Raw genomic sequence first — 144,179 nt, 5'->3', positions numbered from 1 at the left:
ACGCCCACCCAGTAAGCCATACACACTCTAGCCACACCCACCCAGTAGGCCACGCCCACCCTGGCTATACCCACCCGGCCCCTTGAGGGCAACCTCAACGCTGATGCGGCCCTCAATGAAATTGAGTTTGACACCCCTGCTATAGACCGTGAACAAGAGTTTAAGCAATAATTACACAATGTGCATCAATATAGCCATAAATGTTTGCTGTGACACAAAGGCACAAATTTCTAGAACTGCCTTTTTATGCTTGTTAAATAAGTTACCTGAAATAGTCAGATTGCACATGTTAACACCAGTTTATGAAATATGTAGGCAAAGATGTTCATAAATCTATCTTTATCTTATATACAAGTTGTGCTTTTTAATAATCTCATTCATGGGCCTTTTTAAATATAACTATCTTACATAAGCTTTAAAATATAACTTTTAAAATTCTTTTGACACATAGGATTTCTTGTGAGAGAGGAGATATTTCTATGTTCACCAAAGCAATGAATGAGTGTGATTTTCAATAACTTTTGCTTCCTGATAGAAATGCATTGGATATCCAGACAAAGCTGTTTGCCAATCAAAAAATAGAATTAGAATCATAGAGAATGTGCTGGGAACAAGACACTGGATTTGAATGAGGTAAATAAATGTTGCTTTCAAGAAGTTCTTTGAATCACAGAGGAGATAAAATTCACCATACATGCATAACAGATTAAGTTCTGCATTGGTTCCGTTGATTCAGAAGCCTGACAAAATGAGTCAAAATAACAGCTTTGCTTTTTAGAAGATGGGGCCCGCATTGTTTCACAAACCAACTTCAAAGAAGTGGTTCACCTGAAATATTGTCAAAGTGAAACAACTATTTTAAACTTCACACTGTCTTGCAAAAGATAAAATTAAGTAATCCTTTTAATGGGATAGAAATCCCATGGCAGATTCTACAGTCATAGTGATTTTTAACTATACATGGACTCCTGGGTTTGGAGAAATAACTTCTTGCAAGTTGTGGTGCCATTGCTGTATATAAAACAGTAGTGGTTAAAGAATATGAACAACCCAGTGAGACCCAATGCTGAAGTGATATTGCCTAATCATTAAATGTAATCTTATACACTCCATGAGAAAATATGGACTGTACTGTTTTTCACTAATTGCATCAAACTAAAGGCTTAATTCCCAGCATCACTGTATCCTTAATCTCTATAACACTATCCAAAACTTTAGACTGTTGTTTTTTTAAAAAAAATCTGCCTCTATTCTAGGTATAAAAGTATCACTTATGTCATTAGATGTCTCTGTGTTTTCTTCAGTTAGATGAAAGGGCATACCTGATCTAGCCTTTCACTGACATTCATTATTTTTATGCCCCTCATTCTATCTCCTCACTAATCTAAGCTGCTCTAACCTCCTCAATCACATCTTCTTCAGAACTCCTTCAATGGCCCCAATCATTTTCTTTGCCTATCTCTGACATTCCATTTCTGAATTCATTTCTTTCTTTATTTCTTTTTTACTAGGTAGAGGGAAAGCAAGCCAGTGCTCTAGAACTGAAAAACCATATTCCAGTAAGGAACATTATATACTCTGTTCTATTGAGAGGATAACTTTTTCATCTCTTATCTAACCACTTTTTTATTCTCTTAGGCTACTATATTAGACATTTTCATTATACATTAAGAGTCCAGAGTATTTAGGTAATGGACAATAGCGTATTTTTTTCAGTAAGCCCAGACTAGGAGCACAGGGCCTAAGAAAGTTAGATAATTGGGCAGAACAATGGCACATTTAACTCCACTGTTGGCTTATAAAATATAATCATCCAAAGGAAATTGAATTATTCATCTATATTACAACCAAGTATTATTCCCACATCAAGCCATGTCATTACCTTCCTTCCTGAGATTCTCAGGCCTTGTAACAGTGGTGGATAAAAACCTAACTCACTGCTATTGCTAAGCAACAACTCAGTGTTAAGTCTCAAACTGCTGTCTTCTTTTATTTATAACTGGCTAGAAAGACAATGGCAGAACATTGTTCATCTGTAGAAGCCATTTTTGTTTCATAGCAAATAACTGGGATATGAAACACAATCTGACTAAAACATAAAGTTAACTGCCATCAGATAAATATTGCCAGGTAGGGAAATTGGAATAGAGGATAAAGACATTTTTCCAGTGAAAAAAACTCTTTTGAAGGCTAGGGTGTAGGAGAAGAAGAGGCAGAGCCTCAGGGTAGAGCCAAGAAAGGACTAGGTCTAGAGTTGTTACATGTCCACAAATGCTCCAAGTTCACACACTCCTTGAACATTGACTCTTGTTTAGCACCAAATTAGTGCTGACCATTATCAGACTAGATTCTTGTATGTAGGCTTGAGCAATAATTCTGCTTAACTGGAACTTAGCATATGGTCCTGATTCTTTGCACCTGACAAAGGGCTTCTTCCTTAGCAATGACAAGAACATTGAGACTTAAGCAGTAGGTGACTTCTGGATGGCAACATGGCAGACTAATACATCTTTGCAAAACAGCAGGGATGATGCAGAAGCAAAGACTCCTAGCTGGGTGATATGCTGAAGCTAACAGAACTTCTTTGGATAAGGAAAAGTGATGAGATTGCTCACATGATCTCTGCAGAGGAAGACATTATGCTCACAACCTTGCATAAAGTCTATTTAAAGACTACTAGGTCTGTTTGATCCACTTTCTAAAGCACATTTAAATGAAGCAAATTTAAAATGTAAAAAGATCTTCAGAGCAGCAGAGTACGTAATACCACCTGGCTGAGTGTACCTTGAACCTGGGAAAGATTCATGTAAAAGGGAAGAAACAGTGACAAAGGTTAAAAAGAATTAAATGGGAGAAACTTACTGGGATTTTGGAGTAAGAATGCTAAAGGGACAATTATATTTGGAATATTGTCTTCTTTAAAATATTTTTCAAATTAAATAAACAGATAATAAAATATCTCAGTGGAAAAGAAGAATGCTTAGATTTGTTGGAAGCTCTTTAGCTGACTATGTTAAACAAAGAGATAAGTAGCAAAAGAAGGGAAACATGAAGACAATCATCTGCTTACAGAAGTACCAAGTGCTGAAAGGGACTCAACTGTTATGGAAATGCAAAACTGTCTTTTGGAAGAGAGCTTTACATGGAAGGCACTCTATATGAGGCTACCCTTGAAGGGTATTTGGAAGCTACAACTTGTCCAGAACATAGTGGTATGGTCAGTTTTGGAGATTCTTAGAATGGCAAATGTAACACAATATTACACATTATGCAAGCTGCAGTGGGTACTGATCTGCTTCCAGGTGCAGTTCAAGGTGTTGATGGTTACCTTTAATGCTCTTTAAGGCATGGGTCCAGGCATCTGCAGAATGTCTTTCCTCAGTGGAATTGGCATGCTCCATTCATGCTGACAGAAGCAGCCTACAGTAGATCCCTCCCACTCTTTGGAATATCTTGTTGCAGGAGGTAAGATCCATTCCCTTTATTTTAGCCTTCAGGAAAAGCCTTAAAACTTGACTGGGTTGACTGGCACAGGATTCTGAAGGAGAAGCTGCTAGTTGGAGGTGGTTGATGCACTAACAGAAAAGGAATCCCCATCTCTCCATTCCAAACCCATGTTTTTTAGTTTCTTTTAATTCGTTGTAATTTTAATCTCTTTTTATATTTATAACTGGATATTTGTATCTTATCGTTCAAAGACATCTCAAACTGTGAGATGGGTGGCAAATAAATTTAATAATAATTTTCACTCCATTTTATGGATTGCAAAGTTGACATAAAGAAAAAATGTTGTTACTAAAGAAAATGAAAGTTATAGAAGAGAGGAAAGGATTGTTGAAGAAAAATATGTTTGCTTATGAGGGATATATTCATAAACGTACTGATCAGTAAGTTTATTATATGTGCATAAAAGAGAGCTTTATTGAAGCATCACAGGGGAAGATAAGACAACAAATACTTTAGCGGAATACTCAAACTTTGATGGATTTTTTTGCTAACAATGAAAAAAGAAGCTAAATGATGGTTTTTAGATTGGACAATTGAAAAAGTATTGAATAAGAGGATGACAGTATTATTATGTTCAAGAAGGAGGAGGGATAATAATTTTGATTGCAACTGCTATAATAAAAGTCGGAAGTCACTAATCATTTCCTGCAATTCTCATTTCTTCTTTCTTTTATGTATTTTTGTATTTTTATGCACTTTTTCTTTTATTACTGTAAAAATACTCAATAAAAATTATAAAAAAAAAGTCAGTGAGAGGAGTTTTCTCCTTATGTCCTCATTGGATATTTAACTGAGGTACTGGAAGCCAGGCAGGGCACTGATTGCTGGATAAATAATTGTAGACAAAGAGACATTCACACGTCACCCAATAATACTTCAGAAATTATTTAAAGGTCCTTTGAACCTTATACAAGAATAACAGCACTCAGAATTCGACCCGCCAAACTGCCGACCTTCTGATCAACAAGCTCAGCGTACTACAGTCCAATTATTAGAATTTCTCCGAAACTCTCTTTTCTCAGAAAATAAATTTCTAAACCAAATTCTCTGTTATCAAAATATTGGAAAATATACCTGCCCAAGTACTAATAATATCAGTTTTCTACTTTATTTCTCTAGTTGTGCACTTACAGCCAAGGATTAACTTCTGTTTTAATGACAATCCAATTGATTTTGTATGCTTTCCTTCATATACGTTTGCACACACAGTGAGATGTGTTTTTCTTTAAGGAAACTTTGACTGATATCATATGAACACTGTTGACTTTAGTTGCAAAACTGAACTATATTTGTACCTAGCATCAATGTACCTTTTTTCCCCTTATCTCATACTGTAGCTTAGATTTGTTGCAACTGCCTTCCCTTATATATAGGCTTTCTGTTCTTTACATCAGTTAATGAATCTGGGGCTGATTTTGGAAATAGCATGGGTAAAGTATTCTCTTAAGGAATCCAATAGATGAACTTACTAACTAGATTTTTCAGTGCTAGAAAGTCTTCCTGACCTACAATTACAAAAAAAAGCGAATAAGCAACTTAACCACAATATAGTGCTATGAAACAGAGATCAGAGACAAGCATTTGCTTCCTGAAATGGTACTCTCTTTCCCATTCCCAAAATGTATTGGATTATCAATTGAATCTACTCCAATATTGGTGATAGCTTGGCATCTGCCACTACATTTTGATATTGATTGGCATCTACCACCACATTTGAAGGATGCCAGAAAACTACATTGCCCACACAGATTAGTCATCCAGCAGGGATGAATTCTTGAAGGGAGACACAGGAAAAAAATAATTGAAGTAAAGCATCTGTCACTTGAGGTTGTCAACTTACTTTATCTAATGACATTGCCAGCCATGATGTTCATTCTGGTGAGTCACAAGCTGTGGAGATTCAGTGCAAAGACTATGAAAGGTTGCCTGATGAGTCCAAATATAGAGACAGACAAAGCACTAGAAACTATCTGCCAAAGTTCATGAAAAAAACATTGCTACAAAAATTTTCTTACTTTCTGAAATGAGACCAATTGTTGCAGTGGTTGGAATGATACAGTAGTATGTTGTACAACTTTAAACAAGTTCATGAAATACCCATGAAGAAAAGCAATACTTTTTGGGGTAGTTTTTATCATATATTTTGCTAGAACAATAAATGATTTTTTTTTCCTTTAAAAGGGAGGAGAGCTGTTTTCCCCCTTTTCTTTTTAGACTTCAGCAGACCTGAACACAAGGTCAGAAAGTCAACAAAAGCTAGTCCAATTAAGAACAGCAGCACCACAATGGAACTTTCTGTTCAGAATTAAGGAATGAGATGCCCTCTGAACTGATATGCCTAGCAGACTGTCTCTCGGATGCACAGCTGAACAAAAGGCAGAGTATGTAAAAGAATAGAAATTGAGATGAGATGTAAACCTGGTAGCAACTCTGTATGATAAGACAGGGAATTGGGCAAGATACAGTAAGTAGAGCACAGCAGAAGCACATCACTGTAGCTACATCTGCCATGGCTCTCACAGCATGGCCAGACTATAGTTCATTTAATCATATAATCACAGTCTCTATACTGGGATCAGGGGAAGTACTGCTATTAATGGAGGATATGGATAAATAAGAGTAAAGTGACCGGTTTATCTTGAATACTCCCTAAAATCTTTTTGTTTTCCTCTAGGCACCTAGATAATTGTTCCTTTTATTTGGGAACCTTCTGGATCTAAAGTCAGAGATATTGCACTGACACACTGTAAGGCCTCATAAAGTGCTAGGATTTATAGCTATATTTAATTTTGACTTCAGTAGCATGTCATAGTACACAGTGAGATTATTTACGATGTGCCAAATTAAACATTAAATAAAAGAAAACACTTGTCTAAGCCATTTTCAAAGCCCAAACAAGTAAATTAATGAACAAGCAAATATTGTGAAAACAGCTTCTTCCAGAATCATGAAACATCACAGCTCATTTCCACCTCAGTAAGAGTACACCTGAGAGTAAACTGTACTACTGAGTAAGGAGGCAGATATTTATTTAAAAAGCAACAAAACAAAATTGATTCTAAAGTAAGTATGCTTTGAAGCACATGCAGGGGTTTTTTTTTCCTTCGGGGCAAAGCACATGTTTAAGATGCTAGATAGCTATCTGGGCAAAAAAATATTTCTGTATACATTTTGGAAGAAAATTGCTGCTTTTTCAAAACATAAGATAAAAAGAATAGCCTTCCTGAAACAGACTGCCCATTTTGGGCCAGTACTTTGCTTTTCAAAATAGCCAGCTAAATGCCTCTGCAATTCTTAAAAGCAGAAGACAAAGGCAACTTCCTTTTAGGCTGTTGCTACCCCGCAAGCCATTGGGGAGATAACACTAAATTTTAAAACAACCATCATTCGATAATTCCTCAGATTATCTTCTTGATTCTAAATCTGATTTTAATGAACTTCACTGAAAGACCCCACAGCCAAGTATTTTGAGAAATTCATCCTATACAGTTTTTCCATGTCATATATTTTATACGTTTCAGTCATGTCTCTGTTTATCTTTTTCCCCCTGAATTAAGAATCCTAAACATTTCAAACTTTCTGTTCATTTTGGTTGCCTTATTTGTGCACTTTTTCCATCTCTATCACATCCCTTTCCAAATGCAGTCACCAAAACTTTGAAAAGTATCCCAGATGCAATTATATCATAGATTTTGTGAGGGCCTTGCTTTATTGGCACTCTTATTTTACTCCATTTCCTAATGAACCTTATCCTATAATCTGCCTTTTTCATAGCTGCTACAAATTCTGTTGTTGTCATCTATTAAGCTATCCATTATGCCCTCAAGTTCTTTTTCCTAGTTAGTTTACAGAGTACAGACCCCATCAGCGTATACACACAGTTAAGTATTTGGGGGTTTTCCTCCAATGTGTGTTACATTATACTCACCTAAACTGAACCATTTAGCTAACCATTCACTATTCCTTCAATTTAAAAATATCTTTTTGGAGTTAATAACAAGGAAAATTTTAATTAATTTATTATATTTAGTATATATGCTGCCCATCTCACTCTGAGAAGTGATTCAGAGATAGCAAATACTTCATAATTTTCCTTATGAAAGTGGGCTGCTGATCAAATCAACCCAGTTTCATTAGAATAGAAAAGCTGTATGTATCAGTCCTAATATCATACCAACAAATGTTATTATTTTGTATACAGATAAACTTACCGGTAACTAAAGTCTTAGATTTCCAATGAAGGTTTGGCATCAATAAGGCTGTTGAGTATCAAGAAACGGATAACTCTGTGAGCTTTTGTTTTTCATTTCTTATTTCTTCAATCTTAAGTTTGATTTGTCTCATTTCTGACTGATTTTGCCAACTTAAAAAGTTTGCACAAAGTCTTAATAGACTTAAGTCTTAACATTTTTGTCTTCATAAATCTTTTAAGTTACACATTTCTGAAAGCAGTTTTCATAATACAAAATATTTAATATTATTTTAATTCATACACACAACTTCATTTGCAGTTTTCCCTTTACGTGTACATTTTATACATTATTTTATTATTTAAATTGCTTCATAAAAATTGAGAAGTGCTTCTTATAACAAACTGTTGGGTGCTTGGTTATCTCTGAGCTTGGTTGTTTTCTTGCAGATGTTTCATTATCAAACTAGGTAACATCATCAGTGATGTTACCTAGTTTGTTAATGAAATATCTGCAAGAAAACAGCCAAGCACAGGGAAGACAAAGGACCTAACAGTTCAATCCTGAATCAGAAATATTATCTTCTATCAGTACAAGTAACAATGCTGCTATCTGTATTTTGGTTCAAAAATGCAAAACTAGATAAAGTTATACTGAAATGAAAAACAAACAATTTTTCCTCCGTTTCTATTGTCCACTCCACACAGTAGCAATTTCATCAATACAACTCATTATTCAATCCAGATAAATGTGGGTGGTGGGTGGATGGGGATATAAATGTCTGACTGTGGATGTATAAACATCAAGGCAATAGCAAGGCCCACATACTTATGCGCATTATGGCTTCCTGTGGGTGAACAACTCAGCAAACAGGCACACAGATTCATTTGCAGCAGTGCTAAGAATAGTTTCAAATAAACATTCAGGACAATACATAATTCCAAACCTGCTCATGGGAAGTGTTGATTAAGGTAATTTGCATTTTAATTCAGGGGAGAAAACATCAGCACTTTTGGGAGGGAGGGATAAATATACACAGCAGAAGTACCAAGGAACTGATTGATTTTATTGGCTAGAATTTTCTTTCTTTCTTTTTTCTTTTCTTCAACCCCTACCCCTACCCTTTAGGAACAAGTATTTTTCGTTCTGCAGGCAAAACTATGCAAACCCAGGGGTAACTGAGTCAGTTTTCAGGGTGCCAAAATTAGTAATATAGGCTCATAGGAAATTGTCCAATACCCTGGTAAGCTTATTGGAGGCACCTGGTTGACCCATGGGTCACAAAATTCTAGACTAGATAGAACCTTAATCTGTTTTGATCCAGCAAAGATTTGTGAATGAAACTGTATGAGTGTGTAAAATATGTCTTTGTGGAGAGGGAGGGAGGGAGGGAGAATGGTATAGAGAACTTGCTTCAGATATGAAGTTACCTAGAGGGAGCTGATAGGGCCATTCATCATGGTAAAAATAGGAAGAACATTAAAGAGAGTAGATAAATCAGATAAATTTTATTATATTTAATATTCTGTATACCAGTATTGTTCAAAATCTGGCTGGCAGGGGAATTCTGGGAGTTGAAGTCTGCACATCTTAAAATTGCCAAGTTTGAAAAACATGGCCCTGTACATTTTCACTTTCAGGAAGACATTTTATAAATATTCTTTAAAAAAACTTTCCGGGGTTTTAAACCATCATATTTACATCCTTAATAATGTGGAACAAGTAAATAAAAAAGGACATTGGAAAAGGGACAGTGTTATCTTGGGACAATAAAAACTAACTGGGATTCCAGTTACTTTGTGTGGACTTTTCACCTGCAACGTGGAAGAAGCAGGAATATTTTTATAAGGAAGACTGGCATCTAGCACAGTCCAAAGTGCCCACTTGGAAAGAAAATATAAATTCACAGAAGCACACAGGAGAAAGAGATAAAGGTGAATGGAACAATAAGGTAACATTTATGATTTATGGGAAAGTCTTCATTTTACAGCTAATCATAATGGGCTCTTGCAGCTTATAACCTTATAGTAATCAAAAGGGGGGGTCTATTTATTTCTCACAAGTTATGTGCACATAACTCTTACTAGCTGTAGTGCAAGCTATGTTTCTCCTGCAAGGGGCAGAGAGGTCCCATACAATTAAATCATTTGCTGTAGCTGCTCTGTAAATGATTAGAAGGGCTTCTAGCATTATAATTATAGATAATAATAGATAGTTTTTAAATTAAAGTTAGATTTGCAGCAGCACTCCAGTGCTAAAAGGTAAAAAGGGGAGCACATTGTCAAACCATTATCACTTAAATTGGAATACCATCTGGTCTAAGATATTTTATTTGTCCATGTGACAAGGTTTGCTTTATCTCTGATATAGATTGCACATATAAACCTAGGCTAGAGCTTGGTTTCTCCATACAATTCAGATAACAGCTTTGCGATTTTTGCTTCAGTGACACTTTCTACAACCTTGTATTCTAGGTCTTCTTCTTCCTCAACTTTCTCAACTTTATACATATTTTCCTCTAGGCTTGTGAAATTTCCCACTCCCTAAAGTATGATTGAATGGTCTTTTAAATTGAAAACCTAATTATTAATCTTGCTTTTGGTTCTTCTGGACTACTTCTCTGACTTTCTCTTGTTTCTTTTTTTTCCATGATTCATTAGAATCTTCTGAGTGGCTAACCTTTTTTTGATATTTTGATTTTCTGAATCAACTTTACTCTGAATCCAATCATTTGCTTGTAAAGTTTAGTGTAGTGTAATTTGGTAGTATACATCCTACCAAAATTTGGTTCCAGATCCCAAGTTATGCAGCCACTGGATAATAGATTGACCCATTCTTTATAGTGACATCACATCAACTGACATGAAGGATATTAACAAAGATGTAGAATTATTACCTTTGGGACATGATGGCTCAGTGGTTAAAGATGTTAAGCTTGTCAGCTGAAAACTGACATCCCAGGTTCGAGACCCAAGCACCATGTGATGGGGTGAAATCCCGTCACTGTCCGGAATACCTTGGGGACCACCTGCTGCCGGCGTCGACTCCCCTCTGCCCTCTGCCCTGTTCCCACAGAGAGGGCCTCCTCAGGGTGCCTCCGGTCAGAGAATGCCGGCTGGTGGCCCCCAGGGGGAGGGCCTTCTCTGTGGGCGCCCCGGCTTTATGGAACCAACTGCCGGTTGAGCTCCGGATGGCACCGGATCTTCGCTCCTTCCGGCACGGGTTAAAGACCCATCTATTCGAACAAGCTGGCCTGGCCTGATGGGGGAATGTTAGGGTTTTAATGTTTTTTATATTTTGATTGTTTTAATCGGGCAATAATTTAATCCTTTTTTAACTTTTGTATTTCTATTTATATGCCCTGTTCACCGCCCTGAGTCCTTCGGGAGAAGGGCGGTATAAAAATTCAATAAAACTAAACTAAAACTAAACTTGCCCCAGCATCTTCCTACCTAAAAGTTTGAAACCATCAAATGTGAGTAGGTAAATAGGTACCACTTTGGTGGGAAAATAACAGTGTTCTGTGCACATCAGCATATAGTCATCCTGGCCATATGACCATGGAAATGTCTTCAGACAATGCTGACTCCCTTCACTAAGAAACAGAGATGAGCACCATCTCCTAGAGTTGGACACAATTGGACAAAGGAAACCTTTTACCTTTAACTTAGATTTAGCACCATGCATTTTTCCAAGCCCTACTTCCTTCATAAATGAACAACTATTGCCATAATTTTCTTCTGCTGTATCATTCTATAATGCAGACAATAGTCACAAAATGACTTTGAAGTTATCAGCCATATTGCTATGATATTCAATTTCAGGAACCCTTCTTCAGACACCAAAGCATATGATGGCAAGAAAAAGTCTGCTTTTCTTCAAGATTTCTATCTGACTTCTTCTGTATCTACTATTTGGTCTTATTTCTGTAATGGTGGCTGTCAGTTTCAGTGATATAAGGATATAAAGTTCTTTGGAACCACATAAGAAATGAGAAAAGATGACTGGAAGAGAAGGGTATGTAAAGACTCTTTAAATACTTGAAAGGACATCATATATAAGAAGGTAAAATCTGTTCAAAAATGCAGAATATGGAATAATAATTTAAGGAATAGGAAGACAAATTGTGAAGCAATTGAACAGTGCAATCCTTTATCTACAGAATGGACAAACTCTCCGTCATTGTCTGTATTCAACCACTTTTGTATTCTTTAACTTGGATTTCTGCCATGAGCAGGTCTGGATCCAATGTCTAAATATCCTTTTCTGCCCTTACCTTTGGGAATTATAAATCTGCAAAATGCTTGGCCAAGAAGATCAGACTAGGCATCAGTGTGTTCAGAAATAACATGTTCTGAACGTGTTACATTTTCCCATTTTATTTATCCATTAAGTATTAACAAAGATTATTCAAACTTTCAATGTACAATAGATTTTCCACTTGCTCAAGTTACCAAAAGGAATAAAAAATACATTTTATTCATCAGTTGTTTTCCCAACTGATGTTCCCATCTAACCTTTTCTTTTCTTAATATGAGAGCTGTCCAGTGAATTATTAGATATGGGTATAGCAGAATCAAGTGCAACATAACGTTTGGCTGAGTCTGGTTTTGAACTGTGTGCTACATGAGACATATTTGCAATAAAAATGCATTGTACTAACAATCAACAATGAAGTGTTGTGTTGCAAGATGGAATTGCTGTCACTGAATCTCCATCAAACCAAACAAAGTATTCTATATTTTCTCACCATTTGTGATCTTTGTAGAGAGTGTTGTGACGACAGCATAGTGAAAGTGGATGCTATGACATAGAATTAAAAATAGAAGAGCCTGTAACTTTTAGACCTTGTGTGGCAGGCTCTTGTTAGTTGAAACTTCCCAAATTTACTTTAATGCTCTTCAGAGGTTTTGAACAAAAACCACAAATTTTAATTGCTGTCATTACAATTGACGTTAATGAGAGCTATATTGTAAGACAGCAGCTTTGTTTACCCTATTTAGGTGTTATTATTACCATTAATGGTTTATAAATCTGACTTCCCAATTTTAATACTTTGCCATAACATGGATTGCTACCTTAAATCAAGTATATGAACATCCATCTTTCTCTGGTTAAAAATACACACAAAAACTACCAAATTTGTTTATGAAAGATGAGTATAAAAAAGGAAAAAGAACATTTATTTCTAAGATTTACGTACAAAAAAGGAAGTTCAAACAAAGATTGCATAACCTTACAAAAATTGTACCTGAGAAATCAGCAGTAGCACAATGCATGTAACAAAGAATAGCAGGGAAAATTTGTAATTCAATTACAAATGCTATACATTACCATAGCAATTATGTAGCCCAGAAAAAAATAACAGGTAAACATTCCAGATATTTCGGAAAGTTTTGAATTTCCCTTTTCTGATATTTCATAAATACCGTATTTTCCGACGTATAAGACGACTGGGTGTATAAGACAACCCCCTACATTTCCTGTTAAATTATAGGGTTTGGGCTATACTCGCCGTATAAGACTACCCCTCTTCCAATGCACACCAAATAAAAATTAAAAAACATCAGATTTGATTTTAATATGGTAATTTTAATTCAAATGCTTATGACATGCAGGTACTTAGTAGGAAAACTGTCACTTATAAACATAAGGCTGTTTGTCATCAAACATGTAAACATAAAACAGTGCAAGTGGATTAAACTTTTCCTAATTCACTCTAAAGCTTTCCCTGCGCAGACCAAATGGGATATCCGCTCCAGGTTTTCCAGACAGCCTGCCCAGTTCCTGAGTCAAATGTGTCCTTAGAGCTAAGCAGCTGCTCTGGCTGCTGCATTCCCCACCTGCCTTTCAAGTTGGGATAGACTGCAGCTGCTCTTCAACTTTAGAAGGAAAGACGCCCAGACCCCAGCCTGTAAAAAATCACAGACTGCAGCTTCTTCTCCAATTGGTCCCGCTTTCCCTGCGCAGACCAAATGGGAGATCTGCTCCAGGTTTTCCAGCCAGCCCTGTCCCTAAAGTTTCAGCACCCGGCGTATAAGACGACCCCTGACTTTTGAGAAGATTTTCATGGGTTAAAAAGTCGTCTTATACGCCAGAAAATACAGGTACCAAAACATTGTTCCTTTGTTTTGGAGAGTAAAGCAGTCTAAATTTATACTGATCTCAAAATCCCTATAACAGGGGTAGGCAACCTCGGCTCTTTTAAAAGAGCCGAGGTAGCCTACCCCTGCCCTATAACTTTTGGACCTACTAAACTTACCAAAGGCCTTTCAGGGACTGCCCCATGTATAATTTGTAAAATAATCTTAATCAAATGTAAACATGATAGGATATTTCAAGTTTTCCATGTTTTGCATTAATTACATAATTTCCAAATGCACATCAAAAGGAACTATCAAAGGCAGTTGATGAAGGATAATTTTCTCACAAACTCCTTTTTGTGTATGAAAATATGCCTATCATTTTGCAGTTCCAGGAAGAAAAATATATATGAAGAAACATTAAGTAGTACTAATGCTGAGTGATTATAGGATTAGTTCCTGTCTTTTGTTCCCAAAGTTATGAAATGTAGCAACTGTCCCATGAAAGGTTCTGCAAAATGGGGATTAAATATAATGAAAACCAGAGTCTGGATAATTGTCAAAATCAGTACAACCAAGACCCTCTAGGTCTTGATTGCCCTTTGACTGGAATTTTATGAGGATCTTCAAGCTGCTGAAATACAAAGGAAATCATCTGGTTGACCCACATGGATATCAGCAAGCAATCTTTTAAATTGGGAGAAATATTATTTTGTTTGTTTTTTAAATGGGGGGGGGAAATAGTTTAACCAGCTGCTCATCAGCTGACTTCCCTATTAATCCAACACATTTTTCTTGTCTTATTAACTCAAGTTGCTTCATAAAAAACATAACATTCTTGAAAATTCACCAATTTCTTTATTCACACTGCCCCTCCATATGGCAAATGTATGACAATGTACTAAGATTAAAGCAGACAATATGAAAGACAAACACAGTTGTCACCTAGTATTCTACATGGCACTGTGATTAAAGCAGACTCATAGTTAAAATTATCTGTGACATAAATCAATGCAAGAATGGGGTTGGATCTATCCTAGTGTAGGAAGTCAGCACACATGTGCACACACACACACATACACACACACACAAAGAAGGAAATATTTGGGGGAATATTAGAAAGGCAGAATATTATACTGTATTTCCCCAAAGGAGTAATAGAAAAATCTTAGGGAAGGCAGAAACAGCTCAGTCTCCCCCAGGCAGAAACTGAGCAGGCCAGCTCTGTAGAAATTCAGATTTGATAATCCTATTCAGAAAGACTGGACCACCTATTCATAAGCAAAATGCCTTCAGCCACAGCCCCAAAGAAGCAGGACATGACCTTTAGGACATAATAAAATTACCGGTAACCCACCATCATTAGAATACCAAAAGGACAAACTCAAGGTCACCTCAAAGTACATGCTACAGCAACAGGAAGAACCTCAAATACAAAGTCCAAAGAAGGTACAAAAGCCCACCTATCCCAGCTCCATTTTGTCAGCTGCCTCAGAAACATGCTGTGTAACTGAAGTTTCTGGCAACTAAATAAACAGAACCTTCTTTCCTAAGCAGTCTCCATTTTATTTATTCCTGGCTTGGACTGAACCTGATCATTTTTCTTTCAACACTAGGACAGATGCTATTATGTTTTTCGAAGAAGAGTGATAAAGCTGCGGGAATCATGGCACTCGTGAAATTGCTTGGCTTTCAAAATTAATGAGCTTCTTTAATTGTTAAGGGAGTAGATGACATGCATATACTCTAAATAAACAAAAGCATTAAAATAAAATAAACCTTTGAATCCCCATTCTTAGTCTTCTCATTAATTGATATAAAACAGGTGGTGCTAAGAGAGAGGTGCCTTTTCAGCTCTGGCACCTTGCTCTTGAAACTCTTTTCAAAACATGATTTACATGATACCTCATTATTTTCTTTTTGTGTTATTCACATGTAACCATGTGTTGCAATTAATTCTCCTGTCTTGCCCTATGTTAGGATAGTGGTTGTTTTTTTAAAAAAACAACAACATCTTTTTGCTTTCCAGTTTTAGAGCAGAGATGGAACGACACATGACTCTGCAGATGGTGTTGTGTATTTTGTGTATTTATAGGCAGTGGAATTTAAAATATCTACAAGGCACTACATTTCCTATTCCTCTTCAAGGGCTGTATTTTTATACTTAAGTTTTAAAGCTTATCCTAGCTTCAAGGAAGAAAAGAATCTAATATGAGTAATGACATAAGGATGGAATGCAATAGCATTAGAGCAAAGGCACCTGAAGTTTGTAATATTTTTTCATTATTTCAGTTTGCAGTCTCACACAACTCACAGATCAACATACATGAAGCAAATAATTATAGTACATGAGGGTGTTTTTTTTAGTTATATATGGATTACTGTGAAATATTGCACCGAAACCAAGGGTAGATATGATATAATTGCACTGCAGAATCTGTATGGCATACTAAATGCTTTCTCTAAGCATGTGAGTATTTCAAGAGTCAAAGTGTTGAGATTATGTTATTAATACAGCATTAAGATATAATAGCATTCATCATTGTTAGCACCTCTGTCAAATTATGGTATCCTCTGTATCAGCAGTTTGGTGAAGGATTATGTCAGCCTAATGTGATGATGATGATGATGTTTTCCATTCAGTCACATCTTACTCTTGGTGATTCTATGGGCCAAGTCTCTCCACATCTTCGGATTTTGCACCAGTTCTTTGAGTTGTTCTCTGGCTGGTGTCAGCTTTGATTGTGTAGATCAACCTAATGTAGACCTTGCTTAGATATAGATATCATAACTATGATTGCCCTCTAAATTCTTTGTCTACGAATCCTTATAGCCACACATGCCTAGAGATGGTGTCCATTAGAGTTCAAAAGCATCTAAAAGGCATCTGGTTGTGGAAGATAGGTTTAGGTTTAGGTTTATTAAATTTATATGCCGCCCTTCTCCCTGAGGACTCAGGGCAGCTCACAACAATAAAAAGTTAAAAGATATAAATACAAAAATTAAAAGAGGATTAAACAATATAAGAAATAAGAACAATTTAAACCAATAAAAAACCAAATTTAAAAACTATGATCAGTCCAGGCCCGCTTGTTGGAATAACCAGGTCTTTAGGTCACGGCGGAAGGACCGAAGGTCAGGGGCCATCTGCAGCTCCAGGGGCAGTTCGTTCCAGAGGGTCAGTGCACCCACAGAGAAGGCTCTCCCCCTGGGGGTCGCCAGCCGGCATTGCCTGGCCGACGGCACCCTGAGAAGGCCAACTCTGTGGGAGCGGACCGGGCGATGGGAGGTTGACATTGGCAGCAGGTGGTCTCGCAAGTACCCTGGGCCTAAGCCATGTAGGGCTTTAAAGGTGATTATCAGCACCTTGAATCGCACCCGGAGGGCAACCAGAAGCCAATGCAGCTTGCACAGGAGTGGTGTAACATGGGAGTATCGAGATTAGTCATAGAAGGACTAATGTTTCTCTACAATACAATAAAATTTCTTCAATATTCAGAATTTACCTCAAATAATGTCAGCACTTGTGAATCTTGAGGCATACAAATCTTTACAATAAACAAATACATGTATGCATACACATAAGCTCTGTGAATAGAAATGGAAATATTAATTTTCCATGTCCTTCACCAACAAACTACAATTCCTGTATTTTTGCAGGGAAGTTTTAACAGTTAAAGCAATATAAAACTTTATATATTAAATGAAAGAGATATCCTAAGAGTGCAATGGGCCTAAAAATAAATATAGTTTCAATCTCATAAGGTTCATAAACACACAAGTAGATGCTAAATACAAGCAGTTTTCTAGTTGCTCCAGTTTTTGCAGCTCCATATGTGGGTCTCATCACGAAATGAAAAGTTTCATCAGAAAGTAATCAGGTCTCTGTCAATACTGTTGGGTTTTCTTGTATGATGACAATTGATTTAGGATTTGTTCTTTAAATGCCTTTCAGGCTCAGGCATAATGCATTGTGTGACAGTTATAATAATATACAAGTCAATGTTACTCTTTGGCCATCTGTGTGGCCCATAGGATGCTAATAGTTTGGGCTCTTTCAGGCAGCATAATACTATGCATATTTGGAAATGTAGGTAGCATTAGCATCAAGGACAGGTGATCCCAATCCCCCTTAGATAGTAATGCTCTGTAGGACCTGGGAGATTCTCTGCCATCTCCACCCCAGGAGATGTCATTTGTGTCATTCTGAGAAAGAGGCAACACACTGTAATGCTACAGTTCAGTTATCAGAGCAGCTGCCCAGTAGCCTGCCTGCCAATGGTGGAGCCTGGAAGTCTTAGAGAAGACAGCATATTCAAAGCTCTAAGCTATGTTTCCAAACCACTAGCCCCATCATTTTAATTATGTCATGCTTGTTTCATCCATGGGTGAGCATTCATTTGTTCATTTATTTTTCCATCGAAGAGCACAGAACAAGCCAGCAACATTTTGAATAACTATGAAATAGGAGATAGATAGATGGATAGACAATTTGTGATTCCTCCACCCTCTTTGCCTATTCCCGATTCTTGAAATAGAGCCTGTTTGCATTGGAGACTGTGTGCCCAACTCCCTCCAGTGGCTCCTACAGATTTTATTATGTGCTAGCACATCCATCCATCTTCTCTCAGGGCCAACTCATGGGGGTAGACTAAATGAATTTGTATCAGCATATTCATTAAATTCTGTTTTAATTAATCACAGATTGAACACTAAATGAACCACCAAGGAGGAAGTGGATGGAGGAGGATGGGGTGCTGGAATGAGTGATGGCTCATAAATAATTATCTTTGTTGATCAGAAAGGTGTGTATGGATTGCCAATCTTAGGTTTTCATGGAGCCAAATAATATGTAGTGCTAAATGCATTTTTGCAGTTGTTATTGCCTTTTTTTAAAAAAGAAAGTGAAATAATATCAACAAAAGAGACTGGCCATTGTGCAGAACACAACTAGGATATGGAAAAGGGAGTTTAAGCCCTTGTTCTTTGCTACAGTTCTCGGGAAAATCCTTCTCCTTGTGCTATGGTTGCTCTTTGGATATTAAAACCCAAAAACACATGCAGGGGGTCTCTTTTCCCAATACTGTACAAGAACAGGTTCAGAGGAACAATTTTCCTCATAATTGCAACCTAGTAGGAAATATTACATTCCCTCCCCACTAATTATCAGTTTCCCACATTTCATGTGATTTTCATTTTGAGATATCTGTATGTGTGTTAAGATTCATTTAACCTCACATGTATTTGGAGAGAAAGAGAGAGGGAGTTGTTTTACTATGAGGAAGAGCTGCTTACCTGTTCCCCACTTTCAGTTTCCTGTTTCTCTGCAGCATGAAGGAATTTTGACTTTTTTTTTTCCCCTTGAAAAATTGATTTGAGCAACAGAGGTGGAACAGGGGAGAAAGTGAAACAGTTTTACTATGGATGCAGAGCACATCTAAAATAAGCCTATCTGCAATTCAAGAAATCTAAAAAGTTTAAAGGAAAAAGTAACATCAGAAACCCCTGGCATAATGGAAAAATGTCTGTTATCTCTCAATATCTCTTCAGTATATCAAGCAAGCTATGAATCCATCACATAAGCATTCCCACCTCCAGACGGAAAATATATGTAAATCTCAGAATATTGACTTAAGCTCCATAAGAAATTGTGAAGAATTTCTTCAAGAAAATGAAACAATAAGGATTTTGTCGAATATCTTCCTTGAAGCAGCAAGTGGGAAATCAGATTTTGGAATATTCCCATATACTGCAAGTTGAGAAGTCTAATATGAAATAAAGAAGAGTAAAACTTTTCTGTGCATGCTGTTTTTCATTATAGACAGATATGTTTTTAAAACCAATGTCGAACCCTCTTTTTTTTCCTAGCTGTCCTGGATAACATCAAAAAGTATTCAGAATAGCATTCAGAAATGTTGAATAAATTCTACTTCCAGAAGTATAGTCTAGTGTCTATTATTATAATTTTTTTTAAAAAAATGATATTATTGGCTAGAATTATAACTTAACACAAATGTTCTTCTGATAATCATGCACAGATAAACTGCACTGTTTATCACATCACCTTTATCATTCTGAGACTTATTTCTGGAAACCTAAATTATCTCTAAGGTCTGTAAACGGTAGGTTCTTTGTCATTCACCATTTGCATCACCAGCATAGCATTTCTTGGGGTTCAAAATTGTATAACTATAACTGAGTTCAGACCACCCACTGATAAATCACACAAGATAAAATGTGGCTTTCGTCTTAGCAAATAAATGTGATGAAGTCAGTAAATTGGGGGTTATTCAGTAAACCATAGTTAGCAAACTTTGACTTCATGTATTATCTGAACACAATAAAACAAGATTGGAGAGCAATAGAGAATTGCAAAACATAGCATTTATACAGTAATCTTCTGGGAAATAAAGGTTAGTTCTTTCTATCCCATCTCAACTGGCTGCCTTCCTAACTGCCCATGGCAGCTTGACCAGTCAGGAGAAACATTAGGACATTTCATTCAGCTGCATTTCTAAGGACATCATTTTCACATGGAACTCATTGTTTGTTTCTAACAATTAATGTGATCCTCCTATACAACCAACTCATCTTTAACAGCCTACATTTACCTTGACCAGCTTTGACATCTAATGGACTGAGACGAGCTGATTAAAGACTCTATTGGAATTGTAACCAAGGTACATTGTACTACCATTCTCTTCTTTCTCAGCTGAGATGGCTATTCAAATTGGAATAGCAGGAGTTGAAAATCTATGTCTTTAGAAAGCAGCAGGTACAGGAAGGCTGCTGTCATACCGTTCATTTTAATAATTCTAAAATGCCTAGCTTTCTCCCCCCCCACCAAACTTTAAAATGTAGTCTCATCTATTAATAAGAGTATATACACAAGATGTGTGTGTGTGTGTGTGTAAATATAAATATGTGTGTAAAAATGCACAAAGCATCCTTGGGAGAAGCACAGCTGGGAACATAAACAAAACTTCATTGCATTGTTATTTTGTCAGACTGCAGGAAAAAATATTGTTTTAGCTTAAGGATCCCCAGAACTGTGACGGGGAAACTTCTCCAGCTGAGGCTGCTGCTGTGTACAGTGAGAACTAATTCTAGGCACTCCATCTCTTAAACAAACTTGGCAAAGAGACATGCATCCCTGCTTGGAATTTACTTAGCTGTCAAGAAAGACAATTAACCAGATTCTAAGCCACATGCTCAGTTGTGAAGGCACCAACTTTGAAGTACAGCAGCTGCAAACTTAATCAAGCTGTCTTAAACTGTTGTCCCATTCAAGACATAGCCAATTGGCCCAGATGGTCTGCTACTGGACAGAGAAATCTGAGCAAAAGCCAGAACACAATAGCCTTATAACACACAGTCAATTACTACTTAGCCTCATTATTCTAGATGTATTTCTGGGTGATTGTCAATGAAAATATGCATATTTCTTACTTGCTCCATCCCAATGCAAGGTATAAAAAATGTGGATTTGTCAAATGCTGATGTACCAAGTGGAAATGAGAGAGGTGAGCTTCATATGTATATGAGGATGCACTGTGAAGTTTCTTTCTTGTGGAGCAATGCTGTGCTTTGGGATAGCATACCTGCTTTGCCTGATGAAAGTCTCAACTATCATCATCTTCAGCCAACGTAACTAGGATTGTGCCGGAAGAGGGAACTGCAGTCTAACAAAGACTCATTCAAAGAGATGCTATAATTATAACAATATTACAATGAACAAACAGAAATATGAGACAAGAATTAATACTTTGAGAGCTATACCAAACGTGATTGGAGAGGGCAACAGTATGTGAAGACGGTTAGGTAGAGATCATTTTCTTCTAAACCATGATTCTCTATTTTTCATCCAGATTGAGGCTAAATAAGGGTTGAAATTATTTATATATTGCTATATTGTTTTGACATCTCAAAAGGTTTACACTAAAATAATGAAAACAACAAATTAAATATGTAAAAAGTGATTTATTTAAAAGGTTGGAGTGGAAATGAAAGCCACAGATAAAACAGAAATATTCATTCAGTCTAAGCAAAGAAATAAACTTTCAAAAGGCAGCTAAAAGGGTACTCACTGGACCACCTAACTCCCATTGTTTCTCCTCAACCCAGAAGATCAGGGCATGCTCCAGTTCTTCCTATCAAACAATGTCATCTAGTTGGAACCCAGAGCTGTGCCGTCTCACCTGCCCTATGAAAACAGTATCCCCTAAAGCAGTGTTTCTCAACCTTACCAACTTTAAGATGCTAGCTGGAGAATTCTGTGTATTGAAGTCCACACACCTTAAAGTTTCTGGGGTTGAGAAACTCTGCCCCAGGGATCCTGAAGGCTCCAGCCTCTTACGGTTGAAGAAGTGGCTGCTTCCTAAGGAATTTGGGCCACAATTAGAGGAGCTCTGCTGGGAGTTTTTTTCCCCCTGTTGTGAGTGAGATTATTGTTCATCCTTGGGCACAAGAGGTTATATGTTATATAGGGGCTATGTTTTTAATCTTTATATGCCACCCAGAGTCACTTGTGTCAAATGAGTAGATAAATAGATATATGGATGGATGGATGGATGGATGGATGGATGGATAGATAGATAGATAGATAGATAGATAGATAGATAGATAGATAGATAGATAGATAGATAGATAGATAGATGGATGATATGGCATGTATGTCAAGAAGGATAGTATTCCAGACAGCATGGAAGATCATCCTCAAGCATTCACTCTTTCAGTCTTTAAATCTCTCTAAATAGAGCAGAATCTCCTCTGAAGAATTCAATGACTCTTCAAGTCTGCAGTTTACAAGGACTTTGTCAAGTTTTTTGGTACCAAGTTATTAGGTGCTTATATATCAAAAGTAAAACATTAAAACTAGATATGCAATTAGCTGTCAGCCAATACATTTGCATCAGTAGAGGTCAGTAATGTTCAAGTGCTCCACTTGGCAACTTGACTACAACTTTTCTGCTCCAGCTACCATTTTCACATCCAGATGGAGAGATATCGTCCTACAGAGCTCATTTTCATGATAATCTATAGTTGAATAACTGTAATTAGGCTAATCTTGCCTGGAAAAGGGTGTAGTTGCTATAGCAACTGAAGCTGACAATCAACCACAAAGATCACCAGGGTCTCCAATGACAATGATGAGCTGGAAACATTTTCTATAACTGGGATTTAACATTCACCCACTGGTTCTCTGTCTTTTCAGGATACAGTCTCAGTTTATTACATCATGTCAATTCAGGAAAATAGCATGTTTGATGATACCAAAATCTACTGAGAGATTATGCAGGATCTCTAAAGTCATACTCCTGTCCTCTCTGTCCCCCACAGAAAATCATCAATCCAATTGATTGGATTAGATATTATCCTAAATCATGATTATTGCCAGACTGACAAAGATCAAGGTCACTGATGTCCTCCAAATATATTTCAAGTGGAAAGATACCATCTTCTTAAGCACCACATTGCTCTAATTCTCTGTATCCATAAAAAGTTATTTCTGGAGAAGATAGCCTATTGCTTGCTTTAATGTTGTTGGTTCCACTTCACTATTCAGGGATGTATCCATGATTCCCTAGATCCAAAGTGACTTCTTCAGTTATTTTAAATCAGGGGTGTCAAACTGCCAGCCCACTGGCCAGACACGTCACATGGAAACCACGCCCACCCCATTGCTGGGAATGGCAAAACAGTCTCGATACGTCACGTGACATCACATGACGTCGCAAGTTTGACATGTCTGCTTTAAATAAATCAAGTTTGATAGGAGTCAAAAAAAGCATGTGCTAAGTGATCAAGCTCCCCAGAGCAGTTAGTTATAAATCACAGAGTCCTCCTTCATATCATTTAATTAGGCTGCTAAGCTGGAACTTGGTAGAAGTATCTCAGATATTCTATATAATACAGCATAAGAATATTTGTTATATGGAGCAGTTGCTTAACCTCTGTCAATGTGAAGGTGCATTCCCTCTTATGCCCATAACAGGTTAAACTCATTGCTTTTTCATCATACCTTTTGTTTTTAACTGACTTTTACTGCATTTCAGAACCTTGAAAATGAGCAGTTGTTGACTGCTGAAAAAACTGACATCTCTACCTTGACAACTGCTGGCTTTCAGCCAAGTTCTCATCCTTGTCTTGCCCTGGTCCTGTGGCCTCAAAAGCTAAACAGTTCCTGTACAAATTAGCCTTATCCAACATGGTCTTTTTTACGTTTTATTGATTTTTTTTTAAGAATTACAGTTTTAGTGCTTAGTAAACAACATGTTGTCTAGGTTCAGATATTTAACATTAACTTCTTCAGTATACTGTAAATCTGTTCAGTACTACAAAATCCAGTATTTTTTCCCTGATCCTCCTTTCTTCCCCATATTTTTTCCATTTTCCCCTCAATACACAGTTTCAATTTTTGGTACTATTGATGTATACAAAGTTAGATATAACATCTTCATCATATTTTACTAATATCATACAAATAATAATAATATCAATTCATAAATCAATAATATGAATTCATAAATCAATATCCTGTTTTTTGTGCTCTTGTTAAGGTTTGATTTCCCATCAGTATTTGAAATATCTTTGTCAGTTATAATTTTCTCAATATTAATTACATTTATATAGCTAACAGTTTTGTTCATACCAATCCTCCTTTTATTTTCATATTTCCCATATCAAAAAAGAAAGGAAAAAAATGCTATTTTAGTTCTAAATCATATCTTTCATTATAAAAGTCTAATTATATCTAAGGGTCATCCATTCTTTTAATATTATTCAAACAAGTATTTAAACATATAATGCCCCCTCTAAAAGGTCAAATCTGTTTTTTTAAAATCTGACTCTCGCTTTCTTTTTTTGTCAAGTAGCTTTCCAATTAGATCACCCAGGAATTTTCTTTCTATTTTTGTAAAAATTGCTTGGCATGAGGAAAACAATTTAGGTAGGGTATTTGGGGGGGGGTTCCTTATATTCCTTAAGTAACTCCCAGTTTCTTTCTCCCTTAATTTCTCTTTTCTGTCTTCCAAGTTGTGACATTTCCCCTAACAGCTATATATTCCATTTTTCAAAATGTTCTTCCTTGCCATCAGGTGTATTTTGCAGACCTAAGGGGTAAATGGTCTTTTGCATTTTCATTGTTATGGCTAAGTCTTGCAGTATTTTGTTTGTATATGGTCGTTTATATTTCCCTTCTTATATCTCTTCTGTCTCTAAATCCATTTCCTTCATTTTCTCTGTTTCATCTTCTGATTTCTGGTTTATTTGTTCATACTTTGTGGTCATTAGATTTAATTTGGAGATTTGCTCATTTATATTATCTAAATTGTTTTTAATCTCATTATGATTTCTTTTTATGTCCTCTTTGTATGCAACAATTGTTCGGTGAATTAGTTGTAGCATAGAGTATATTTCTTTCTGAAAAGTGTTTGTTTTTTCTTGAGGCATTGTTCCTGGAGATCCTCTAGTATCACTAGTCTCAGTAAGAGTAGATCAAAATTTCCTCTAGTTTTCTGGTCTTTATATGTAGCCTTTATAATCCAATAGATTCCAGAATATAGGTCCAGTCCTGAAAGCAATATTTTATAGTGATTCTTTGTCTGAAGTATCCAAAAATTGTCAGTCAGGCAAGGTTGTAATCCACAATGTTCAAAGTGCTCAAAACGTTCAAACTCCCTGAAAACAGGTCAAAAGTCGCTCCCATCCAGGCATAGTCCAAGGTTATTTTTTTCTTTCTCTCACACTAGCTCTTGAGGTTAAAAGTCCAAGCTCACTAGATATTTATAATCCAAGAAGGTCAGGGTGATAAGTATGCCAAAATGTTTTCCTTTATTTCCAGCTGCTCTCCCAATCTAGCAGTCACCAAGCAGCCAGGAAGCAAATTATAGTGCTGTACACAAATCCACTACTAAATGTCATTCAAAGTCCATTTTCCACTCTTAAGACAAAGGATTGATTTCTTATATTTCACCTCAATGGTTTTTTTTTCAAAGAGAAAATCTTAATGGTCTCAGTTTTCAAATTTATCAAAACTGTAGCTTTATGTTACTTCCACTTCAGTATTGTATTTTTCTGTCTCCCATAAAATTAAAACACCACTTCCATTCATATTCAGAGGTTTTTAGCTTCTTGGGAGCCTTTCCCAGGAAATTCAGTTGTAAAATAGTAAAGAAAGGATCAGTGTTCTCACCCAGTTCCAAACATGCTATTTACGATGTGTTAATTGGTGCTTTTACTTCTTTGGTTGTCAACAGCTAATGGCCAGCCACAGGAATGTAGACAGTCTTTCCCCTGCTAGTTTGGAGGGCTTTCCTTGGATGAAACAAAAAGACAGCCATCTCTTCATGATCAACAAGGCACCCCTTCTCTTCATTGCCTTTTCAGGGCAACTTTGGGCCTTTTTAGGGCCCCCAGCAGAATGAAATTGGGTGCGGAAGGCAGAGCCCATCCTTCCTGCATCCTGTACTGCCGTGACACAAAACTGGAAGTCTGCCAACATGGTCCTTTTCAGATGTACAGACTGAGAAACCTGAGATTCTCATCTCTACATGTGGAATGGGCAGCCAGTTGAGGACATACAGCAAGTCAGCCTCACATATTGTATCTCCTTTCCATAAAAAATGTTACAGGTCAGAAATAAATAGGCATGTTTAAGATTTTAAAAGCGCCCCCACCCCTCATCAGACAACTGCCACTTTGACTTAGCAGATAAAATCTTTGTCAATAGGATAGAACAGGATAGGACAACATAGGATTCTTTATTGGCCAAGTGTGATTGGACACACAAGGAATTTGTCTCTGGTGCATAAACTCTCAGTGTACATACAACCATACAGTGTACATGCAAACAAACATACGGTGTGTATACAAACATAAACTCTCAGTGTACATGCAACCAACAAATGATAGATCATAAATCATAAGATACAATCATAGATCATCAGATACAAACAGCAAAGTGATAAGATACCAATAGGAGAAGGTAATAGGAAAAATGAGGAGGATAATAGCAATACAGCTGTAAATCGCACTGGGAACTACTCAGATTTCATTCACTAAATTCCTCTGAATATAGCTTTATTTTCATTTTTGTCCTTTGGAATCGAGTTCTCAGCATTTGGAAGACATCTGGAGCAGCAATAATCTTGGATATTGCCCATCTTTCCTATTCCAGTAGTTTTCAGATTATCTCTGGAAAGCAAAGGAAAGGAAGCTGATTAATAGTCCCCCAAGGGATACCACAAGCATGAAAATATGACAAAGGATATAACTCATTTTGTGCTGCCAGCAGAAGGGGGTCAATAAAACAGGCTTCCCCCTCAAGTGTATTAAATAGAGATCCAACTGGCACCATTAAAAAGTAAGCAAAACAATTGGATCCATAGAGTCAAGAACACTGTGGTCTTCATCTGATAGTGCCATACAGAGGAAGCAGAGCATGTAGGAAGAAAACCTCAACAGCAGAAGAAAGTAAGAACGGATTTTAAAATAGCTGATGTTGATGACAATTTCTCTGGTACTAATTGCTTTGATTTAGGCTTCAGTACATGTATTCCTCACTTTTTTTTGCAGACATCATGAACTGGGTGTGTTTTGTTAAGTTTTATGGGTAGCTCACAAGGTTAGTGTACAAGACACCACTTGGCACATGGTAGAAATGCTAATATATTTACTAAATTTGAAAATGAAATATCAAACCACCTCCCCGCCCCCAATAAACTGTATGAAAGATTATAACCTCAGTAACAGTGTGAACAAGACATTCCTTAAAAAGCTCATTTAGAGGAAGACTTCATGTGGAACTGCTCAACTCTGATTATATGTATTTAGGCCTAAATAAAAACAAAAGTATCCTGTCCATTACAAGTGTTATTTATCTTCCTCAGGTCGTACTTTCCAATTATTCCTGTTGCAATTGGATGAGATTTATGTTTAATATTTGATTATATTTCAGTGTAATAATCACATATTCTATGTTGCATAAATCCATAAAAATATCATAATGATACCACTCCACTTGCTATCTTTTCCATTGTATGTATATACCTCAGTCAGCTTAGAATAACTTTCAAGTGAGCTGAAGTCTGACAGCTTATGGCAATGATCCCAAACCTCCAGGCCACAGCCCACTACTGGCATGGCCCATTCACAACCGGACCACGCAAGCAGTGGGCCAATACACACACATGTATGCACAGCTTGACTTGTGCGAGTGATAGGCTAGCACTTGTGCACACACACACGCAGCTCAATGAGCAAATTGAGCTGCATGAACATGTACATACGCACTGCCATGCCACTTGCACAAGTTGAGCTGCACACATGCACACCAGCCTGCCACTTAAGCGGCCTAGTTCCCCTCTCCCCCCACCCCTCCCAGCCGGCACAAAGTTGTGGACTGCTGGTTTATGGCATAAACATATAGTTATTTTTTTTTATATTCCTTAAGTCCTTTCATTTGTTTCACTACTGCAGGCTTACATGGTTACCCCAAAATATAAACCCCATTTGCCATTGCACAACTGTGATACACAGAAGCATGTGAGGAGGATAATGTCAATAAATAGTGCTTACCCATAGATAACAGATACACATGGTCTGAATTTAGAATTTCCATGCCCAAAGAGAGTCCTTGATTCATGGCACCATACTGATTTTCAAAGGCATGGAGGAACGACTCACATTCTATTGTAACTATAATATGTGCACCATCCCTTTCTATTTGAAGGTTTTCAAGTGCTCTAAAATCATTAGATTTGAACTAATGGACTACAGCATTATGTACTGCACCTGAATGTAGCTTTAATAGCTACAATTTATACAGTACTGCATATGTAAAACAATAATTTAGGAGCCTTTATGCTGAAGAAGCAAGCATTCTTCCTCCAGCTACTTTGACTTATCTCTTAATAAGTTGGTCAACCGGATGATATTAACACTTTAGTGACAAAAACTAATCCAATGGACTAACTATTTATACTTTATAGTCTCTATATTCCTTAAGAGCATAAGAAGACCCCCTTCTTCCTCACGTCCAGGACACCATGACCACCATTCTTTGTCATGCAGGGGACAACCAAATACATTCAAGAATGTCACAAATATGAGCAGGTGGTAATAAATAAGCATAATCTGTACTTAAGGTATGCTGCCTGTATATTTTATCTAATAGCAGCCTTTGACAGTCCAATTCACAAAAACCTGGTCTAATTTTAAAACTGTCTAAATTGGTGATCATCTCTACATCTTGTGGTAGCAATTACCACCAGTTATAATTTTTTAAAATAACATACCCTAACCAAAACCAAAAGATATGAAAAAAATATTTATAATGTAGTGAAAGTCATGGCAGACATGACTGGAGATGGGTGGTTATCATGTGCCCAATTCATATTTTTTAAATAATTACTCAAAAATATTAGATTGAAATGGCTAAAGTATAAGCAGGTGCCTTCTTTCTTTTGGCCCTTTTATCTCAATATTATCACCACTGCTAGTTTTGTGGCTGTTTAGAATTTTAATGTTATTCAATGTTCCTTCATAAATGCTGGCATACAAACCATCTGCTTTCTTCATGGAATGTGAAAGCTTTGGGTTCAGGTCCCTTCTTAATCAGGTACTTCATCAAGGATAAGCCCTGATGGCATTAGCATAACTTTCTCTCAACAGCACTTAAAAATGAAACAAGAATGAAGATTTTCAGTAACCTGAATAAACTTTCTAAATGATTAGTTATTTAAATAAGAGCTTATCCAAATTCTCAAGAAATTTTCCCGTTGTTCAAGTGTTTACAATGTTTCAAGCATTGGCACACTACCCAGTGCAATTGTCAAGCATAGGCTCTTTCTACTTTAGATTGTTAGTGAAGGAGTAAAGAGCCTCTGCTGGGAATGAATCAATAGACCTTGAATTTATTATCTGAAGACGGGTGCACTACATGCAGTGGAGAATATATTCAAAAATATATCTAGCCACAGAGAGTTCAGAATCCTTTCCATTTCAACAAATATTTTCTGAGGTTGAACAAGATAACAATGTATTTTAACACACTGTATGTTCCATCGGTAGAACAAGAACTAATTATAAAAAAAATGTCTCTTATAAGAATGTTACAGTAAGTGGTATCTTGTATATAGGATTGAGTGATATGTATGAAACAAAAGCCTAAAATGAAATGGATTCACTCTCCATTTATTCTTTGCAAAAGAGCAAAGGTAACAAAACAATTGCAACCATTTCCAAGCATAAATTAAACTCTGTCTACCATCAAGTAATGCTGATTACCAATACTGCATAATCAATAGTTGAACTATTTTTTTTCTCCTCTCACCCTTCCCCATTTCTCTTTATCTTTCCACAAAATTATTATTTTATCTTGGAGCAATAGGTTCATAGGCCCTGTCACTTCAATGGATTACATGACTGTCTTAAATGTCAATGGATAATAATTATTCCATAAAGAACATGATAAATATTATAGGTTTAAACCCACTGTGGCATGCTATTAATATTTTTAAAACACAGGGACATTAACAGAGACAATGAGAGTAATAAATTCCCAAGGAAGGCTGAATGTGCTATCTGCGAGATTTTTCCTAACTCTTAAACTTGTGAAAGTTCAAAGAAATGGCCCTGGGTTCAGCATTAAAACCAAGAATGAGACAGTGAGGTTATCAAAATGTTAAATTACATATGACACGGAAGTTCCAAAATTGGAATTCTAATCTCTTATTTTATGAACAGCTTTTAACATATACTATGTAGGAATGTCCAATACCTCATACAACTTTCTCTTCTTTTCCTCCAGGTTTATTTGTTTTACATGGCACTTCAAGGGTCAATGATGTTGGTGCAACTAGCCTGGTCTCTATTTTGCATACCCTATAATGTTTTGCCTATTTATGAGACCTAAGACTAATAGGAACATGGCATCTGCAACAAAGTTAATCACCATAATTTAAAAATACAGAAATTTCTGCAATATATTATTTTCAAGTAGAGAGATAAGAAACTAAAACCCAAGGAATCATTCAGAAAAAGTATTTCATCAAAGAAAACTGGTTCATCTTTAGAAAATTTGATTTAATTTAGCATGCTTTAATTTAGTATGCTTGTCATTCATCAAAGCCTGTGCTTACTGAAAAAAAGTATCTGTCTGTTTTTCTTTCTTCAAAGAATAGCTACCCATTAAATTCCTATAATTCACAAAGCATTTTTTTTAAAAAACCCTCTGGATACCACTCAAGCTGTATACAGCAAAAATATTTCACACTAAAGAGAAGAATTGCAGTACTTTCTTTCTGCATTTATTTTAAGCTGAGAAAACAGCTAGCTTCTTGGATTCAATGGGAAATGCAGAATTTTGCCATTTTTCTTATAAACTGATAAGCAAGCAAGCCTAGCTTTCTTAACGATGGATTGTCATTCTTTTAACAAATCTATGAATCATAAAGTGAATGTTTTTTTCTCTTTTCAGTGCCAACAAACAGCAAATGGGAAAGTGTTATAGAGAAAGGGTTTCCTTCTTTTTATTAAATATAAATCATTGGGCATCTTCCAGATACATACTGTTCAATTTCTATACAAATGTGCCATTACCAAAAATTCTGGAAGTCTAACCAATCTAAATAAATAATATACTAAAGGAAGATGTGATTGTGTTCTTTTAAAAGGATGCTTATGTGGAAGGAAATATACTGTAGATAACGTCTTCTTGGAATAAGAAACAGAAAGGATTGTAAGGAAGGACTTTAATTGCAAGATGAGTTCAACTACCTGAAGCAATAATAGGCCTCCCTTTGCTAGAGATGTTTAAATAAAGACTGGATGGCCATTGGTCAGAACTGCTGTTAATTCATTCTGCATTACAGATCCCATTTATCTTTGAGCAGGAGATGGCTTCTAAGGTTACTTCTAATAGAATCGGAATATAACATTTGGAGGATCTTAAAGATCATCTAATCCAACCTCCTGACTAATGCAGTGATTAAATTATCCCTAACAGATGGCCATCGAGCCTTTCTTTAAACATGTTCAGCTGAAGAAAGTCCATGTCTGGAAACAGACTGTTCCGCTGAATGACATTATTAGGAATTTTTTTCTATGTCTAAATGAGATCTGTTGCCTTGTAATTCCTTGTCCTGTCTTCTGGAGCAGTTCTACTCTGTCAGGTTGAACATTTCATTAGCAAATCTAAGCCATGTTGCAATTTAGCACAGACATTGTCTTGTGAACTAAGGTTGCAGTACAGCCACTTTAAGTTACCTATAATTAAGGATGAGTTACTTTTGCCTCCCAAAGGAATGTGATAAAGGTGGCATGGTACACATCAAAAGAAGCACTGATACGGATAAACAAAGGGCCCTATACTGTATGCTTATTATCCCTAGCCTTTTGCTATAGGTCAAGAATCATAAAAATACTAACGAGTAAATTTGTACTACAAATGTGAGTAAATCTGGATTATAAATTTTATAGAGTAGGGTGAGAAAAATCTCAGCCATCTCTGCAGTTTCTTTTTTCCAATGAAAGGTCTGGCTGAAGAAAGATGACTTTTCACATGATAATTGGCACATTTAGAAGTAAATTATTTAAAAGTAATTATTAGAGTTCAAATTTAAACATAGTATATCTCAACATATGGCTATTCAGCCAGTTGAAATGGGACAATTCACCACAACCAACTTGCCACAGACAACTCACCGTAGCCCTCTCACCACTGGACAACTCACCATGGGCAACTCGCTGTGGGACAACTTGCCACGGGACAATTTAACACTTCAATTTAATTATTTAAAATAAATTTTAAAAAACATTTTTAATTTTTGTCATTTGCATTTCATTCTGTCCTCCTTTTGCATCCTTCTTGCTTCTATTCCACTATTTCTTTGATATTAGCCTAACTTTTGTCCTGCAGAGAGTTGTCCCACATCAAGTTGATTGTGGCAAGTTGTCCTGCAGTGAGTTGTCTCTGAGTTGGCCACAGCAAGTTGGCCATGGGGAATTTTTATAAGCCCTCAGCCAGTTGTTCTTCAGATATTATCACCAAGTGTTGGTCTCTGTCCTCCATTAGTGTGCTTTTCTGTTTAAACCAGACTTGGACTGAATAGCTCCTTAAGCAGAATGCCCTACCATTCTACATATCATCACCTAGAGAATGCTCAAAACTAGTTGATGTGTCTAAATCATGTTTCTCAACTGTGGCTATGAAAATCTACTGGCTGAGGAATTTTGAAGCCTACACATCTTCAAGCTACCGAGGTTGAATAACTGGTCTAGTTCCATAATTCACTCCCTTATCACTACTGCTAGAAAAGCAAATTCTTTTTAGCAAGAACTATGATTAGCTTCTTAAGGAGTGGGCAAGAATATTTGTTATCACTTGCAGTATGTAGCCAAAGAATTTCTTTCTCTTCATTTTTTTTAAAAGTTGTCCCATGTGCTGACTCAGAAGATGGGAGGTTTTGCTTCTCTTCTAAAGATAAACATCATCACCTATCCCATAGAAAAAAGAAGCAACATATTCCTCTTTGAACTTTTAGATAGACTTTGGCTACTCATAGCATACACAGCTTCTTGTTTGTCCTTGCCCTTCTTTGGGAAATATAACCCCTGACCATTTCTAGGATGAGAGCTTGCTATTGGTGAGGCTATTTGAGGGCTTTCCCCCCTCAAATTAAAAAAAAGTAAGGCAACTATCTTTCTTCTCTCCCCTTTCCTTTTCTTTAACCACTCACCACCTGCAATAGCTTGGTAAGGGATCAATTCTTATTTAGTTTCCAGCCCCAAGATGACCACACAACTCAATTTACCTCTCAGCAAGAGTCCCAAAGGTGATTTTTTGATAGACAACTGAAAAAGTACCTTTGGGACAAACATGACCTGGATGACCGAGAATCTCCATAGACTCTCAGCATGAGTTTTGATAAGAACTACATGGTAAAGTCAAGCTTAGACTTAAAGGAGTATAAGATTGCAGGATTCAGGAAGCAACCCATGGCGAAGCATGTTTCTATTTCAAAAATCTCAAATTAAGTGTTTGGCATTTCCACATAGAATTGCGCAAGCCCTTTGCTTCTAGTTTTTATAGTCCTGAGATAGAAAGTGTGCAGCCAGCCAACTGTTGCTGAGCTATAATTTCCAGCATCTATGGGCAACATTTGGTGGATAATGTTCCACTCATCCATGGAATGGCTAAGAAGTTAAATGTTCAGACTCAGCAGCTTCTTTTGATCCAGTGAACTGACAAGTATGAGATTACATTGTCTGGTTGCAATCTTGTGCATATTTATCTATAAATAAGGTCCACTGAATACATTGGAAACAGTTTGGAGTAAACATACAAAGCATTTTACAACATTCTATTACACTTGGATAATGATATATTTATTTCTTTTCCTGCACAATAACTTCATAGTCCTTGGAAAAAGCCAACCGTCTTTCATCTTATCGGGTGTGTTTTATTGCCATCTGGTTACACAGTAATTTCAGCCTAAGCTTTACAACGAATCATATGATGGAATATCAACTCACCAGCGGTTGTGTAATTGGGCAAATAAGAAATTGTCTATTAGTACAATCATAGGATAAAGCAGTGAGTAGCAGCAAAGGAAAGGGAGTTAGAAAGGTAACATTTGAAGGTAAGGAAAAAATCTGGAGAATTTCAACTTTTTAAAAAAGGTTTATAAAATATATCCTTAACTAAATTTAAAGTAAGAATAGCAATTAGAAGGAATGGAAGGAAAGGTGGACTTCTCAAGTTCTTTCTAATGGACCTCTAATATTATGATTATCTGTTGGGATACTTCCTAACCAGATCTGTTCTTTTAGGAAAAAGCTATTTTTTCCCTCTTCAGGTGTCCTTGATTTTATTATGGTTGCCATCCATCACTCCCTAATATTTGCAGAAAGAATAGTTTTAAAAAAACAGAAGATGAGATGAGATTAGAAAATGAATATGTGAAGATGCTTAAAACCTTTTAAACTGTAAAAAGGGGGTACGTTTTAATATATGTGAGGCTGAACACACATTTCAGTTCAGAATAAAATTATTGGTCATGTATTAAGATTTCTAAATTTTGTGGAAAATTTCCAAGAGGGAAATGGGCATTTTCATTCTTTTCTGGTCTTTTGAATATAAGAATAGAACTCAGGAAGGAGAGAAAATCAACTTCTACTTGCCTTTTCCTTACATAAAATGAACAACCAAAAGAATATGACATATGCCAAGAATATTTTCTTTACTATTGTGGAATGAAGATGAGCTGCTCCAAGGAATGTGACAAGAAGGAGAAGCCTATTTTGTCTTTTTCTATAGAAGCAATCTTAAAAAATCCATCTACTGAGGCTTGCCTCCACAGTACGGTGACCTGCAATAGCCAACCTGAAGTGGCTCAAAAGTTGAGTTCTAAGCCACTTTTGGACAGGTGTAAAGGTAGGAAATTTGTTCTAGTTTATGAAACATAAGAACATTCTTATCCCTTTGAATGATATTTAAGTAGATTTTAAAAAATACCTGTAGTGTGTTGAATTCTTATTTTAGCATGATTGTTAATATTTCACAACATCTAGCTTCTATGGATATTTTGAATTTGCTTTATGATACATTAGGAATATGACATACAACATTTTGGGCACAATAGCATGGAATTGAAGTTTATTTTCCAGATAACAAAATGGTACCATAAATTGCCAGATTTGCTTTCCTAGTTTCCTTTTTCTTTTTCTTTTACATTTATATTTACATTTACATTTATACCTTCCACTCTGACGTTGTCGAGAGTTAGCCAACGAAAGCTAAGTTTATTAAACAGTTGTTTTCTTTTACATTAATCCTGGTGTTCAAATATATATATATATATATATATATATATATATATATATATATATATATATATATATATATATATATATATATATATATATATATATATATATATATATATATATATATATATATATATATATATATATATATATATATATATATATATATATATATATATATATATATATATATATATATATATATATATATATATATATATATATATTGTGTGTGTGTGTATGTATATGCATATGCATATGTATATATATATATATATATGCATATGTATATACACACACACTTAATAAGAATATTATTTATGTATGTATTTATGTATATTTATGTATGTTGTTTTTATCCAGGTTATGTGTGTGTGTATGCTTTAAATTAGGGCAAAATTAAAAGCTTTTCATTTATGTGCTTTTTATTTTTAAGGACAGTTTGTTATCATATTTTTCTAGACTATATTTGAACAAGTTGGGTATAAGAATATCTTCGTTAAAATGGTATATTCTAATGTCACATCCAGAGCTTTAAATATATTAGTTTGTTGTCTTATAAATCCCTAAGAAACATCTGATAGGCTTGTGGAAGAAATGTTATTGAATAGTATTAATGGGGGAAAAACTAATTATATATATCTGATAAGGACAAAGGACATAGTCTGAAAGGGCCAGGCTTTTCTTTAAGTAATATGGGAACCCTACAAAATGAACCAACTACTTAGCAGATAATACAAAAAATGCAGTTATATTAAAATACTTCTCCAATACATGGCTGTCTAGCTTTTTCTTGATGTCCACCACCTTCCTAGGCAATTGGTTCCATGGTTATATTCTTCCTGAAGCTTAAGTCCATTCTTCCTAACTTCTGGGAAAATAGAGAATAGATGTTGACATTCTTCCGCTGACATCTCTTTAGGAATTTTAAGAGTGCCATCATGTACTTCCCCTATATTATCCTAAGCAAAGCACGGTTAGTTTCCACATGATTAAATATGAAGGAGTAGAAAGCAGGAGGGGATGAATTCTGACAGTGTATCTTCTCATTATGGGCTGGTTTGAAATCTGAAAGCTTAAACTACTTCATGTCATGTGAAATTGCACTAGTGTTAGTATATTGAAGAACCCATAGCTAATAGGCATACATAGAGAAATAGTTGCACATGCTTTAAGAGATGATGTATAAACATTGTAACAGCTACTAAAATGAAAAGTCTACACTAATATATTTGAATCTGCTGTGCTAGTTCTGAAACAACACTTCATGTGCAGAAAGCATTAGTTACACTGCTGGTTAAACAAGGTATGAAATGCCAATTTTATTATGAAAGTAAATCTGAGACCCCAAACACCCAATTGTTGTATAAAAGCTTGCACTGTTAAGGCAACATTACCTTCATGCAAAATGTGCATTGTTACAGATACAATTGGGAATGGGAAAAAGACAAAAAAATCTCTTTCCAATAGATGCATTATGTGGTCATGATAATTCCTCATTCCAATATTTTAGAAAGATGTCATTTGGAGAAGCGCATTTCAAGCCCATTTTAAAATCACTTCAAACATTTTGAAAATGAAATGTTTTAAATTTTAAAGTGTTTTTCTGTTATTTAAATTAGGCTGCAATAGCTTCTTCCCCCAACAACTCCCACCTCACATGCTTTGAAATTGTTGAATGCAATTAAAGTCTAAAAATGGAAGAAATGTGTGAAATACACCATCCTCTTGTCTTCCCTAAGCTGGAGTACTGGGATCCTTGCTGATATATAAATTTTAGTGCCCACAATTTTCAGCAATGACCATACTGGCTGGGGATTTCTGAGAGGTTACATAGTTGAAGAATGTCCAAGGGAAGGAAAACATCCATAGTCATTAAGAAATACTCATGGGCAACTTTATGCAATAATTCATTTAATTTTCTATTCCTCATACACTTATCATCTTTTCCAAACAAACCAAAAATGCTAGTATTGTTTAATTATTGATAATATCCATTGTCATAGGTATTTGAACAGTCCTAACTTAGTCCAGCATTTGGTGTCTCAAAGTAGCCTTCTGAAAAAACAAGAAAAAACTAGAGACCTGCCCCTTGCCAGCTATTATTCCTTTGTAACTGGTATATAGAGGCACGCTTTCCCTAGCTTGGACAGGATATTGAGAATCCAAGGCTAATAGATAAATAGATCTTCATGAATTTATTGAACTTCCTTTTTAAAACTATCTGAGCTCCACCATTTTTCATGGGTAATGAATTCCAAAGGTTAATTAAGTATTGTGCTAAGAATTACTTGTTTCTACCAGTTCTAAATCTCATGTTTTATATCTAATATATGAACTGAAGTTTTAGATGATAATTTATGAACTATCAGAACAAAGTTCTCTTCAGCAATAATTTGAGTTCTTCTGCTAGAAGCTTCACATCTATATGACTGTGAAATACGCATTTGGTTGCAGCCATTTGCAAGCTCGCTATCACATTACGAGACATACTTGTCATTCATGTTATGCAGGCCTACAGAAAATTTTCAATGTACATTTTAAAGTTGAAATATGTATAACAGTCTTTACATTTTTATGAGTGTATGCCTTACTTCTCTATCTCAAAAAGTCTACCATTATTCTTTACTGAAGAACTGAAGAACGATGGTCCCACATTTTGCATCTGGCAATCAGTCTTTAATCTTTCTTTGAAATAATTTTGCCTAAAGTGAATTCAGCTATATTACTTATATTTTTCCTTCTGCCTCTTACTGCATACGTAGATGCTGAAGCAGTTTGAACCAAACCTTGAAGCCATTTCTCAATCGATTATTAACATTTCCCTCAGTCTGCTGCAAGCTAAAATGTCACCATTATTGGAAGTCAAATGCTACATTTACCAAAGAAAATGTCATTCTGCCTCCAAAGCCTTTTTCTCAACACCATCCTCCCACTCTTAACACCTAGTTTTTTACCTATTCCATTTCCTTCTTTCCCTTAGAGAGGTTATTTTAAAGATTTCAACCAAATTTCCTTTTTTTTGTTTCTGATAGAAGAAAGCAACTAAAAATATTGAGGAGACTGGTGTCATCATAAACTAGAATTGGCATTTTTATAGATTTTTTGTGCGTACAAGACAAGCAGAAATTCAGGAGCCAAAGCAAGGAAAGGCTATTTTCTCCTAGGGAATGCACTTTTAAAATGAGCAGTCTTGTTAGATTCACTAAGAATCAATGGAAGCAGAGCAGTTTTTTTTTCTCTTCTGTTTAACCTTTTTATAGTGCAGTGGGGTGAGAGTGGGGAATAAACTTAAAATCAGAGACATTTGCAAGTATCATAATCACCAACTTTCCTCAGATGAGGACTATGGTTCTCTTTGTGAATTGGATGATTCAGACCTTCATATTGTGGTCAAAATCACAGTCATGACTGCATGATCATGGTTATCATCTTGAATTTTTTTAACACATATGTACTCCATGTGCAGGTAGTCTTCCTTTAGTGACTGTCTTGTTTAGTGACTGTTCACAGTTACAGCAGTGATAGAAAAGATATATTATGACCAACCTTTACATTTATGACCTTCACAAGTCTGTAAAGCAAAGGGAAGCCTAAGTAAGATCGTAAGCTCAGTCACAATTTCACTTAATGCCCAGTTTTCTTCAATTGTGATTGCTAAACAAGAACTACCGCTTCCCTTTCTTTTTTAACAGACCAAATGTTGTACGTTGCTTGACCTTTGAATGCTGGGGCTGCACTCCCAAATATAATGGATAATCCCAGGATTTAATTATTGTTTAATTTTATTTTTTTAAAAAACCTCTTGATTCTTCAGTTATGTACAGTATTCAACAATTTTCCTCTTAAAAATTAAAAAAGGTAAAGGTTCCCCCCCACTGCGTGCTAGTCGTTTCCGACTCTAGGGGCCGGTGCTCATCTCCGTTTCAAAGCCGAAGAGTCAGCGCTTGTCCGAGGACGTCTCCGTGGTCATGTGGCCGGCGTGACTAGACGCCAAAGGCGCACGGAACGCTGTTACCTTCCCACCATAGTGGTCCCTATTTTTCTACTTGCATTTTTACGTGCTTTCGAACTGCTAGGTTGGCAGAAGCTGGGACGAGTAACAGGTGCTCACTCTGTTACGCGGCACTCGGGATTTGACCCGCCAAACTGCCGACCTTCTGATCGACAAGCTCAGCGTCCTAACCCACTGAGCCACCGCGTCCCTTTTTCTTAAAAATTAAGAGGAGTTTAATTAAAAATTATGGCTCATTAATATTCAGGTGCTTTGATTTTGGATGTTGGCTGAGAAAATTTAGGACTTGAAGTCCACACAAGTTTAAGGTGGCCAGGTTTGAAAATTGATGAGGTAAAGAGAATAGAAAATGTATCCACCCATTCTTTGGTTGATAATAAAACCAGAATGAAAAATGTTCATTTTGATACCGACCCTTTATATTAATTTAAAGCTGTGACTTTTTACTAAATTCAGAATGCTCTCAGTTTACTGAGGGAAGCTACAGCTGACAACATTTTGCCTTATTTTTGCACAACCACCAAAAATTATTAGAATTAATTTTCCCAATGGTCCAATTGTTTCTGTGTGCAAATTGCTAAGCACATTGATTTGTGCTTTAAATTGTAAGCCGCCCTGAGTCTTCGGAGAAGGGCGGGATATAAATGGGATTTTTTAAAAAAAGTGAAAGTAGGGCAGACCCATTTTTTGTCTTAGCTCTAGTTTTTAAAAAGAGAACTAAGTAAACACATATATTTTATCCTGAACAACTGACCCAGAAGAGAGGTAGAATGAAAAATGTGTTACTTTGGTCTGACATTTGTCTTCACTGTATGAATAATGACACTTTCAGATTACATCGATTATTAAAACTAACTGAAATAATCAGTAATGGTTGTCAAAAAGAAAAGGAAAGTTCCATTAGCCAACCAAATGAAATGTCATTCTGTTTAATTATTATTATTACATGTATTTCCTTTCCTTCTTATTTCATTGCCAGACCACAAATCTGAAAAGGTCACATGCTTGCCTTGTATTCAGTTGTATTTGGATGTTCACAAGTTTGTAATCACCTAAAAAGAGTCATATTTCAACCGTGGCTATTTCTTGTTTAATGTTTTTACAAAATTCTTATCGCAGGGTTTTTTTCTTGCACCTTTTCTCCCCTTGTTTCTTCTTGTTGAATGTTCCCTCTCTTCATGAGATTCAAGACTACTGGAATTTTCTTCCCATTGAAGAATAACAGAGTTGGAAGGGACATTGGAGGTCTTCTAGTCCAGCCCCCTGCTTAAGCAGAAGACCCTATACCATTCCACACAAATGACTCCCCAATCTCTTCTTAAAAACCTCCAGTGATGGAGCACCCACATCTTCTGGAAGAAAGTCATTCCACTGAATAATTGTTCTCACTGTCAGGAAATTTCTAGTTGTAGGCTGCTTCTCTCCTTGATTAGTTTCCATACATTGCATCTTGTTCTGCTTTCAGATGCCTTGAAGAATAGCTGGCTCTCTCTTCTTTGTGGCAGTCCCAAGGATATTGAAAAGAAGGACTAGGGGCAATATTTATTTATTTATTTATTTTAATTCCATTTATATCCCGCCCTTCTCCGAAGACTCAGGGCAGCTTACAAGCTTAGCAGTAGCCTTCATTCTATGTATATGCCTGCTTATTAGGGCTTTCGCACACACCCCAAGCGGCATTATTACAAAGTCAGCTTAATTGCCCCCAACAATCTGGGTCCTCATTTTACCTACCTTGGAAGGATGGAAGGCTGAGTCAACCTTGAGCCTGGTGGGATGCGAACCTGCACTAATTGCAGGCAGCTGGTGTTACTTAAGGAGGCATTAGCTCACTGCTCCACCAAGGCTCTATAATATGATAGCAGTGTTCCAATATCCTTGGGACTGCCACAAAGAAGAGGGAGCCAACTAGATATACCCAATTCATGCAACTGTTCTTCAAATGTTTTAGCCCCAGGAAGGGGCAGTTCTGCCCTGATTCTTTCCCCCAAGCAGGAGTATTCTTGTTCTTTTCAGTTTTTTGCTGTGTTTTTTCATGCTGTTTCTTGGCTGATGATTTTACAAAATCCTTATCACAGATTTTCTTTGCATTACCGTATGTGCATGAGCTATCACAGAAGAATTCAAATCAGAGAGAGAATGGTGATGATCTTCTCTCTTACTTTTTCTATAATGAAATGAAATTCTGGAAGTGAAAGAGTTGTGTTCAGCTTCTTCTGGTCCCCTACTCTGCCATACAGTGCTTCTGGGAGGAACCCTTGACCACATCATATTATTTCCAGAAAAAGCTCAGTCTATGAAACTTTTATCTTATCAGGAAAAAAATGTTTTAAAAAAGAAATAATGGGAAAAGGTTGTCAAACCATTTGTGTGTCCCTTGTAAAATAAAAGCCCTTTTTCCCTCCCATTGCACCCCATCCAGTCTGAGTGTCAACAGGTATCTTCCTCCTCATCTTTGCTGAAAGCACATATCCAATGCGTCAGGGCCTTTACTAAATGCTATAGTCCAAGTCACAAACAGCTTGAGCAAGTTTTGATGGATTGAATATCAGTCTTTGTGGATGAATAATGTCCTTGATAAGGGGGTTACTTTTTATAAACCTGCCAAATGAAGTTATTTTGAGGACTGTAGAGTTCCTTCGGTTATATGAGCTGTTTCGTAAGAATATAGCTGGATAATTCCTCTCTTAATCTTATGATGGCTATTCTTATTTTGGGGGATTTGTCATCATAGCCTAAGTTCAGATCTCTATTTATTACATCATCATTATTCTTCTCTGAGTAAGAATTGGGTGCATGCCTTTCATATATTGTTTTAACAGCTTCTAAAGAGCAGAAGCTGGGAATGTAAAGGTAGTGGTAAAACTGCACTGAGAGAGCAAGAAGCATATCTGAGAGGAAGTAGTTAAAAAGCAACAGCTCCTGATCAATGTGCTGGGTTCAGTATGTATAAAAAAGAACAGATAACATCAGACAGCTTGTAAATGCTCTACTGTAGAAAACAGATAAGAAATTCAACTATCTTCACTAGTTCAGAAACACTCTTCTAAATCATAAGAGCCCTGTGGGATCATATCAAAACTTCAGTTTTTCTAAACCTGTTAATTTTATTGTGTTATGTAATAGTTCCCAAAATTCCCAGTATCTGTAGCTATTGCACACAATGCACAAACAAATCCAAGTTTACTATCACATAAAAAATGTTGTCAATTTCTGCTTTCATAGGAAAGGGCTAACTTTGAATTTGAAGGTGACTATCCATTTCAATGGCCTAATTTTGGCAATTGACATTTTTTGTTTATTTATTTGTTTAGCATATGGCATAAAATGTCAGGGAAATCTACACTTGATAGACACACAATGCAGTCCTGACAGCCTAGAATGCTAATTCTTTCCATTTAGCACTTACCTGCTTATCCTTGGTGCACTGTGGGTGTGGGGGGCAAACTAGTTTTACACCAGCTAAGTAATGGCACTCAGGTTGCTGGCTCTTCTGGGCTCGTCCACCAGTCTCGCCACACCTCACCTCACTTCATGTTGCAACGCCTTGCATCTAGCCAGGTCCAGCATCAGCTTCCACTCTCTGCACACAGAAATGTAGCTAGGTTTTTCCCACTAAAGTATACCCATTTATCTACTTGCAATACTGCATGCTTTCTAAATGCTGGGTGGGCAGGAGCTAGGGAATGAGTGACAGGAGCTCACTCCATCTCACAGAGCCACAGGAGTGCAGACCAGTTCCAGTGTCATTAAGTCTCTGAGCCACGCTGTCCCCTCGGCAACTGATATTATACCTGACATGCAAATCTCTAGTTTTAATTGATACAAATATTTAATAAACTTTAATCTGCTTTAATGTCTGCTTTCTGCCAGACCAAGTGCCTTGTGTGTTGTTCATGGAAAAGGTGATCATGGTCTTTCTAGTTTCTGAGATGGGAGGATTAATTACTTTGATTATTTGACCCTGAAGACCTGGAGCAATCTGGCCCCAACAATGAGTAATTATGAATTTTCATTCACTTTACAGATGGTTTTGAAACTCCTTTTGAAGTACAGATCTCATGGCTGTAATACTGGCCTAATCTTTGGAAGTGATTGCTTTCTTTCTCTCTTGCAAATTAATAATACGGTTGTTAAGTGAATCTGGCTTCCCAATTGACTTTGCTTGTCAGAAGGTCACAAAGGGTAATCATATGACCTTAGGACATAGGAAGGGTCATAAGTATGAACCAGTTGCCCAAGCATCGGAATTTTGATCACATGATCATGGGGCTGCTACAAAGGTCGTAAGTGTGAAAAATGGTCATAAGTCACTTTTTTCAGTGCTGTTGTAACTTTGAGTGGTCGCTAGATGAACTGTTGTAACTTGAGAACTACCTGCATTCAACTGCCAGTGCAGCACATTTCCCACAGCCCAACCAAAATTCTTTCCCCTCAATCTCTTAATGCTATATGGAAACCATTGGCAACAGGATACATGAGTAATCCCACTGTTATTCTGCTTGCATGTGTCTTTCCCAGTGCAAAATTTTTCTTGTTTGTTCTACCAGTTGTCATTCGTTTCATTTTCTTTATATTTATGTTATCTTTAATTTATTAATGTTTGGTATAGACAATAACATATATTAATACTGCAACGCTCTCTACATGGGGCTGCCCTTGAGGACCACTCGGAGGCTTCAACTGGTGCAGAATGCGGCCGCACGAGTTGTGATGGGGGCTTCCCGATACTCCCATGTAACACCTCTACTCCGCGAGCTGCATTGGCTTCCGGTTGCCCTTCGGGTGAGATTCAAGGTGCTGGTGATGACCTATAAAGCCCTTAATGGCTTGGGTCCGGGTTATCTGAGGGAACACCTGCTGCCGGCATCAAGCTCCCTTCGTCCCGTGCGCTCCCACAGGGAGGGCCTTCTCAGGATACCGCTGGTTAAGGAATGCCGGCGGGTTATTCCTAGAGGAAGAGCAGTCTCTGTGGGCGCGCCTGCCCTCTGGAATGATTTACCCGTGGAACTTAGGACCGCCCCCGATCTGTGTTCATTTTTGCCGGGACCTGAAAACCTAGTTTTTCGATCTATCAGGCCTGGACTGAAGGGGTTTTAGCTTTTTAAATATTGTTTTAATTGGGCTTAATTAATTTAATGTATTTTAATTCTATATTATTTTTATATTGTATTTTATGCTGCCCTGTAAACCACCCTGAGTCCTTCGGGAATAGGGCGGTATAGAAATTTAATTAAATAAATAAATAAATAAATAAAAAAAATATAGAATTCTTTATTGGCCAAGTGTAATTGGACACACAAGGAATTTGTCTCCAGTGCATAAGCTCTCAGTGTATATATAAGCAACAAGTGATAAATCATGATTATAATAATAAAAAACATTCATCATAAACCATAAGATACAACACTCAGAGATGGTCATAGGATATTAAATAAGCAATCAATATAAATCATACTAGGATACTAAATAAAACAATATAAATCGTAAAGTACACTCAACAAAGTTCTAGTCATAAAAAGATAAGGAATAGGTAATAGTAAGGATGAGAAGGATAACAGTAATACAGCCCTACTAGGTAGTTTGGCAATGTTGTGGGAATTCATTGTTTAGCAGAGTGATGGCATTGCGGGGGGGACTGTTCTTGTGTCTAATTGTTTCAGTGTGCAATGCCCTGTAGTGTCATCTTGAGGAAAGAAGTTGAAACAGTTTATGTCCAGGATGTAAGGGGTGTGTAGATATTTTCACAGCCTTCTTTCTGGCTTGTGCAGTATAGAGGTCCTCAATGGAAATCAGGCTGGTGTCAGAATCCATTTATATCACATTTCATAATTGTATAGGTAGAACAACGTGCTATTTCTGGGGATTCTGCCATCTCTCCGAGGGGGGGGGAGAGGATGGTTACTAAAGCGATTTTCAAACAACAGGGGATGTTTTAACTGGAGGAGGGAGGGGGACAGACAGGTCTGGATTGTATCTTCATTTACAACTGAAAAGGAAAGCAATAACCATAAAACCAAGGAGAGTTCCCTTTCCCATGGAAGGACCTGACACCTAGCAACTGATGAGAGCCTGACCAAATGGATGAGGGGAGGGGTTGAAATGGGAATGTTTTATATAGGATTGAAATTGCGTCCCGCCTTCTTTGCCACTCCCAGTCTCAATGAAGGGCCCAATTATTGGGACCCTGAGAGATGGCCGGGTAAGGTCAGAGGCTCTCGATATAAATTTAACAGGAGGCCCCTGGTTAAATTTTTAGTCAATTTTTTTAGGGGGTTAGGGAGAGGGGCGGGGGTAATGGTTGTGTGACTATGGGGGGTGGCCATACAACCGTGGTGCAGGCCAGGCCTGGGTCCGACTGCGTTCGGGGGGAGCGGGGTGTGGTTACATCTGGGGCTCAGGAGCGGGTCGTGGGATTACCGATTCCCACGACACTGGGGTATGGCAGCAGGCGTATGGACAGAGGGCCGTATCGTTACCGGGAGGGCCGTCCCCGCTGTCTACAAGCGGTGAGGCGCTCCGACCCTCTGTTTCTTCCCCAAGGTGCCGGGAGCGAGGATGTGCAGCCTCCTGAGCTCCGGCTGGTTTACCTGAATGCCAGGTCCGTGGTTAACAAGGCTCCCCTTGTGCGGGATTTGGTGGAGGGTGAGCATGCGGACCTGGCTTGTATCACCGAAACCTGGTTGGGTCCAGAAGGTGGGGTCCCTTTGGTTGATCTTTGCCCACCAGGTTTCCGAGCGTTACACCGGCCTCGGGCTCAAGGTAGGGGCGGGGGAGTGGCGGTAGTTATCAGGGAGACCTTATGTCCGCGGGAGACCACCGTCCCTCAGATAGTCGGGTGTGAGTCTCTCTTTTTGAGGTTTGGTTCGGGGGCGCAGTTGGGCTTGCTGCTGGTGTACGTTTTGCCTAGTCACACAGCGGCAGCCCTGCCTGAGCTACTCGATGTCCTCTCCGGTTTGGTGATTGAGTTCCCCAAACTTTTAGTTTTGGGTGACTTCAATCTACCATCCCTGGGAGGGTCATCTGAGTTAGCTCGGGAGTTCATGGCTTCCATGATGGCCATGGACTTGACGCAGGTAATTTCTGAACCAACTCATGAGAGAGGCCACACCCTTGACCTGGTTTTTTTATCTGGACTATGGTTGGATGATCTTGGTGGGGGCTCTCCGTTTATTATGCCCCTGTCATGGACCGATCATCACCTCCTGCGGCTGGTCTTCCATTTTACCACCCCCCCACCGTGGGGATGTGGAACCAATTAGATGGTACCGCCCCAGGCGCTTAATGGACCCTGATGGGTTCCAGGCAGCGCTGGGATCCCCACCTGCCTCCGTCGCTCACAACTCGGCGGATGCCTTAGTGGAAGCCTGGGAAAGGGCAGCCACTGAGGCACTGGACCGAGTTGTACCCTTGCGGCCCTTTATCCGGTGCAGATCCCAACGAGTTCCATGGTTTTCCGCGGAGCTCCGGGAGATGAAGCGTCGGAAACGGGGCCTAGAGAGCTGCTGGAGGTCCAGCCGATCCGAATCCGACCGGTTGCGGTTAAGAACCTATATTAGGTCTTATCTCGCAGCGATGAGGGCGGCGAGGTGTAATTACTTCTCCGCCCTCATCGCGTCCGCAGATAATCGCCCGGCCGCCCTGTTCAGGGTGACTCGCTCACTTCTTAATCAGGAGGTGAAGGGGGATCCCTTGCAGGGTCGTGCCGAGGAGTTTGGTCAGCATCTGTCGGATAAAATCGCTCGGATTCGGACCGGTCTGGACTCCAGCTGGGCAGAGTCTGACGATCAGGACACGGGCGGTCTTGTCAATGTTATCTGGGAGGAGTTTGATTCTGTGACCCCTGATGAAGTGGACAGGATTATGGGGAGGTTGAGCTCCACCACATGTTTATTGGACCCGTGCCCTTCCTGGCTGGTTTATGCAGCTAGGGAGAGGACACGAGGCTGGTTCCAGGCGGTTATATCTGCTTCTTTGAGTGAGGGTAATTTCCCCACCGTCTTGAAGGAGGCGGTGGTGAGACCCCTCCTCAAGAAGCCAGACTTGGACCCAGCTGTGTTGATCAACTTTCGTCCAGTCTCCAACCTTCGCTTTCTTGCGAAGGTTGTTGAGAGTGTGGTGGCGCATCAGCTCCCTCTGGTCCTGGATGAAGCGGATTATCTGGATCCGTACCAATCGGGTTTCAGGCCCGGGTACAGCACGGAGATGGCATTGGTCGCTCTGGTGAATGATCTCTGGAGGGCTCGGGATAGGGGTTGTTCCTCTGTCCTAGTCCTATTAGACCTCTCAGCGGCTTTCGATACCATCGACCATGGTATCCTGCTGCGGCGTCTCAGGGGATTGGGAGTGGGAGGCACGGTTCTTCGGTGGTTCTCCTCCTATCTCCTGGGACGTTCGCAGTCGGTGTTGGCAGGGGGGCAGAGATCGGCCCCTAGGTCTCTCGTTTGTGGAGTTCCTCAGGGGTCGGTTCTCTCGCCTCTCCTGTTCAACATCTACATGAAACCGCTGGGTGAGATCATTCGTGGTTTTGGAGTTGGGTATCATCAATATGCTGATGATACCCAACTTTTTATTTCGACCCCAAACCACCCCAGTGATGCCCTTGCTGTGATGTCCCGTTGCCTGGAGGCGGTTCGGGTCTGGATGGGGAGGAACAGACTTCAACTCAACCCTGACAAGACTGAGTGGCTGTACATTCCGGTGTCCCGGGACATTCAAAATGTTCCATCTCTCTTTATGGGGGGTGAGTCTTTACCCCCCGTGGATAGGGCGCGCAACTTGGGAGTCCTCCTAGATTCGCGGCTTACCTTAGAAGATCATATAGTAGCCGTGACTAGGGGGGCTTTCGCTCAGGTTCACCTGGTGCGTCAGTTGCGGCCCTATCTAGACCGGGATGCCTTGTGTACGGTCACTCATGCGCTCGTGACCTCTCGTCTTGACTATTGCAATGCTCTCTACATGGGGCTTCCCTTGAAGACCACTCGGAGGCTCCAACTGGTACAGAATGCGGCCGCGAGAGTTGTCTTGGGAGTTTCCCGGTACTCCCATGTTACACCTTTGCTCCGCGAGCTGCATTGGTTACCAGTTGTCTTCCGGGTGAGGTTCAAGGTCTTAGTGATGGTTTTTAAGTCCTTACATGGCATGGGTCCGGAATACCTCGGGGACCACCTGCTGCCGGCGTCAACTCCCCTCCGCCCTGTCCGTTCCCACAGAGAGGGCCTCCTCAGGGTGCCTCCGGTCAGAGAATGCCGGCTGGTGGCCCCCAGGGGGAGGGCCTTCTCTGTGGGCGCCCCGGCTTTGTGGAATCAACTGCCGGTTGAGCTCCGGATGACACCGGATCTCCGCTCCTTCCGGCGCGGGTTAAAGACCCACTTATTCAAACAAGCTGGCCTGGCCTGATGGGGAGTTAATTTAGGGTTTTAAATATTTGTATATTTTATTGTTTTATTTTGGGCATTAATTTAATTCTATTTTAACTTTTGTATTTTTGTATTTTTATTATATGCCCTGTTCACCGCCCTGAGTCCTTCGGGAGAAGGGCGGTATAAAAATTTAATAAAACTTAAAAACTTAAACTTAAAATGTAACTTTGTTAGATTCCGTCTTGTATTCCCACAATCGATTCCATCCTAGTAAACATTTTCCTTTTTGGACTAAACTTGCATCCAAGAGTTCTTATTTCCTAAGATGTGGATTGAGGTGGGTCTTGACAGTAGACGGAATCTGCTTTAAGAGTCAACCTGGAAGGGAAAACCTTACCGGGGGACTTTGCAACAAATACAATGTCTGGCGACGAATCAAGAGAGGAGGGAAGGCCCATGGAGGGGGAGTCTTCCCCCCAAATGGAATCCCAGAGACGATGGGAAGCTGAAGCAGCATATTCCCCCGGGGAAGAAGCGGTGGAGCAGTATGACCGAAAACCCCGGTGGTCGATGGGCGTTGGAAGGAAAAGTGAGTGGGAAAAGGCTTCGGGAGAAACGACCCTGAGGCGTAGTAACCACCAACCGGAATGGAGGCAAGAGATGGAGAGTTCCCTGCACGCCAGCGAGGAGGAGCGGATCCTGGAAAAGGCCATTCAACTGCGGGAGAGAGGGCCACCGTGCTGCAGAATGTCATTCAAAAGCCCCCCCACGAAAACCAGAGGCATCATCCTCCAAGAAGCCAGGGAAGCCCCAAGGCAACACAAAAGAATCTTCCATGAAGGGGACAGAGGCTGTAGAGTCCACAATTCCTGCCAGGAACTGGGACTGGACTCCGGCCTGCACCGCAGGGACGGTGGACAACTTGGAAGACAGCTCAGAGGGAGAACCATTGGTAAGTGGACCCCTTCCACCCATACTTAAGACAGTGACTATATTAGCTTCCCCTATGCCTGAAGCATCCAAAATAAAAGCTCTGATAGACTCTGGGTGCATCCGCTGCCTTATCAGCCCAACGCTGGTGGAGAGATTGAGCATCCCAGTGAGGAGGCTAAAACAACCAATCTCTTTTAGTCAATTAGATGGGACAATAGCAGGGGGAGGACCAGCCACCCTAGCCACTTTACCAATCCACCTATCACTGGGGCCCCATGAGGAGGACATAACGTTTATAGTGGCCCCAGGCATGGAATGCCCAATGATCCTAGGACTGGAATGGCTGAAGAAATGGAACCCCGGGATAAACTGGAGGACAGCAGAACTCAATTTCCCAAAGGGGGGGCAGAAGAACTTAGACCCCAAAAGCACCCCCCAACCCAGAGGGAGGAGACAGCAGCAGTGGGGAAAGAGAAGGGATTACCAGAGATACCGGAGGAATACAGGGACCTGGCTGAGGTTTTCAGTGAGGAAAGATCAGATGAGCTTCCCCCCCACCGCCCCACAGACTGCACCATAGAATTCAAACCTGGGGCAAAACTCCCAAAACCCAGGATGTATGCCATGAGCCCAAGAGAAATGGCAGAAATGGAGAGATTCATAAAGAAAAACTTAGAAAGAGGATTTATTGAGCCTGCCAAACCCAAAGTGGCCGCCCCGGTTCTGTTCAGGGAGAAGAAGGATGGGTCTTTTCGCTTGGTTGTGGATTATAGAAATTTGAACACAATTAGTGAATGTAATCTGTACCCCCCTTCCCCTAATGAAGGATATGTTATCCCACCTATCGAAAGGAAAGATTTTTACCAAACTAGACCTGAGGGAAGCATACTACCGTATTAGGATTAAGGAAGGAGACGAATGGAAGACTGCATTCAACTGCCCAATGGGGTGCTATCAATTCAAAGTATTGCCATTCGGACTGCAAGGGCCCCCCGCAGTCTTTATGCAATTAATCAATGACGTGCTGAGAGAGCACCTATATAAGGGGGTCCTGGTTTACCTCGATGACATCCTTATCTTCACAGAAACCAAAGAGGAACATATCAAACTAGTCAGAGCAGTCCTGAAGAAGTTGCGAGCTGCCCACTTATATGCTAAATTATCGAAGTGTGAATTCCATCAGGAAAAAATCGACTACCTGGGATATCGCATATCTCCAGAGGGCAACAAAATGGACCCTGAGAAGGTCAGGGCAGTACTAGAGTGGGCACCCCCCCGCACACGGAAGAAATTGCAAAGTTTCCTGGGGTTTGCAAACTTCTACCGCCAATTCATCCCCGCATTTGGCCAAATAGCCATGCCCCTCACAAATTTGTTGAAAATGAACGGGGGGTCACCCGTGAAACCCAGCCAGCCTCTGAAATGGTCAATGGAATGTCAAGCAGCATTTGAGAGGCTAAAGAGACTTTTTTCTGCTGAACCTGTCCTAAAACACCCAGATCCCGACAAACCTTTTGTAATACAGGCAGATGCGAGTGATGTAGCGGTAGGAGCCGTACTATTACAAGAAAATGATGGGGGGACATTGCAACCATGCGCATACACATCCAGAAAACTCACAGAAACAGAACAACGCTGGCCAATATGGGAAAAAGAGGCATTCTCGTTGAGGTGGGCATTACTAACATGGCGCCAATTTTTAGAAGGAAATAAAATACCTTTCCAGGTCTGGACAGACCACAAAAATTTGGAAACACTAAAAACGCCCAGGAAGCTCACTCCTAAGCAAGCCCGCTGGTCCCAACATTTTCACCGATTCAATTTCACTCTCAAACACTTACCGGGGGGAAAGAACTTCCTGGCAGATGCATTATCCCGCATGCCCCAATATAACAGCACAAGAGTTACTGACTTTAAACCACTTGTACCGGAACAACAACTGGCAGCACCAGTCACCACCAGGGCACAAGAAAAAATGAAGCCGAAGGTAGATAGCCAAACTGGAATAGAATTCAGGAAGTCTTTGGAAAGTGATGAATGGTTCCAGAAAAATAAACATGTGTGCACAATTAAAGATGGACTGCCATGGGTGGGGGAGAAGCTATATATACCTGCCACACAGAGAATCAATTTCATGCAACTGTGCCATGATACAAAATCAGCAGGACACTTTGGCTTTGTAAAAACCTTACACTTAACTAAAAGGCAATTTTGGTGGCCATCTATGAAAAAGGACATAGAAAGCTATGTGGGTAGCTGTCAAATTTGCGCGATGGCCAAAAGACTGCAAGGGAAACCGCCAGGTCTGTTACAACTGGTGGCAAACCCCTCAGCCCCATGGAAAGAAATAGCCATGGATTTTATCGTAGAACTGCCAGAAAGTAATGGAAACACCGTAGTCTGGACTGTCACAGATCTGTTCTCTAAGCAAGTACATTTCATACCTTGCCAAAAAATCCCGACTGCAAAAGCATTAGCAAAACTTTTTGTACAGCATATTTACAGATTGCACGGGGTACCACAATGCATCATATCTGACAGAGGGGTGCAATTTACGTCGGCATTTTGGAAAGAATTTTTATCCCTCTTAGGAACCACCCAAGGACTGTCATCTAGTCACCATCCTCAGACAGACGGAGCTTCTGAAAGACTTAATAATATACTTGAACAATATCTGAGATGCTATATTAATTTTCAGCAGTCCAACTGGACGGACCTACTGCCTTTTGCAGAAGTAGCATATAATAATGCAGTCCACTCAAGCACAGGTTACACTCCTTTTCAAGTAGCTACAGGCCAGAGTTTCAGCCCAATACCAGAACTAACCCCAAAGAACCGGTTATCCCTGATCTGAAGGAATGGATTGCTCAATTACAAAATACATGGCCAATCGTTAGGAAAGCGTTGGAAGATGCCAGAAAAGCATACAAGACACAGGCAGACAAAAAAAGAACCGATCCCACACCATTTAGGGTAGGAGAGATGGTATATTTATCCACAAAATACCTGAAATCACTCCAACCCTGTAAAAAACTAGGACCAAAATATATTGGACCCTTTCCAATTAAAAGAATCATAAACCCAGTAACAGTTGAATTAGAACTACCCAAAAAACTTAGACGAATACACCCAACCTTCCACTGCAGTCTATTAAAGAGAGAACAACAATCACCACTACGAGCAAAAATCCCACCACCACCACCCCCCATCATGGTGGAAGGAGAACAACATTTTGAAGTGAAAGAAATCTTAGATTCCAGAAAACACCATGGAACGATACAATATTTAGTGGCATGGAAACACCTCCCCTCCTCAGAAAATGAGTGGGTTAACAAACTCCATGTTAAAGCACCTAAGTTGCTTAAGAGGTTTCATACAGAATATCCAAACAAACCAGGCTAACATTTATATGTTTTCTTTCCCCACAGATGGACTCATCTTTTTTCTGAAAGGAGAGCCGAATGTCAGAATCCATTTATATCACATTTCATAATTGTATAGGTAGAACAACGTGCTATTTCTGGGGATTCTGCCATCTCTCCGAGGGGGGGGGGAGAGGATGGTTACTAAAGCGATTTTCAAACAACAGGGGATGTTTTAACTGGGGGAGGGAGGGGGACAGACAGGTCTGGATTGTATCTTCATTTACAACTGAAAAGGAAAGCAATAACCATAAAACCAAGGAGAGTTCCCTTTCCCATGGAAGGACCTGACACCTAGCAACTGATGAGAGCCTGACCAAATGGATGAGGGGAGGGGCTGAAATGGGAATGTTTTATATAGGATTGAAATGTAACTTTGTTAGATTCCGTCTTGTATTCCCACAATCGATTCCATCCTAGTAAACATTTTCCTTTTTGGACTAAACTTGCATCCAAGAGTTCTTATTTCCTAAAATGTGGATTGAGGTGGGTCCTGACAGCTGGTAGTAATTGTTTTTTCTGCAGTTCTAACTATCCTCTGAAGTCTGCATCTGTCTTGTTTGGTTGCAGTGCCAAACCAGGCAGTTATAGAGGTGTAAATGACAGATTCAGTAATTCCTTTGTAGAACTGTATCAGCAGCTCCTTGGACAGTCTGAGCTTCCTGAGTTCCAAAAGTTGTTGTCCTTTTTGGATGACATTTTTGATATTAGGTGTCCATTTTAAGTCTTGAGATATTATGGAACCTAGAAACTTGAAGATCTCTACTGTTGATATTGTGTTGTCTGGTATTGTAAGCGGTGGTAGAATAAGAGGGCTCCTAAAACCTACCATCATTTCTACAGTTTTGAGTGTGTTCAGTTCAAGATTGTTTCGGCCACACTTGTTCAATTTCCCCTTATTGTCTCGAATGAGACCGATCATTGTTGTATCATCTGCATACTTCAGTACTTTAACAGAGGGATCCTTTGAAATGCAGTTGTTGGTATAGAGAGAGAAGGGAAGTGGAGCGATCACACAGCCCTGGAGGTGGGGGGGCTGTGCTAATAGTACAGGTATCTCATGTGATTTTGCCTAGCTTCACTTGCTGCTTCCTGTCTGTTAGAAAGCTTATGATATGAAGTAGAATTCTGAAGCCCAGAAATCTAGATCTTGAGGAAATATGCTTAGGACACTCTATGGCTGGGATAATAACAATAGGTCATTTCTTACAACAATAGCAGGTGTCAAACCTGGAAGTGGAACCTACAAGAAGCAAACCCTTTAGCCAGCTAATGCAGAAAGGTTAACTAAGTTATTTTCAGCCATGTTGCTGTAATCTCTTCAGAACTGAATAAATCTTCTCCATATCAGTTACCATCAAATCTTTGCTTGCAATGCATTCAATCTCTTTTTGGACTCCTGCATTATTTTCTTCCATGCTTCATTTGCTTTCATTACACTGGCAGCTCAGCAAGGAACCTCTCAAAACACAGTTAACATTGAATAGATTTTTCATGAGAGGGATCTCTCTCTCTCTCTCTCTCTCTCTCTCTCTCTCTCTCTCTCTCTCTCTCTCTCTCTCTCTCTCTCTCTCTCACACACACACACACACACACACACACACACACACACCAATTTTTATCATTCACTTTTGTTGTAAAATATTTTTAGCCATTCATTTTTTAAGTCTGTCATGCCAGAGGTTTTTCCCCTACTCTTCATTCCAGCCATCCGCTTCAGTAATTAAATGTCTGTGATTGGTGCCTAGGTGAAGGCAGCTTTTGTCTGAAAGGCTTTGGTCTAAAAGAAATTAAATGGAGCCTTTAAACATTTCAGCATCCTGCTGCTCCATTTCTGCAGTGCCCCAAAAGATATCAGCAGGAAGCTAAATGCTATGCTTCAGTGGCAGAAGGCTCTAGCCTGAGCCATTTGTATGCATCCAATTAGAACCATTCTCCCAACTAAACTAATTCTTTTAATAAGGGGTGAGAAGATGCTCTGATAAAAATTAACTATGGTTCCATACATTTTCAATTCCAAGTCTCTTCATAACATCTTTTAATCAAATAAATAGACTCTTCAGTTTGTCAGAAAAGCCATATATTCTCCTTTTGTTCTTTTTCTAATGAACAGGCTATCCTACATTTTCATGAGAAGGTCAATATTTTCCACATCACTCGTGAATCAATGATCAATATCGTCACCACCACCACCATCATCATCTCTCCAAGTGCCACTCACTCTTCAGATTATCTCTAGGTATAAAATAAATATATTGTGAGGAGATAGATTACTGAGCTGTGCATACTTTGAAAATTATTTGGAAGAAATGCTTCAGATTACATGTAAGTATTTGCACATCTCTGCTATTCAGTAAGGAAGCACCATGTTTTGTTATGCTTCCTTGTATTCTTGTAACAGGTCCCATTGCTTTAAGAGTCACAAAGTACTGACTTCTTAAAACACTGGAATATTTTTTCCAGGCTTACATAGAAGTTGGAAGAGTAGCAAAGTTAAATAGGTGCTGGGTTCATATTATGCCTGATGTACTTCATTGTAAATCTATCATTGCACTTAACATTTTACATATCTATAATTTCCACATTCATATTAGGCTATGATTTTGAGTGTTGTTGTTTGCTATGTGAACTCTTAATTTGAGATCTCACAGTTTCTTGTAAAGATTTGGAGCTTCAAGAAATTGTCACTTTGTAGACGTGAACATTAATGAAGACTTGACCCTGTAAATCCAGTCTTTCACATGCAACTAGTGCTTCTTTAGCTACCCAGTTGGGACTGGTAACTCAATCATTAAATGAAGCATACACCAAGTAAAACCACAACTGCGCTTATGATCTTACTTCAGCTTTCCTTTGCTTTACATACTTGGGAGATCATAAATTCAAGGGCTGGTTGAGAAACTACATTTTCATCACAGTCATAACAGTGAATAGTCAGTGCAAGGGACAGTCGCTAACACTGCTGCATGAGGCAGATACTAAGTCACTGTACAGGGCATTGTACACATCTTCCTCCCTTCCTCCTTCTCTCTCCCTGGAAATAGAAATATTATTATGATTAAGTTTAATAAAAATACACCATTTTACTTTCTTACCAGATGTTCTTGATTAACTCACTATAACTACAGTAGCAGCAATTTCATTTGAAGCTGAAATCAAAATGAGTCCATTCAGTCCCTGCTGGTTTACTGCTAAGCTCAAATTATGATATTATTATAATCTGAGTGATCCAGTTTAAAAAAAACTGCTGACCAGGACAGACACTCAAGTTCCTTGTATTGTTGTTGCTGCTGTGGCCTTGTATACAGAAAATGTTTTGCAGAATCAATTTTTTGAGGAGAGGTTATTATAAGAAAACAGGATTGTTTTAGATCTATGAAAAAGCAAAGCGAACTAACTATTCTCAGGGGCAAATCCAGGGCTTTTTTTCTCATAGAACGCTCAGAACGGAGTTCCGGCACCTTTTTTGGATGGAACCTTGTAGGGTAGGCAAGGCGGGTTATATGATGTGTGTGAGTTCCGGCACCTTTTTCTTTTACAAAAAAAGCACTGAGCAAATCTATCCTTTGATGTGTTTGGTGATGGAACAAGCTCACCCTTATATTATCAAGTTGGTATCATCTAGCTGTGGTGAGCCAAGCAAATTATTTCTAAATTTCTATCATGCCTGTCTATTAGTATATTCCAGGCAGTTAATAAATTTCCTGGCCAGCATCCAGACTTTTCCTCCAATTTATTAGCAAGGAGTGGAGCAGGATAGAAAGGCTTTCTTCTACTTTCCACACCAGATTCACCCTTGCTAACACTTTTCAGAACCAGTTTGGTGTAGCGATTAAGGTATTAGACTAGAAACCAGAAGTCAGTGAATTCTAGTCCCGTATTAGACATGAAGACAGCTGGGTGATCTTAGGCCAGTCACTCTCTCTCAGCCTTGGAAAGGAGGCATTGGCAAACCACGTCTGAAAAATCATGCCAATAAAACTGCAGGAACTTGTCCAAGCAATAATCAAGAATCAACAGTGACTCAAAAGAACAACAACAAAACCTGTTTGTTTGTTTGCTGTTGTTTTTTAATTGGCTGCAGGGGCCATAGGAGGCAGATACCTCGTATATAAAGTACCATATCAGCCATCCAGGGTAGCTGAGTGTAGTACACCTCTCTCCCACCCGCTCTTCCTCCCCAATCTGAAGACAAGAAAAGTTCCCTCTCAAGTCAGAATGCCAGACATCCATTCCTATGATCAAGGCTAAATTCCCTCAGGGTGGCATCAAGACATTACATGACAACACAGTACATTGAAAACTGAAGGTAAACCTTTCATTTTGCTACTGAAAGGTGGGTGCAAGTAAGTTTGAGCCTTGTCACTGTAATCTTATCACTATGCAGTCAAAAATGACAGGAATAGTGATAAGAGGTAATAGGTTAGGAATGGTCTCTGCTAACAATGCATGTGCTAATAAAGATATTTCAAGCCCATTGATCAAGAACTGATATTAAACCTTTCTTTCATCTTTGTTTTTTTTAAAAAAGTTATTACGATAGGATGGCCAGCAACTAGTAGAAATGTGATTCTCTCTCACTCTCTCTCTCTCTCTCTCTCTCTCTCTCTCTCTCTCTCTCACACACACACACACACACACACACACACACACACACACACACAAATACAAACACACATAGCAGCCACAGGAACATAAGATACATAACATAACATACCATTCTAGTATTGAGGACATACATTTCTGAAAAGTTTTGATCTAAAATGAAATAGCTGCATCCCTGCTTGAAACCGATTACTCAGAATGAGTGCAGCTGGTAAATAAAAGAAGTCTTTGTGGTGTTTGGTTAATAGTAAACATGACAGATGGAGGCAGCCCTCTCTTTCTCAATATTCATCCCCCACAAAACTACTGGCAATTGGATGTTCTCTGTGAACAAATTTGCATCCTGATAGATCTCAAAAAAACCAATTAATTCTCTCTTGGATTCCTGCTGTGGGTTCTATGCAAGAATAACTAACAATGTCTTTCCTTCCTACAATACAGAAGCCTATCAGTTAGATAATGTAGATTAAACTCTTCTTCTAAAATAGGGGTGTCAAACTGGTGGCCGGATATGTCACGTGCAGGCCACACCCACCCCAGCTCCGCAAAGGCAAAAAACATTGCGATGTGTCACAATATGTCACATGACACAATTGATTTTGACACCTGTGTTCTAAAACAATTTCTTTCAATAATATTACAGGTTCAGGATTATTGCTTTTAATGTACACACAAGGAGCATTTGCTCAGTTCTTAATCACGGCATCCCTTCCTTCCTTCCTTCCTTCCTTCCTTCTTTCCTTCCTTCCTTCCTTCCTTCCTTCCTTCCTTCCGTTAAAACATTTATATAGCTGCTCAATTCTGCCAAATTCTGCATAACTCTAAAAAACAATAAAACTGATACATAAACCATTAATAAAAGTAAAAATAGGAAATAATAAATAACACATAAAAGATAATTAAACAAACTCTGTGCCCTTGGAATCCCCTATAGCAGGTTCTATTGCCCTCCTTCCATCCACCTAGACAATCTTCAATCCTCATTAAAATGTAGGTCTTAAGGACCCTCCCAAAGGCAAGAAGGTGGGGGCCTGTTAAATGCTGTCATAATGCCAGCAAGACTCAGCATGATTGACAATCATGACTGACAGTCTTGGAAGTTGTCAGGGGAGAAGTATCTAATGACTTGTACTTTGATATACTAAAGGTTCAAGGATTTGAGATGGAGCTTCCTACTAATGGGTTGTATTTATTCATTCAATCAATCAATCTGACTCTTTATTCTTTGCTAAGATAGTAATGACAGCATAGATCAAGAAAGATATTCCTCTTTATACCCAACTGATTATATATTGAAGCTTATGCTGAAAACATTGCCACCAATTATCTTCAATTCTGATTATCACAATGAATCTTATCAAGCCTGTTTGTTTTGAAGCCTGTTATTTTGCAAAGCCATACACACCACATAACTGTATGTAACCAGATAACTGAAGATAGATCTACTGTATGAAAGATTTATGGAATTGTACCTGACAAAATGATTAAAAGGAAAATTCATATTAGGCATCATTACAAAATAAATCAAATACATTCTTTTGTAGCAAGTTGTAGACCTGCTACATGGTCTGCCTGCTTTCCTGATCTGATCTTCCAGAAGTTTCTTCCAGAGCTTTATGTCATTTTTTTGCATTTATTTATGTATTTGATTTCTAAAGGTGCCCATTTCAATGACTGACTAGGATAATGTACACCATATAAACAATGAACGGAAAAAGTATAAAATAAAAATATAGAGAGCCAAGTAAAATTGTCATTATGGATATTAAGTGTCTGACATAATGCAATAATCTCGGGTTAGCCTTATTTCTACTTTTCTCCCCATTCTAGGACTATATGTGAAAGCTAGAGTGGAGTCCCAACAGGATAATCCAACTGCATGGTTTGTCCCATTGCATACTACCACAAAATCTTTGTATGAAGTATAGGCTTCTCCAAACACATTAGGGCAAACAAAGCTACTTCTGCATTGTAATTTATAATTGTGCTGGATCTCAATCTTATGGACCTTCTAGAAGCATAGAATATGTTTTGAAATAATCTTGGAGATTGTCTTCCCCAACTCTCTGCCTAGTGCAGAAATACATTTCTTTTTTTTTTTTATTGAAAAGTTTTAAAATACAATTTTCCTTTAAAAAACCCCCCTTCCCCCTCCCTCCTCCCCCCTACCTCCCCTCCTCCCCCCTCCCTCCTCCCCCCCCCTACCTCCCCCCCTCCCCCCCCTACTTCCCAGAGCTGAATACAAGGTATATATATATAAAAAAAAGCAAACCTAAGCAACCATATACTAACAACTATAAATTCTAAAATCCATCACTCTCTAGCTTATATAGGATAAAACAAACCTTAACAATATTAAATATATATATAAAAAAAAACTAGAATAAGAAAAGGACACTCTCTAGCTTATATAGAATGGAACAAACCTTAATAGTATTAAACATATATTAAAGACAAAAAAAAAGGAAAAAGAAAAAAAAACACCCTTCTCAACCCTATACTTATCCTAAATAAACTCCATCCATTTTATCCATTCCATGATATAACATTCTTACAAATAATTTTCCAAATTAACCAAGGATCCCAAATCAAAAAACTTTAAAGTCAACTCTTCTGTAATCGACCGTTCCTCTTCCAGTACCACATCTATAATTATTCCAAACACAACAAAAAAGAAAAAAGAAGAAAAAAAAAAAAAGATTGCAAACAAAACTTGAACTTTAATCCAAAAAAGCTCAGCCTTTCCACAAAACCACCAAATATAAAAATATATTGCGTCTACACCCAAATCTTTTCCCCCCTCCCCTACTTGACTATATCGTAAAAGTTCCAAAGACTTCTGCGATTCCTGCTACTTTCTCTTCTTAGATCGTTTTGCAGCAGCACGCGTCACCCTCTGTTTTATAGATTCATCCGACGAAGTTATATCTTGATCTCCTCCAACACCGTTGTCTTCTATCTGACCATCTTCGGCCTCTTGATGCACTCCTTCTCCAGATCCCTTTCCAGCTTCCAAAAGTGTTAATGGCGTTGCATTTAAAACATTATTGTAGAAATCACGCGCTTGCATCACAGTAACCAAACGGTACTTTTTACCTTCGTGCGTCACCATCAACCCCACTGGGATCTCCCATCTGAACCTTATATCTCGCTGCTTGAGCTCTTGCACAAGAAATGTAAAATCCTTCCTTCTCCTTAGAATCTTTGGAGGAATTTCTTTTAAGACCAAAACTTCTTGATTAGCAATCATAACTTTAGTATCATAAGCAGCTTGTATAACTTCATCTCTAGTTTCCCTTTTTGCAAAATATACCACCACATCTCTAGGCAACTTCCTCTGTCTGGCAATCCATGAATTCACACGAAACACTTTGTCCATGCCTCCTTTTATTTCAGATGCTGGCTGTTTCAACACTATTTCAAAAGCCTCAGAAACCAGCTGCTTTAGATCTTCCTTAGTATTCTCCTTTAAGCCTCTAATTCTAATGGCAAACTGCATCTGGAAATATTGAGCAAGACACAGTTCCTTTTCCATTTTATTTTCATTCTCCAATACTTTTGCTTCTAATATAGCATTCTTTTGAGTCAAGTCTTCTAGCTTTTCCTCCAATTCTTCCACACACCGAGCCACTTTACACACTGAAGTCAAGATGTCTACCCTCATTGCTTTGAGCTTCTGTTCCATCCTCTCCTCCATTCTCTCCTCCAATTTCTCCAATTTCTCCTCCATCTGTGCAAATCTAATATTAATTGATTCCAAAATTACCTGGGTATGTTTTTCAAGAGCATCTTGTAAGTCCTTTGATGTCAATACATCAGGAGGATGCAGCGCCTGCAATAATGATTGTTGCACGGGAGAAGTTCCAGCACTCCGAAGAGTTTTAGGGGGTGGTTTAGCCGCCATCTTTTACCAAATATGACGCACTTTCACTTCAGATTTGTAATCCAAAAAAGTCCATCAAGCTGGAGAGTAAAACATAGTAATCCTCTTTACCATTTCCTCTTGTATCGCTCTGCCTGCTCCTTTAAATCATAGTCATTCCTTCAGGCAGGGGTGGTCGCAGACGGCTGGCTCTGCTCCAAGAAGTCAGGAGCAGAGGCGACGGCCAGCTGGGAGCAGCCCAGGCTACGGGGGAGTTCAATCCTTCAGCCGCCCAAGCCATAAGCTCAGGCAGCCCTGGAGAACTCTACCCCTACCTGGGAGCTCGCCCCCTCCTCTTCTCCCGAGGAGGGGGCTTCGGATTCGCCCGAACAGCTGATCGGCGCTGTTTCGGGCGAAAAAACAACAGCTGAGCCGCGGGCAGCCCGGGAAGGCTCCCTCCGTCGCCGCGGAGCCACCGGAAGTCCCAGAAATACATTTCTGACAGATGGCCATCAATACTTCTAGTGGGGAATGCACTAAAAAAGTTAGTCCTTTGTTGGATAGCTTTTACCACCATTCTACTTGTCTTTCTTTTTATTTGTAAACTGCCCAGAGCAGTCATCTTGAAATTAGAACTGGAAATTGGTCTACTTCCCATAATTTAAACCCTTCTTTCTCTAAATAACAGCTTTAAATAGTTCTGCAGATGTTCTACATGTCAGCTTTCATCTACTTGATGATAGCTATCAGGCCTCACCAGTCTTCTTTAGACTAATCTTACATAATGCCTCAAGTCTCTTTTCCTATTTTTTTTTCTTATCTTATTTTTACTCTTCTCTAATCAGATTCTAGTCTGCCAATGTTCTTACCAAACTCTTGCACCCAGATCTGGAATCAATATTCTGGTTGCTGTCTGAACAACCAGAATAAAAAGGAATGATAACTTGTTTCTGATGAAAAATTAATCATGCATAGAAACCACTTTGCATTCATCATAATGCAATGGGTCGGGCCTGATAGCAGCATTGTTTAGGCCAGGATTTATCTCTCAGTCTCACCTACAAAAATAAACTCTCAGGATTTGTGCAGGCATCCTGAGACAGAATGGGAGAGAGGCATGGTAGATCTATCAAAAATATTTGAAATAGGCTTCCAGTTTGCGTGCGCGGCGCCGGTGGACATACGAGAAGAAGCCTCTCCCTGCCATCTGGTCTTTCTTCCTCAGAGAACCCTGAAAAGGGCCAAAAGTCACCCTGGAGGGGCGACCACCATAAGGAGGCTCTCTCTGCAATTGCAGAAGGGTGGCAGCCCTCCGTTTGATCCAGAGCTGCTCCTCTGGCCCGAAGAAGAAGAGATTGGCCATTAACATGGCCATTCACTAAGCCGTTCCCTGCCAAAAGCCAAAATCACTATCAAGCACAAATCTGGAGGATTTGGGTGAGACCTTACCTTTCTTACTTCCCTAATTACTTTCCTGTGGGACTTTTCTGAAAATCTTTTTGTATTATATATGTATTATATTTATAAACAGTAAAATATACATCATTTAACAGGGTGTTAGAACTGAGGGAAACATTCTGACAGGAGAACACGCGGGAACTTTGACAGCTGTCAAAGTTCCCCGCACAGCGCAGGCGCAACCACTGACAGCTCGCGGCTGTCATAACACCGGACCATGCGGAAGCCTGAGCAGTCAAGAGAAGACGACGCGGATTGGTCCGGATTGACGCGGCGCCAAAATGAACGCTCCTGATTGGCCCTCACTGACAGCTGCCGGCTATAAAAGCCGGCAAGTTATTCTATGTTTGTCTTTGCTCTAAATAAACCCTTTTATTAACTAGCCTGTCGTCCCGAGTGGTCCTTCGGCTACTTCACTGGCGACGAAGGTGGGATCGCTCCGGAGATGAAGTCACAGCCAAGGAAGAGAGTTCCTGAGCTGAAGTCACGGCCGAGGAAGAGAGTTCCCGGCAAGAGCTGACACTGGAAGTTTTAACTTCCATAGGAGCAACCCAGGACCGGACGACATGGCAAACTTCGGCCGTGTGAGGGAATTCGATACCCGCCATCCCGAGAGATGGCAATCACACCTAGGCCAGGTCGAGGGATTCCTCCTCGTCAGTAAAATCACTGACGACAGAGCAAAGGCCGCCGCACTACTATACATCAGCGGACCTCCAGTGTATGATGCTGCCGTGGGCCTGTTCAGCCCGGTGCCCATCACCGAGGTCTCCTACGCGGACCTGGTGGACCAGCTGAACAAGTACTATATGCCGGCTCGCTCAGAACTGTACTGGCGGGTCCAATTTGCCCAGAAGAAACAGCGGCCAGACGAGCCCGCCAACGAGTTCATCGCTGGGGTCAGACACGCCGCGCGGAACTGCTGTTTTCCCGACTTGGAGGACCGCATCAGAGACCAGGTGGTGATCGGGTTGAGGGACGAGAGGCTGCAGAAGAAGCTGACATCCAAACCCGACATGAGCCTGGCAGAGCTGACCAGAGAAATCATGGCCTACGAGCACAGCCACAAGAAGAAGCCGACTACCACGACCCCAGAGAGCCCAGCGACCGTCTTCCAAGAAAGCGCCTTCCTCAGCGACAGCGAAGAGTCGGTGGATTTCACCGACGGAGAAGCCCTGCAACGCAGAATGGAACGCAGGCAACCGAGGAGAGGCGACACTTCAGATCGCCGAAGGTCCAGGAACCCCCCTCCGCCACCGCCGCGTTACGAGCAACGGGCCGCCTGTGCCAGCTGCGGGGGCAACCATGCCCGAGGAAGCTGCCGGTTTAGGAACGCTAAGTGCCACAATTGCGGGAAGACCGGCCACATCAAACCGGTGTGCCGCAGCAAGGGCCGTGACAACATCAATGATTTGGAGGCAAACTCCCCAGGTAGGCCAGCTACCCAGGCCAGCAGAGAAAAACCGCCAGGGCCCCTGGTAGAAACAATTGACAGGGTAAACAGCCTAAGCTCAAAGGTTAAGATCAGGGTAAGAATTCAGGGGGTGCCCTGCCTCATGGAAGTGGATTCAGGGTCAGCAGTCTCCTTAATTTCGCTTAAAACTTATCAGGAGATCTGTCAACAGGGAAAGGAAAAAATCCCTCTGAGGCAAACCCAGGTCCACCTAGCTGACTTCCAGAAAACCCCCATTCCTCTGGAAGGGAGGGCTAAGGTTACGGTGCAGTACAAAGAGTTCAAGGGTCCCTTAGAAGTCCTAGTTACGCCAGGGAACCGCACCAACTTGATAGGGTTAAACTGGTTCGAGCCGCTAGGAATCGCCATAACGGGGGTAAATACAATTCAATCACCCAGCCTAGAAGCCGTTTGCAACAAGTATGCAGACGTCTTCGATGGCACGTTAGGGAAATACACCAGTCCCCCCATCTCCTTACAGTTAAACCCAGCAATCCAACCAATTAAGATAAGAGCTAGGAGAGTACCCTTTGCCCTTAAAGAAAAAATTGAAAACGAACTCGATCGCCTCATAGGTCTTGGGGTGCTCGAACCAACGGAAGGGGGAAGCTGGGAGACCCCTATAGTCACCCCTATTAAACCTAACGGGGAAGTGAGATTATGTGCAGACTATAAAGCGACCCTCAACCTAGCCCTCAGTCCCCACGCTTACCCGGTGCCAGCAGTAAGGGACGTATTTGCTTCTATCCGCTCTGGCGCCATTTTTGCCAAACTTGATCTCACGCAGGCGTATTTGCAACTGCCTGTCACTAATGACACGGCGGAAGCCCAGACAATTGTCACCCACCGCGGTGCCTTTAAAGTGAAAAGGCTCCAATTCGGCATATCGGCGGCCCCGGGTATTTTTCAGGGTATCATGGAGAAAACCCTGAAAGGAATACCCGGGGTCTGCCCCTATTTCGACGATGTTCTCATCGCCGGAGAAAACGAAGCAAACTTAGCTGACAGGCTGTCAGCTGTGCTAAGCCGGCTCAGAGAAGCCGGCCTCAAGCTGAAACGGGAAAAGTGCTCTATTGGAGTCACATCCACAGAATTCCTAGGGTACAAAATAGACGGCCAAGGCATACACCCCACCACAGAAAAACTAAAGGCTATTCAAACAGCACCAAGCCCAAAGAATAAACAAGAGCTCCAAGCTTTTTTAGGATTATTAAACTTTTACCATGCCTTCCTTCCCCATAAAGCCACTATCGCGGAGCCTCTGCATAGGCTCCTGGACAAGGGAACTGTTTGGTCCTGGACCAAAATACATGAGAATAGTTTCCAATCATTAAAAAAGATTATTTGCCACAGCTCAACGATCACCCTTTTCAGAGAAGACACCCCAATATGCATCGCTTGCGATGCATCTCCCTACGGAATCGGGGCAGTGTTAAGTCATTTATTTAAGGATGGTACACAAAGACCCATAGCCTTTTATTCACGTACACTGTCTAAAGCAGAAAGGAACTACGCACAAATAGACAGAGAAGCCCTAGCAATAGTCGCAGGAGTTAAAAAATTTCACGACTACCTTTATGGGAGGCCCTTTACTATATTTACAGATCACAAACCCCTTCTGGGCATATTCACGTGGAATAAAACTACACCACAGATTCTCTCTCCAAGAATTCTACGGTGGTCCACATTCCTATCAGCCTATTCCTATCAGTTAATACATAAACCGGGGAAGGAATTAGGACACGCAGACTGCCTCAGCAGACTGCCCATTCAAAGCAAGGACTCAGATCCAGCCCCAGCTGGACAGATTCTAGCAATCTCTCAACTTCCAGATTGTCCCCTGTCCGCAAACATTATAGCCAAAAATTCAGCTACAGACAAAATACTTAGCAGAATTCTCAAATGGGCCACAACAGGGTGGCCAGCACAAAACCCACAAACCCAATTCCAGCCTTATTTTAGCAGAAAAAATGAAATATCCACTCATAAAGGATGCCTGCTGTGGGGAAATCGGGTCATAATACCAGAGAAAAACATAAACCAAACATTACACATATTACATGAAGGACATCCAGGCATAGTCAAGATGAAAGCTATGGCTAGAAGTTATGTCTGGTGGCCGGGCATAGATAAAGAAATAGAAAGATATGTGGGAGGGTGCTATACCTGTCAAGCGACCCGAAACGAGCCACCCCAAGCCCCAATTCACAAATGGGAGACTACGAGGAACCCATGGTCACGTATTCATTTAGATTTTGCAGGACCTATCCAGGGGCAAAGTTTCCTAATTGTAGTGGACAGCTATTCCAAATGGCTAGAAGTCACTCCCCTTAGAAAAACAACGTCAGGAGCCACGATACAAGCCTTAAGAAAAATATTCGCCACACATGGCCTTCCAGACACCATAGTTTCAGACAATGGACCTCAATTCACCTCTCGTGAATTTCAGATGTTCGCTATGAAGAATTGTATTAGACTGGTCACGTCTGCGCCGTTCCACCCATCGTCGAACGGGATGGCCGAAATTATGGTGCGGTCTACAAAAGAAGCTTTGAAAAAATTCGCAAAGGGGAACTGGCAACGCCGGCTCAGCCAGTTCCTCATGTCACAACATGCAACTCCATGCACAACAACGGGCAAATCACCGGCGGAACTAAGATGGGGGAGGAGGCTAATAACACGGCTCGATAGACTGCACCCTGACACATACCTGGAGGAAAAAGAGCAAACCTACCCAACCCGCACACTCAAAACAGGGCAATTGATATGGGCACGGTCATACACAGACAAAAACAAGTGGGTCCAGGGGACGGTACTAAAACAAACGGGACCCATTTCATACCTAATAGCCACACAAACTCATGGCAACGTACGCCGTCATATCGACCAACTCAGACCCAGACAACCACCACACAACGCAGAACACCAACCAGAAGAACTGGAACTACAACCCCCCCCAGAAATACTACCTTTACCAAACCAAGAAGAAGAACAGCAAGAAAACGAACTACCAGAACCAGACGACCCACCACTTCCTCGCCGTTCTAACAGAAACCGAAGAGCCCCCGCCTACCTAAAGGACTACCAATGGGCAGGTTCCGGCGACCAAGGGGGTGGGAACGCTCCAGGGGAGGGGTAAGGGGTGTATTATATATGTATTATATTTATAAACAGTAAAATATACATCATTTAACAGGGTGTTAGAACTGAGGGAAACATTCTGACAGGAGAACACGCGGGAACTTTGACAGCTGTCAAAGTTCCCCGCACAGCGCAGGCGCAACCACTGACAGCTCGCGGCTGTCATAACACCGGACCATGCGGAAGCCTGAGCTGTCAAGAGAAGACGACGCGGATTGGTCCGGATTGACGCGGCGCCAAAATGAACGCTCCTGATTGGCCCTCACTGACAGCTGCCGGCTATAAAAGCCGGCAAGTTATTCTATGTTTGTCTTTGCTCTAAATAAACCCTTTTATTAACTAGCCTGTCGTCCCGAGTGGTCCTTCGGCTACTTCACTTTTCCCCCTTTCTTGAAAGATTGGCGACTGCTTACTTGGGGAATTAAAACCTTAAAGCTTCAAAAAAATCAAATGACTAAGCTAAATAACTAACCAACCTTATTTGTACTTCTGGAATTTTTGGGCCACTAAAAAGTTTTTATTGCTTATTTCTGTGGGGACCTACTACCCTATTTACTGCTAAAAATGAATTAATTGGATAAAATACTTATATTATATTTGTCTGGAAAAGGATTTTACATGCTATTGAGGACATCTTTTGGCAAAACCTAGTATAGCAAGTAAACTTTTTTTTTACTCTGAGATCTGGCTGTAATAAATTTGTCCTTGACATTATCTTTAAAGATAAAAATTGGGAAAACCTGGCACTGAAAACAACCTTTAGGAATACTGGAGGTGGACATTTATTGATTTTTATTAAAATAGCCTCCACTAAAGACCTATCTGTAAAATACTAAAGAAATGGAAGAATATATTCCACCACTTGACTATAAACTCATACTTGATACAATTTTGGCAATGACTGCAGAAATGAAAGCCAGACTTAAAGACAAATCTGACAGCATAAACTCACCTAATGAGACTCTGACTTCAATTGATGAACTGACAACCCCAAAACTAACAGAGGATGAGAAAATCAACAACAAAATAGGGGACTTTAAAGAACAACAAGTACAATCTACTGAGAGCCTTGATACCCAAACTTTGATTTCAACCTACAATTCAACAAACAACAGAAGCTGAAGAAAGCAATACTAAGATGGAGGACACCAAAGGCCTTTAAATACAGTACATTAAGACTTTAACCAACCAAACAATTACTACAATACCAGACATGACCTATTACCTAAGCCAGATGGATCTGAAAGAAGAAGAAGACCAGATTGAATTAATAACAACTATACTACACCAAACATGGAGATTGGATTTATTAGAACAAAAATTTAATGACTATAAAGGGGTCACTCTCTTTGAAAAAATGATAACTGGATGGTCTCCCTAGATTCAAACAATATATGTAGGAAGAAAGGGAGACACATTTAAGAAGTTAAAGGCAATTATATGGAAGCCTGCCTGGCACAAGAAGAAAGCTAGAGTTAGATTTAAAAAATGATTTTTTTCCGTTGTAAATGTTGGGATTTGTAATAATAAAACTTACATTTTCCTTTAATGGGCCAAGAGGAACTGTTAAAAGATATAAACTAATTTTACATTTAGGATCTAGATTTTTAAGGGAATGAAAATTAGCTACAAACAATAAAACATACTTTGTTAATTATAGATGAATTGCAAAGATGACAAATAGAATATGTTTTTGAAATACAATAAGAATACACTTAAATGAACAATGTATGTACCTCAGATATGATAATTACTATATAATGAAATAGATTAGTTATCAGAACATAACTTTGAATTATATTATAGAATTTGCAATGATATAATAAAAGATATTATTTTAAAAATTGATGAGCTACTAAGATGATAAATAGAATATATTTGTTGTAATGATATAGCTTAAAATTTGTCTTAATGGGCTAAGGGGAATCTTTAAAAGATATATACTGATTTTATATTTAACTTTTAGACTCCTAAGGGAAAGGAAAGTTAGCATTAGAATTGATTTATATTATAGAATTTGGAAGGATACAACAAAAGATATTTTTTTCAATAATTGGTGAACTATTAAGATGATAAACAGAATAAACTTGTATAAAATAAGAATGCACTGAAATGAACAATGTATCTATTTTAGACAGGATAATTACCATATATACTTGAGTATAAGCCGACTCGAGTATAAGCCGAGACCCCCAATTTTACCCCCAAAAACTGGAAAAAGTTATTGACTCGAGTATAAGCCGAGGCTGGGAAATGCAGCAGCTGGAGGCTGGATCCCCCGAAAGACGTCTCTGCTGAGATGAGAGAACGGGGTGGCAAGCCGCCGAGAGAATGGGGCGGTGGAGTGCTCCGCCGAGAGAATGGGGCGGCTTGCTGTTCTCTCGGTGCAGCACGGCAGAGGCTGGATCTCGCGAAAGAAGTCTCCGCTGAGCGAGAGAATGAGGCGTCTCAGCGCCCATTTTCTCGGCGAAGACTTCTTTCGGGGGATGCAGCTTCTGCCGCCCCTTTCTCTCAGCTGCCCAGTGGAACAGCTTGCCACCAGAAATCAAGAGTGCTCCATCACTGGAGGTTTTTAAGAAGAGACTGGACATTCACCTGTCTGAGATGGTATCGGTCAGTGGTGGCGAAACCTTTAGAGACCGAGTGCCCAAACCGCAAGCCAAAACCCACTTGTTTATCACAAAGTGCCAAGGCAGCATCGGCATTCTGGTGCCCTCGGGGGAGGGGACAGGGAGGCGCCTCTGAGTGCCGCCTCTGGCACGAAAAAAAAAGGGGAGCAAAAAATGGGCCACCGTACCGCAAGGCACAAAAACGCCAACCGCCGCGCCGCAGGGTGCAGATACAAGGCACCGCACCACGTGAGAACGGGGCTGGGCTAGTGAGTATCACGCAGGCACTAGCCTCGCCCCCTTTGCAGCATGTGCCTGCTCGTGGCCCCGTGCGCGCATGCACGCATGTAAAATGCTTCCCCCTCCCTTTTCTTCCAGTCCACCAACCGACAAGGACCTGCTGCTGGCAGCGGTGGTGGTGCACGTGCCAACAGAGAGGGCTCTGAGTGCCACCTCTGGCAGGCGTGCCATAGGTTCACCACCACTGGTATAGGTCCTCCTGCTTGAGCAAGGGGCTGGACTAGAAGACCTCCAAGGTCCCTTCCAGCTCTATTCTATTCTATTCTATTCTATTCTATTCTATTCTATTCTATTCTATTCTATTCTATTCTATTCTATTCTATTCTATTCTATTCTATTCTATTCTATTTCTATATTTCTATATTTCTATTCTATTCTATTCTATTCTATTCTATTCTATTCTATTCTATTCTATTCCATTCACTTTCTATATTTCTATTCTATTCTATTCTATTCTATTCTATTCACTTTCTATATTTCTATTCTATTCTATTCTATTCTATTCTATTCTATTCTATTCTATTCTATTCTATTCTATTCTATTCTATTCTTATTACCATTCTCTATTCTATTCTATTCTATTCTATTCTATTCTATTCTATTCTATTCTATTCTATTCTATTCTATTCACTTTCTATATTTCTATTCTATTCTATTCTATTCCATTCACTTTCTATATTTCTATTCTATTCTATTCTATTCTATTCTATTCTATTCTATTCACTTTCTATATTTCTATTCTATTCTATTCTATTATTACCATTCTCTATTCTATTCTATTCTATTCTATTCTATTCTATTCTATTCTATTCTATTCTATTCTATTCTATTCTATTCTATTCTTATTACCATTCTCTATTCTATTCTATTCTATTCTATTCTATTCTATTCTATTCTATTCTATTCTATTCTATTCTATTCTATTCACTTTCTATATTTCTATTCTATTCTATTCTATTCCATTCACTTTCTATATTTCTATTCTATTCTATTCTATTCTATTCTATTCTATTCTATTCTATTCTATTCTATTCTATTCTATTCTATTCTATTCTATTCTATTCTATTCTATTCTATTCTGTTCTATTCTCTTTCTATATTTCTATTCTATTCTATTCTATTCCATTCACATTCTATATTTCTATTCTATTCTATTCTATTCTATTCTATTCTATTCTATTCTATTCTATTCTATTCTATTCTATTCACTTTCTATATTTCTATTCTATTCTGTTCTGTTCTGTTCTGTTCTACGTTCTGTTCCATTCCATTCCATATTTTCTATTCCATTCTGTTCCACTGTCAGAGCCCATCGGAGGCAACCCAGTCAGCCCAAACAGGAGTTACACTAAGGCTACACAGCCTCTCCTCTCAACCTGAACCCCTCCTTACCTTTCCTTTTATCTGCATCCTATTTTTAACTGCCGGCTCTGCCCTGCCCTATTTTGTCCTTGAGCACTCGTGAGCTCATCAAGAACAGAAGGTAACCGTGGGGGGAAAGGCAGGGCAAGATCTGCAAGATCCCCATTTGCATTTGACTTTGCCATCCCATCTGGTTCGAGATAACACACCACAGAGAGAGAGAGAGAGAGAGAGAGAGAGAGAGAGAGAGAGAGAGACGCACACCTCAGCAAAAAAGAAAGAAAGAAAAAGAAGTAGTAGAAGTGGCAGAGAGCCCCTGTGGGTAGGAGTGAGGATGGGGAGAAACAGCAAGAAGACCGGGTGGGGTGGGGTGGGTTAATCACTAAACCTTCCAGTGTTTAACCAAAGCAGCTTTTGCATTTGTCAAGCTCTGCTAGCAGGGCACTGGACGGGCCTGGCGGAGCTGCTGAAGGTGAACGGGAGAAGGTGAGTCTTCGCCGAGAAAATCTCAGTGCCCATTTTCTCGGCGAAGACTTCTTTCGGGGGATGCAGCTTCTGCCGCCCCTTTCTCTCAGCTGCCCAGCTGAGAGAAGGGGGTGACAGAGGCTGGATCCCCCAAAACAAGTCTCCGCTGAGACGAGAGAACAAGGCGTTAGAGCGCTCCGCGAAGTATGGGGCGGGGAAGCTTGCCGCCCATTCTCTCAGCGACGAAGACTTCTTTCGGGGGATCCAGCCTCTGTCGCCCCCTTCTCTCAGCTGCCCAGCTGAGAGAAGGGGGTGACAGAGGCTGGATCCCCCGAAACAAGTCTCCGCTGACACGAGAGAACAAGGCGTTGGAGCGCTCCACGAAGTATGGGGCGGGGAAGCTTGCCGCCCATTCTCTCAGCGACGAAGACTTGTTTCGGGGGATCCAGCCTCTGTCGCCCCCTTCTCTCAGCTGCCCAGCTGAGAGAAGGGGGTGACAGAGGCTGGATCCCCCGAAACAAGTCTCCGCTGAGACGAGAGAACAAGGCGTTGGAGCGCTCCACAAAGTATGGGGCGGGGAAGCTTGCCGCCCATTCTCTCAGCGACGAAGACTTGTTTCGGGGGATCCAGCCTCTGTCGCCCCCTTCTCTCAGCTGCCCAGCTGAGAGAAGGGGGTGACAGAGGCTGGATCCCCCGAAACAAGTCTCCGCTGAGACGAGAGAACAAGGCGTTGGAGCGCTCCGCGAAGTATGGGGCGGGGAAGCTTGCCGCCCATTCTCTCAGCGACAAAGACTTGTTTTGGGGGATCCCGCCTCTGTCACCCCCTTCTCTCAGCTGCCCGGGCAGCTGAGAGAAAGGGGCGGCAGAAGCTGGATCCCCCGAAAGAAGTCTTCGCCGAGAAAATCTCAGCGCCCATTTTCTCGGCGAAGACTTCTTTCGGGGGATGCAGCTTCTGCCGCCCCTTTCTCTCAGCTGCCCAGCTGAGAGAAGGGGGTGACAGAGGCTGGATCCCCCAAAAGAAGTCTTCGCTGAGAAAATGGGCGGCAAGCTTCCACCGCCCCATTCTCTCAGCGGAGGCTTGCAGAGGTGGCGGCGGAGCTGTGCGCGCAGCTCTCCAAACCGCCGCAGCACGTTTGGAGAGCTGCTGCCTTCGTCCATGTTTGATGAAAGCAGCAGCTCTCCAAACTGGGGGGTGGAAGTTCTTTTTTTTTTGTTCACTGGAGTATAAGCCGAAGTGGATTTTTCAGCCCAAAAAGTGGGCTGAAAAATTCGGCTTATACTCAAGTATATATGGTACTATACAATGAAATGGGGAAAATGTGGGCTACCCGAAAATTAAGTTTTCTTCTATATATTATAGGCTACTTTGGAATATTTTATTGCAATTAGGTAAAATTCAAAAACAGGACATGGATCTGTATAAGTGAAAATATATTGAAAATTGTTCTAATTGATTGTGTTAAAATTAGAAATGTATTAATTTGATAAATTTGATTATGTTATCATAACTTAAGAGAATCGGAGAGGGAATTCTTGTTGATGTAACTTGGGCAATTTACAAATGATTTTGTTATTTGCTATTGTTTACTTTTAACTACCCAACCAGCGTATTGCTTCATAAATACCTGGATGTAAAATTTAAAAATTAATAAAACTACTGTAGTATAAAAAAATATTTGAAATATACATAGTTCTTCTGTTCTTCTCCTTGAGATTTTCTTTCTATATTAAGGTATTTTTTTCTTTTAAAATCTGTTGTCTTTTGTACAGATGACAAGAAAGTGAAGCGTAGAATTAGGACCACATTCACAGCAGAGCAACTCAAGGAATTGGAGACAATCTTCCAAGCTACACACTATCCAGATATCAACATCCGCAATCAACTGGCAGCCAAAATTAATCTTCCAGAAACCAGAATTCAGGTAATTTCTGCTTCCTTCTAATGTAGAATAAATGAAGCTGAATGCTGATATTGATAAGTTAACAAAAAGAGAAAAACTGATAAGTACCAATCAGATTACAACAAACTTTATAGCACAATATATAATCTAGAAAAGTTATTGGTTTATGAAAGATTCTTAAGATAGTTGCATGCAGTAATATCAACAAATTAAATATAAGCCAGTTATCATACATCAGAGAAATCTATTTTTGTTGCTATTGAGGCTTGAAAAGTAAATTCTCTGTAACAAAAATTGATTTCCCAATAAACAATTGCCAATTTCGTGTATTTGTAACTGAATTCATTTTCTTGAAGTGAGGTTTTATTTAGTTGCAAAGCAATGAACCTCATAAAATAAAATAAAAAATTCTACTTTTAGATGAGTTTGGAAACTTAACCACATAGAATTTCCTCAGAAAAATTTTAATATATAAAACCAATCCCAATTTTCCAGATACTGAAAGCAAAGCAAAGTAAAAAACCATATTACACAATTATTGATTTATTACTTCTTAAATTGGATTTTAAAAATATGTCTTTTGGTCTTTGTTAAATGTCAGATAAAAAAAGGTATTTTTCTATTCTTACATAAGATGTAGGAAATCTGTAGATTGTTAAACACCATTGTTTGTTTAATCATATTTAATCTTTGTGTACTTTTTTAGCTGTACATATGTACTCATTCTAAGCTTCACCCACAAAATTCCTCAAGAATAAAATAAATTTAGCAGGCATATTAAAAGTCAGGAAAAATAAATTTGCTCTGATTTTAAATATATTTATTTGGTTTGTGTGCTGCCCATCTCACTAGAGGCAACTCTGGATAGCTTACAAACATTAAAAACCAGTAAAGATTAAAACAGTAAATAATAATGATAATGATAATTTACTATTTTAAAATGGGGGGAAGGAAGCACAAGGTACACAGAGGGAGGTGAGGTCTTATCTTAATCCAATAGCCACCCCCAACTGGTAGAGACAGGTCTTCAGGCCCTTATGGAAAATCAGGTGACTGAGTGGGCTTCTTACCTGGGGAAGGTACAATGTTTTAAAGAACAGAAGCCACAGCAGAAAAGGCTCTTCTCCTGGACTCTACCAGCCAAAATTCCTTCACCCATGGGATCTGCATCATCCCCTTTCTGCTGAGACAGAAGAGGCAGGCAAATCTCATTCCTTCGGAATATTTGAATTTCAATCTCAGAATTCTGAATAAAATTAGAATTTCAAATTTCAATTAAAATTTGAAATCAGTATTCAAAATACCAAGTTTTGATTGCACGTATCAAAATGTTTAATATAAAAATTATATAAAATAATTGAAAATATACTGTAAACCTACTGTCAAATATTTTTATATTTCTGGTGTCTTAGGGCAAATCTGAAATTATTGCTTTCTGTGAATGTAAACATTCCTCCTAACAGATAGAAGCAGCAAAAGTAGTAGCAGTCACTAATAATTTTTTTTTATTCTTTCTTTTACATAGATTTGGTTCCAGAATCAACGAGCAAAATGGAGAAAACATGAACGATTTGGCAATTTAGCAGGCCTGCAGCATCAGACCAAAACTGATTTTATTTCAACCCCAAAGTCAAAAGTAAGTGTGGGTTTCACTATTTATTTGTAATAGAAAAAGCAGTTCCATGGAATAAAACATTTTCTAAATGTACTAATCAATAATACCAAATAAAGATACACAAAGTGCAAAAATGCAAAAACATAAAATTAGACAGAAAGCACTAACCAGTTTTGTAAATAGAGAAAAAGAAATCACAATAAGCAAGCAATTCATTTTTTTATTTATTGGTTTTACTGTATATACTTCCCATTTTGCTATCCAAAATGACTCTCTGTGGCTTACCTTGTAATAAAAATACAAATATATATATACTGCTCAAAAAAATAAAGGGAACACAAGATTGTTGTTGTTGTTGTTGTTGTTAGCTGCGAAGTCGTGTCCGACCCATCGCGACCCTATGGACAGCATTCCTCCAGGCCTTCCTGTCCTCTACCATCTTCTGGAGTCCATTTAAGCTCGCGCCTACTGCTTCAGTGACTCCATCCAGCCACCTCATTCTCTGTCGTCCCCTTCTTCTATTGCCCTCGATCTTTCCCAGCATTAGGCTCTTCTCCAGTGAGTCCTTCCTTCTCATTAGGTGGCCAAAGTACTTGAGTTTTAGCTTCAGAATCTGGCCTTCTAAAGAGCAGTCAGAATTGATCTCCTCTAGGACTGACCGGTTTGATCGCCTTGCAGTCCAAGGGACTCGCAGGAGTCTTCTCCAGCACCACAGTTCAAAGGCCTCAATTCTTTGGCGCTCAGCCTTTCTTATGGTCCAACTTTCACTGCCATACATTGCAACTGGGAAGACCATAGCCTTGACTATACGCACTTTTGTTGACAGGGTGATGTCTCTGCTTTTTAGTGTGCTGTCTAGATTTGCCATGGCTTTCCTCCCCAGGAGCAAGCGTCTTTTAATTTCTTGGCTACAGTCCCCGTCTGCAGTGATCTTGGAGCCCAGGAAAATAAAATCTGTCACTACCTCCATTTCTTCCCCGGAACACAAGATAAGACATCCTATTATTAAATACAGTACATTGTGTTGTTTAAGTGTTCCCTTTTTTTTTTTTTTTTTTTTTAGCAGTATAGTATTATAAATATAAGAACAAATAAATTTACAAGAATTAAATAAAGAGTAAAAAGCAAAGTTTTGAGCTCAGCTTTCTCTGTCAATGCACCAAACACTTCCAACCTAAAGCATGTCAATCAAGGCCGCGTATCAACTAATAATTATAGATTTTAAGAAGTATTCCGTTTTAATCAATGAAGTAAAGCTTGACTATGTTGAATCAAACATTTAAGTCATTTCATTGTTTGATATGGTAGCCAGTTCAAAAAATGAGGGTGCATATGTTTCTTCACCCCTTCATGGATTACTGCCTTGTCGTGGCGAAGGGGCTTGCGTAATTCAATGAAGCTATGAGCTATGCCGTGCAGGGCCACCCAAGACGGACAGGTCATAGCAGAGAGTTCTGACAAAACGTGATCCACTGGAGAAGGAAATGGCAAACCACTCCAGTATCTTTGCCATGAAAACCCTATGGACAGTACCAAAAGGCAAAACGATATGACGCTGGAAGATGAGCCCCTCAGGTCGGAAGGCGTCCAATATGCTACTGGGGAAGAGCAGAGGGCTAGTACTAGTAGCGCCAGAAAGAATGAAGCGACTGGGCCAAAGCCGAAAGGACGCTCAGCTGTGGATATGTCTGGTGGTGAAAGGAAAGTCCGATGCTGTAAAGATTTTTTCTCCATAGGAACCTGGAATGTAAGATCCATGAATCAAGGAAAACTGGACGTGGTCAAACAAGAGATGACAAGACTGAACATTGACATCTTAGGTATCAGCGAACTAAAATGGACAGGAATGGGTGAATTTAATTCAGATGACCATCAGGTATACTACTGTGGGCAAGAATCCTTCAGAAGAAATGGAGTAGCCTTCATAGTCAATAAAAGAGTAGGAAAAGCAATACTGGGATACAATCCTCAAAATGACAGAATGATCTCAGTTCGAATCCAAGGCAAACCATTCAATATCACAGTAGTCCAGGTCTATGCCCCAACCACCAGTGCTGAAGAGGATGAAATTGACCAGTTCTATGAAGCACTACAGCACCTTATAGAACTAACACCAAAAAATGATGTTCTTATCATCATGGGGGATTGGAATGCTAAAGTAGGAAGCCAAAAGATAACTGGAATAACAGGCAAGTTTGGCCTTGGAGTGCAAAATGAAGCAGGGCACAGGCTGATAGAATTCTGTCAAGAGAATACGATGGTCATAGCAAACACTCTTTTCCAACAACCCAAGAGACGGCTTTACACATGGACATCACCAGACGGTCAACACAGAAATCAGATTGACTATATGCTCTGCAGCCAAAGATGGAGAAGCTCTATACAGTCAGTAAAAACAAGACCAGGAGCTGACTGTGGCTCAGACCATGAGCTTCTCCTTGCAAAGTTTAGGCTTAAACTGAAGAAAGTAGGGAAAAGCACTAGGCCACTCAGGTATGAATTAAATCATATCCCTGTTGAATATACAGTAGAGGTGACAAATAGATTTAAGGAATTAGATCTGATAGACAGAGTGCCTGAAGAACTATGGACAGAGGTTCGCGACATTGTACAACAGGTAGCAACCAAAACCATCCCAAAGAAAAAGAAATGCAAGAAAGCAAAATGGCTGTCTGAGGAAGCTTTGCAAATAGCTGAGGAAAGGAGGGAAGCGAAAGGCAAGGGAGAAAAAGAAAGATACACCCAATTGAATGCAGAATTCCAGAGAATAGCTAGAAGAGATAAGAATGCCTTCTTAAATGAACAGTGCAAAGAAATAGAAGAAAATAATAGAATAGGGAGGACCAGAGATCTTTTCAAGAAAATTGGAGAAATGAAGGGAACGTTTAATGCAAAAATGGGCATGATAAAGGACCAAAATGGCAGGGACCTAACAGAGGCAGAAGAGATTAAGAAGAGGTGGCAAAATTACACAGAAGAACTATACAAGAATGAGCTTAACGTCCCTGATAATCACAATGAGGTGGTCACTGACCTCGAGCCAGACATCCTAGAATGTGAAGTGAAGTGGGCCTTAGAAAAGCTGAGCAACAACAAAGCTAGTGGAAGTGACAGTATTCCAGCTGAGCTATTCAAAATCTTAAAAGACAATGCAGTAAAAGTGCTACACTCAATTTGCCAGCAAATTTGGAAAACTCAACAATGGCCACAGGATTGGAAAAGATCAGTTTACATTCCAATTCCAAAGAAAGGCAGTGCCAAAGAATGTTCAAACTATCGCACCATTGCACTCATTTCTCATGCTAGTAAAGTCATGCTTAAAATCCTACAAGCTAGACTTCAGCAGTATGTGGATCGAGAACTACCAGAAGTGCAGGCAGGATTTCGAAGAGGCAGAGGAACTAGAGATCAAATTGCCAACATACGCTGGATCATGGAGAAAGCTAGGGAGTTCCAGAAAAACATCTACTTCTGCTTCATTGACTATGCTAAAGCCTTTGATTGTGTGGATCATAACAAACTGTGGCAAGTTCTTAAAGAGATGGGAGTACCAGACCATCTTATTTGTCTCTTGAGAAACCTATATGCGGATCAAGAAGCAACAGTGAGAACTGGACACGGAACCACTGATTGGTTCAAAATTGGGAAAGGAGTCCGGCAAGGCTGTATACTGTCGCCCTGCCTATTTAACTTATATGCAGAGCACATCATGAGAAAGGCAGGGCTAGATGAATCAAAAGTTGGAATTAAGATTGCCGGAAGAAATATCAACAACCTAAGATACGCAGATGATACCACTCTAATGGCAGAAAGTGAAGAAGAACTAAAGAGCCTCTTGTTGCGGGTGAAGAAGGAGAGTGCAAAACTTGGGTTGAAACTTAACATTAAGAAAACCAAGATCATGGCATCTGGCCCTCTCAATTCCTGGCAAATAGATGGGGAAGAAATGGAGGTAGTGACAGATTTTATTTTCCTGGGCTCCAAGATCACTGCAGATGGGGACTGTAGCCAAGAAATTAAAAGACGCTTGCTCCTGGGGAGGAAAGCCATGGCAAATCTAGACAGCACACTAAAAAGCAGAGACATCACCCTGTCAACAAAAGTGCGTATAGTCAAGGCTATGGTCTTCCCAGTTGCAATGTATGGCAGTGAAAGTTGGATCATAAGAAAGGCTGAGCGCCAAAGAATTGAGGCCTTTGAACTGTGGTGCTGGAGAAGACTCCTGCGAGTCCCTTGGACTGCAAGGCGATCAAACCGGTCAGTCCTAGAGGAGATCAACCCTGACTGCTCTTTAGAAGGCCAGATCCTGAAGCTAAAACTCAAGTACTTTGGCCACCTAATGAGAAGGAAGGACTCACTGGAGAAGAGCCTAATGCTGGGAAAGATCGAGGGCAATAGAAGAAGGGGACGACAGAGAATGAGGTGGCTGGATGGAGTCACTGAAGCAGTAGGCGTGAGCTTAAATGGACTCCAGAAGATGGTAGAGGACAGGAAGGCCTGGAGGAATGTTGTCCATAGGGTCGCGATGGGTCGGACACGACTTCGCAGCTAACAACAACAACAACAATGTTTCTTCAAATCAGCCATTGATATCCAGGGGTAGTACTATACTCTCTTTTAAAGAAAAAAAAAACTATAATCCAAGTGGTTCTTTATAAATTGGTAGATTACAATTAAAATAATCCATGGGCACCTTTAAATTTGATATTTATTCCCTTATTAAACCCTTAATTGTATTAAGAACATTAACCAATATGCAGCTGCAAGTGGAGATGCTGAAATCACAAATGTTAATATGTCTTCAAATTTATTATTACACCAATATAGGAGTAATACTATATGGAAATATAGATAGCCACATCTTTTGAACTTTCACATCTAGGAAGACCTGAAAAACATTTCTTGATAAATTAGGTCCAAATTGAGAAGTTTACAAATATTCTGACTGAATTTTCTGAGATTTGAGGCTTGTTGTATTATTTTGTAACCTCTCGAAAATTATACCTATGTAACTGGCACTAAGATGTTCTAAAGCATTAAACTCTTTTCAGCTATTTTTAACCGCACCCCCACCCCACCCCAAAGCTTATCTGCCATTTTTAAATAATAGAATCCCAGAGAGTCAATTTCTTATGAGAACCAGGATTCAATTTAAGCCTGACTTTAACCCACCCAGATGCTATGGGCTGGCAGTTTCACCTTTGGTGCCTACTAGATTCTATGTACTCACCTTTTACTTTAATTTCAAAGCTTAATGGTAATAAATTAATAGGAGGTTGACCTCCTGCAAAGTAAATTGCTATTTTCTGGCACCAATCCTATTTCCAAGAATGCCCTTGTGTCGCACATAATCTAACAAGTATGCATAGACAATAAACATGGGGATTGTTGTACTCCAATGCTATGTTTGAAAATAAAACCAGTTGCCCAGACAAAAAATTACAATTCACATTTCACTGTGTTGTGATTTTGTAACAAGCCATCCTGATTATGGTAGCCATTTGAGGAAGAATTATTGCAGTAATTTTTAAAGGCTGACAGTACCATGTATATTTAAAATTCCTAAATTATCCAGTGCCCTATAACATTTGCCTATCCTTTAAAGCAGATACCTTGAACATCCTAAGCTTTATTTTCTTGTGCCAATATAGCAGCAGTTAAATTTTAAGGACACATTCAATTTCCCTCATCTCCTTCCTAATTTTTTTCCAGAGGGGGGGGAGTCATTAATCTTTCCCTTTTCCAGTATTTGCCACAGTTGAGAATAGGTGTCCATCATCACAAACTATGGTTAATGCAAACTAGAAAGCGGAATCTGCCAGCAGTTAAGGATTTTATATTAGTAGCTTTGATACCTAATCTTCCCATTAAAAAAATTGCTTCATTTTTTTCTTACTTTATATCAGTTTCTATTGTTTTTTATTAAAATTGTAATAAAAATTCTACTTATTATTGTTGTACATGTTGATAATATTTTCTATAATTTCACCTTCTATTCCTCTCTCATTCATTCTTTTTATCTTGTAACAGGAACCTTCCATGATGCCCAGCAACATCCTTCTTGGTATCACCCCTCTTTCAGGGTCCTATTACTCACTGATCCAAGAGCATTCCATGCACACCTAGCTATCAGACCTGCTGTCTTGTCCATGGAGTCTTTGGCATTTTCAAAATCATCTCTAATTATTGACTGTCTTCCTCCTTATATCCTTCACCTTCTGCTCCTGAAGCAAGCCAGGAGGTGTGCTACTATCAGTTTCACCTAATAGAGGATAAATTGTAAATATCTTTGAAGTAATGTCTGGTCCATCTAAACAGATGTCTTCACTGAACCAGTATTATGGTGTTATGGGATTCCAAATAATTCCCATGGCTATGAAACTTACAGGTTTATTAGAATCTGGTTACTCTTTCTCAGCTTATCTTCACTGGAATGATTGTAAAGAAGTACCAACTGGTGCTCTTTAGAGGATGGATGAAATATAAGTACAATATTAAAAGAACTGCAGGCAACAATTTTCCTTTAAATATAGAGCTAAAAAGTTTAATGTTGGCTTTGAACAATGAGCAGACCTGGTGTGAATCAGTGGTCCCCAACCCTTTTACATCCCTGGTGTAAATGACAAGGCCAATCTTTCATCAAAGTTCAACAATTCATTGTTAATTATACTTTGATTGAAACAATATACATTCTCAGATAACAAACAGCTATAGTATTACATCCTCCATGGAAGAGCTGGGACTTTAAGTGACTAACAATTGCAGAGTAGGAGTGATCAGTTTTTATTGGCCAGTAGCATATTCTGTTCTTCACTGCAGGGAAAATGTTACATTTTAATTGATCAGATTGGCCACTCCAAACTATTAAGCCATTCATTCTGCATCTTTTGACATTAGCTATATTTTTGACAAGGCATACAAAATTTAAGACTAGGCTTAGCCACACCAAATATATCTTTTAATTATTTTTTTACCTTTGAAGAATGGGATCGAGGTGTTTGCTTTATTATTTTCCAAGTCTGAAATAATGAATTATAGATTAATGTATTAGATAGCAAGTGTGGGAGAGAGACAGAATGAGAAACACAGAATTATATTGGATGAAATATTGGCTTGGTCTCTTAAGGGATTTCTTTAAATGATTAAAACATTTATGAAGGAGAACACTTTAGGTTTGTTTGTTTTTTTTAATTATGAAGAAAAGAACCCAGGAACCACAAGTAGTGGCTATAATAGAAGCTGTAATGAAGATAAAGTACTGGAAAAACTATTTGAATTTATCTAGAACTCAGCATTTATATGTCAAACATTCCTGTGCACCTTTATAGAATTTAGGAAGCTGCCTTATATTAAATCAGATCAATGGTCTTTGTGTATTATATCTGAAACAGCATGTATATATAGGTTAACGAATCTTTCCGGCTATTCAATGAGGAGAAACAAATCTGACAGAAGAACACGCGGGAACTTTGACAGCTGTCAAAGTTCCCCGCACGGCGCAGGCGCAACCACTGACAGCTCGCGGCTGTCAAAATACCGGACCATGCGGAAGCCTGAGCTGTCAAAAGCAGACGACGCGGATTGGTCCGGATAGACGCGGCGCCAAAATGAACGTTCCTGATTGGCCCTCACTGACAGCTGCCGGCTATAAAAGCCGGGCGAGTTATTCTGTCTTGTCTTGCTCTAAATAAACCTTTAGTTAAGTAGCCTGTCGTCCCGAGTGGTCCTTCGGCTACTTCACTGGCGACGAAGGTGGGATGCCTTGGTCGTCTATTTTGTACCCTAGGAATTCTGTGGATGTGACTCCAATGGAGCACTTTTCCCGTTTAAGTTTGAGACCGGCTTCTCTGAGCCGGCTCAGCACAGCTGACAGCCTGTCAGCTAAGTTTGCTTCATTTTCTCCGGCGATGAGAACATCATCGAAATAGGGGCAGACCCCGGGTATTCCCTTCAGGGTTTTCTCCATGATACCCTGGAAGATACCCGGGGCTGCCGATATGCCGAATTGGAGCCTTTTTACTTTAAAGGCACCGCGGTGGGTGACAATTGTCTGGGCTTCCGCGGTGTCATTTGTGTTGTGACTCAGGGCCAGCCTGTGGGCCCGGCAGCCGGCTCGGATGTATCGGATGACTCAGATGAGGGGGAGGAGGAGGGTGTGGAAGACGAACCGGCTGATGATGGCTTGCAGGCTTGGCAGAGCTCCCAGCCGGGGCCCTCTTCTCAGCTGCGTGAGCCCGATAGTGCGGAGGATGATGACCCACAGCTGGCCCTGTTCAAGGACGCCCGACGCAGGAGGCAGTCGAGCAGGACTAAGCAGAAAAAGGCTGCGGGTCTCCTCGGGAGGAGGCACAGGGAGACCACGCCCTGAACTCTAAATAAAAGGAGTGTTTGGGGAGGGGCTGGTTGCTGAAAGCAACCCTTCCGCTTGAGGATTCAAGTTCCTGTGTTTCTTGTTCTGTTGTTTGGCTTGTGAATTAAACTTGGCAGACGCTTTGCAGCCTCAGACGCTCTCCAGTCTCTACTGCTTAAACAGGGGTTTGCCTTATTACAAGGCCGGTAGTTGGCTGGTTCAGAACAATTTGTGACAGGCAGTTGCAAATACGCCTGCGTAAGGTCAAGTTTAGCAAAAATGGCGCCGGAGCGGATGGAAGCAAATACGTCCCTTACCGCTGGCACCGGGTAAGCGTGGGGGCTGAGAGCTAGGTTGAGGGTCGCCTTATAGTCCGCGCATAATCTTATTTCTCCGTTAGGTTTAATAGGGGTGACTATTGGGGTCTCCCAGCTTCCCCCCTCCGTAGGTTCGAGCACCCCGAGACCTACGAGGCGTTCAAGTTCATTTTCTATTTTTTCTTTAAGGGCAAAGGGTACTCTCCTAGCTCTTATCTTTATGGGTTGGATTGCTGGGTTTAATTGTAAAGAGATGGGGGGACCGGTGTATTTTCCTAACGTGCCATCGAAGACGTCTGCATACTTGTTGCAAACGGCTTCTAGGCTGGGTGATTGGACTGTATTTACCCCCGTTATGGCGATCCCTAGAGGCCCGAACCAGTTCAGCCCTATCAGGTTGGTGCGGTTCCCTGGCGTTACTAGAACTTCTAAGGGACCCTTGAACTTTTTGTACTCCATGGCAACCTTAGCCCTCCCTTCCAGAGGAATAGGGGTTTTTTGGAAATCTGCTAGGTGGACCTGGGTTTGCCTCAGAGGAATTTTTTCCTTGCTTTGTCGGCAGATCTCCTGATACGTTCCAAATGAAATTAAGGAGACTGCTGACCCTGAATCCACCTCCATGAGGCAGGGCACTCCCTGAATTTTTACCCTGACCCTCACCTTTGAGCTTAGGCTGTGTACCCTGTCAATTGTTTCTACTAGGGCCCCTGGCGTTTTTCCTCTGTTGGCCCGGGTAGCTGGCCTACCTGGGGAATTGGTCTCCAGATCATTGATGTTGTAGCGGCCCCGGCTGCGGCACACCGGTTTGATGTGGCCGGTTTCTTCTTGTGGCTATACTCGTATGCCATGATTTCTCGGGTCAACTCTGCCAGGCTCATGTCGGGTTTGGATGTCAGCTTCTTCTGTAGCCTCTCGTCCCTCAACCCGATCACCACCTGGTCTCTGATGAAGACCGCATCAGAGACCAGGTGGTGATCGGGTTGAGGGACGAGAGGCTACAGAAGAAGCTGACATCCAAACCCGACATGAGCCTGGCAGAGTTGACCCGAGAAATCATGGCATACGAGTATAGCCACAAGAAGAAACCGACCACCACGACCCCGGAGAGCCCAGCGACGGTATACCAAGAGAGCGCAACGCTCAGCGACAGCGACGAGTCGGTGGACTTCACTGACGGGGAAGCCCTCCAGCAAAAAATGGAACGCAGACAACAGAGGAGAAGCGACACATCGGATCACCACAGAACCAAGAACCCCCCTCCGCCACCGCCGCGTTACGAGCAGCGGGCCGCCTGCGCCAGCTGTGGGGGCAATCATGCCCGAGGAAGCTGCCGGTTCAGAAACGCTAAGTGCCACAATTGCGGAAAGACCGGCCACATCAAACCGGTGTGCCGCAGCCGGGGCCGCGACAACATCAATGATCTGGAGACCAATTCCCCAGGTAGGCCAGCTACCCGGGCCAACAGAGGAAAAACGCCAGGGGCCCTAGTAGAAACAATTGACAGGGTACACAGCCTAAGCTCAAAGGTGAGGGTCAGGGTAAAAATTCAGGGAGTGCCCTGCCTCATGGAGGTGGATTCAGGGTCAGCAGTCTCCTTAATTTCATTTGGAACGTATCAGGAGATCTGCCGACAAAGCAAGGAAAAAATTCCTCTGAGGCAAACCCAGGTCCACCTAGCAGATTTCCAAAAAAACCCCTATTCCTCTGGAAGGGAGGGCTAAGGTTGCCGTGGAGTACAAAAAGTTCAAGGGTCCCTTAGAAGTTCTAGTAACGCCAGGGAACCGCACCAACCTGATAGGGCTGAACTGGTTCGGGCCTCTAGGGATCGCCATAACGGGGGTAAATACAGTCCAATCACCCAGCCTAGAAGCCGTTTGCAACAAGTATGCAGACGTCTTCGATGGCACATTAGGAAAATACACCGGTCCCCCCATCTCTTTACAATTAAACCCAGCAATCCAACCCATAAAGATAAGAGCTAGGAGAGTACCCTTTGCCCTTAAAGAAAAAATAGAAAATGAACTTGAACGCCTCGTAGGTCTCGGGGTGCTCGAACCTACGGAGGGGGGAAGCTGGGAGACCCCAATAGTCACCCCTATTAAACCTAACGGAGAAATAAGATTATGCGCGGACTATAAGGCGACCCTCAACCTAGCTCTCAGCCCCCACGCTTACCCGGTGCCAGCGGTAAGGGACGTATTTGCTTCCATCCGCTCCGGCGCCATTTTTGCTAAACTTGACCTTACGCAGGCGTATTTGCAACTGCCTGTCACAAATGACACCGCGGAAGCCCAGACAATTGTCACCCACCGCGGTGCCTTTAAAGTAAAAAGGCTCCAATTCGGCATATCGGCAGCCCCGGGTATCTTCCAGGGTATCATGGAGAAAACCCTGAAGGGAATACCCGGGGTCTGCCCCTATTTCGACGATGTTCTCATCGCCGGAGAAAATGAAGCAAACTTAGCTGACAGGCTGTCAGCTGTGCTGAGCCGGCTCAGAGAAGCCGGTCTCAAACTTAAACGGGAAAAGTGCTCCATTGGAGTCACATCCACAGAATTCCTAGGGTACAAAATAGACGACCAAGGCATCCACCCCACCACAGAAAAACTAAGGGCTATTCAAACAGCGCCAAGCCCAAGGAATAAACAAGAACTCCAAGCCTTTTTAGGATTATTAAACTTTTATCATGCCTTCCTTCCCCATAAAGCCACTATCGCAGAGCCTCTGCATAGGCTCCTGGACAAGGGAACCGCCTGGTCCTGGACCAAAATACATGAAAATAGCTTCCAATCATTAAAAAAGATTATTTGTAACAGTTCAACGATCTCCCTTTTCAGAGAAGACACACCAATATGCATCGCTTGCGATGCCTCTCCCTATGGAATCGGGGCAGTGTTAAGTCATTTATACAAGGACGGCACACAAAGACCCATAGCCTTTTATTCACGCACTCTGTCAAAAGCAGAAAGGAATTACGCACAAATAGACAGAGAAGCCCTAGCAATAGTCGCAGGGGTTAAAAAATTTCATGACTACCTCTATGGGAGACCCTTTACCATATTTACAGATCACAAACCCCTACTGGGAATATTCACGTGGAATAAAACAACACCACAGATTCTCTCACCGAGAATTCTACGGTGGTCCACATTCCTATCTGCCTATTCCTATCAGTTAATACATAAACCTGGGAAGGAATTAGGACACGCTGACTGCCTCAGCAGACTGCCAATTCAAAGCAAGGACTCAGACCCAGCCCCAGCTGGACTGATTCTAGCAATCTCTCAACTTCCAGACTGTCCCCTGTCTGCAAAGCTTATAGCTAACAACTCAGCTAAGGACAAAATACTTAGCAGAATTCTCAGATGGGCTACAACAGGGTGGCCAGCACAAAACCCACACTCCCAATTCCAGCCATATTTTAGCAGGAAAAATGAAATATCGACTCATAGGGGATGCCTGCTATGGGGAAATCGAGTCATAATACCTGATAAGAACATACATCAAACGTTAGACATCTTACACGAAGGACATCCAGGCATTGTCAAGATGAAAGCTATGGCCAGAAGTTATGTCTGGTGGCCTGGCATAGGTAAAGAGATAGAAAGATATGTGGGAGGGTGCTACACCTGTCAAGCAACACGGAACGAGCCACCCCAAGCACCAATTCACAAATGGGAAACTACAAAAAACCCATGGTCACGCATACATTTAGATTTCGCAGGACCTATCCAGGGACAGAGTTTCCTAATTGTAGTGGACAGCTATTCTAAATGGTTAGAAGTCACTCCCCTTAGAAAAACAACATCAGGAGCCACTATACAAGCCCTAAGGAAAATATTCGCCACACACGGCCTTCCAGACACCATAGTTTCAGACAATGGACCTCAATTCACCTCTCGTGAATTTCAGATGTTCGCTATGAGGAATTGTATTAGGCTGGTCACGTCTGCGCCGTTCCACCCATCGACGAACGGGATGGCTGAAATTATGGTACGTTCCACAAAAGAGGCGTTGAAAAAATTCATCAAGGGGAACTGGCAGCGGCGGCTCAGCCAGTTCCTAATGTCACAACACGCAACTCCATGCACAACGACGGGCAAATCCCCTGCGGAACTAAGATGGGGGAGGAGGCTGATAACGCGGCTCGACAGACTACATCCTGACACATACCCGGAAGAAAAAGAGCAACCCCATCCAAACCGCACACTCAACCCAGGGCAAATGATATGGGCACGGTCATACACTGATAAAAACAAATGGGTCCAAGGGACAGTACTAAAACAAACAGGACCCATTTCCTACCTAATATCCACACAAACTCACGGCAATCTACGCCGCCATATCGACCAACTCAGACCCAGACAGCCACCACACAACCCAGAACCCCAACAAGAAGGACAGGATCTGCAAACCCCCCCCCCAGAAATACTACCAATACCAAACCAAGAGGAAGAGGGGCAAAGAAACGTACTACCGGCAGAACCAGACAGCCCCCCACTTCCACGTCGCTCCAACCGGAACCGAAGAGCCCCCGCCTACCTAAAGGACTACCAATGGGCAGGTTCCAACGACCAAGGGGGAGGAAACGCTCCAGGGGAGGGGTAAGGGGTGTATTATATCTGAAACAGCATGTATATATAGGTTAACGAATCTTTCCGGCTATTCAATGAGGGGAAACAAATCTGACAGAAGAACATGCGGGAACTTTGACAGCTGTCAAAGTTCCCCGCACGGCGCAGGCGCAACCACTGACAGCTCGCGGCTGTCAAAATACCGGACCATGCGGAAGCCTGAGCTGTCAAAAGCAGACGAGGCGGATTGGTCCGGATAGACGCGGCGCCAAAATGAACGTTCCTGATTGGCCCTCACTGACAGCTGCCGGCTATAAAAGCCGGGCGAGTTATTCTGTCTTGTCTTGCTCTAAATAAACCTTTAGTTAAGTAGCCTGTCGTCCCGAGTGGTCCTTCGGCTACTTCACTTTGACATTCAGGACTGCACACGGAAGGAATGAAGAACATATGGGCTTTTAAATGAGTTGAAAGAATCCAGTTTTATCTCTAACAGCATAGCTGATTTGTACATCATATGCATATTATTTATTCATTCATTTGATTTGTGTAGCCACTCACCTTCTGCCTCCTCCAAATAGGGTCACAACTGGCACACCAGCTGAAATTACATAAATTCTCCATTAACCATGGTCTGCATTACAAGCAATTGTTATGCGTCTAGGAGTATCCCAAGTCATAGGTCTGCTTCTTCATATGGTGTGCTATTCCATCCAGAAGTATCACTGGGATACTTATGAACTAAATGGTTTCTGGTTATACACCTGTACCTAATAGCTTCATGTTGATGTTAAACAGCTGGGGAGGGGAAAAAGTACTCTGTGGTGCCCCGCATTGGAATGATCTACCAATAGATTCCCCCATTTCCTACTACAAATATCTGGAACTACAAACTTAGATAGAAGTATGTACATTAGATTTAAGTATAGATCTAATGTAAAACCTGACCTCTAGGACCTCCAAATTCTCCCTTCAGTGAAGCCTAAGGGTACTGGATAAAATGTTATATCAATGCTACAATTAACAGGGCAAAAAGGTGCACACTCCTTATATTCAATTCTTGCTGCATCAGACAATGGTTAAACCATCTGATTTTTATCCCATTCCCACTCTTAAAACCTGAATAAAAATGATACTGGTAATTCACTTCTTCTATGGCACTTGCAACTGAAGACCCCTCCCACTCTTTCTAACATATACACTTATGGGAAATACTGGATCAGACCCAAGGAAAATCTCTTCAAGAAGAAATGTATCACTGTTTCTTTCAAGGCAGACAATACTCTGTCATATTACAAAGAGGTATTGATGGGTTCTCTGATGAAGTCAGTTATCCCTCCATCTCTCAAAGGAGTCAGGAAAGGCACAGCTCCAACTGAGAAGTGGCAAGCTTCCTAGTCAACAACCCTTCATATCATGAATATCAACCTAGGAAGCCATCTTCATCATCTGCCTTCACATTGAGGTTGGTGCAAACCTACGGTGGATAGATTTAGCTTTTTTAAAAAAAAAACACTTTAAAACTCAAGATACCAAAAGCATTGGACTTAATTATTCAACCAGAACCTCTTTGGTAATATCTCACCCTTCACAATTCATTGGTTTGATTTGCTAGGGTAATATGCTTGTATCTCCCATGTCAGGAAGCTTGACGGCTTTCTGAGTGATAAAAGAGTACTGGAAATGGAAACAGATTGGAGGTTATGTGGAATTAGATCAAATGGCCTGAAGAAATTTGTTCCCCTTTTCTTTCAAAATTGATAACTTTTTATAATTCTTGTTAAAGCAGTGAAATACCAAGGAAAAGAGTTTCATTAATTACTGATTATAGAGTGAAAAAAATTAAACATACCAAAGCAAATTCAACAGAAATATCCATATAATAAATACTATATAAATACCTCTGTGGAATTCATTCATTCATCATTCATTCATTAGGCTTATAAATAAAAACCATATCACAATGTACATTCCAACTTCTGATCTTTAGAAAACATAAGCATATATTCATAGCAACTTTCAAAGTAGGAGATGAAGAACTGAGTTTAGAATAAGTAAAACTTACTGAAATTTCAAAAGTGTAACATATTTGTTCTCCAAATGGTCCAAAGGGGAAACTAACCATAATAAGTCTAATTCAGGAAAAATATAGACACTAAGATGAAAATCTAGTGATATAACTGAACAGCTGGCAAACTAAAGCCACCATTCTTAAAAGATAACCACATTGTTGCCAAAAATATTCTAGGGCTTTAGGGTGCCATTAAAAAAATCTCATTAACTTATCTATCTGTGTAAAATATCTAATAAGAATTAATTTGGAAACCCTCTAAAGATGTGCATTAATCTTAATGTAATATTCATTTTAATAACATTAATCTACCCTTGAGACTTAATAGGAATTTTAAATATCAAGATATCTATTGAAATTGCATCTATACATTGGACATTAATTCAATAAATTATGATAAACTTTAATAAAGCTATAAACTCAACTATTTAATAGAATCTATATAAATCCTAATGACACACAGGAAGCTATAGATTGTAATGATGTGGGAGAAAGAACTTGGAGGAAAGGTCCAGACTCTCTGCCCAGGGAACAGTCAGATAAAAGATTAAGTATAGCCTTCAGATGGATAGTAGGTGGGGCAAGAGGCTCAGAAGAGACCCTCCCTAATTTCTCAGGCTGTTATGTGGACCAGGTAAAAATAGTACTTTCATATTATTTCAATTAATAACCTTGAAGAAAATATGCCACAGCCTTTAAGAAAACAGGAATTTAATCCAGAAAAACAGGAAATCGTGAGAAATAAGATAGTTGTACTCTTCCAGCCTACAAAAATCAGAGACACATGGTTAAGCCTTATTTTTCAAACAGAACTCTAATGGTAAAAATCTTTGAACAAACAATCAATAGCCCTCACACCCAAAATACCCAGCTCTCAAAAAGTCAACCAACTTAAATTAGATTTAAGCCACTAAGATCATAAACAACATACTAGAAGTTCAAACAAATGTAATATGAGTGTCCAGGTTCACTGCTTGAGAAGAAAGGCTATGTAGTTGATGAACACAGTGGTGAGGTAAGTGGAGAGTTGTTGCCAACTTATCTATGAGTGCAGGAAAGGCATGATCCAGATTGATCCGTTTGGCAGCGCAGAGTTCTTTCTAACTAATAGTCTTGCTGAGTGACTTTGTTCAGTCCTCCTCTCTTCCCAACAGGTTCTTGCATTGGGGAGACGAGCTAGCACTACTTCTTTATCTTATGAGACCAGCAATCACTGCCTCTCCTGGTTGCTAGCAATGCTCTTTCCCCTACTTGTGACTCTTCCAAATGAATCCCATCAAGCTGATGATCCCCCTGCAGCCTCTCTTCACCTTCTGGGTCTGTGCTGGGCTATTGTCATGCCCTGCCTTGACTCTCCTTGATATAAGAGGGAGAGAAATATAATCTACTCTATGTCAACAAAGTAGAGTTCACGTATTTCTCATGGTGTCTATTCTTGACCTGGTCTACCTCAGAAAGCTAGCATATAAGAGCAACTTATGTTCAATGACATGGGCCACCAGACGTTTAATATTTGGGGATTTTTAATTGTTCAAGGATCAAACCCAAAAATAAAGGAGACAAGAGATATCATTGTCACACACCATAATATAATTTAATGGGTTGGGAGACAGCTCCATTGATGATTACTCGAGTCACAGGACAAAAATACAAATTTGTAATTCTATGAGCAAAAGATGAAAGAAACCCATATATTGTCAAAATGGATTTCATGCATCCAGTCTGAGCAATAATGATGGTATTTTGAGCATCCAACAAAATTAGAATAAATGATTCCACTTTATCTCCAATTACTGGTATCAAAGTAGCACTGCTGCTGTTAACCAGATCCTACCTCTTACTTTTTTCTCTCTTTTTTTGAGTCTACCTCTTACTGACTCAGCTACAACACATCTCAAGCAAGAACTCTTTCATCCTGGATTTAAGAATAGCATTATGAAGGAAAATGGAAATGTTTTTTTGTAGAAACTTGAGTTTATTCAGATATTCAGGTACTTGTTACAGGGTGGTTTCCAAAAATTTCCAAAAACTTATATTAGTGCCCTCATTAACCTCTTCCAAGATGAGGAGGCCAGAAGAGGTGAGTTTTTAAAAGATTTCATGTTAAGATTTACTTTGTTTTCTGAAGAGATGGTTGGTTGAGAAGTAAAAGCAGGTGTACAAGCTCTTTTCATTGATATGATTAAATATGAGCTTGGTGTTGAATCTTCAGGCAATTTTAGATGAAATACTTTAGAAGAAGACTCAAAAAAGATTTTTTTATCAGCCCTATTAAGATTTTCCACCTCTGAAAAGTTGCAAAGAATGTATTGCTCTGATTCTTGCTTTCATAAAAATGACCTCCTTGGAATCAAGGACAGCAATGAAACACTGGTTGCAAAAATCTTAGGAATTGCATTTTCAATGGTCTGTACTTCAAATTTTCTGGCTATCCAACTATCTGCTAAAATAATCAGTTGATTGAATAGGGCCCTTCAGTTTAAAATCTTTAACATTGAACCATCTTCATTTTAAGCAGCCTTATTCCACAGATTTTTTTTCCAGTGTCTCTGCTATGTTATTGGTATTAAGGTCATTCATTCATTCTGTCCACATTCTTTCAATCCTCTGAGCCTAAAGCAACGTTCTTCAAAGGTTATCAAAACCTTCAGTTGAAATGGCTGGCTATTTAATGGCTTTCAGTATAATAAGAAATGGCAACATTTAACAAGTCTAAAACTGTGAATGTCTTTTTGTCCAGAAACCAAATTCTATCTTTTGACTTTTCCTTCTGTTTTATTTATGTAATTTCAGAAAATATTTCATTTGAGATTCTTGGCAACTGTATCTTTGCTGGTCACTGATGAGCCTTTCAGGACTAGAAGTAGATCTGTTGTCATGTTTCTACCATTCATCTTTTATTTGCCATTTACGATAACAAAGCTTATTTCTCATTTCTGCTTCTTTTAAATGGGTAATACATTGGGCTTCATGTACATACATATACGTACATATAAAAACCATCATTTTTAAAATAAAGTTATAAAACCAGTCTAATCAAATGAATTTAAATATTAAATTAATAAACTAACGTTTAGTAATATGGCATCATTGGCTATATTTAATCCCCAGGTGCATATGGACTTCACACCCTAGAGTTCTGAGCTATTTGTCATGACTGCCCTAAATGCCTTGACGATCCACCCAATGCCCTTCCATAATTTAAGCAAGCAAAATAGGGATCACAGACTAAATGTTCTCATTTTCCTTCACTTCCTATTTCAGAGACACCCAGGACATTGAAGTCCCGTTCACAGAATAGAATACAAAATACAGAATAACAGAGTTGGAAGGGACCTTTGAGGTCTTCTAGTCCAACTCCCTGCCCAAGCATTCCAACCATCTATACCATTCCAGACAGATGGTTGTCCAATCTCTTCCTAAAAACCTCCAATGATAGAGCACCCACAACTTCTCAAGGCAAGCCATTCCATTAATTAATTGATCTCACTGTCAGGAATTTTTTCCTTAGTTCTAGGCTGGATCTCTCCTTGATAAGATTGCTTACGTAACTTCTTGTCCTGCCCTCACATGCTTTGAAGAATAGATTGACCCACTCTTCTCTGTGACAGACCCTCAAATATTGGAAGACTGCTATTGTGTCCTCCAGTCCTTCTTTTAGTTAGAATAGATATACCCAGGTCCTGCAACTGTTCATAATATGTTTTAGCCTCCAGCCCTCTAATTATCTTTGTTGCTCTTCCCTGAACTCTTTCTAGCAACTCGGTATCTTGTTTCTATCATGGTGACCAAATCTGGATGCAATATTCCAAGTGTAGTCTTACCAAAGCAGTATAAAACAGTACTAATTTTACATGCTCTTGATTCTATCCTTCTGTTAATGCAACCAGTTACATATCCATCTGGTGGTAATGCTGTATATCCACATTTTTCTATTTTATTAAAAAGTAGACTGTGGCCTGCTTTGTCAAATGCCTTACTGAAGTCCAAGTTTAGAAAGCATCAAGTTGGGGAAGGCTTCTATAGAGGCAGCTGACATTTTATCCACTGCACAGCAGTATGGGATTAGTAATTCTCAGGGAGCAAGTAGAAAGCTTGTATTCTTTCGCCAATTTACGAAGGCAAGAGAAATTATATATGTAATGTTGCAGCTGCCTCACTAAGTTGTAAGAATAAAAAGTGGAGTTATTTTGCACATATAGCAACAGGCAGTGAAAGCACATTCATTGACAATTATTTATGACTATCTGGAATTACAATCACAGGAGGCCCTTAGGAGAGATGCTGAAGGGACATGATGGCAGCTTCTGAATGTTCCTTTAGAATTCCCCAATGTTTCCTTCTGTTGGGGAACAGAGTTGCCTGTATAAATCCTGCACTAGGGACTCTAAATTAGTCTGCTTCTTCACTTGCAGTGGTAGATGCAAGCACTGAAGTATGCAATTCCATATAGCTTCTGTATAAAGAATGAGGAAGGGTTGCCTTATTTCAAGCAGCTATTTAATTTTGGCCAGATGCAAATATCATTCCAGAAACAGAGATTCAGTATGCCATTTTCTTTAAACTAACAGGAAAGAGGCATTTTGGTGAATGATAGTACGGTGGCCTCCTCAGCTTCCATACTGAACGATGGATGTACACTTAAATTAGGCCTCATAATGTAGGTGAATATAATTGGGTAGCTTCACAAAATATTAATATGAAGCTACCCAAGAAATGTTATATCAAAAGATTATCTAATTCTCGGCTGAGAAGTAATCACACTGGTAGGAAGAGATATGTTCATACAGGCCACAGAACCACCCATTCCAAATCATTAGGAAATATGGTATTTTAAATACTTTGCTATAAGAGAAGATATGCCATTTATAGATACTATGTGTGAAAATCACCAGTGAGCAAAAAGCAAAGAAGAATGAGATCTACAACTATTTGGAAACAAAATGCATCTGATCCAGAGAGACAGTTCTAAGTAGAATTCAGGATAGGCAGTAATTTCTGGTGTAAGATTCACATAAAGACATACAGTTAAAAGAGTAAGTATAACGTGGCTTTCAGAAATATGGGATTTGGTTGTGTTTTTTTAATCCCATTTATATCCCGCCCTTCTCCGAAGACTCAGGGCGGTTTACAATCTAAAGCACAAACCAATGTGCTTAGCAATAGCCTTCATTCTATGTATATGCCTGCTTATTAGGGCTTTCGCCCCCCCCCCCAGCAGCATTATTACAAAGTCAGCTTATTACCCCCAACAATCTGGGTCCTCATTTTACCTACCTCGGAAGGATGGAAGGCTGAGCCAACCTTGACTAATGATATTTAATGCTGATCACATCTTGGAAAAGGACCCAGATTGTTGGGGGCAATAAGCTGACTTTGTAATAATGCCGCTTGGCGGGGGCCGAAAGCCCTAATAAGCAGGCATATACATAGAATGAAGGCTATTGCTAAGCACATTGGTTTGTGCTTAAATTGTAAGCCGCCCTGAGTCTTTGGAGAAGGGCGGGATATAAATGGGATTAAAATAAATAAAATAAATAAATAAATAAATAAAATATTTCTCTGGAATTCAGAAAAAAATAAAACAAAATGGAAAATTTTGTTTATGATACTTTTATGCCATTCACAGTTAATATGAATATGGTCTTGATAGTAGAAGAATAGGAATATATTTACAAATATACCAAAAGTAATAGAATAGTTTCTAAATAAGCAGTCACCAACATTTATTATAAGAAGCAAATGTAGACTTTAAAAAAGAGGAAGGAAGGAAGGAAGGAAGGAAGGAAGGAAGGAAGGAAGGAAGGAAGGAAGGAAGGAAGGAAGGAAGGAAGGAAGGGAAGGAAGGAAGAAAGAAAGAAAGAAAGAAAGAAAGAAAGAAAGAAAGAAAGAAAGAAAGAAAGAAAGAAAGAAAGAAAGAAAGACATTTGCTTAAAATGTCTTCAAATCTTAATCTCCAGGAAAGGCAGTTAGAAAACAGATGTCAGACATTTTATAGCCAGCTTCAACAGCTGAGAAGGTTGAAACTACATGGCACTATGTTGGCCAGTTGCTCTATCCTAGTGCTTGAAAAATTTCTCTGTTGTTTGGCTAGATAATTGCTCTCTATGATCCTGAACAGAAATTCTCTGTGTTGGTAGCAACTTACAACCCCTTTCCCTCATTCCTTTGTTTATCTCTTGCTGTGCAGCATCGCCTCACTTGTTATTTAATGCAGATAGTGCAATTTGTAAATTTTTAACTTGCAAGAGAAGATTAAACAAATTATGGAAGATGAGGCTATTTTTCGCTAGTAGACCTCACAAAAATAGTTCCAGAAAATCCAGGTGGGAGGATAATATAGTGTTCAAGTACCACTTGTCAGGTTTCCAAAAGTATCCATTTGGCCATTGGTCTAATCTATTATTGTTCTTCTTAAATTTGCATGAAGAAAATAGATCAGAACAACTTAATGAAAAATAGACACAAGCCAGATCAGTCCAATAAATGGTAGTTCAACACTGATTGAATTTTTTCATCAATCTAGAGTGCTGCTTTTCTCCCATCTTCCTTAGGCTGATGGCTCCAGAGGGAGCATTTTCCTGATCAAAATTCACATTCAGTTGAATTAGTTTAGGATTACATGTTCTTTTAAATGAACAGCCAAGCAATTGGGTAAGGCAAGATACATAAAGATTTCAGAGGACTGTCTTCTGCACCAAGAGCTATTAGGAAGCTGCCCTCTGTTTTTAATGTATTGCCCAATCCAAATCTAGTTTAAAGCTGAAAAAAGGAGAAAGTGAGGTTTTGAAGTTACAACATTCTTTGGTATGATAAGAAATCAAATGTTTGTTCTTAGTGAATTGTGATTATTTCTAAAGTTGCAGTTACGAAACATTTCTAATTCTTTTTTTTTTTTGTTAATTCAAACATATTTTCTTTTCCTTCTAACCTAGTGCTTTGTTAATAGCTAAGCAATCAACATAAAAAGAAATCTTCAGGCTTGGCTTGCAAATCAGACAAAACATTATTTATAAGATTCGTCAAGATTTCCTCATAATACATTTAAAAGATTTATAGGATCAGAAAAGGAAAGATGATGCTGTATACTACTGAACAAAGAAGGATGTATACAAGCATACCAACAGGATCCTGGATGATAAATGAGCTAACGTATGTTTCTCTGTAGTTTTGTAATCTCAAAGGAACTGATGGGCTACACCAATTTCCTCCAATAGGGAATGTAATAACATAAGGAAAACTAAAGGGTCTGAAGGCTAAATCATATGATGAAGGACCGGTGGCACAGTGAATGCAGTATTGCAGGCTAATTCTGCTGACTGCCAGCAGTTTGATTCAGCCTTCCATCCTTCCAAGGTTAGTAAAATGAAGACCCTGGTTGTTGGGGACAATATGCTGACTGTGTAAACCACTTAGAGAGGGCTATAAAGCACTAGGAAGTGGTATAAAAGTCTAAGTGCTATTGCTATTGCTATGAACAGCTAAGGGAACTAGAGATGTTTAGCCTAATGAAGAAAAGGTTCATGGGAGACATGATAGCAATCTTCCAGTACTTGAAGAACTGTCCATAGCACTTGAGGGAAGGATCCGAAGCAATGGTTGGAAGTTCATCAGAGGGAGATTCAAACAGGCAATAAGGAGGAATTTCCTGACAGTAAGAATGATTAATCAGTGGAACAACTTGCTTCTCGGAGTTCTGGCTGGTCCATCGCTGGAGGCTTTCAGGAAAAAATTAGACAACCATTTGTCCAGGATGGTAGAAGGAGTCCTACCTTGGGCAGGGGATTGGACTAGAAGACCTTCAAGGTGTCTTCCAACCCTATGATTCTATTATTTGCTAGAGGATGGGTTGCAAATAGCACTGATTCCTTTTCTCTACTAAAAAAGTATATCTTTATCATCATCCAGTCACCATGTGATGCTTGGATAGAAGGCATATGTAACTTGTTCTAATCTGTCTATTTATTCATCTGAAAAACAGGGCCGCCCCAAAGAAATCTTCAAAATAAAAAGGCACATGTTTCTACACACTAAAAGATTGATTTCTGATGATAGGAACATGCCCTGGTTTATATGCCCTGGTTATCATCAGCTGTGCCCATAGGCACTAACCTCCACCCCACTCAACTTTCCATTGCCATTGTCAATATCAGTCAATTCTAAATATGCTTTCTCCCAAACGTTGCTTACCTTGTGGTACAGCATAATCATTGTGGCTAAGAGTGTAAACAACAGCTAGCATAAACCCTGCATAATACTCTCCAGCTTGCCTTCCAGAAGGGTTGGACTTTAAATCCCCTAAATCCCCAGGCTGGATGGAAGATTATGGTTGTTCAGTCCAACACATCTAGACATTAAATTGAGGAAGGCTATGCTAGCATCAAAGCAATCATTCTGTAAGGATCCCCTGGGATGTTATTCTGTGCTGTAATAATTGGGATTTGCACCAGAGCACAAATATTCATCCCAGTATGGTTTGCACCGTTCTTCTTAATGGATTGTGTCCCTGGTGCAAATCTTTGTAATTTCTGTTTTGTTCAGAGGGCATTTCAAATATAGAATATAGAATATTATGTGTATAAAGAATGGGGAATACTTTCAATGAATTCTGCCAGGCCTGGTTTCATTTAAATCACAGCTCTTTCCCATGTTGTAAATTCACAACATTTTATAACTGCTCTAAAATGACATCAGGTTTTACAAATGCCAATGCACAGAGGAATGCAAAGTATAATCATCAGCAACTAAACCCTGATGGTGGTGGTTAAAAGTTTTCAAAATATACGTTGTAAAGAGAAAAAGAAGAGAAGGAAGGGGAGAAGGAGAAAGAAATATAGGGTTTCCTTCCTGAGCAGCGGGTTGGACTAGAGACCTCCAAGGTCCCTTCCTACTCTGTTATTCTGTTGTAACTTGATTGAAACATAAGGGCTTTGACATCCATACAATTCCAATGTGAAATTGGGTTGTCAAGGCTTTACTGTTTTCAGTTTTCAGCTCTTACCCAAAAACTTCTATCAAATGGGATAATCAGTGAAAAGGGGAGAAAACCTGTGGAATCTAGAAAAAGGAAGATACTAAAATAAGAGGTCCAAGAATTTCACAAACCACTCTAGACAACCACTTTGTCATTAACCAAGTAAACTTCATTTAGTGTTGTGCCTGTAATAATTTAAACCAATGATTCTATATTTTTTTAAATGATTCTTACTTCTGTTGTATGTTATCAAGGAATCTCTGCACTATTCCCTTCTACACATTTAAACAGTCTTCCTGACACACAGATGCTTTTTCAAAAGGCAATTGGATTTTCTTGTTTTTTTTCCTTGAAGATGATTTGCTTCTTACCCAAGAAGCTTCTTTAGTTCTGATTGAAGGGTGGATGATGGAAGCATTTATATTCAGAACTGAAGAAGCTTCTTGGATGAGAAGTGAAATGTCTTCAAGCAAAAACAAAGAAAGTCCAGTTGCCTTTTGAAAAATCATCTTTGGGACAACCATGATCTGGATGACTTATAATCTCCATAGACATTTTCCTGGCCTAGTTGCTGAGATCAAGAGAAAAAGAAAAGAAAGACAAAGGATCCAACACTTGCTTTTGGTCATTGCACCATTCTCTGTCTGGACACAGTTTCCACAAATGATTGGAAGAGATATTCATTGTCAGCCATAAAAGTTTGGATAATTTTAGCAAAGCAGTTCACTCTAGCAAATTGGAAGGAAGAAAGAGAAATAATAAGAAAGGAAAGTGATGCATGTTGGAATGGATCAAATTTAGTGAGAGCAGAAAGGCACACTTTGGATAGTGGTGAAGATATCAGCCTAGAAATCAGGAGATCATGAATTCGTATCCCATTTTAGGCACAAAGCCAGCTGGGTGACCTTCGGCCAGTGACTCTTTCTCAGCCCTAGGAACAAGGCATTGTATGCACTCTAGCTAGTTATATTAACTGCATAAATAAGAATGAGTGCCTGAGAGTTTATTCTCCTCTTCCTTTTCAAACTTTTTTTCTTTTGTCTTTTAAATTGTAAACCTGACAGCAGGATGAGCAAAGGATTTAAGACAAAATAATGAATACCATATTACAGAATTCTGATAAGCATGGTAACTAAAATTACTTCCCAATCTGCAAAGGATATCTGATGTTCAGAAATCATGAAAGCATTTTAGCATATATGTTAATGTGCTTCCTGCGTGCTTATAAAATATCTTAAGCTACTCTTTTCCATTTTTTAAAATGGTTTCTTGCAACACTAAGCCCAGAGTTTTATCTGATTCAACAATTTCAAAACCACAGGTTTTAAATAACCTTGTTTGAAGACAGGGATTCAAATCCTTATGCTTGATTTAATTCTATGACAATAAACCCAATTAATCTTTTACAGCTAAATAATGTCCATCATCTGTTTTCATTGCTAACTGGTGCAAGAGTAATAATAAAAAAGACAAGCCATTACGTCTGCAGTTCCCACCAATGTAGAAACTACAGAAACTCCTCAAGCACAATTGATCTGAACTTTTCTGTTGCTAAGCAAGGCAGTTGCTAAGTGAGTCATGTCCCATTTTATAATCATTTTATAACAGAGTAAGATCTTGGTTTCTAATCTACCAGAAAGTTCTTTGCCATTAAAGAAATTAGGAGTAAAAAGAATATGGTTAAAATATTCTAAGCCACCTTTTATTACTATGAAATCTGCCACCTGCAATATAAGAATAGTCAACTGCAAACAGCATATAAAATGCTTAAATACATTTACATCACTTAGAATGAGTGAGTTGAAAACCCCAAAGAAAATTTCACAATGATGATGTGTAGAATAAGTAGTTTTTTCTGTACTAATATCTTTGCAAGGTTTTGGTGGTTAAAACTGGAGAAGATATGGATATCCAGTCACAATTAAACAAAACACTTTTGTCTCCATTGACCTCTATAGATAATTATTCAATTGGATCCAGGGCTACTTTTAAATATCTATTAGGAAACAACCTACCAAATGGTTGACTGACCCTGCTCTTGTAATATTTGTCTCTGAGTGATTGCTTTCTTTCTCCTCCTTCCCGCATATTGCCCCCAGCAAACTAGGTCCTCATTTTACCAACCTTGAAAGGATGGAAGGCTGAATCAACCTTGATCCACTGAAATCAAACTGCTGACAGTCATCAGAATTAGCCTGCAATACTGCATTCTAACCACTGCGTCACCACAGACTCAACAATTAAGGGAATTGAAAAAAAGTTATTTGCATTAACAAAGAAAATTGTCTAAATATCTATATTTAAATATTCTAATTTTTCAATCAAGATGTGGGGAGGATTTTTTTTTCTTGCAAGCCACTTCTGCTCCAGTGATCATTCTGCTAAGTAAGAATGGATAAAAGTTTGACCTTAACAGCAGTCATATTTTATATTTTCAGAAATAGGTACTAAGAATAGTGCCTCAAACCCTAGTGTATTGTAAACTACTGTTTATGCTAATTGTGATTTAGTCAGTAAAATACATTTAAATGAGATGTTATTTAGAACAGCCTTCCTTAATGTTGATCCTCTCCAGATGTGTGAATTTAATGGTCTAATTTTGACATCTACTTATCTAGAGGACAAGGTTGGGGAAAATTTTCTTCATATGAGATAAAAATAGGACACAGAAGATTTTATGCAAATTATTAGTTAAATACATTTGTTTGCAACCATAGATTTTAGCCAATTTCATATAAAATTATGACAATTCATACCACTTCATTTCATTCCCCCCAAATTTAAAACTGTCAGCATCTATCTGCCTTTGCATCTTCTTTGCTGCTATTTAAAAACAATGAAACATATTTGTTACATGTTCATCTATATCAGTCAGCAGGGAATCAGGGTGTTTTTCTTCTATTTTGAACTGATTCAGGTAAGTTCACAAAGACATAATAAATCTAGCTCTGGGTTCCCGAAATAATTTGCAATGTAATAAGTAACAGATAAGATCTTCCACCTAGGAATTATCACAGATGCATAAATGCTGTGTAATTGGCAATCCTTTATATCTTCTATTCAGATAAGCTGTTGTCATTATCTGAAAATGAAGTTTTGTGAAAGCCTGTCACAGGGAGTGGGATGTTAAAGGCTGTAAATAAGATGATATATTTTTTCCATTTTTAGGTGATCAATACCACTTGGCCAACTTTAGCTTGCACACATGCTCTCTATTTTACCTAAAATCTTTAAAAAGTAAATGATCCCTCAATAATGTGTGATCATTCATTTAACAGTTCTGGATCTAGTGAAAATTGTGAGAATATGTTGAGACACAAATTCACCCATTCAGTATTATTAAATTCTTTGTGGAGGCATGGATTTGCGAAATAAGTATCAGATGATAAGTCGTCTCCTATAACATAAAATATAAAACTATTGCTTTTTGTACCCTTATATAAATTGATGGAAGTCTCATGTGTAATTTCAACATTGTTGCCAACATACATTGGAGTAAAGCTAGAACTGACCTCATAAATTTGTTCTGGACACCTTCTAATTCTTCCGGTTCACTTAAATCCTAAACTGGGGCCCACATGTCAACTGTGAGATGGTTTTCCCCCCTCCACCGAAGTTCTTGTGAACAAGCTGTACTAACTGGCCTACTTATGAATAAAAAAAGAGGCAAATGGTTATCATGGATCACATAGCTGTAGTTTCATGATAATGTTTTAGTAAAATGGATGCTCAAATACTTGATTGATTTCATTTGTTCTATGTCTTTACCATTTAGGGTCCATCTATGACTCTTTGGCCTTTTGCCAAATCCTACTATCTTGGTTTTGAAATAATTTATTTGTAGTTATTCTTTCCTAGAATAAATGCCAAATTTTGTCAAGATTCCTGTCCTTCTAATTAATATTGTTGACATAAGTACTGTATCATTGTCATACAGTAATAAAAGCTTTCCTACTTCCGACTGAGAAGGATTATTGAGCTTTTTTACAATGTTGTTTATACAGAAGTTAAAGAGGAAAGGAACCATGCAAATTGTTGATTCACATAACTTTCAAGCTTGTTCCAACCTTTCAACCAGTTCATCTTATGACAAACATAAAATAACCTGTGTTATAAACTGATATGTCATATGGTAATATTATCATTCTAGGTGAAGACAGTCATGTTTACAATGTATTCCTATGGAGTAAAAATAAACCAAGTTGTTTTCACAATCTTGGCATGGTTAACGTCTTCCGGATCAGTTGCACAATAATTCTAGTGTAATAGGAAATTATAGAAGCTAATATTCAATAATCTGAGAGATGCTTGCTTGTGGAAGACAGATCTTATTACAGATAGTCCTCACTTTATAACCACAGTTGGAGCTGGCAACCCCATTCCAAACCAATGCAATTGTTAAGTGAAACGTCATACAACCATGCGTAAGTTACAACATTAGTTCCACTGTAGGCACTAAGTGATTCACCATGGGAATGCCATAAATGTGTGCCCGTTGTGTATTACCTGAATCGCAACTGTCATAAGTTCAAGAACTAGTTGTAAATCTACATTTTCAATGCCATCATAATTTTGAATTGAACAAGGCAGTTTTTAAACAAAGGCTGTCTGTATTTGGGTGAAAAAAGCTTATGCTGAAAGTGTTGCACTTTTGTAGCTCAGAAATTCTTTCCTATTCCATTTTAATAGAATGACATAGTAGAAGTATATCTTTCCACCTAAAGCAGAGAGACAAAAAACCCCAAAGTAGCTTGTGAAAATACAATTCATGGGCTTCAGGGACAATATTTCAAGAACCATTCTGACATTAATTAGTACTGGCTGGAAATAAGATGCTTATCTTATGTATGAAGTCCTTGTTAATCAATCAAACAAGGATGATTATGGATCCAGAAATGATATCACAAATGCATCAGATTTTAAAGTGTAAGACTGACATTCTGAGAGTGTTGGCTTTTCTGTATATGTGGGTCTTCACATGACAGAGGGAGGGAGAAAGGGAGAGAGAGAGAGAGAGAGAGAGAGAGAGAAAGAGAAAGAGAGAGAAAGAGAGAGAGAGAGAGAGAGAGAGAGAGAGAGAGAGAGAGAGAGAGAGAGAGAGAGAGAGAGAGAGAGAGAGAGAGAGAGAATTAAACTGAACCATTTGTTGTTTAAGCCAAGAAAATTCCATGCCTAGTAATTCACATGGGACAGTTCTAGGACAGTTAACTCTGAGGGTGAATTTATGGAGTTTTTATTTCACCTTCAACTGAACCCTGTTAGATGGCTTTACAACTTTTATTGCTTTATAACCTCCTGACTGTAAATTTTTCCATTATACTTTATTTATTCAAGGATAAAAATATGTGCTCTGATGGTTTGTTATTTAAAACTAAAAGATTGCATTCACTTAAAAATAAGATGATTGGTAGATTAGATAAAGGAAATACAAACCATTCCTAGGTATAGGTCTCTGGGCCCACTGTGAACACGTGCAGTAGATGGAACTGCAAGAAATGATAGTTTAGCCTTTTACTTTCAAACAGAGTTCTCAAAACACAGAAAGCTCTTAAGGATGAAAAGTAATGGAAGAAATAACAGCTATAGCTATAGGGGAACTGCATTCTTAAAATAGCTCAACATTTAGCAACATCCAGGAATTCAGATGATCTGAGTGAATTTCAGATTTCAGTGTATCTTTATGGTTAGGTGCATCTATTTCAAAGAAACCTCATTTCATTTAGAACAAGTTAATTGATTCAAATGCTCAGTTGTGGGTGCTCTTTTTTTAATAAATTCTAATTATTGCATAAATAATTCATTTTGGATCCCTCAGAGACGTCTTTTAACAGCAGATTTCTGCATCCACAGTTAGTATTTCAGTGTTTCCATCTAACATCCTTCGATAAAAATGTGGATATGGCTTATGAATTATTAATATGATATATACTCACAGGTAAGCTGACAATTTTTGGTGCCAAAATACACTCCCCAAATTGAGTCTGGCTTATCTGCAGATGGATCTATCCATGAGTGTGTGTGGTAATACTGTTGCTCAGCTATCGATAATATTATAGGAACCTTGTAAATCAACTTCTGCCATTCTAATCACCTTTAGAAGGCAATAGTTGGCACTATGTTATGGAAAACTGTGAAGGGTATCAGAAAAGTCAAGATGGCATCTGTAATCACACCATAGAAGTCCTGCTCCTTTTTGATCATGTGGCTCTGGCCACCATCTTGTCTTTTTTCACCCCAACCTGCAGACACTTCTGTACAAAATCATCCTTCTTTCTAGACCAGTGTTGTCCCTTTGGTTGGTAGTCACCACTCTTATTTTTTATTCATAGCTTAGCTCTCTTCTTTTATTTGTAAACTTGACAGTGAGTATAGCTTAGGGGTAGGCCACCTTGGCTCTTTTATGACTCGTGGACTTCAACTCCCAGAATTTGATTTGTTCAGTGTAAATTATGTGAGGCTTATCTGTGTTTTTAAACATGCTATTTGCTGAAAACTTCACCTCCAGGTTCAAAAGCAGTAGACAGGAGTTAACTAAATGAAAAGTGATATGAGGCCACAGTCAGAATAAGGCTAATATTATTTTTCTACACAGAGTATCCCATTTAAGCATGTTTCATAAGACAATGTGAAAGACAACATGGCCCTGAGGGACAGAATCAACAGTCCACAATATTTATTGTTTGGATTATAGTTTTAAAAAGCCTTTTTAAAGATCGTCCTGCTGCACATAAAATCAGGGTTGCAATTTCAGATATTGATGAGGGGACGAACAATTTTTCAAAAGAAAATTTGCAGACTTACTGATGGATACTTTCTGTATTATACTGAAAAAACAGGAAACATTAATTATAATTATTTTGTTTAACTTATTCAAGTATTGAAAATAACTATACAGATTATCAACATGAACCAGATAACTTTATATTGGTATGTTTATTGTTCATTTCCGGGAGTAACAAGCACATATAGATATTGAATAGTTTATAGAAGGGGAGAAAGAACAGAACAGAACAGAACAGAACAGAACAGAATAGAATAGAATAGAATATTGTCTCTGGTGCAGAAGATCTCAATGTACATGCATAGCAACATAATAATGATAATAATAATAATACCAATCAGAGGGGAAAATAAGCAGGATAATAAGGATAAATACTAATGCTACATCCATACTACTTGAGTAAATACACATACACATTAGGCAGCACTGTGAAAATTAGTTGTTCAGCAGTGTGATGGCCTGAAGAAAAAACTGTCTCTGCTCTAGTTGTTTTGGCTTGCAGTGCCCTGTAGTGCCATCCTGAGAGGAGGAGTTGAAACAGTTTGTGTCCAGAATGTGAGGGGTCTGCAGATATCTTCTCAGCCCTCTCTCTGACCTACCCAATATACAGGTCTTCCATGGAAGGCAAGCTGATTGCAATTATTCTTTCTGCAGTCTTAACTATCTGTTGGAATCTGTACTTGTTCTGTTTGGTTGCTGTACCAAACCAGTTATAAAAGCACATAGGACAAACTCAGTAATTCCTCTGTAAAACTGTATCAACAGCTCCTGGGGTAGTCTAAACTTCCTGAGTTGACACAGAAATAACATTCTTTGTTTTCCTTTTAAATGATGGTTCTAATGTTGAGTGTCCATTTCAAGTTCTGGGAGATCTGAGTTCTCCACAATTCATTGGAGTCAGTCTTCCATTAACCTTGAAAATGGTTCATTCTAGATGGGATGTTGGATCTAGGGCCAATAATATCTAGCCAATTCCCAACTCCTGCCATTTCAAATGTGGAATTAGGAGCTGGAAATATGAGCTAAATTGACACATTGACTGAAATCTTAGTTTATTTAACAGTCTGTTAAAACTGCCTTACATGGCTTAGCTTGTACAATACAAAACAATACACCATAAATCAGGGATAAATTTTCAGCTAGAATTGTGTTTGGAATTTTAATAGCATCTACTGGCTGCATTCACAAAATGGCCACTACAACAGACATAACAAGTCACAAACTGTCCATTTGCCAGTGTAATGTTGCAAGCCTGAAGCTGTTGCAGCAAATAAATCAATTAATAAATACAAACTTAGGCTAGTGCTTTCCTGTACAAATTGCTAGCTTCGTATTCATTTTAAGTAATCTTTTTAAACCACAGGTACCAAACCTCAAAGGTGATCTCTAATGGTATATTGGCAGTTAGAGGCTCAACACTGCCTACCTGCCATTCTGTAAACTATGTTTTCTAAATCGCATTAGCTATGTTTACATAGCAGATTAAGCCAAATCCAAATGAACTGCAACATACTTTAGCATAGCTAAACCTAGTCATGCAACTAATAACACTAATAATTATGAATGTAATTGTTGCTTCAAACTTCCAGAATGTTTCCTGTGTCCAAAGATCTATTGGGAAACCATAGAAGTTTCTGCTTTTTAACCCACTTTAGAAATTCATCCTTAGATAATATTCACAAAAAGAATAAGAAGAGAACATATACCATTTTGTTCCAATTGATTGATCTGGCTAATCTTGATATCAGCAAAACATTTGATGAAGTACCCCATGACATGTTAACAAGATAATTAAATATAGGATGAACAGCCTGACATATAACTGTCAAACCTAACCCAAGAATGATGTAAAATAATCCAGCCAAAGTCCAGTTCTTTATTTGCTTACCTGTATAAACAAGAATCTTGCCAGACTAAACCTATACCACCCCAACCTAATGGATATACCCTGGGAGATTCTATGTTGTGGGTCTCCTACATCTGTTTCTTTTCCCATGGCCCAGATCCAGTCTGTGCTTTCTCTTGTCTCCACACACCCCAACTCCTTTGAATGCACTAGCTTTTTCCTGGGAACCTGCTGCATTACTGTAATTCATCAAAATAGCTGTCATAGGGTTCCTGATGAAATGGAAGAAAATTATCAAGTGGCTATCACAAGGATCAGTGATTTTCTAGCCTTCAGTATTGTTGTTAATCATTTCAATGTAGAGGAAGGGAATGTTTATCAGATTTGCAACTGACTCAGAACTGGTTGAAGTAAATAATATCCTAAAATACAGATAACATAATCTTGATAAGCTAGAGAAATGGGCTACAAGTAACAGAATGAAATTACCAAAGGTAAGCACAAAGATTTTCAGTTATGAAAAATTAATATTAATGGCACGATTGAAATAGATATTACAGTAATAATTGACCACAAATGTTTTATCATACTGAAAACACTAAAACATAATTAAAACATAAGTAATATTTCATATCAGGATTTCATCAGCGTATATGTATGTACATATATATATATGTGTGTGTGTGTGTGTATAACAAAGCGAGAAAGAGCCAGTGGCCTAAAGGTTAGAACAATTGCCTACTGTGCAATCGGCCCAGGTTCGAATCTCAGAAGGGTATGTCTGACTGATGAGAACAAATAAGTTTGAAATGGCCATATTAGTCTCCCTTTAATTCTTTGTTAGCAATCCAAAAAAAATTACACAAATATGAGCTGTCACTGTTGTGACTACTGCCTGTGGATGGCCTTGGGTTAGGCTGAAACAGGAAATAAGGTTTGTCCCGTGTTTGGGGCCTAGCAAGGTATTCTAAATACTTAACAAACACTTAACACATATCTCCCTTGCTTCTCAGCTAACAAAGCGAGAAAGAGCCTGTGGCCTAAAGGTTAGAACAATTGCCTACTGTGCAATCAGCCCAGGTTCGAATCTCAGAAGGGTATGGCTGACTGATGAGAACAAATAAGTTTGAAATGGCCATATTAGTCTCCCTTTAATTCTTTGTTAGCAATCCAAAAAAAATATTTACACAAATATGCGCTGTCACTGTTGTGACTACTGCCTGTGGATGGCCTTGGGTTAGACTGAAACAGGAAATAAGATTTGTCCCGTGTTTGGGGCCTAGCAACGTATTCTAAATACTTAACAAACACTTAGTCAGCTTATTGCCCCCAACAGTCTGGGTCCTCATTTTACCTACCTCGGAAGGATGGAAGGATGAGTCAACCTTGAGCTTGGTGGGATGCGAACCTGTACTAATTGCAGGCAGCTGGTGTTACTTAAGGAGGCATTAGCCCACTGCTCCACCAAGCATATATATATATGCTTTTTGCTTGCTCATTTCTCAGTATTAGGTGTTGATAGCATATGCACCATATTTGAGAAATGGACTAACAAATTTTGGCAGAAGGCTTTAAAAAGGATTCATAGAATCAGAGAGTTGTGATTTGGAAAAGACCACAAGGATTATCAGGTCCAGAAGTGAAACAAGTATGATGAGGGGACTAGAAACTAAATTCTGTGGGAAAAGATTGAAATATTGTGTGATTGTTATTGTTTTTATTCCTTGTAACAAAGCAGTTTTCTCTGCCTTATTTATTGTAAACAAAGTAATTTGGGGCAAATTTTGCTATGCTTCCAAGACCAGGAAAGTCTTCTTCTTTGCCTTATTTTTCCTTTATAGGAAATGGAAATATTTGTTACAGCCACATGGCAACATGTTTTTGACTACTCTCCTTTCTCTTCCCCTTCTTGTAAAATGGCCAACTCACCATGCAATACTACTTTGTGTTCTTCTTCCTCCAGGGTCTTTCCAAAAGCAAGGAGGGATAATTCACTTCTGTTGGTGCCATCAGGCTGGATTTGGTTACCATAAACCTAAGGTGCCACTTAGTTGAATAGCAAGATGGTCCCCATTGGCCAATCAAATTAAAGAAGGAGTCCTCAACCCCTGGCCGCAGCCCAGTACTGGGCCTTGAGCCCTTCAGAGCCAGGCTGTGGAAATGGCCAGCAAGCATGTGTGCATCCCCACTTGCGTGAGCAGTGGGTTAGCATGGGCTAGCAAGCTCCATTTGTGCAAGTAGTGGATCCATGTGCCCACCACTCACACAAATGGAGCTACACACACTTGCTTGCCACTCACATGGAACCATCCCCTCTTTCCTCCCCCAGCCAATCTGCAAAGCTGGAAAGCTTGGGAGAGTCTGCGTTAGAGACTGTAACTACCTAATCACATTTTGAATGGTCAGCTTGGATGAAATGTGAAAAGGAAGTGAATTTAGCAGCATAGAGTTGATCCAAATACATATCATAAATTGCACTTTACCGGTAATCCACCAATTCCCAACCACTGATCTGTTTTATCAATTGGCAGATAAACAAGATTTATTTTGGAAAAGAATTTCCCTCATAAATTAATTAACTTCTCATTTAACCAGAGAAGAAAAGCCCCCAAACTACTACCATAGTCTTATCCTTTAAGAATAAATATTCATATACAGGCATTAGCAAGAAAAGCTTCCCACAACCTAGAGATGTCCAGTCTACTAATTGACCTGTTATCAGTCCATCTTCCCCTAAAATCAGAACTACAATGGCTACTTCCAGTGGTGGGATTTAAATATGTAAATAACTGGTTCTTTCTGTGGTTGCCGCTTCTGGAAGTCCATTCTGGGCCTGGGCAACAAGAAATTAGCTACAAGGTTCTGCTGAACTGGTGCAAAGCGGCTGAATCCTATCACTGGCTACTTCAGAATATAGAAATATTTTTCTTCCTCTCTCTGCAATAATATATCCCCTTCAAGTGAAAGAGAAGGGGAAAACAGCATGCCCGCAAACTTGGGTAACATTTGGATTACCAAAAAACTGGACAAGTGTGATTTTGCACAAATGTACAGGGAAAGATAGGAAATTATAGATGAAATTCTAAAAGGCTTTCTGCAAAATCAAAGATGTACCTGGGAAGATACAAATTGGTACATGTCATCCTTTAGAAAGTCAAGTGTCATTATCTTTCCAATATAACATCTTTTCAGACAATTAACATCATTCATCTGTTTGACTTCAAGCATACAGCATACTCAAGATCTTGAAAAGTTGATGTCTCAGTTCTTCTGCCACAGTCGAACATCATGGTTATTAAAGCTATGTTATTTAATTAATACCCATAATTTGATGGGAATAGCCTTTTAATCTAGCTTTTCACCACCATTACTTTCTCCTTCTCATTGACTGAAAATTTCCAAGGCTGCCTTTGATGCAGAAAAGGAGGTATTTTCAGATTGAATTAAGCTGTTGTCTTGCTATGCAGAGCAACTTACACCAAAGCAGTAAGTATACTTTATGAAGGGCTTATTGCATAGTACAATAATTCTGTTTGTGCTGTTTTCTACCTTCTGATGCTCTTATTATATATTTTGATATTTGCAAACATTAAATGAGTTTGGAAGGAATTGTCCAGCTTGACTTTCAAGTGAAAAAAAATAGTCAAGCTAGCTAAGTCAAATATGAAAGATTAAAATAAGCCTCTTTCAATTTATTTGCATAACTGTGACATCAACTGTCACAGTCAGTAGCTCATTGACAACAACAATGAAGAACTCTGTGCAGAATTTAAATTCCAGAGGAAGTAGACAGCTGGATACTTTTTCTCTTCATTTTAGGGGTGGAGAGATTAAGCTTTGCACTCTAAAGCAGAGGTCCCCAACCCCTGGTCCATAAACCGGCACTGGCCTACAGCCTGCCAGCAACTGGGCCATGTAAACAAGCAAAGCCCCATCCTTGGGATGCAGGCAGCATGCAAAACCACACCCCCTGCAATCCGTGGAAAAAACTTTCTCCATGGAACCAATCACTGGTGCCCAAAAGGTTGGGGGCCACTGATCTAAAGGATATAAAGCAGCATAGTACCTGTTGAAAACTAAACTTCTCCAAATTGAATGATTTTTCATACTCAAGGCAATTAAGGGGGGAAATTGTGTCTTCTACCTTTTAAGTCACTCACCCACTTAATCCCCTAAATGAAATGGAGCTTGAAAATTAAAGCCTGGACTATTTCAGTAATGTATTAACAGAACCAGCAATACCGCATCTCAATAGATTCCACCCAAGCTTTGTTTTGACTCTTCCTAAGCAAGAAGGCAAATTAAAGTATTTGCATGACAAGGAACCTTTGAGCAGCACACTTGTTGTTTCAGTTCTTGCTGCTTGGTACTTACTCCAGATTCTGCACCACAGCTCAGTGCTAACAGTAGTACTACAATTTCATTACAGATGCAAGAAAAGAACACAAAGCCCTTTTGTATCCACATCTAGTAAGCTGATTGATTTCTAGGTGGATTTAGATTACAGCTTAAGTGCTCCTGTATGAAAACATGGATAGACTGCTTTAAGCCAGTTTTAGTTGTCATGGTTTCCTGTAAGAAATCCTGAAGCTGCAGTTTTTGTGCCAGTGATAAAATTCTGAAGCAGAGAACAATAACTACTTGCCACACACACAACCTCAGCATACACAAATATAGAGAAAGCACAAGCCCTAGACTCCTAGAGTGTTATCAAAGGCAAGTTTTTTAGCGCAGCATAGAAAACGTCTCCTGCTTTTTGCCAATTAGTTCTCATTTCATTTGATGAAATAGGATTTGCTCAGAATTCTTTCAAAAGAGAATTTTGGAGAAAATGTACTTGCAATTATTTTGTTATGTGATGATCATGGAACAGTGATGTAAGGGCACTGAGTGTGCTTCACATTTTGCCAAGACTTATCCAACAAAGGGGATGCTGCCACTGCCATCCCCAGCCTTGGTGGAGCAGTGGGCTAATGCCTCCTTAAGTAACACCAGCTGCCTGCAATTAGTGCAGGTTCGCGTCCCACCAGGCTCAAGGTTGACTCAGCCTTCCATCCTTCCAAGGTAGGTAAAATGAGGACCCAGATTGTTGGGGGCAATAAGCTGACTTTGTAATAATGCCGCTTGGGGGGGCGAAAGCCCTAATAAGCAGGCATATACATAGAATGAAGGCTACTGCTAAGCTTGTAAGCCGCCCTGAGTCTTCGGAGAAGGGCAGGATATAAATGGAAATAAAATAAAATAAAAATAAAAACCTGTGACCTACTAGTATAATGTCTTCTCTAGGACACTTCAAGCATACAGAACAGCTCCAAGACTCTTATGGGCCTTTGTGAGAACTAAGTATTGACCCATGGATCTGAATAGCACAGGGAGCTTCTGATCCTTAGCATTCAGCATATCAGGATAGAAAGGGAAAGTAATGAAAGCATACTCTCATGGTAAGCTGTTCTAAAAAGGCCTATGGAGGCCCAAGAGAAGGCTTACTGTTTAGTGCAAGCCCACTAGAAGCCAGAGAAAGCAAATCCACCCAGTTCAGCTCTTTTAGGAGTGGAAAAAAGGCCTGCAGGAAGCAGCTTTTCCTTGAACCAAGAAATATAGGTCGTTTTCCAGGGTATCTATCTCTGCATTTGTAGATATATCTGTACCTACATCTATCTATATCTGTATATGTATGTTTGTGTTTCTGTGTATTTGCATTTACATTAATATATATGATAGGATATGAAAATGAAACACACATCTTACACACAAGTAGTATAACTCTTTGGTTATTTTATTTGCGTGTCAGAGAAATTCTAAGAATATCCATTAAAATGGCTGGAATCTAACATCACATTAAACCTAACCAAGTCTTATTAATTAAGCTATCATGGGCTGGGATTTCACAACATGCTAATAAAACATAAAATATGTTTCATTAACTACTGGTGCACAAACTCTTCTTCCAGAATTTGATCCTTATATAAATCCATTGCTCTAAAGAATTTGATTTAAAAAGGTTAGAACTGAGGAGAGCCAGCCAACCACCATAACTTTAAAATAAAATTCCAAGTATCAGAACTGAAAACAAGTCATAATGTTACATTAATACACAGAAGAAAGAGATGAGAAAACTAAAGCAAGAGAAAACAGAAACATCTCAAGGATACGTTTGTGTGTTCAAGGAGACAATGAATGGGTCTATAGCATATACAGTAAATGGTCCAAATCTATTGAATCCATAGTATATAGAAGGTCCAAGAAGAATAGGTATTAATCATAATGGTCAAGCAAAATTGAGCAAACTTTCACAGTATGTAAACTTGACCACTCAAGTTTTTCCTACAGACCAGTCACAGGGAACTGATGACCAGGACTTAGGGGACAGTGTTGTGATTCAGCATCAGCCGGTGGTTTCGGCAGCTGAGTCTGATGCTTCTGAAGAGGAGGAGGAGGAGGGGTTTGGAGAGCCTTTGTTATCAGAGGAAGGTTCTGATGCACTGCAGAACTCTCAGCCAGGCCCCTCCCGTCTTGTTCCTCCTCAGACTCAGCTGTGTGAGCATGAGGGATTGGAAGAAGACGATCCACAGCTGGCTCTGTTCAGCCTTAAAGGGTGAAGTCTTTATCTTATGTGTGTCAGCTTTGCTGGGTGAATTGCTTATGTAATCAAAGAAGGTATAAAAATAAGGCTTTTCTGATATTTGGGGCTTTTGTCTCTTTTTAGAAAAACCGTTAGCTGGCCCCATTTGAAGAACAAAAGTGAGATCCTTAAAGCTCAATCTACCTACTTATAGAGTTATATGATCTGAAGTCAGTAGCACTTAGAGCAGGAGTCGCCAATCCCCGGGCTGTGGCCCGCTATATCTATAAAATATATAAAGAAAGCTCCATTTCTCCCTGAGATTATGGATACAAGTCAGAATATGCATTTATTTCCTTACTCATACTTCTATGCTACTGCAATCAAACAAGACTCTCAGCAGCATACAACTTCTCTAAGCTGTAAATTGGAATAAATAAAACAATGCAAAACTATAACAATAAACTCAAAATAACCTGGCATCCACAAATATCTCCTCATATCCACAATATACACCTAGGAAAAGAAAATGCACTGCTTACTATACCCAAAAGGGTACTTTGGAAAATCCAGGTTTCAATGAAATCTTGAATCATAAACTAGCCTACTACAGTTAAATTTAATATATAATACAAATACAAATACAGTCTGTGTGGTTAGTTGGGGATAGAATGCCTTGCCAGTCCAGAAAATTAAGTTAATGAATACATCATGATAAAGTAATCTGTGGTAACCTACTGTGGTAGAGCAGGCCTACCTTATATTACCTCACAGATGTTTCAAATATTCTTTCAATAGAGCCAATTTGGTTTAGTGGTTAAGGCCCCAGGCTAGAAATTGGGAGAGACTGAGTTTTTTTTTCAATAAGCAGAAGTATTTATTTTAATTAACCCTCCTAGAAAGATAAAAGGGGATCAACTTCTGGCTTCAATGTTAAGTAGATAACATCAAGTTAATGTTGAGACAGATATTTCTCTTTTGTTTGCTTCTTTCTCACACTAGTGGAGAATTTAAATATTCTAGCTGCTTTTTCTCCCACACTGTCAGATTTCTCTTGTTCAGTTTGCCTAAGCGTAAAGCCATCTTCATACGCAGGATGATAAATCTAGAAGTAAACAACTCTGTTCTTTCCTAAAAAGGTTGCTCTTTCACCTGCTACCCACTAGAGCAAATCTTCCAGCTGCCTAGTAATGACATTACGAAAAGCAATTCAGCCCACATTGAAGCACAGATGGTACTCTGAGGTAGTGTGCTCCAACCAGTCATTTTATATATTGTTTTTTGGGGGAAAAGGCTGGAATCTGTTACTTCTGGCAATGGTGTTAATACACATATTGTGTGAAAATTTCATGGTAAACTAGAAACTGAGGGAGGCTTTTTTAAAAAACAAAACTGAATTTTATTTTATTACATTTCCAGCAATACCTTTGCCATGTGCCAGTACATTTCATATTACATTGATAATTCCTGATAACAAAGTCTGTGACTTACAGGGGCATTTGCCTATTCCCAAAGTAGCTGTCATGATGCACATGGGCAGTCATAAAACTCAATTTTCCAGCAGACAGATGGGTGAGATCACTCTCTGCTCCCTTCACTAAGCTGTCAGGAGGCTTCCTACCAACTTAAGTGCATCTTCATTGGTGGGCAAACAAAGCACTAGGCTGTAGAAAACACCATTTTATTTTTTTTAAGAATGTCTCAGGGTCTGTGTAAAGTCCAGAAGCACTGTGTAAATAAAGATTATGCAAGAGTCTGCACTTCGTATTACAGTATGGCAGCTTCCCATGTGTTGATCATTTTGGCAATAGTAGAGTATGGTTTGCCCTCTTCAGATATTTTTTTCCAACTTCTCAGATCATTCTGTAGGCCATACCTTTCCATATAGTGCACTTCTAAGCTTCTGAAATTAGCTAAAGGCACCTAAGTGCTTTCACATAACTAAACAATCAATTAATAGAATCCTTTAAACCATTAAGTCAGCTGCAGATTGGTTAGAGCCAGTTGTCATGGTTCCGATTAAAAAGACACATCAAAGAGTACTGCATGATTATTTATTCTAAAAAAGTCTATAATGAGCAGAAACAGAGCATTGGCACTCATGGATGGATGCCAGAATCTGAATTCTTCTCCCCTTGACACACCACATCATACAGAATTTCCCTCCCTTATATACACATCATGAATCACATTTACCAATTAATTTAACACAAAAAGTTTCACTTCCCTTCTGAAGCGGCTATCCCTTATCTTGTCAAAATATCCAGTTGCATTCCACCCGCGCTTTAGTGATTAAAAAAAACAACAGTTAAAGCAAAAGGCTGCCTCTTATATTGTCAGTGCAAAAACATGTCAATGTTTGCAGCATTGACATCTGGCCCCCTTTACAAAAAGGACAGATCCTATAATGTAAATAAAACACAAGTTAGGGGCTGGCTTTTAGTTTGTTGGGGTGTTTCTCATAAAACTTTTTGATAAGTCTGTCAGCTTTCACATTGCTAGCTTTCACCAAATGGCTTCAGACAATGGGTATCCCTTCCATTGTACTAGGTACTGCATTTTTCCCTTAAAGATTCTAGAGTCAAGAATACGTTTCACTTCATAATGGGTCTGACCTGTTACTATGAGGGGTCCGGGTGCCTTCTTAGGGGGAGGTCTTAAGTGGAGGCCCGAAAAGGTTTCAGTAAGCTACAATGGAAAACCGGGTGAATTTTTCCCAAAAGTCTGGGGAGTTTCAATTCTACTGTGACTGGGTTGATGATTCTCACAATGGGGAAAGGCCCCAAGAATTTAATTTGAGGTGTAAATAAACCTTTTCCCCAACTTGGAATGTTCTTCGGGGAGCCCTCTTTTTATCAGCCTGTTTTTTATAAGTCTCAGAAGTCTTTTTAATGCCGTTTTTATGTTTCTCCAAACCTCTTTCCACCCCCTCACCCATTGATCAAGTGTCTGGGAAGCAGAGGGCACCTGAGAATAGTCAGGCATTGGGCTGAACTCCTTTCCTGTGGCTACTCTGAAAGGCATGTATAGCCAGTGCTGCTGTGAACAGAATTATTGTAGGCCACCTCGGTGAAAGGGAGGAGGTCAGTCCAGTTTTCCTGTTGGTAGGAAACATAGCATCTGAGGTATTGCTCCACCATTTTGTTAGCGGATTCTGCAGCCCCATTGTAGCTGGATGAAAAGCAGATGATAAGCCTTGAGATGATCCAATTAATTTAAGGAAATTCCTCCAAAATTTCACTGTGAACTGCACTCCTCTATCTGAAATTATTCGCTTAGGATCACCATGCAGTCGGTAGATATGTTTCAGGAACAATTTAGTCAGTGGTGCATATGGGAGACCTTTACAGGCAATAAAATGAGCCTGCTTTGAAAACAAATCTATCACAGTCCAGATGACAGTATTTCCTCTACTTTTGGGTAGGTCTACAATAAAGTCCATAGCTATTTCTTCCCATGGTTGGGAAGGGTCTGCCACCAACTGCAGTAGCCCAGGGGTTTTCCCTGGAATTCTTTTCATGGTGGCACATACGGTACAACTCCTGACATAGTTTTCTACATCTTGTTTTAGCCCCAGCCACCAAAATTGCCGGCGGATAAGGAGTAAAGTTTTAAAATATCCAATGTGTCCAGCCTGTTTTACATCATGGCTATGTTTGAGAGCATTAAGACAGAGGGCTTCAGGTAGATACAATTTTTCCCCCTTGTATGCCAAACCATCCCTGCATGTTAGGGAGGTTTGATTATCTCTGAACCATTGATCGGTAAGGAGCTCTTGTTTTATCTTCTTTTCTCCCGGGTCATCAGGATTAGGTCATCTGCGAGGTGTGAGTTGTGCCACAGGCTGTGAACTGGGGATAATTGCCTCATAGACCTCTTCGCGTTTGCTTTTGTACTGTGGCAATCGGGATAGTGCATCAGCTAGGAAGTTTTTTCGTCCTGGTATGTACTTTAAAGTAAAATTAAAATGGTTAAAGTACTGTGCCCATCACACTTGCTTTGGGGACAATTTGCAGGAAGTTTTTAGTGCCTCTAAATTTTTGTGATCTGTCCATACTTCAAAAGGCACCTTGCTCCCTTCTAAATAGTGTCGCCAGTTTAATAGCCCCCACCTAATTGCAAAGGCCTCCTTCTCCCAGACTGTCCATCTCCTCTCACCTTCAGTGAATTCTTAGAGGTGTAGGCACAAGGTTGCAGGACTCCACTTTTATTCTTTTGCAGTAACACAGCTCTGACTGCCACGTCGCTGGCGTCTGCTTGAATTATGAAGGGCTCCCCTGGGCAGGGGTGCTTTAGAACTGGTTCAGCCACAAATAGTCTTTTTAAATTCTCAAAAGCTTTCTGAAAACTCATAGTCCATGCTATTGGTTGGCCAGGTCATGGTTTTCCTCCTCCCTTGCCCATTTTGAGTAGTTCTGTAAGGGGTAGAGCAATCTCAGCAAAAGAGGGAATGAATTGACGGTAGAAGTTGGCAAACCCTAGGAAGCTCTGGAGCTGTTTACGAGTCTTTGGGAGCTGCCATTCAATTATAGCTTTCACTTTGGCTGGGTCCATTTTGATGCCCTCGTCAGAAATTCTATAGCCAAGATAATCTAATCAGGTTTGGTGAAATTCACATTTCGACAATTTGACATAAAGTTTAGCATTCAATAGTTTCTTTAACACTTCTCTGACCAATCTTATGTGGTCAGTCATATTTGTACCGTATATCAGAATGTCATCAAGATACACCAGAACCCCTTTGTATAAATGATCATGTAGGACCTCATTAATCAACTGCATAAATACGACTGGGGCCCCCTGCAGTCCAAATGTTATGACTTTGAATTGGTAGCTTCCCAAGGGGCAGTTGAAGGCCATTTTCCACTCACTCATCCAAATTCTCAGTGGCAGATGGTCTGGCAGCTCTCCACCATTCTGCTTTTGGGGACTCTGGCAGTGCAGTCTCAAGGCCTCTGTAGTCTCCACTGGAGTGGTTCCAGCCTGATGACCAGATAGGCTCACTTAGCTGCTGAGAGTTGGAGATCTGCCCAAACTCATCTTCCCACAGCAAGCCGTCTATTTCTCCCTCTTCTGAGGTTTCACCAGCAGCCAGGCTTTCTCTTCCCATCATGAGGATTCTTCCCTGAATCTTTGCCAGCTTATCTCCCTGACTGGAGACAGTGGTGGGGGCTCAGAACCCCCAGGACGTTTGAAAGAAAGAAGATTCTGGCATGATGTCATGGTTCCGATTAAAAAGACACATTAAAGAGTACTGCATGATTATTTATTCTAAAAAAGTCTATAATGAGCAGAAACAGAGCATCGGCACTCATGGATGGATGCCAGAATCTGAATTCTCCTCCCCTTGACACACCACATCATACAGAATTTCCCTCCCTTATTTCCACATCATGAATCACATTTACCAATTAATTTAACAAACGAAGTTTCACTTCCCTTCTGAAGCAGCTATCCCTATCTTGTCAAAACATCTGGTTGCATTCCACCCGCACTTTAGTGATTCAAAACCAAACAGTTAAAGCAAAAGGCTGCCTCTTATATTGTCAGTGCAAAAACATGTCAATGTTTGCAGCATTGACACCAGTAAGATGTCCATGAACATCCAGTCATAATCCAAAGGACAAGAACAAAAGGATGGCTAGCTTGGTTATGTGCTACACTTAAGAAATACATAATTTTCATATGGGAAGTTTGTTTGCTATGGGTATCACATGTTGAATCTGTTTTTTGTTCAGGGCACTGGTAACTCCATAGAGGTTGGGGGTGTTCTTATGGGTCCTTATCATTGACAGATCATTCCATGCTAATGCTAGGGTTCTCTCTGGTTATCCCTTCCCTTTGCAGGGAGGAAGGGTCAATTTGAATGATCCCAGCTCAGACACTTCAAGGACCAAATGAAGATCCAAGCAGAACCTGAAATAGTCCCTGAAGCCTGTTGCATGGGTCAACCAAGAACTCAATCAGTAAGAGGCAGTGTTGGATCAGATTGTGCCTTTGTGTATTTTTTAGTCTATGCAATTGAATCTCAGAGAGACCTCTGATTCTCTGGAGATGAAGTAGAATAGACACTTAGAACATTGTCAGACACAAAGATCAAGTATGATCCAAAATATGTAAGAGACTTTATTAATTTAATTTAATTTAATTTAATTTATTATCATTTCTATACCGCCCTTCTCCCGAAGGACTCAGGGCGGTGTACAGGGCAAGAATAAAACACAGAAATTTACAAAAATTAAAAGATAATTAAATGCATGCCCGATTAAAATACAATTGATACATAGTAAAAAACCCCAATAAGAATGATAAAAAAACCCCCACCAATCCCCCCTCAGGCCAGGCCGGCTTGCTCGAACAAGTATGTTTTCAGATCGCGGCGAAAGGAGCGCAGATCGGGCGCCGTCCGGAGCTCAACCGGTAACTGGTTCCACAGCTCCGGGGCGCCCACAGAGAAGGATCTCCCCCTGGGGGCCACCAGACGGCATTCTCTGACCGGTGGCACCCTGAGGAGGCCCTCTCTGTGGGAACGCACAGGGCGCAGGGAGCTTGATGCCGGCAGCAGATGTTCCCTGAGGTACTCCGGCCCCATGCCATGGAGGGCTTTGAACACCATTACTAGCACCTTGAATCTCACCCGGAAGACAACTGGCAACCAATGCAGCTCACGGAGCAGAGGTGTCACGTGGGAGTATCGGGAAACTCCCAACACAACTCTCGCGGCTGCATTCTGTACCAGTTGGAGCCTCCGGGTGGTCCTCAAGGGAAGCCCCATGTAGAGAGCGTTGCAGTAGTCTAGACGAGAGGTCACGAGCGCGTGAGTGACCGTGCATAAATCATCCCGGCTTAGATAGGGCCGCAACTGGCGCACCAGGCGAACCTGGGCGAAAGCCCCCCTAGTCACGGCCACCATGTGATCTTCCAAGGTAAGCCGCGAATCTAGGAGGACTCCCAAGTTGCGAGCCCTATCTACGGGGGGTAATAATTCACCCCCCATAGAAAGAGATGGAATATCCGAATAGACCCGGGATGAAGGTATGCAGAGCCACTCGGTCTTGTCGGGGTTGAGTTGAAGTCTGTTCCTCCCCATCCAGACCCGAACCGCCTCCAGGCAACGGGACATCACGTTGAGGGCATCACTGGGGTGGTTTGGGGTAGAAAGGAAAAGCTGGGTATCATCAGCGTACTGATGATACCCAACTCCAAAGCCACGAATGATCTCGCCCAGCGGTTTCATATAGATGTTGAACAGGAGAGGCGAGAGGACCGACCCCTGAGGAACTCCACAAATGAGAGACCTCGCGGTCGACCTCTGCCCTCCTGTCAACACCGACTGCGAACGTCCCTGGAGATAGGAGGAGAACCACTGTAAAACCGTGCCTCCCACTCCCAATCCCCTGAGACGCCGCAGCAGGATACCATGGTCGATGGTATCGAAAGCCGCTGAGAGGTCCAATAGGACTAGAACAGAGGAATGACCCCTGTCCCGAGCCCTCCAGAGATCATTCACCAGCGCGACCAATGCCGTCTCCGTGCTGTGCCCGGGCCTGAAACCCGATTGGTACGGGTCTAGATAATCCGCTTCATCCAGGACCAAAGGGAGCTGATGCGCCACCACACTCTCAACAACCTTCGCAAGAAAGCGAAGGTTGGAGACCGGACGAAAGTTGTTCAATACAGCTGGGTCCAAGGCAGGCTTCTTGAGGAGGGGCCTCACCACCGCCTCTTTCAAGACGGCAGGGAAGCTACCCTTAATTAAGAATTACCTTGTAGAAAAGAGAGCAGTGAAATATACTTATTTCTCTATTATTGCATCCACAGATGATTGGCTGGTGACCCTGTTCCATATGATTAAGCCACTCTTAGATAAGGAGAATTCCTGCATGGTCTTTATTGGGATTACTCTGTCCATCTGTTAGAAAAAAATTGTTCAGATTTGTTCAGAGGTGGACTTTGGCTCTACATATCCTATGAAATTAATTAATTGAATTAATTGAAATTGATATACTATAAAATGAACAACCTTGTTCATTTATCTCTGAACCTGTTAACCCTGAGGAAATAGATAGGGTCTTGGTAAGTTAAATTCTAATACCATTATTAATGCTAAATCAACTTGCAATCCCCCCACCCTCCCCAGAGTTGGTGTGCAGTCTAACTGTTCCCCTGGAGAGACAATTCCTGCTCAAGGAGCAGGTAGAAACTTGTTAGCCATTCAAAGTAGATCAGACTAAGAAACTAATGCAGATAAGTCAGGACTACATTCCCATGTGTTATAGTAACAGAGTCTTGCAAATCAGAATGTGCTTCCCTCTCCCTGCCTTTATCTTTGTGAAAGCTAAGGAAGGGTCTGACTGAGATGTTTACTCATGTTATTTTCTTGACCTGGGCTCAGACTCCTTTTATCTGACTGTTCTCTTGGTAGTGGATACCAGTCAGATACTAGGATTAGCCATTTTAAAACTTTAGTTTAAACATTAATAGATGCACTTCCCTCCTGTTCTGCCTGGTCCTTTAGTCCGCTTTAGTGTCCATTTGCAATATTCAAAGAATCTTAGTTCCTGATGTGTAGTTTGTTCCATTGTGTTTCCCCTATATGTATCAATTATATGTGTGTTTTTCACATTTTACAGCAAAAGTATAAATGTTCCAAATTCTTCTGGTCTTCTAATCTGTTTATAACTTTCTTTAATCAAGAAAAATGATTTTTCTTTTGCTTTCCGCTAATTATATTTTTTAAAAGTCTTAAGTCTCTATTATAAAATGTCTTGTATTGAAGAGAGAAGGGTAAAACACACCCCGTGTTAAATTAAAGCTAAACTTGTTGTTTTGCAAATATTTAATATCCATGAAACAGTTACATAGAGCATATGATGAGAAAGTGAGTACAGCTGGCATAGTATCTTTTTTAAAGGTTCCACCATGGCTGAGAACAAGATGTCTTCCCCATTTCCTGCTGCTCAATCTCTCACATGGGACTACTGTCCTATGTTCCATTTGCAAGGATCTGCCATTTGAAGGGGTGGGGAGCCTGTCCTATGGAACAGACTTATACCCTGAGGTTCAGATGTGCCTTGCCTGGTTCTTCTTCCAAGCACTGGGGCCAGGATGTTAGTGGAGTTCAGGATATGAGTTATGTTTTTATTCTGTTAAAAAATCTGTAATTGTCAGCCTTACCAGGTAGACCAGACAAGAAACATGATCAGGTAGTCTATTTCTACTTTATTGTAAAGTTACATCAATAGAATCTTTCAAGTCTGAAAATATACTTCCCCTGCTGTTCACCTTTAGAGCCTGAGAATTTACAGAGAATTCCTTCTAAGCTTTTTGTTCCACCCACTATGCAGCTGAAGGCTATGCTGTCTCTTATCTGATCATTCCCTAGGAACCATCTCTTTTCATCATCTTTAAATGTATTTCCCATATATCAATACAATAAATAGTATAATAAATATAAAAGTATCTCAAATGAATGTTGGAAATGTAAATGTAAAGAAGAGTTTTTATCACTTATGGTGGACATGTGACAAAGCAAGGAAATATTGAAGTAGGATTCATATTCTAATACAGAAAATTCTTAAAGTGAATATAAAGATAAAACCAGAAACTTTTCTTCTGGGCCTAATGGAAAAAGACTTGAGGGGAAAAAGTTGGAACTCTGATTTTATTTATATTTACAGCAGCAAGATTACTTATGCACAAAAATGGAGGGATGTTTTGATTCCCACCATGGAGGAGTGGCTACATAAGTTGATGGAGTTAGCAGACATGGCTAAATTGACTGTTCTGATCAAAGAAAAGAATGTAAGTACTTTTGTTTCTACTTGGAAATCACTTCTGCACATTGTACTTGAGGTGGAAAGAATAATACTTTGACTTTGGGTTTTACTGATTAGATTTATTTGTTGTTATAGAAATGGCTTGTTTATAATATAATAGAACAGTAAAAAGTTGTGGTTCAATGGCAATGCCTTATTTCACTGCTTACTTTTTTATTTTTGTATTTATAAGCTAATAAAAATAAATATGTTAAAATTCCAAAAAATACAATAAATAGCTTTAACTATTGTTGCTGTTGTGCTTATGTTTTTGTTAGTTTCCCAAAGATATTAGCTTTGGATGGGCAGTCTTATAGGGTTAACCCTAACCCTAGGGTTGACTTGTCAGTAAACTGGCTAAGCTGAGAAAATGTTAAGGCTTATAAACATCTTCGATGCAGTCTATCTCTTATTTTAGACTTCCTTGTTTGGCAGTATATTTGGTAATTCTAAATTTTAATATTAAATAAGAATACACCTCTTTTTAAAAATCAATACTCTAAGGAATAAAGAGAAAATCTGTTTTATTAAAACGCCTGGCAGTTTTATACAAAAATTCTGAACCAATTTTTTTAAAAAACTTTAGACTTCTGCATTCCCGGCTGTGTTATTTACAGCTCAGCTCCAATGTATTTAGATTCAATGTGAAGTTAGGCTTCAAGGTGTTTGTTTTGGTGCTGTGAGTAAATTTCCTCATTATGGGAAAGAAATTCTTGCCTCAACCCTTCAGCTGTTGTGAAAGGTTTAGCTGAGTTTGGCAAATCAGACAAAAACCACAGGAATGAAATTGACAAACGTTTTGCCAGTTTCTCACTTCCCATTTTTCAGCCCCAGAGCAACTGCAACTTGTCTGAAACACAGTACAGGTAGTCCTTGACTTACAACAGTTTGTTTTAGTGACTGCTCAAAGTTACAATGGCACTGAAAAAAGAGATTTATGACTGTTTCAGCATCTCCATGGTCACATGATCAAAATTCAGATGCTTGCCAACTGACTCATATTTATGACAGGTTCAGGGTTCCATGGTCATGTGATCATCTTTTGACAAGCACCTTCTGACAAGCAAATTCAATGAGAAAGCCAAATTCACTTAACAATGGAGGCAAGAAAAGTCATCAAGTGGGAGAAAACTCACTTAACAACTGTCTCGCTTAGCAACAGAAATTTTGGGCTCATTTGTGGTTATATAGGATTACCTGTAGTGTGCATAGCTATTTGGTCCAGTATGTGAACATACAACTGTTATTGTGCGCTCTGCAATGGTTTTCAGGCACAATTTAAGGAGCTGATGCTGATCTATAAACCTTTCCTGGTTTGGGCACTTGTAGGGAGAAGCTGCTTGCAGTGTCACACTTGGGGGGAGGAGTGGCTGGGAAGAACTGAGGGTCTGAAACAGCTTCTCTACAAAGAATCATATTAGATCCCTCCCTGCTGGTTTTCAGGAAACTATCGAAAACAAAACTATAGGTAGTCCTCAACTTACAACCACAACTGAGCCTGAAATTTATGTTGCTAAGTGAGACAATTGTTAAGTGAGTTTTGCCCCATTTTACAACCTTTCTTGCCGCAGTTCTTAAGTGAAACATTCTAATTGTTAAGTTAGTAACACGGTTGTTAAGTGAATCTGGATTCCACATTGACTTTACTTGTCAGGTTGCAAAAGGGGATCACCTGACCCCTGGACAGAACAACTGTCATAAATATGAACCACTTGCCAAGCGTTCGAATTTTGATCACATGATCATGAGGATGGTGCAATGATCATAAATGTGAAAAATTGTCATAAGTCACTTTTTTCAGTGCTGTTGTAATTTTGAACCGTCACTAAACAAACTGTTGTAAGATGAGGACTACCTGTACTCCACAAGGCATTATCTTCATTTAAACACTGTGCTACCTCTTTATTTTTTGCTCGTTTGCTGTTTTGGAGGAACAAGGTTACCATTTGTTTTTAATCCTACCATGTGTTATGTATTTAATGTTAAACAATTATATTCCCCTCACATTCATGAGGGAATCCCGGCAGTCGTTGACAGCCGTCAAAAGGCTGCCACGGTTTTTCCCCCCCACTGACGCGGCAAGCGGCCGACTCTGACAGCTGTCAAACTGCCGCGCAAGCGCAGTACACTGACAGCTGTCAAACCGGCCGATTCTGGCAGCTGTCAAACTGACGCGCAGGCGCAGTGCACTGACAGCTGTCAAACTAGTCGGACCGCGCATGCGCAGACCAGCCGGAGCTGTCAAAAGCCGCCAGCTGGCCCCGGCAACAACCCGCTGACAGCCGTGGCTGCCTCAGCCGGTCTCTTCCGATTGGACGCCGTCGTGTGGCGGGAGAACCCCGCCAGTTTATTGGTCCTGTTATAATTGTTGGCGTTACTGTTCCCTATAAATAGGGGGGATTCCCGGCGGTGCCTCGCCTGGGGACCTCTGCCCTAAATAAACAAGTTGACCGTGCCTACTGTCTCCTGGTCGTCCTTTGGTATAATTCACCATGGATATTGTTTTATTATATATTCTGTAAGGTGCTGAGAGTCATTAAACTGCAATGGAATCAGAATACAAGCTGGAAGGGACCTTGGAGGTCTTCTAGTCCAGCCCCCTGCTCAAGCAGGAAATCCTATACCATTTCAGACAAATGACTGTCCAGTCCCTTCTTAAAAACCTCCAGTGATGAAGCACCCACAACATCTGAAGGCAAGCTGTTCCACTGGTTAATTGTCCTCACTGTTAGGAGGTTTCTCTACTTAGAATAAAAGCTGTCTGATGATTTTTGCTCTGGTTGATAACACAGGACCCACAGCAGCTCTGGCCTCTGAAAAATGGGGGGGGGGCAGTGATTTTTCACTACTTACTCTTAGCATTTCAAGCTAGCAAAATGGAAAGTGATCCTGGGTCACTTTCAAGCCGCTTCTAAGGGCTTGGAAGTACAAAGAACAACAATGCCCTTTGTTGTATATGTTAAGGTAACTAAACTGAGGCTCTGCTTCTTATCACCCTCCCCACCTACTACGTACTCACACACTTACAGTATATAAGGGTAAGAGTGTATTTTGGAGCAGACTTTGTGCTTAGCTCTTTTCTACAAGATAAGCATTGGAACAAATTATTTTCCTTCCAAATAGCAGATACGTTTTAGTGTGAATTGATTTTATTTGTTGCATTTATAAACCGTCTTTCTCCAGAAGCTTAAGCCAGCATATGTAGAACTCCCTCTATTTATCCTCATGCTACCCTGTGTTATTCTGTTGCTGCTAAAGCTTTTTCATGCTATTCTTATTATTGCAGCAAAGTAGTAATGTGATTCCCCTCAATGAGATGTTTTTCATCACCTCAGAGCCTCATCTGGTAGTTGCTGAAGTGCAAACGCCTCTTTTGGGCTATTGGAACTGCTAGAAAAGGCCTTAAAGCCAAACAGTGCAGACATACTGTTTCCCGTCAGAAAGTAAAAATTGTATGTGGTTTCAATGGGGTGCTTTGCACCAGCCTTCAAGCAAAACTCCTTTGAAGATCTATATAGCCATATTATATTTATGTAGCTAAACTCTGGCAGATTTTTCTTCCCCTTATAAAATCCTAAACGTACATATATATATATATATATATATATAATCCTACCAAGCAGGGAAAAACATTTCAGAAATACATTGATTTCCAGTGAATAATCAATGGAAGGCACCATCTGTGGATTTCTTCAACAAGATATGGATTCATCCCCCAAGTCAAATAAAGCAGTTGCCAAATCAGTCTGAGGCTAATTAGATGATTATCTGAACCCAAGGTGGTAGTTACACATACTCCTAATTTAAATCCAACACTCCTCCTTTATTATCACATTTGAAAGAAGGAAGCATGGATATTTTCCCCTTTAGTGAAACTTTTTTAGCAATGTATCTTTGCCAACATCCCTTGAAGGACAATGCACCACTTACTCTCTCTTTACCTTTTCACCCCTACAGCCCTGGTTGCAATGTGAAGTTTATGATGTAATTATATCAGACCCAAGCGAAATAGCCCCCCCCCCTTATCACTAAGCTGATTACACATAGCATGGCATAAACGCCTTCTCCCACTCTGCCAGGAGTCCAATTTTAAGCTCTAATTGTTTTATAGGCTCTTTGCACTCTGAGGAAAGGGATGGGGGAAGAGAAAATAAGGGGAGGGGGAGTTTCCATTTACTTACCTTGCACCAGAAGACACATTCATCACCTGTCTTTCTAAGCAAGCCACCCTCAGCTTCCCCCACCCCATTTGAACAGCTATTTAAATACAAAGCGGAGACTATGAACCATTAACTCCCAGAAGTATCAACAGTGGGGGAACAAAATTATCCATGACTGCTGTGCCTTGTGGGGGGCAAAAGCTTTCTTTGCCAAGAGTCTACCACTCTGTTTGTATGTTTACAATATATCCCCCCAAATTAGACCAGCCTTCCTCAAGTTGGTACCCTCCAGAACTGTTGGCCCATTCTCCACAACAGAAATGGAAATGCAACAAATGCCCAGATGCCCTTCTCAACAGATCCACTCTCTCCCCTCTTGTGTCTCTGTGGTTCAGAGCCACACAATATGAGGCATCCACTACTGCTACAGAAGATTTTTGGGGTGGTGTTCTTTTTGTTATAACAAACTTTTCAATTTAGGATACTCTTTGGAGGCCTGACTGCATGCCTGTTTAATTTGTGTATGTGTGTGTGTGTGTGTGTGTGTGTGTGTGTGTGTGTGTGTGTGTAGCATGTTCTTGAGCATGCCTTTCTTATTTATGGACAGGACATTTAGGAAAAACATATATACTCTTAAAGTATAATTTGATAATCTTATGATATGGATTTGGTGGTGCAAATCTTTCAGCTACAAATGCTAATTTGCGATTAGAAAATATAGTTATTTTTCACAAACTGGATCATGCCTGCATAGCTAATATTTGATTATGAGAAAGATAAGACTTATTCATACACCAAAAATCATCTAGTTTAACATTCAATGCAAGAAATGAGAAAATATCTAGATCCTATGTATCATATACAGCATTGAATGGTGGCTTAAAGATGCATATATACAAATATGTCCATAAATGTGTGTGACAAAGTTGCCAACTGGTTAGGACATGGTGAAGCATGGGGTTTTGGAGGGAGGCGTATAAATTCTGTTATGGTAACTAATTAGGATTCCATCTGCCCACTAATAATCTACAGGCATCTTCACAACAACCACAGTTGTAATTGGCAATTACATCACTAAGCAATGTGGTCACTAAGTGAAACATCACATGATCACACCAATTTACGATATCAGTACTGCTACAGTCATTAAGCAAATTCCTTATAGTAGTTAAGCATGATGTCACATGATCTCAACTTTGACTTCCTGCTGCCTTCCCCATTAACTGTTTGTTAGAAGCCTGCTCTGAAGGTTGCAAATGGTGATCATGTGATAACAGAATATTATGACCATTTTAAAGGTGCACACAAATCATGATCATATGGCCATAAATTTGAGAACTGTTTGCAAATCTAGTTTTTCAACACAGTTGTAAATTTGAGTGATTGTTGAACAAGGGAGTTATTAACCACCTGTATCAATCTTTTTCAGCTAGAGATTGCATTTCATTAAATATTCTTAGTCATTAGAAGCTGCAGGGCATTGACTAAGAGTATCATGCAAGAAGGGAAGAGTTAAACAATGCTAGTGATTTGGAGGGTTACAATACGCACTAATCCCAATTTATTTTTTCATTTAAATTCAAGAGGCAATCACACAGTGTTTGAACAAACATTTTAGTGAGCCAATGAAAAGGGGATCTGGGGGTGTAGCCTGATTTGCAAAGTTGATCCAATTGTCTTTGACTTTATATCCAAGCTAAAGTTTTATTCAAACCTAAAACCCATGAACTGAATATTATTTCATATGATAATCTTATTTTTCAGAGTCATAATAATTGTGATATGAATGGTTCTTTAAAGCAGTGACACCTTTTTTTTCAGACTTATGTTGAAGGGATTCAAACCCAAGGATGTTCTAAGTCCATGGTGGCAACCCTATGGCACGGGTGCCAAAGGTGGCACGCAGAGCCCTCTCTGTGGGCACGTGTGCTGTCACCCCAGTCCTAGGCCTTCACCTGGGTTTTATAAAACCTTTTTGCTTTAGGCCTCCGTCGCCATGTGCAAGAAAAAAAAGGTTCAATCAATGTCAACTTCTCATAGGAAAAAAAAGATCTCGCTAAGTTGGAATTGATTGATTGAACTTTTTAGTCCCACTCAGTCTGCTGTTACCACTGCAGCCACACCCACCCAATGGGCCACACCCACCCAAAAGGCCACACCCACCCAAAGGGCCAAACCCACCCGATGATACATAAGTGGGGTTTGGGTTGCAGTTTGGGCACTCGGTCTCTAAAAGGTTCGCCACACTGTTCTAAGTAATTCAAGTTGCCTTGAACCACAAGATGGGTGACAAATACATTGGGGGGGAGGGAGAGAGAGATCCAAAACAGTTTTGAAATCTGCATAGTCCTACACTCTTACTAAGTCCAGCATGGGTACTTTTATGGATTCTTCCTTGTCACATACAGTAGGATATTAGCAGTTTTCTTCTGCTTCTCACTGATTAGTACTGTGGTGTGAATAAGTAGACAAAATATGAATTAACTAGTTTAAACAAAGGGAAACAATATACAAGTAGTCCTCAATTTATCACAGTTCATTTAGTGACTTTTTGAAGTTACAATAGCACTGAACAAAATGACTTATGACCATTTTTCATACTTCTGACTGTTATAATATCCCCATGGTCATGTGATCAAAATTCAGATGCTTGGCAAGTGACTCATATTTATGATGGTTGCAGTGTCCCAAGGTCATGTGATCACCTTTTGTGACTTTCTGACAAGCAAAGTCAGTGGGGAAGCCAGATTCACTTAACAACCATGTTGCTAACTTAACAAGTGCAATGATTTATATAACAACCATGGCAAGAAAAGTTGTAAAATCAGGCCAAACTCACTTAACAAATGTCTCATTTAGCAATAGAAATTTTGGGCTCAACTGTGGTCATAAATTGAGGACTATCTGTAGTAGGGACAGATTACTTCTTGGAATTATAGACCTAAGGAAATTAAAAATGTATCCACACCTTCATATGATAGATAACAATCTAAGTGAGACATGTCAAACACAAGGCCCGGGGGCCAGATCCGGCCCGCGAAGTGGTTCCATGTGGCCCGCGAAGCCATCCTGGAAACAGTGAGGGAACGGCCCCACTGCCTTGGCCCTGGCCCAGAGAACCTCCTTCTGCCAGAGACCCTCAGATCTGTCCCACTCCTGCCCAGGCCCCCATAGGCACCCTAAATGCGAACGATGCAGAGCTGGCCACGCCCACCCAGTAGGCCATGCCCACCCTGGCCACACCCACCCGGCCCCTTGAGGGCAACCGCAATGCTGATGCGGCCCTCAATGAAATTGAGTTTGACACCCCTGATCTAAGTGATGAAAAACAAGTCTGGGCAAAAGGTGAAATAAAAAAGAACTTGGATAATTCCCCATTCCATGGAATGGACTTCAGTAACTTCATGTTGTGAACATATGTTTTGCCTTCAGTACCCATGAATGGATATTGAGAGAATTGTAATTTCCAGCAGACAAAAGGTTGGTAGAAGACTTGCACACTTTGCGAGAGGAAACTTCTAACATCCTTTTTACACCTTTTACGCCCCTGGATACTTTTCTGTTCTGATCATGTTAGTCGTTAAAATACATAAACAAATAATATATAGAGAGAAAGGTTTTGACTGATTTATATGATAAGATTAAAAATCTAAGCATACTTGAGCTAAAAAAAAAGCTTTACTTCCAATGATTATTGGACAGGGCAAGCAAATATAATTGTAGGTGGACATCTTGATGATTTTAAGGATGAATCAGAAGGTTTACTTAGGGAAAGAGAAGGCTGGGACTCAAGGAAGAAAGGCAGAATACATTTTTGTTGTTGCTGCTTCTCATATTACAACTTGGCACTACACCTTAATTTTGCAGTCAGTCTTCATGATATAAGGCCTTTAAATATATTGTCACTTGGCTACATTTATTAAATGGAATTAGCTTTTGGTTGCTTGGAAGGATAGATTCTAGAAGCATCAAATAATTCATCCTGATCTCTATTTTTATGTCCTGCTAGATTTTAATAGCCTGGAATATTGCAGGTTAAAATCAAGGAGAGCGTTAGCAAACTTGAGAAGAAGGAGGAAGATGAGTTCAGGTGCAGCTGAATTTAATAGAGTGAAATGAGATGGAGTGAGCCTGCATAATGCTTCTAGCCATTGCTGGCTCCAGCTACTACCATTCATCTCTCTTCCTTCACAATGTAATATGCAAGCTTTGCACTTACAAGTAATGAAACGTAGGCAATTATCTTTCCCTGTGGCACCGTTAGTCAGAGTCTATTCTGCTTCTGAAATGTTTACCCCCAACCAAACTGTGCATTAAGTACAGCCTGCTCCATTTACATCACTAAATGAGATTACATGGCAATAGGTTCCTTTGATACCAAGAATTTACTGCCACATAATCTATTTAGGGTCAAGTAAGATTTGTAGAAACATTTGCTTTTTCAAATAGGAAGAGATGTCTGCTGAGACTGTTGCTGTGCTTCTGTCTTGCAATTGGACCTATAGTCCTTTGAACCAGATCAATAATTCCATTGCGTCCTTTTAAAATATTTGTTTATTTTGCTGGAATTGTTAACTATCTGAAGTAGCCTATAACTATATAAAATATTAAATTTGCCTACGCTTTTACAATGACATATGTGAACTTTGCATGAATTATATCAAATTACTTCAGAAATAAACTGAGTATGACTGAATATTTCCAAGCCAATCTGTATTCAGTCACTTTCCAGAATTGATTGATGTAGCCTAATGGGATATTATTACTTCACTGAATTTCATAGAGAATATTAAAAAGAAGCCACAACCCTGAAAATACCTAGTAGTGATGAAAAAATACAAGCCAAGCTGAAGCACTTGAATCAAAGCCTAGCAACAGACACCAATTTGAATGCCTTTAAAAGAGATTATACAGACTGAGGGGAAATAAAAACTGTTGGTAGCTACTAGTCCTGAAGAATATCCAACACCAATGTTTTGGGAACATAAATGGAAAAGTACTATTGGCACCCAAGCCAATTTGTCTTATTTTAGACATCTGGTTGGCTACTATAGAATCAGTATGCTAATTAGATGGATTGGGGTTGGCAATATTGTAGCCCAAGGTGCTGGAACATCTGGACATTATTTTTGATGCTTATCACACTCATTCCCCCATCGACATTTTTAAAAGATTGTTTAATCAAAAGTGAAATAGGTAAATGTCATATGGCAATGTAAACAACCAGTTTCTGGTATCATAATTTACTAACACACATGCTTTGCAGCCCTCTAAAGATATTTGTGAGATGATAGGATCCAACCTGGGGAAATAGTTCACCTAATAAATTAACATTTTGTACCAGACTACTTCAACCATGGCAGCTATTTTGTGAAGTGTATTATCATATTCTCTCACAATTCTAAAAGATTTCCTATCCCTGAGTAAGGACATGGGATCGAACTTTTTTATTTTCTTCTGTGACAGAGTTGATGTTCACATCCACCATTCTTTTTTACTCCTTTTTCTTAATAAGCAGATGCAGTTTGCTAAAATCATTATAGCCTTTCTCTTCCCTACAGAAGAATATGTATTCTCTACAGTGGTGGGATTCAAATATGTGAACAACCATTTCTCTGTGTGGATTCCACTTCCAGAAGTCCAATTAGCTACCGGTTCTGCCAAAGTGGTGCGAACTGGCTGAGTCCTGAATCTTCTGCAGAGTTGAGCCAAACACATTCAAACAAAACTTTATTCATCCAGTTTGCCAGAAGACCTTGGGGATCAGGAGTTGCTGAAAGTTTATTTATATTTTCATTACTAGAAGTACAGCTGGCAGAGGAGATTGCAGCTTAGGTTGCCTCAGAGGAAAGAACATCACATTTTGGGCTGAAGAATAAACAGCTTTAAAATTGTCTGAAAAGAAAATTTGAATGAAACCCCACTGACCCACTTCCCCACCTGTTCTTCAAGGTTCTTAAAACCCAATAATTAGCAGGCATGAGCAGTAGGGAATATTTCAGGAGATCTATCCATATGCAAAGCTCTTTGGATTAGAAAGCCTCATGTCCAATGATGCCAAAATGTCTGCACAATCTCTGACAGTCAGAAAACAGGTTTAACAAAAACTGGTTTGATGTTTCTAACCACAGTAGCAAATTCTGGCTTCTAAAAAGACTGGAGCAAATTGATTTTTCTGGTTCAGAAATCCTAAGCATAGGGGTCAGGATGTTATGAGTTACTTTGTCTCACAGTGTAAAGGGTACCCTGAGAGATATGTCGCTATGCACATCATTATGTCTGACAGACATATGGATGTATTGTAAATAGCTGTCAAATCCATCCAGGAATGCTGCAGGAATTGAAGGACCAGAGAAAACCTTTTGAAACCCATAACTGAAACCCTCCCACAATTCCTTGAATCCTCTATATACTTTTTCTTCTGAGTCTTTTCATCCTTTCAGCATTTTTTCTCTCCCTTTGCTTGTTCTGCTATCCACATTCCATGTTTGCTACTAGATAGAGGCCACTCATGTTTTAACTTTTTCTTGTTCAGAAAAAGTTGGACAAGCTGAATTTTTATCTTACAAATTAATTCTTTAGATAGCCTCTGGACTCGTGTGGGGCTGATCAGAAGCCTTTTGGAGCAATGAAGTAACTAGATGCAATTTAAATTTCATCCACAAGACACTTGGCCCTTTCTAAACAAATTTCAAAAGAGGAGTAAGACAGGAAAATGGGGAGAAAAAAACCATAGCAGAGAACAAATACTTCAGAATAATAATATGCTGAATTCTATGCCTTGCAGTTTCTCAAATGTTTTCTTTCCCTAAGAAACAGTCTCCTGCTCATTTGTCTTATTCTCTTGGTGGAGCAGTGGGCTAATGCCTCCTTAAGTAACACCAGCTGCCTGCAATTAGTGCAGGTTCGCATCCCACCAGGCTCAAGGTCGACTCAGCCTTCCATCCTTCCGAGGTAGGTAAAATGAGGACCCAGATTGTTGGGGGCAATTAAGCTGACTTTATAATAATGCCGCTTGGGGTGTGTGTGAAAGCCCTAATAAGCAGGCATATACATAGAATGAAGGCTACTGCTAAGCTTGTAAGCTGCCCTGAGTCTTCGGAGAAGGGCAGGAAATAAATGGAATTAAAATAAAAATAAATAAAATAAAAAATAATTTTTGAGTTTGCTTTATTATCAAAGGTTTTGGGAGGCAAGACTGTGGTGTTGTGGTTTTCTACAACCCACCCTTACTTATTTACATCCCAGTCATTTCACAAGCATAAATAATGTGTGTTTTGTGTTATGATACTGTGGCACACAGTTCATCACTCTCCATCCATCTCACAGATCCTTGTGTATGTGTTTCCATCATTTTGAAGCTACCTTGTGAGGTCTTCCTAAGGAATGCAGAATTCTGGAAATATTGCATGATGAAAGACAGGATATTTAAACTAACCTCTCTTGCTTGCTTTGTGGCTAAGTAATTGCAATAACTTATGCTCCAGCTATGAACATGGTGCTGAAATAACTTATAAAGAGAATAATTTAATGTTTTCAAATTTCAACTTCAAATTTTGTTTGTCGCATTGAATGAGATCTGGAAGGCGGTAAAAGGCAGGAGAACTTTCTCTCCCACAGCACCAGAAATCGTAAAAACCTCTGAGCTATAATTTTGGAGTCCCACTAGAAAATGGAGCCCTGACATTGTGGGCTGGCCCCAATGTGAAAGAAAGAACTTCCAGTTAGTATCACAACCAATGACTATAGTTTGCCAAAGTTGTAGTCAGAAGCTTTTTTCAGTTCTGCTGCCTGAATTAATTGAATTTGACATTTCAGAACCTGTATTGCGGATATTACACATCCAGTGAAATTAAGGCAAACACTGCAGGGAAGGTGGGAATTGCTTTGTAACTGGGATGATTGCAGTTCATACCTGGCCATCTTTGTGACCAAGATTTTTATTCTACCTGTTCCACAAGCCAGTGTGTTTCCTGGCCTTAAAGCACAGAGTGTAATGCCTCAAGGTAGATTATATCTTTTTACTAAAGTCAGGCTCTCCTATCTAAGCTACACCTGGGAAACTCTTAAAACAACAGACATTGCATTAATTGCTTTCACAGATGGCAGGAAAGTAATTGGAATTGTAAATACTACTGAAGATAGAGCTGTAACATTCAAAGGGGGCCTGTGAGAAATAATGAAATGAGATTCATCTTTGAAGCTGTTTGAAATCTAATCAATGTGAAAAAGGACCTCAGTATGCAATGATTGCTGAAAATGGCTTTTTGATAGGGGCCCTGAAGAATGAATTAAATATGACTATGCAAAGCAATACAAAAAAGAGCAATATGGCCAGTGGAGTGGAATCCAAGTTATATTTTTACAAAGACAACAAACCATTACTGATTGTGTCATGAAATTTTCCCTTCAGCAGACTGTCGGTAGATGCTGAAAGCTTCCATATAATTTCAAAGAGATAAAAGCTTGGTCTTGTCCATACTGAAAGTTCTTTAGTCTAATCAACTCATCAATATTTTACAAACTGTGATTTAAAGAGGAACTAGTTACCCGAGGCACTTTCCAGCTGTCCAGTTTTCCCAACAGTGAGGGTCCAAATTCCACACATTGAAGTAGAAAAATTACTAAAATAAGATAGGGAAAAGCATAACTTACCTGGAATTCTTTCTGCCCTGTTTAAAAGAAAGTTCACTTTGGGTCACTTGATCAGGAAGGAGAAAAGCAAAATGTATAATATAGAACAATTAGCATTTGCAGTCACTACCTAACTTCTCTACAAATGAATTGGGATTATTTTTTCTGACTTTTTTTCTATCACAGCTCCTGGAATGGATCTGGCACATTTTCAAATTCTTTCTTTTGTTAGCATCTCTTGCCATACAGAACAGGTTGTGTTATGTTCTGATCACTCTTAATCCTGCTGACTGACAGACTATCCCAAACCTCTCCACATAATTTCTTCACAACATGCTGTCCATTTGGAAAAAAATAAAAAAAAAACATATGAACTAGTAAGACAGAACAACATTAGAACTTAAATCTACCTCTTTCTGATCTGTAACAGGGCTTTGGAGGAATTCAGGAGCAATGGATTGGAGACAGAAATATTTACAGAGAATCAGCCAGTGTTCTAAAGTGCAGCAGAAGCAATCTGCTGGTTGCCCAAAGGGTGGAACTGGCTCTCAAAGCAATAATGATTGGTTTTTTTGTATCATTGGGGGAATTCATGTTTCCCCTTGGTTTATTTTTTATAAGATAGGGAGGGAGGGAACAAGGTTTACAGGGGATGAGGTGGGATCTGCTATTAGTCCATCAACCACCTCCAACATGACATTCCCCCACTTGATCCCCAATCCAACTGGCGAGCTAAATCTTCAGGACCAAACGGAAGGCTAGCCGGGAGCAGATCTCACTTCAGGAGACAAGATGTTCCAAAGGGCAGGAGCTATGACAGAGAAGGCTCTTCTCATGGACCCCACCAGTGGAAATTCCTTGACTGACATGATCTGCAGCATGCCTCCTATGCCAGCATGGGTGGGTTGGGCTCATCCGATTGGGATGAGACAATTCCTGAAGTAACCTGGACCCATGCCATGCAGGGCTTTATGGGTATTAATACCTTGAAACCTTGAATTGCATCTGGAATCAAACCAGCAGCCAGTGCAATCATGGAACATCAGTGTAACATGAGCCTTTCTAGGAGCCCCAAAGCCTGCCTGCACCATCGCACTCTGAACCAGTTGTAGCTTCCAAATAGTTTTAAGGGTAGCCCCATGTAGAACATATTAGTATAATTTGAAGATCAGGGAAAAGAGTAATATCTATGCATGTATTGTATATTGCAATTACAAAATTAAATTCAGTCAGCAATGATTGGTTATCCTCCTAGACAAGTGTTGTGAACCTTCTCATGGATCTCTACACTTGTCTGGGTATTATGGAGGCCAAATCCCAGGATATCTGAAGAAGATTGACTTATCTAAGATGATTAATTAAGAATAAAACCTGCAGGTCCTAGAATACTTTGATGCCTGAGTGGTTCAAGGATTAAAAGGAATTTTGATCTAAAGTGGAAATAAATTTAACTATTTTCTTCTACTGGTTCCATGAAATGGCAGCACCAACATTTCTCTATAATTTCTGTTCCATGCATTACTCAGAAGACTTGGGTATCACATCTGGTTGCTTTATAAGGCTTTTCTTTTTTAAAAAAAGAAAGAAAGAAAATCCTTCATTTTTAAAAATTATTCAGTATTATTTTTTTCTTTCACCTAAGAAAACCATTCCAAAAAAATTGGCTAAACTGGAAGCTGAATTCTACAGTGCTCCTATAGGGTTTTGATTCTTGAACCATCTCTGAAAAACACAGTGCCTACCTGGAAAGATAGAAATAGACAATTCCTGTGATAGGAAAATGAGAGAAAAAATAAATTTTGGGATGTGAAAAATAAGAAGTGTTATAAAAGAAGCTATGAAACAGAACCACTTCTGATCTTCATAATCAAAATGCTCTGCATTGATGTGCAAATTGGCTTGTGGTGTTCTGGCCCATCGGAAAGGAAACAAATAGGTTCCTGATATTTCTTTGAATGAGAGCTTATTTTGCTATTAACCACTGAAGCATCCCCTGAACAAGGTGGGAGAGGATAGCTTGTGTTTGTTGAGTGTCAGTTAGAGTAGAACCAGAGCTGGAGTTTGCCACAACAGCCCTTGGTGACTGAAATATGCTGTTGATGAACAAAAAGAGAGTCCACAGAAGAGCTCAAAGAAGGATGAAAGGAACAGAGAGTAGTGACTGATGAAAGGGGAAAAATAAGAGCATGCTTAGCTCAGCTGAAGAGCAATGACAAAATGATTAGCAGATCACCTCCTGAAAGCATCTGAAGGATAAAGAGGAGAAGAAACAGCAGTGGAAGCTGAGGATTGGTTCAAGGCACTCAAATGAAGACTAATGATCTTAAACTGAGCAGAAGAAAGGCTGAATATCAGAGAGGGTTGGCTGGCTTTTGTCTATGAGATTGATTAAATTGTGGAGCAATTTCCCAAGAAGAAGGGGCGGGAGTGCTTGGATGAATTATTAAGATAAGCATTAAAAGGAGAGGACAGCCATAAACCATTCACCACTTGAGGACTTAACATTTGTATTAGCAGAGAAGTTTTTAGATGCTGGGTAAAATCCAGCAGGAAGTTCCCTACAATATTCATTCCACTGGAACTTGTTGCAGAAATTTTCTTGTAGTCTCTGTTATTAGCACACATTTAGAAGAGCTCACTGAGCTCCATAGCTATGTACAGTATGTACTGAGAATATACTTGGCACATAGCTATTCTCAGGGCTTTTTTTCTCATAGAACGCTCAGAACGGAGTTCCGGCACCTTTTTTGGATGGAACCTTGTAGGGTAGGCAAGGCGGGTTGTATGACACGTGTGAGTTCCGGCACCTTTTTCTTTTACAAAAAAAGCACTGGCTATTCTGCTCCCTTCTTTAAATGTTCTGAAGAAAAGCTGCTATGGATTGCCCAATCTGAGCCTTCCTAATTGCAAGCAAATATTGTTATAAAGATATATCACTTCTAGTATAGTAATTTGTATGTGTGGGTGCCATCATCAGATATTGGAGATACCACATAACTAAAAAGTGGTGTTGTTTAGTCCCTACGTCATGTCCAATTCTTTGTGACCCCATGAACAATAACATGCCAGGCCCCCCCATCCTCCACTGTCTCCCAGAATTTGCCCAAATTCATGGACATTGGGTTGAAGACACTATCTAACCACTTCATCCTCTGCTGTCCCATTCTCCTTTGCTTTCAATCTTTCCCAACAACTGAAAAGTATAATGTAATAATCAACATGCTTAGAGCAACAAATGCAAAATTCAGCATTCTGAAATTTTCAGCTATCCATTCTAAAAAGCAAGCTGGTAGGCCATAGTACTGCAGTTACAAGCTTGAAAGCCCTCCTCATGTGCTTCCTTGTCTCTTCCACCTTGTTAGCAGAAAGAGAATCAACTCATCAAAATAAGCAACTATGGTTAATTCACATAATTAAAATTGCAGGATCCACATTTTGGTTTTTTGTTACCTTATTTCCTGGGGGGGGGGGAACAGCCTAGGGAAATGCAGTTCCTACTGAGACTGTGATGGACCTCCTGCGTTTGGGAACTCTGCTGGGTGTTTCCATTGCATTTAAGGTCCTGCTGTGCTTAACGTTGAAGCTGTACATAGAAGAGAAGCCCACAGGCAAAGCAAAGGAGGGGAGATGCTTCTGTTTCATACATTATTTTCAATGCACAGTACTGTAATGAATCAGAATGCTTATTCTTCACAGCTGCTTTTAATTCTATCACCATTTTTTTTCCCCAACTAAGAATTCTTACTGTTGAGAAATGCCCAAAATTGGAAAAACACTTTTCTGATTAACTGACCTTTTTAAGCCACTCAGGGTATATTCTAATAAGGGCCAGAAGAAATACCTGGGGGGAGTAAATACTGAGGTTTTATTATTTGGTCTTCCAAGAAACAATGCAGGGTGTCCTTCTCATTTTTCTGCCATGAGAACTGCCAGCAAATCCAATCATATACTTGTCATTTGTAGGACAGCGTGTATATGTGTATCCTTTCTCCACATCCTCAATATGTCTATTCTTGGCAATTTTTTTCTTCTCCTCCTTCCCTCTGCCTAGCTGTCATACCAGTCACCTACTGCCCACCCACTTTCTTTCCACTCTCCCCATCACCAATTCCTCCTCTGAGTCATTGCTGCTATTGTTTACTACTATTGCAGAAGATAATTAGCAACAAAGGCATGGTGCAAGATAAGTATAGTTAAAAACTTAAATGTGTTAGCAGGGTTGTGTGAGTAGGAGTGTGAATATTTATGTGAATGGGTTTAATTTTTATTGGAGAGACCCAGGTTTGAATCTCTGCTTGACCACAAAAGTCACTATCTCATTGTTATGGGGATAATGTGAGGGGAGAAGCCCTACCCCACTTCCTTTAGTTGTCAGAGAAAAGACAACATAAGAAAGCAAAATTGCTTGTTAATTCTTTATAGAAAGAGCAAGTATGACTGGAGTGAAGAATGTAAATTGTAGGCTATAGATAGACCAAAAGTAGAATACACAAGAACCCTCAATCTGCAAGGGTGACTTTCTGCTGGTTCAAAATGAACATTTCCCTTCCATTAATTTCCTGAGCCTTGTGTCCAACTTTCACCTCTTTCAAAACTCACTTTGCATTCTGTGCACGAATAAAGAAATAGAAAACCTCAGCAGGGGCAGAGATTAAGGGAAAGATTTCTGCTGATGTTTTGTGGTAGCAATTACTACATAACTCCATTTACCCTTTAATAAAGCAGCATATTAGCCCTAAGCAGATTAAAAAGAGGGCATGAGAGAGCTGAGGTGAGAGGCTTGCATGAAGTTCCCTCATTTCTAGCATTTTAAAAAATGAATGTCTCCTATGCTCTGTAATAGGCATAGCTTGGTTATAAAAAAGTTAAATGATCCTTCTCAGTTTGAGCTGTCTTAGTCACTAGTTCCTCATTACCTCCACAAGACATTTATGAAACCTCTGATTCCTTGCGATGACCAACAAAAATACTGAAATAACAGTGGAATGTGAGTTGGGAAGGAAAGATCTGAAATAGAAACACAATCACACACACAACTAATAAGACTTATATCTAGGCTATCCATGCAGCTGTGGGTAAAGTAAGCTCACTCTAGATTCCACCCACCTGGGTTTGATCAAAGCCATATTTAAATTAATGGTTCGATCCATCTTTTCTAATCTGGGCTTCTCTAGATGAGAAGAGTCAAATTCCTGTAATTCCTTCCATGGCCACTGATCATTTTGCTTGATGTGCTAAATGTTGTAGTGCTGGGGAAAATTATTATTATTTATCTTGCCTTTATTATTTTATAAGTAACTAAGATCAGAAACATACCTAATACTCCTTCCTTCTCTTGTATCCTCCTTGCTTTCATGCTTGAGGTGGGACTAGATTTTACAATCTCCTGGTTTCTAGCAGGGAGCCTCAACCATTAGAACATGGGTGTCAAATTCACTACATCACGTGACATGTCACAATGTATCATGACTTTTTTTTTGCATTACTAGAGCTGGGGTGGGCACGGTCTCCACATGATGCAGCTGTCAGTTTGACACCTCTGCATTAGAAAGAGGCATATTATGAAAGAATGTAAAGCAAAGGACAACATGGAATACTGCTGGAGAGTTGATCAAGATTCAGTTTTCTTAGAAGGAGGTCACTGAAAGCTACTTCATTTGATATAGCAAGTATAGTGCAATAGTTAATGTATTGGTCTGGTGCAGGGGATACCTGGGTCCATCCTACACAATGGAAACTAACCGGGTGACTTGCACCAGCCACAAACTCTTACCCCAGTTTACCTCACAGGTTTGTTACTTTGGAGGAAAATAAGAAGAAATATCATATCCTCTCTTGAACTCCTGAATAAAAACAACAACAGAGCATAAGCAAAAGAATGAATGAAGTGATAATTAGTTTAGATCTATTCAGATTTCAGATCTTAAAACAGCAAGATTCAGTCTGAATCTGATTCAGGATTGAAAGAAAAACATTTTCAATTT

The 144,179-nt window shown here is 39.6% G+C and overlaps 1 protein-coding gene across 1 annotated transcript; it reads left to right on the top strand.

The window, feature by feature from the left end:
- Positions 1-35,035: 35,035 nt before the first annotated feature.
- Positions 35,036-82,237, top strand: ISX (intestine specific homeobox; the record flags this gene model as incomplete). The annotated part of the gene is made up of 4 exons (XM_081330646.1): positions 35,036-35,216; positions 74,366-74,517; positions 76,022-76,132; positions 82,142-82,237. 4 exons carry the CDS (start codon positions 35,036-35,038, stop codon positions 82,235-82,237), a joined length of 540 nt encoding a protein of 179 aa, XP_081186772.1.
- Between the last annotated feature and the right edge of the window lie 61,942 nt (positions 82,238-144,179).

This window comes from Vipera berus (assembly GCF_964194415.1).
Source record: "Vipera berus genome assembly, chromosome: 6".
Classification (NCBI taxonomy): Eukaryota; Metazoa; Chordata; class Lepidosauria; order Squamata; family Viperidae; genus Vipera; species Vipera berus.
This window is presented reverse-complemented; position numbering and strand designations above follow the sequence as displayed.